The following is a 144,179-nucleotide window of genomic DNA, read 5'->3' as shown; positions in this document are numbered from 1 at the left end:
ACAGCCCAAATGCCCATCAGTAGACGAGTGGATAAAATAGCTGTGGGACATTTACACCACGGAACACTATGCAGCTGAAAAAAGAAGGATCACTTACCCTTTGAGACAGCATGGAGGGACCTGGAGAGCATTATGCTGAGCGAAATAAGCCAGTCAGAGAAAGACAAGTATCCATGATCTCACTCATATGTGGGTATCCAGAGAAAGACAAGTGTTCATGATCTCACTCATATGTGGGTATCCAGAGAAAGACAAGTGTCCATGATCTCACCCCCTCCACGTTGTTTTTGGTGGGGGTGTACCCCAGTGGCTCTTCTAGGGTGAGTTACAGCAAAATATCCCCAACTGGTAAAATTAGTTAGAAAGAGGAATGTAGTATTAATTTAAACTTCGATAAATTCAGTCAAAATCATGATTTAGTTTTTAAATTTATTAATACTAATTTGGGGTTTTAATAAATTAAACAAAATAAACTGATGAACAAAATAGACCCAGAGACAGAGAAGCATGGAACAGACTGTCAAATTTCAGAGGGAAGGTGGGGGTGGGTAGGTGGGTGGGTGGGAAGGGATCAATCAAAGAACCTGCATTTTTGCATTTTCAGGAAGAGACATCTGAGCTGATGGGCTCAGCGCCTCGGGTCTGGCTGTGGGAAACGTTAAGAACACACTTGAACCACCACCGAGAGCTCGAGGGTCCTTCTGCTGACCTGTCTCTTGTGAACCAAGGCTACAGCTCGGCCATGTCTCTAGGGTTTGGGACGGGGAGTAGGAGGGACAAGTATCTTAAAAACACTGTAGTTCTCACCGGCACCCTCTCTGAATTGCCTCTTCAAAGAGCTACTTCCAACCGGTTGCCCACTCTTCCATGCCCTGTTTCTCCTGCGTTAACTAATCCTTTAAAAGGGAAAGAACCTGAAACCCCATCCTCCCCCTCACCCCACGCATGAGGACAGGTGGGCACTAAGGTGAGTCCTCGGCCTGGAAGATTATGGAGCAAGGCACTCCCCTGCTCCCAACCTACAGGAGCAAGGACCCTCACTCTGGTCGTCCGTCTCAGGTCACCACAATGTCTAGAGCCAAGAACCAGCTGAAGGTGAAAAGCAGAACTAAGGTCACACCTCCACGTCTTGTCAAAGGAGATATTGGAGGAATACTACCCCTTTCCTTCCTCTCCTCATCTTCTCTTTCCCCGGATAGTCAATAGAACCCTGCCCTCCCTGGTAAAGGCCAGTGCATTTTACTTGTCATCCAGAATGTTCCTTGATGAACTAACTGGCTCAGTCACAGGAAAGGCCCTTCAGGATTTATTCCTGCCTCCTTTGCTTCATCTACTGCTAGCGGTGACATTGATTGATGTTCATAAAGTCCCGAAGCCTCGACAGGCAACTGCGGCGATCATCTTAGTGCATATCATCAAAGAAGTGTGGGTGACAGTATGCAGGAGGAAAAAAATTTCCTGACACTTATTTTTTTTCAAAATTGTGTTAATAATAGTAATTATACATTCAAGGGAACCATTTGAGCAAACAGAATTTCTTATCTGATGCCTTTTTTTCTTTTTCTTATCTGATGTTTTTAAACCAAAAGTTTACGTTGGTCAAACAAATATTTATTTTCTTTTGCTTGTTAGCTTGCCAGTTGGCCCCATGGATACACTTTAGTTAACACAACAATAGATCACTTGAGACTGTAGTGTTAGAGATGTAGTCATTTTACATTTCTAGAAGTTCTGAGACAAAAGTCTGAGGCATCGACTAAGCATCAATCATTCAAGAAGTTGGTAGTCATGTTAATGGTGATCTTAATGGAGTCTGTCCTTTTAAAGACGCACGCATGGTCATATACCATCTAGATGTTAAAAGCGCAGCCATCAGATAGACACATTGACCGGGGAATTCCAACAGCCAGGGAAATACAGGGCCCTGGTCATCGGCCAGGGCATTGGTTTTCCTGCTCAGCCGTTCCAGGACCTGAAGCCAAGGAGCTGAACAACATTGCAACGCAGCCGTACTCTGACCGTCAGCAAGAGCAAGCCTAAAACAATTCCACAAAACTCTACTTCTCATAGATTGTAGCAAAGCACGATTCCATTTTAAAATGGGTGGAATATAAACTAAAGGTGTCCATTCACTTTTGAATCGCCGCTGTCCCCAAGGCTCCCTGGCCCCGACCCTGTGGGGAGGGCCGTGGGACTCAGGCTCTGATTCACACCGAGGCCTGTGGTCAGGGAGCTGCACTGAGATGCGCAAACTCCCTCCATGCCAAGCCCCCAACTGAAAATACTGGGGTGACTCCGGGGAGTCCTGGGAAGACCCGGGCAGGGCTGTGAACTCTGCTCCATGGCACCCCCAGATGGTCAGCCTACCCTGCACCTCAAAGAGAACCCCTGATTCCTTCCAACCAGTCCGCACTCAGTAGTCAATGGCTCCATCTCCATCTCCACTTTCCTCGTTGGGAGGACGCTGATGAGCCCTGGAAAGGGGGGGGGGGGGGCGGCTTATGTCACCGCCCTCTGGGACTCGGCTAGACAGTTAATAGCCACACAAATGTAAAACCCCATAAACGGAGAGCCGTGGGCGCTGGCGCCGAGCCGTGGCCTGCGGGTGGATGTGGAGGAGCCGGAGCCTCAGCAGGGCTCCAGGTGGAGCGGGGAGACCGTGTCTCAGATGCGCCCCTCGTGGAATGAGGACGTGCAGCTGCTGGTCCTTAGGTTAGGGAGGTGCCGGGAGCCTCACAGGAGCTCCGCGGGGCCTGGGTGCAGGCGGGGACTTTAACTCCTCCCGATTGTTTTAGCAAAGCACCTGCATGTAGAAGAGAGAGACTCGCTGACCCCCTCTCGTCCCGGGATCACATGCATCTGCCTCCTGATGCAGCCAGGACCCGTGCCCAGCGCCCAGGCGGCGCAGGGAGAGCCTGCAGACACTCTCAGGAGACAGGGACAGAGCTGCCTCCGCCGCTTACTCACAGCTGGCATTCAGCAGGCTCCTCTCTGTCTAACTGCACGGATACCCGCTCTGAAGGCCCCCCCCCCCCCCCCCAGCGGGCTGGGTGCCGCAGGGGCCACGATGCACAAGGAACGCTGCGTCCGCGAGGGGAGGCCCTGTGACATAGACATGCTGCTGGGAACAGTAGCTATTTCTCCATTGTCCGGTCGGAGAATTGGCCTGAAATGGCTATTAGAATATTTAGAGCTTGTCAAGGTTTCACTGCCTAGGAGTTCTTTTTTCTTTCTTTTTTTTAAAAAATATACTTTTATTGATTTCAGAGAGGAAGGAAGAGGGAGGGAGAGAGAAACATCAATGATGAGAAAGAATCACTGATCAGCTGCCTCCTGCACGCCCCTGACTGGGGATTGAGCCATAACCCGGGCAGGTGCCCTTGACAGGAATCGAACCCGGGACCCTTTAGTCCACAGGCTGACGCTCTATCCACTGAGCCAAACCGGCCAGGGCGCCCAGGAGTTCTTGGAGATATTTGCTCCCACAAATGAGCCCCACACACAGGGCACTGACTGTGCCATGCGGCTGCGAGTCTCATTTCACACATTTGCAATGACTCAAGTTCTCCTGAACGTCATGCTCTCTGTCGCCTCTTTAGGGGATTTAAGCGCCTGTTCTTGCATCTCGATTTCTTTGTTCTTTCTATTAGGGTTGGGACAGCACAACGGGAAAGGGGAGAGGGAGGATAATTTAATAAAGGCTTTCTTCATAACTCAGAGCGCAAGGAGTGAATCAATGTCAGTGTCTCAGCGAAGGTCAATATCATGTAATTCACAGGAAGGAAATGAGCCGTTTTAGACTTCTACTGAAATACAAATCATCTGGTGTGATTAAGCTGTAGCATTGGTATGAAATTATATAAAATTCCATTATTCCAATATTAATTTTAGGAAAAATATTGCTTTTTGATCCTTCTGGGCATTCGACACATTTTATTACCTTCACGGAAAGGAGTAGCTGTCGAACCGTTACTGTCAGTTGTTGAACTGGTTTACACCTAAACATCCCCTTGTGTGCGCCCACCTTCTTCCACTGCCTCAACACCATCCCCACGAATTCAGATGAAGTTCACATGCAGCTCTTTCATATTATGCAGTTTGCTTCAGAGACCAATGCTAGAATGTATTCGCTCATTGCGTGTTTAAACTCTGTTCGATGAAAGGCACCGAATGAAATGAATATACACATGTCAAATCTCCTAAGAAACCATTCATACTTTTATAGTTTTAGAATCAGACACAGATATAAGACAATTATTTTCAAGATCCAGAAGAGGTAGACGAGTCCTGAGGAAGCAGGCATTCTTTCCATCTTTTGAAAAAGAAATATATTGTATTGATTTCAGAGAGGAAGGGAGAGGGAGAGAGATAGAAACATCCATGAGGAGAGAGAATCATGGATCAGCTGCCTCCTGCACGCCCCACACTGGGGATCCAGCCCTCAACCCGGGCCTGTGCCCTGATCAGGAATCGAACCCTGACCTCTTGGTTCATAGGTCGACGCTCAACCACTGAGCCACACTGGCTGGGCTCTTTCCATCTTTAAACAGGAGAAACAGCTCGTGCAAACGGTAGCCATGCAGCTGTGAGAGTCACAGGAGGCAGACTGAGTGCAAAGTGTGTGCTCCGCTGAGGGAGGCGCTGAGCAAGTCGTGGGCAGGAGGGTGGAGGGGCGCTGGTGGGAGCCTCAGCGGGGCAGCTGGCTTCGTCTGGCCTGAGAGATATTTCATTTGGCCTCTATCTTAATTAAGACTCCTTAGAATTGTTTCCAACATAAAAAAGCAGGGAGATTGTGGGCTTCCAATTCCTTGTGGAAATGCATCTCCATTCTGCACCCCAGCACCTGACCTGCAGGGCTTGGAGCTGAGAGCTGCTTCCCCAGAGGGAGGCTGGTCTCCCCCGCTCACAGCCGCCCTCTCCCTCCTTCCTGCTTCTCCTGTAATCGGGTTAGCTGCCTTCCAGGGTGCACATTGCTGTAGACTGTGATAGCATTTGTAAGACTTATTGAAAAGAACGTGTGTCCCATTAAGAAAAAATATCGTGAAATCATCCTTTAGGGAGATTAAACGAAGTTTTCATCAGATCGAATCAAATTTGCATTTTAGTTTATAGTCTACTCTCTATCCCCAATGATAACAATAAAGGTGTGTTGTTGTTTTTAAATCTCCATTTTTAAAGGTAAATTGGTTATTCAGGAAATAGTTTCAGAATGTCAACAATTTCAGATTTGAGATAATATTTAACCAACCCACTACACATTTATTATTAACTGGTTGATGAAATGTGTGTTTAATGTAAAAAGCTATTTTTACCACCCAAAATTTGGGTCATATAAAATGATAATTGGGATTTCATATTCCTAAATCTTTTGCGTCCTCCTCACCAAAAAATAAATTAGAATCACTGCTATTTCTTTCTTATTTTTCAGCATCAGAAATGTTGACACGTTTTACGACTTCCAGAATAACAACTGAAGAACTGGCCCGAATCTGGTCCGCTCTGTCTCATGTGTTTCCTACATTCCTGTTACAAAAGCAAATCTGCTCAGTTGGAAGCTAAACCTTTTATCTTATACATAAATTTAATTTTTCTCAAGTTCAAATGTACAGTATTTTATGGGAGAGGGAAAAATTTCCTCTTTCTCTCTTAGCTTTTCTGGCTGGTCTAATAATCCAGTTGACATGAGATAGGGTAACAGGAGAAAATAACCAAATATCATTACATCTGTGCATATGGGGACCCATGTCCTTGAAGGACAAATTGGGCAGTTGGGGCTTATGTGCCACCTTGAAATAAGGAGAAAGGGGTGGGGTATTGGTCTTTAAAAAAAAAAAAAATATATATATATATATATATATATTGATTTTTAGAGAGAGGAAGGGAGAGGGATAGAGAGTCAGAAACACCAATGGGAAAGAAACCTCATCAGCTGCCTCCTGCACACTCCCTACTGGGGATTGAGCCTGAAACCAAGGTACATGCCCTTGACCGGAATCGAACCTGGGACCCTTCAGTCTGCAGGCTGAAGCTCTATCCACTGAGCCAAACCGGTTAGGGAGGTCTTAAACTTTAAAGGGGAGGAAGGTAATTCACATGTAAATAGAAATAATGTTTCATAAATAATGTTTGCTGGGCCATCTTTAACAATGAATTTGGCAGTGTAGCAGGATACAAAATTAACACCCAGAAATTGATGGCATTTTTATACACCAATAATGAACTCAGAAGGAGAAACCAGAAAAATAATCCCATTTACCATTGCAACAAAAAAATTAAGATACAGTACCTAGGAATAAACTTAAGCAAGGAGATAAAAGACCTGTATTTGGAAAACTACAGGACGTTGAAAAAAGAGATAGAGGAAGACGTGAACGAGTGGAAGAATATACCATGTTCATAGATTGGTAGAATCAACATTATTAAAATACCCATACTACCCAAGGCAATCTACAGATTCAACGCAAGCCTTATTAAAATACCAATGGCATACTTCACAGACCTAGAACAAACACTACAGAAATTTATATGGAACCAAAAAAGACCCCAAATAGCTGCAGCAATGTTGAGAAAGAAGAGCAAAGTTGGAGGAATCACAATACCAGATATTGAGTTACACTACAAAGCCACCATAATCAAAACAGCCTGGTACTGGCACACGAACAGGCATATAGTTCAATGGAACAGAACAGAGAACCCAGAAATCAACCCAAGCCATTAGCTCAATTAATATTTGAGCCTGGAGTCCCTTAGGTTACGCTCTCTCCCCACCTGCTGTAGAGTCCCTGCTGCACCATTCGGGGCTGAGAAAGGAAGGTATGCAGAGTGGGGATCACTAGTTCCCCGTGTCTTTCGAGCTGTCGGTGCTTATGGGCAGGGCAAAGATTGGGACTCGTCTCCGTAGGTTATAAATCAAAGCATCCACACAGACAATAGGGGTGAAGGCCTGGGTGGGGGCAGGGGTGGGCTAGAGAAGGTCAACGGGGTGGGAGGGGGAGGGACACATGTAATACTTGCAACAATAAAGATGAAAATGAACAAATAAATGAATTAATTAATTAAAATCAAAGCATCGGTGGCTGAAGCATTTCCATCCCACAATTCCAGCCGCAGGAGACAGGGTGCTTCTGCACTGAGATCTGAGACCCACCCTGAGCACCCACATCGTCTGCAGTGGCGCTGGTGGGGAGGATGGAGACGGACTCGTGTTCTGTCAAAAACACAAATATCTAAAGGCACAGGCGACGATTTTCAAATTACAATTTCAATGGTGAGGACTTTTGACTAGATATCTGGACAGGTTCTTACTTTACGAGAACATAAACCATGTCCCATGCTACAATAAGGGAAAGAAACATTTCCCTCATGTAAGTGCGTTCACTGCTTCTAGTCTCCCAGACACCTAAGATTTGACTTGGAAGGCACAATATGTACTTTTTACCTTATTCTCTCTTTTTTTTTTCTACTATGGGTCCAAGTCTGTATGTTAATTTCTAAGACAATGGTTTGAGTTTCATTACTTGCTCTCATTGAGTCTGGACTTGGAACACTTGTCCAGGGATGCAGTGAAGCTGATGAATGTTTGCCATGTCTGGTTAGATAAAATGGGAGACATGCAGATTCTTGAATTGGGTTTGGTTTTAAAAGTGCATTGACAGAAGAGATTGCTCCTATTAACCTATCCATGTGTTTATATTAGAACAGCAATTCTGCCCAGCAGTTCAGGTTTTCATATATATATATATATATATATATATATATATATATATATATATATATATTTCATAAAATTACTTGGGTCATGCTTCAATTTGACTTTTGTGAAAGTATCAGTCTCTATTGGGACTTACCAATTAAATTGCAACCTGTGAGGGTAAGAAAAGATGGAAATTGAAGTCACTTTCAACAAAATACCTGCTTTAATTTTGGTGAGATTCATGAAAACTAGCCCCTTTCATTTTGTGATTTATATTTTTATTATTTTACCTTTGTGTCTCATGCTAAAACATTCTGTCCCCTTCACTGGTCACCACCTGCCCGTCTCGTTGTCTGTCTCCTTGTTCTCGTTTCTAAGTCTCAGATCAGAGCACCCAGCACGGAGACTCAGATCGCTTTTCTTTTCTTCCCCGACTTTCATGTCCTTCATGACACCTTTTGTTCCGTGGCTTCTAATTACATCTTCGTGCTGATAACCATCAACTTTTATCTCTAGCCCTAAATCTTTCCCTGAACTCTAGACATATATCCACGGGGCTACTCAACCTGCCCACTGAATGGGTAGCAGACACCTCAAATTTAGCATATTCAGACTGGACCACTGGTCATTGATCCTTCCCCCAAACCCACTTACCGACCATGTCCCTACCACAATGTTCTCAGACTTCAGGGGATAGCAAAACACTCTGCCTGGGTGCTGAAATCTCTCTCCTCATCCCAACCTGCACAGGTTGTGTGGGCCTCACCTTCAAAACGTAGCTGGGAAACCATCACCTCTAACCATCCCATTAGTCCCCCCATCTCCGCATGGACCACAGGAGCCTCCTCGTTGGTCTCCCTGCTACCGTCTTGGCGATCCCTAACACTCTGTAAGCTCTTGCTCACTCGTCAGAGATGCTTTCAATATGTCAGTCGGATCAAGTAATTCTTCTGCTCTAAACCTGCAAGTGGTTTTCCTTCTCTCTTCACCCGAAGCCCCCTGTTCTCTGCCAGCCTGTCTGACTCATGTTCTGCTCTGTGGCCTTTGTTCCCTCTGCCTTACCCACCTTGGACTTCTTGCTGGTTTTTGAAAGCACCAAGTTTGCTCCTGCCTCTCTGCTTGCTCTTCTTTATGCCTGATGACCTCTTAAGCCAAGAGCCGGAGAGCCCATTGCCTCGCCCATGTAGGTGTCTGCTCCAACATTGCTTCTCAGAGAGCTGCGCCTCTGCTCATCCTACAATAGTACCCTTCTTCTCTTTTCACCCTCTGGTCCCGCCTTTTCTGTAGTAGCTCTTACTACCCAACTTCCTATTTTATATTTCTTCCTTCCTTCCTTCCTTCCTTCCTTCCTTCCTTCCTTCCTTCCTTCCTTCCTTTCTTTCTTTGTCCATGTGCTCTATTTCTAGTTGCTCTTTTTTATGGGATGATCTGGTTCTAACCTGCATTTCTGGACTAATTATTTACAACTTCTCATCATGTGAACTGGTACCAAAGCAGACTGCACATGACCACAGAGCATGCTGCCTGCTTTCCTCACTCCTCACATGTTCTGTTTCCGTCCTCTCTGACTTCGGTCATGCTTCTTGTCATGGACTGTCACCAATTATTTATGTTTAAAAGATAACGATTTGATAAAGGCCTATCCAAGTACAACATCCCTCACACCCATCTAGACTCACTGCACATTTTTTATGCCACTTGCTGTATTATTATCTTCAATATTGTCAACATGACCTTTTTTTTCCTGCTGAAGTCCAGGACTTGACACTGTTCATTGTTTTCACCCCTTCAAGTATCACAGTCAGTACACGTTTGTGAAATAAAATCCTGCCTTCTTGTCATGAACATGGTCTTCAGACATGTTTTGCCACATCCTAATGGTCTCACGTGGCTTTTATATTTTGCAAACGCCCCTTGCTTTTCACAGAGTTCAGCACATGCTTGTTGTGAAGTAATAAATCTCCCACGATGCTGAGTGGAAGGTACTTGGACTTTAGTTGTCATATTTCAGGGTCTCAAACTCCTCAAAACAAGCTATCCTGTCGGTGTAATTGGCTTTTTCAATAGAAATGACTTCTTGAACAGCCTTCACTTTTTACCCCTTTGATGATTGCTTTGAAGATAATTTTGAGATTTTTTTTCTCTCCCTCATCTCACTTTCTTCACAGATGCTTCAACTTTGTTTTAGAGAAAATGAGATATTTGCTTTCACAGTGGTTTATGAGTCTACAGTATTTGCACAGCCTCATTTACTTCTTTCACTTCTTACAGGAAACCATGATTCAGTATCTCCTGGTTTTATTTGGAGAGAGCTTAAATAATTCACAATCAGTGAACCAATTAGACCGACAGTCGTGCTCGGAATACTGATCAGGTTTCACACATTTAACCAAATCAAGTTATACTTCAGGAGCAAGATAATAAGGAGAAAGGAAATATTTTCAGTATTCCTACAGAAAAATGTCTCATCAGGAGGAAAATAACACATATAGAGGAAGTAACGATTCTCAGTGTGTCTTAGCCCCAACCTTTAGAAAATCACTTTATTTTGCAAGTCATATTCCTCAGAATCTTTATTCTCCTCCCTCCAGCGGAACATTGGGCACCACGGGGCCTCCACAGCGCATCTCTGGTTGAATGCGCTGCTGATGTTGTGGTGCGGCAAACTACATCAAAAGGTTCTGAGAAAAACGGAAACATGTCATGCACCCATAGTATATTAATGCTTCGTTTTGACACTCATCAACCTACTAGTTGTGGAGGTAACCCAACTTCTGAAATTTCCCAAATCAATGTTTAATTTATATACTTGGAGTTCAATGGTCTCAGAAGATGGATTTTGATTAAAAGAGTTTAATGTCCTTTTACTAAAGTAACTCTCAAATTGTTTAAATCAATCAAACAACAACAACATAGCATTCTGCTCACTGCAAGAGGTTATCTTGGAGATGCTAAAGAATTTGGAGGAACCCTAGTCCTAAAGTCTTTCCTAACATTTCCACCTTCATTCCCCACCATCCTCAGCAGGGCTACTGTGATCCTTCATTCCGTAGGAAGCCTCATCTTAAAGGGAGAGTTAAAATACTCACACCAAACTGAAAGCAGGCGCTCGTGCATCTCACATTCCCAGTGTCGCCCACCAGGTCTCTCTGACCGGGCCAGGAGCCACTGCTGTAGCCTATTTAGCTACTTATCAGCCAATAACCATGGATTTCTCATCCCCAGGTATTTTTCCATCTTTCTGAAGTACACCCTTTAGAAGTAAATTTGGTATTTATACATTGGTAGTAAATTCTTCCAACTTCTGTATATTTGAAAAGGTATTTATTTTACTCTTTTTCTTGAAAGGGATTTTTGCTTGTTATTCTATTTGCGGTTGTCAGTTATTTCTTCTCAGTACTTCAGAGCTATCCCTCTTTTCTGGCTGTCATTTTTGCTATTGAGATTTCGGCATGTTGTCATTTTTTTTTTTTGTAGATAGTCTGACTTTTCTCTGCATTTTTTGGTGTTTTTAATTTTTTTTTCTATTTTCTCATTTTACATTATGTTCTACAATTTTCACAACGATGTGTGTATATATGTATTTCTTTTTGTGCATCCCGTTATGTTCACATAATGCCTCCTGTATATATAGATTTGTACCCTTTACTGTGTTTAAACAATTCTCAGCTATTATTTCTCCAAGATTGAATTTGTATTGTTTGTTGTGGCTTTTATCTCTGGGACTTAGAGTAGGCATTGGGTTGGACAATCTCATTCTGTCTTCCTTATCTTTGTAATTCTTTTCATATTTTTATGAATCTTTGGCTCGCTGTGCTGTGTCTTGAGAAATGTCTTAGGTGTAGCTTCCGTTCACTGTTTTAGATATATATTCTAGGTCAATTGTCACTAGTTTGTCCGCCTTGAATTTTTTATTTCAACAATTAGTTGAAAAGAAAGTTCTATGTGGTCTGTTTCAAATGTATCTGGTCATTTGCATGATCTTTCCTCTTTTTCATTTTATTTTTGTCATTGCATTTCTTATTTCTTTAAACATTCCACATATATATGATTGTGTCTTTCATTTCTTTAACTATATTACGCATAAAATTAATGGCAATATTTCTTGTTTTTTGCCGACTCTCCTTAAAAATATTATTTTCTTATAAAGTTGGCTATTTTTGATAATAGCTCATATTTGTTGATCTTAACGTGAGTGAACACTGGGGCCTAATTGAAGATGCTCTAAGCCAGAGAAGATGTGCTTCTGCTTATTGTTTATCATTTATTTTTATTTTGAGCCAGAGAGGATTACCAATCCCAGGTACCAGTCTTCCGCCCCTTCAGATGCCCTGGCTCAATACAGGGGCTCTGGTGCACCTCCCTCTTCCCTTAAGCCAGTGGTTCTCAACCTCCTGGCCCTTTAAAACAGTTCCTCATGTTGTGGTGACTCCCAACCATAAAATTATGTTCGTTGCTACTTCATAACTGTAATGTTGCTACTGTGATGAATCATCATGTAAATATCTGATATGCAGGATGGTCTTAGGCGACCCCTGTGAAAGGGTCGTTCGACCACCAAAGGGGTCGCGACCCACAGGTTGAGAACCGCTGCTTAAGCAATCATAATACTGGAATCTCCCTTAGGGAAAAGCTACCTCTTTCCTATGCTTATTCATTTTTTAAAAATCCTCACCCAAGGATAGGTTTTCATTGATTTTTAGAGAGAGGAAGAGAGAGAGAGAGAGAGAGAGAGAGAGAGAGACACCGATATGAGAGAGAAACATACATCGGCTGCCTCCTGTAGGTGCCCCAACCTGGGATTGAACCCACAACCTCGGTATGTGCCCTGACCAGAAATCAAACCCACAACCTTTTTGCAGTGCCCTTTGCTTATTAATTTAAGCTCAGATTCCAGGGTCCTCCCCCCTTGACTTCCATCTCCAACTCAGAATTACAACAAAATTCGTATTTTACCCAAGGTCTGTCCACTTTCTACACTGATCAAGCGAGCTGCACTGGAAGCAAACATCTCCTTCGTCAGCCGAGTGACATTTTATATCGGTTAGTATTACATTTTTCAGAGTTCCAACACAAAGCTGATTAAATTTTTAAGAAAAGAAAAAGAATTTAATGACACATAATTATTTCCAAACCTTCTAAAACTCTCAGGAATGTTCCAGAATGGCTTTCAGAAATAGTTTCAAATTCTTTCTGACTATTGTTCTACAATTTATTGCCTTTTTGAATTGCTAATTTTTTTCTTAAATGCTGATTGTGTCTCTAATGCTGCCAAAGAATGTGTCTCCTCCAGCCAGTATTTACAACTATTTCATTTTGCTCTGCACGGGGTAGCTTGTCCTTTGGATTTTTTTTTATGACCCTTTTTTTATCCAGTTTATAATGTGGAGCAATTTCCCCGGGGCTGGTCCCTCAGACACTTTCTGCAGTCGTGGTATCTGTACATGAAGTGCTTGTCTTTCAACAACTTCCTACGAATTCCATGCAAGGTCTTAATCTTAGTTTCCTGAAATCAGGTGGTCTTGTCTTCACTACTTACAGTTGGATTAAAAAGAAATATTATGCAAACAGGCCTTCTGCAAGTTTGCTTTGATATAATGCTTTGCCAAAAATATAACTTGATGAGTGCCATGAATGTAAAGATTGCTATGTGCCTGTATTAGATTGCTGTTAGATTCATCTTGAATCTAGTTTTCAGGTTGAGGAATGGCCAGGGAGTGCTTCTATGGAGAAGTAAAATTAAAAGTGAGGACTTAAGATATATGAGAATAAGCCAGGCTTGGGGGAGGGGGGGGAGACAAGTGGAAAAAGAAACATTTTATAACGAGGGAAAAATATGTGCAAAGACCTTGAGGTGGTACGGCAAAGGAGAAGTTCTGGAAGCAAAAGCCCAGAGTGACTCATTTGCATTCAGTGATGAAAAGGATTTAGAAATGAACTTGGGAGTAGTGGGAAGAATTTTAACAGCAGATAAAACATGCTAATAAAGTTGGACTTAAAGTCTAAAAAACAATATTGGACATTGAGGTATTTAGTGTGTAAGAAAGGACATACCTTCTAACCAACCTCAAGGGCAGAAGGAAGGTCCTCATATATGGTGGCGGGAGAAGATGTGACTCTGGGTGGTGGACACATGGTGCAACATACAGATCTTGTAACATAGAAACCCACACCTGAAACCTATATGATCATGTTGACCAATGTCACCCCAATAAATTTAATAAAAAAAGGAAAAAAAAGATCTATTTTCTAATTTTAAGGAGTATTTATTAGTAGAAAAAAGTATTTCATTGTTTTTAGAGTAAATGATCATAGAAAATAAAAAGTAAGTGAATCTTGCATTGGAACTGTATGAGGGTCCTCCAGAGAAACAAAATGAATAACTAATATATAAAACTAGAGGCCCGATGCACGAAGATTCATGCAAGAATAGGCCTTCCTTCCCCTGGCTGTCGGCACCGGCTTCCCTCCGGCACCCGGCACCCGGGACCTGGGCTGTTTTGCTACTGCTGCAGCCTGGGACCGGGGCTGCTTCGCTCCAGCCGCTGCCACCACCCACCGGGGGCATGCTCTGAGCTGCGCCACAGCCGCTCAGAACGTGCCTCCACCCCTGGTGTGTGTCCCCTGGGGTTGGGGGCGGCACACAGTCCCCTCCCGCCCATCTGCACACACAGCTCCTCCTGAGCCGGTCGTGACGCCGGCTAATTTGCATATTACCTGTTTATCAATATAGATTATATACGTATGTGTACAATGATGAGCTCGCTCCCATGATTATAAAGGGCGAGACATCCCACAGTCCGCTGTCTGTGAACTGAGATTCAAGGAGCTGGAGGTGCAATTCCAGTCCTAGCCCCACGACCTAGAGCCCGGGAAGCTGATGGTGTGAATCCTAATCCTAATCCAAGTCAGGAGACTGACGTCCCCGCTGGAGGGAGGGCAGCAGGGCAGCAAACACCGCCTTCCCTGCTCTGGTTGACAATCCAGGGCCTTGACCACTCACCCGGGGGCGGGCGACGGACTTGGAGGAGTCCCCCAGCTCAGATGCTGATCTCCTGGGAAAACACCTGCACAGACACACCCAGAGACAACACTTAATCTGGACACTGTGTGGCCTAGCGAGGTTGACACATTGAAATTCACCACCACAGTAGTAAGTCACTATGCAAAACAGCATATGGTTAAACAAAAATAAGGACATTTACTGCATTTAATGTCCTCACAGACACAAATGCACCAATTAAGGAGAGATTTGAGTCAAAAGGAGAGCATTGCAGATGGGAAGATCAGTGTCCTGGCAGCCGGGTACCAGGCTTAGCCTTCACAGGAAGGATGGGGATCTACAGGTGGGTGACTCAGAGCTGCGACTCACAGTCAGGGAAAGGCTCAGTGAGTTGAGTGGGGACATTTAGCTCCGAGTCTAGCTCTTTTCGGAAGCACTAGCCGTTCTAATCTCAGCTAAACCATTTTTGAGACAAACGATAAAATTCAGGGGCCTTGTCACCGATGTTCCAGGAAGCTGGCTATAAGTTCTATAAAAGCCAATAAAAGAGCAGACAGGGAGTCTTAGCTGAGTCTCCTGGGGAAGAGCGTCTCTTGATGACAAATTGTTTCCTGGAACCCAAGATGCTAGGAAGATATCACAAAACGAAAGTGTGGAGGAATTTTGTAACAATCGTTATTTGGGGAAATGGGCTTAGGTAAAGTTCAACGCTGTCCAGTTTCCACAGGTGAGTTCTATGTCTGGGGCACTTACATGCATTTACTTCCATCACTTCTTCCAAAGGGCGGTTTATTTTATAAAGCTGAGTCTGTGCTCTTTAGCACGTTGGGATCCTTCACAAGCTGAAACGGACCAGGTGGGTATTCACCGCAGCTTACCCTTGTTCATCAGTTAAATTTCATAGGATAATTAATGCAAATGAGATGTAAGGTTTCAACTTTCCTACCTCTCAGGAATTCTTGCCTTTTCGTAACATTACAAACCAAGGAAAAGAAGAGATAAATGTTCACAAATTATTCATTCAGGAAAACTACACAGGAGATGAAGTTCTTCAAAACATCAGAAAGTTATTTCTAAAATGGTTGAAAAGTCTTACATCCACAGCTCCCACACTCATCTAGATTGGTCTCAGAGTTAGTATTGTTATTTATCATTAGAATGCTTTAGGTTTTTTGGGTTTTTTTTTGGCATTTTTTTTATTGCTTAAAGTATTACAAAGAGTATTACATATGTTTCCTTTTTCCCGCACCCCCATGACATTCCCCCAGCCTCCCCTACCCCCCAGTGTCTTGTGTCCATTGGTTATGCTTATATGCATGCATACAAGTCCTTCGATTGATCTCTTACACTCCTCCTCCCCTCCCGCCCCCCAACCCTCCCCGGCCTTCCCGCTGTAGTTTGACAGTCTGTTCGATGCTGCTCTGCCTCTGTATCTATTTTTGTTCGTCAGTTTATAATGGTCTTTATTATCCATGAATGAGTGAGATCATGTGGTATTTTTCTTTCATTGACTGGCTTATTTCACTTAGCATAATGCTCTCCAGTTCCATCCACGCTGTTGCAAATGGTAAGAATTCCTTCTTTTTTACAGCAGCGTAGTATTCCATCGTGTAGATATACCACAGTTTTCTAATCCATTCATCTACTGATGGGCACTTAGGCTGTTTCCAGATCTTAGCTATGGTAAATTGCCAATGTTATCACCAATAAGGGTTTAATCTCCAACATTTACAGAGAACTCATACAACTTAACAAAAGGAAGATAAACAATCCAATCAAAAAATGGGCAAAGGACCTAAATAGACACTTTTCAAAAGAGGACATTCAGAAAGCCAAGAGACATATGAAAACATGCTCAAAGTCACTAATCATCCAAGAAATGCAAATCAAAACAACAATGAGGTACCATCTCACACCTGTCAGACTGGCCATCATCAACAAATCAACAAACGACAAGTGCTGGAGAGGATGCGGAGAAAAGGGAACCCTCGTGCACTGCTGGTGGGAATGCAGACTGGTGCAGCCACTATGGAAGACAGTATGGAGTTTCCTCAAAAAGCTGGAAATGGAACTCCCATTTGACCCTGTGATCCCACTTCTAGGAATATATCCCAAGAAACCAGAAACACCAATCAGAAAGGATATATGCATCCCTATGTTCATGGCAGAATGCTTTAGGTTTTATGCTTCTTCTAAAAACATAACTTATTTTAAAAAGTATTTTCATCTCTCGTCATACCTTTCACAATAAATATGCAACATAGTTGTAGAGACTTGGAAAACACAACAATTTTTTCTTGTAAACTACCAAAACATCAGAATGCCCAAACTCTGAACCCTGAGTCACATATTGAACTAATAAGTACCTGCTAACTTTTCTAATTTAATTTTTAAAGTAATACAGCACAGACACATTAACATTTTAAAATGCACCTGGTCTTGGAAAGAGTTCCATCTACTTTCAGGGTCTGGCATTTCTCCACACAAATTAATAATCATCAGGCTGTTGTGACATTCTTCAGATGCAAAGTGAATTTCAACTATTAATAAATCTTAATAGGTTTCAGATGCAATTAAATACGAAGGAGTGTGACTCAGAAGGCTCTTGGACCACCTCGTTTCTGGGAAACGTCAAGATTTCACTATGACATGCATTTGGAGTGGTTATAGCCATGAAAGCGACAGCGCGATACAATGTCTGCTCACGCCTGTTACCGGAAATATAAGGACTCTCATCAGATGTTTGTTTCTTGTCGCTGACATTATACACGTGGAAAGACTCTAACATTTCTGTACGTAATTCGTATTTCACGTTTGTGACTTTTCACAATCTGAAGGGATTTGGAAGCGGCGTTCTCAGATTTGAGAAACGAGATAAATGAATAGTTAGACATCTCTTGGCATAGTTCTCTGGAACATCAATCATTTCTGTGACGCTCTGTGCAGGACTTGGAAAAAGACAATAAAATATTAAAATTCCTTACCTGAAAGGCGACAACACTGGGCAGTTGATTGAAGAGATATGTGCATTATTTAGATAAAAATCCAGCAGATGATAACATAGAAATTTTTATCTCTTGGTTAGGGTTATAACAACCTTAAAGCTGGCATATTTTAGCTCTGATGGAATAGTATTCAAATTCTATGCTTACAAAGACTATAAAGGCAGAGCTAAGATTATTATTTTTTCTTGAACAAACTAGTTTTGCCGATACCCAAGGAATACGAGGGCCATCTCTTGGAAGATTGTGAGAGCAAGATCACACTATTTGAATACACCATTAGGAATAAAACAAACAAGCAAGCAAACAAACAAAAACACAACTAGATAAGGCTGCTGAAGATTACTTCATTTTAAGCAAATTGCATTTTTATGTTCTTGCCAGATGAGTTTGTAAAAGAGAACAACATATTTTCAACAAACAGACCAGCATAGAATTTAGTGTTGTTTTTTTTGTTATTTTTTGTTCAAAAACATGTGGAAACTAAGACCAGCCATTTACTAACTTTGACCCGAACGCTCACTTACTTTTGCTGTCAGAGGCTGAGCTGGGCGGGGTGTTCATGGGCTTGGGGAGGCCCACTCTGCAACGCCAGCTGCGGGGACCACAGGCCAGCTCCTCAGCAAAACCACCTGGATTGGTGAAAAGCAAGAAAAAAAAGAAGACACTATTTAAAGCATCTGGAAGTTGTCTTAGGACATGCAGGAAATAAGAAAACATTTACTCAACAAAATGTGCAAAATCTCAGTAAGAATGGTAAGAGCATGTGGCGCTTATGTTTGCTACAGAACAAGTATAATTGGCTCCTGGCCCAGCCTGCACTGCACTCAGCCTGCACTGCACTCAGCCTGCACTGCACTGCACTCAGCCTTCACTGCACTGCACTCAGCCTGCACTGCACTCAGCCTGCACTGCACTCAGCCTTCACTGCACTGCACTCAGCCTGCACTGCACTGCACTCAGCCTGCACTGCACTCAGCCTGCACTGCACTCAGCCTTCACTGCACTGCACTCAGCCTGCACTGCACTCAGCCTGCACTGCACTCAGCCTTCACTGCACTGCACTCAGCCTGCACTGCACTGCACTCAGCCTGCACTGCACTCAGCCTGCACTACACTGCACTCAGCCTGCACTGCACTCAGCCTGCACTGCACTGCACTCAGCCTGCACTGCACTGCACTCAGCCTGCACTGCACTCAGCCTGCACTGCACTCAGCATGATGGGACCTCCACCCCAAGCTTCCTCTACCTGGGTCCCAGCAAGGACCACAGCACTGCCAGCCTCAAAGGGCTGCTTTCATTAAACCCCACAGACTTGGGGGCTTCAGACAAGGGACATTTATTCTAAACTTCTGGTGGCTCCAGGTGCCCCTTGAATGTGTCCATGTTGCCCCCGTCTGTGTTTCCATGGTCACATCATTTCTTCCTCTGGGCTTCCTTGTATGGACACTTGTCATTAGATTTGAGGCTCAAATAATCCAGATGATCTCTTTATCCCAAAGTACTTAATCTGCAAAGACCCTTTTTCCAAACAAAATGCAACGCCCGCGAGCTGAGTGCAGGCAGCCTTGCTGCTCTCAGCTCCCACGGCTCTAGTGCGGTCAGTGCTCCTCAGCCACTGGTCTCTGGGTCCCCGTGAGCCACCTGCTCCTGAGCCGTGGAACCAGGGGAGCGTTTCCCTCGGAGGGAAGTCAGGGGCCCAATAATAAATGTACTGCCTTCTACACAGAACTGGCAGGGGTGCTTGAAATGGTAAGGAAATCATTTAATTTAATGCTTGATCTGCAGTACATTATCTATCTATCTATCTATCTATCTATCTATCTATTGTTAATCCTCACCTGAGGATATTTTTTCCATTGATTTTCAGAGAGAGTGGAAGGGAGGGGGAGAAACAGAGAGAGAAACATCGATGTGAGAGGGACACATTATTTGGTGGGCACATTTCCCCATGCAGTATTATTTTCATAAACAATTTAAATGTATGTCATTATTTGTTGAAATTTTTGGGACATACACACACACACACACACACACACACACACACATATATATATAGTATATATAAATAATATTTAATATGATCTATAATATGTATTTTCTATATATCATCTGCAATTATATATGTGATGTATTATATATTAAATAATCTATATATATAAAAGGCTAAGTGTCTGTGCAACCGGTAGCTATAATGCACACTGACCACCAGGGGGCAGATGCTCAGTGCAGGAGCTGCCGTGCTGTGCACTGGCCATCCTATATAATAAAAGGCTAATATGCAAATCGACCAAACGGCAGAACGACCGGTCGCTATGATGCGCACTGACCTCTAGGAGGCAGACGCTCAATGCAGGAGCTGTCCCCTGGTGGTCAGTGCACTCCCACAAAGGGAGCGCTGTTCAGCCAGAAGCCGGGCTCACACCTGGCAAGTGCTAAAGACCCCTAAGCGCTAAGCTGGGCTCACGGCTCTGCAGCAGTGCTAAGGACCCCTCAGGGATGTCCACTGAGGGGTCCCAGACTGGGAGACGGTGCAGGCTGGGCTGAGGGACCCCCCCCATCACTGCACGAATGTCGTGCACCGGGCCTCTAGTATATTATATATAAATAATATATCTGTATCTATATCTATCTATCTATTTATCTATCTATATATAATGTAGTATATATTAAATAGTATCTATCACCCATACTTCTAAATGAATTAAGCTTAGTTATTGAGAAGTTTGTTTAATTACTTAAGCTAGGGCTCTTCGGATGTTAGTTGCCCGAGGTAGGATTTTTCAGGATTTATTTCCAAGATTAACTTGTAAACTCATAAATATCTGTAGTCTTACCTCTAGGGCACTATTTTGTTTTCTAAAAAGGTTAAAGAACAATGGTTTTGCCTCATTTCTCTTATAAAATAAATCAGTAACCAACAGTAACAACGCTTCATTAAGACAGGAAAGAGGCAGCAGCCTGAGCCTGGACACCGGGTTACAGAGAAGGGGCTCTCCCACACGTCTCAGGAGACTGCCATGGGGAAGCTTTGGCGTTCGCAGCAGCTCCCTGGCCGACCTGCGGTGACCTGCTGGCTCTGAAGGGCACAGGCTCCCGGGTGACATAGGGTCCCGGGTGACACAGGCTCCCGGGTGACCTGCTGGCTCTGATGGGCACAGGCTCCCGGGTGACCTGCTGGCTCTGATGGGCACAGGCTCCCGGGTGACCTGCTGGCTCTGAAGGGCACAGGGTCCCAGGTGACACAGGCTCCCGGGTGACCTGCTGGCTCTGATGGGCACAGTGTCCTGGGTGACCTGCTGGCTCTGAAGGGCACAGGCTCCCGGGTGACCTGCTGGCTCTGAAGGGCACAGGGTCCCGGGTGACCTGCTGGCTCTGATGGGCACAGTGTCCTGGGTGACCTGCTGGCTCTGAAGGGCACAGGGTCCCAGGTGACACAGGCTCCCGGGTGACCTGCTGGCTCTGATGGGCACAGTGTCCTGGGTGACCTGCTGGCTCTGATGGGCACAGGCTCCCGGGTGACCTGCTGGCTCTGATGGGCACAGTGTCCTGGGTGACCTGCTGGCTCTGATGGGCACAGGCTCCCGGGTGACCTGCTGGCTCTGAAGGGCACAGGGTCCCGGGTGACCTGCTGGCTCTGATGGGCACAGTGTCCTGGGTGACCTGCTGGCTCTGAAGGGCACAGGGTCCCGGGTGACACAGGGTCCCGGGTGACACAGGCTCCCGGGTGACCTGCTGGCTCTGAAGGGCACAGGCTCCCGGGTGACCTGCTGGCTCTGAAGGGCACAGGCTCCCGGGTGACCTGCTGGCTCTGATGGGCACAGGCTCCTGGGTGACCTGCTGGCTCTGATGGACGTGGTTCCCTCTCAGCTCCTGGGCTGGCCGCGGGCTGACAGTGCACAAGTGCACAATGCCAGCCGAGAGTCAGGCAGAGCTGGCGTCCAGAACCATGGAGGGCCATCCAGGGCTTCCCTCTCCCCCAAGGTCCTCTAGGCTCCCATTTCTGTAGGACTTTCTCATTCTCCAGTGCCTTCATGTAGTTTTATTTTATTTTTAAAGATATTTTTATTGAGAGAGAGAAACATCAATGATGAGAGAGAATCCTGGATCAGCTGCCTTCTCCACACCCCCACTGGGGCTGAGCCCGTAACCCAGGCATGTGCCCTGAAGGGGAATCGAACCCGGGACCCTTCAGTCCACAGACCATCGCTCTATCCACTGAGCCACACTGGCCAAAGCCCCTTCAGGTAGTTTGTGTAAACACTTTCCCACAGTTTATGTTGTCATCCCTGGGGGATGGGTGCATAGAAGCCTCTCCAGCTACTGAAGCAGAACCTCAAGGCGAACAACTCTCAGCATCAGTGTCACCTGAAATGCAGCCCGCCTAGTGCCTGCTCTGCCCCTTAGTGTCCGCTCTGCCCACCTACTGCCCGCTCTGCCCGCCTAGTGCCTGCTCTGCCTTCCTAGTGCCCGCTCTGCCTTCCTAGTGCCTGCTCTGCCCACCTAGTGCCTGCTCTGCCCGCCTAGTGCCTGCTCTGCCCACCTAGTGTCCGCTCTGCCCGCCTACTGCCCGCTCTGCCCGCCTAGTGCCTGCTCTGCCCACCTAGTGTCCGCTCTGCCCGCCTACTGCCCGCTCTGCCCGCCTAGTGCCTGCTCTGCCCGCCTACTGCCCGCTCTGCCCGCCTAGTGCCTGCTCTGCCCCTTAGTGTCCGCTCTGCCCACCTACTGCCCGCTCTGCCCGCCTAGTGCCCTCTCTGCCCCTTAGTGTCCGCTCTGCCCACCTACTGCCCGCTCTGCCTGCCTAGTGCCTGCTCTGCCCACCTAGTGCCCGCTCTGCCCCTTAGTGTCCGCTCTGCCCACCTACTGCCCGCTCTGCCCGCCTAGTGCCTGCTCTGCCCACCTAGTGCCCGCTCTGCCCCTTAGTGTCCGCTCTGCCCACCTACTGCCCGCTCTGCCCGCCTAGTGCCTGCTCTGCCCACCTAGTGCCTGCTCTGCCTTCATAGTGCCTGCTCTGCCCGCCTAGTGCCTGCTCTGCCTTCCTAGTGTCCGCCCTGCCCGCCTAGTGCCCCCTCTGCCAGGGAAGCGCTCTGCTGCCAGTGATTCACGGAACCCTAATGCCTCTCTCATTGATTGTTTATTATTAGCTCCCACACAAAGGAGACTGTGGACAAGAATAAAAGGAGATTAATTATTCTGCGCAAACTTCAAGAGAAAATGATGCGAGATGTAAATATTGATCAAATGAAACAATTGTTGTAGATGAATAAACTTTAGAGGAGAGGAAAACAAATAGATCAGCCATTTCAAAGGAAATGGAACAGTATATTCAATATTGTAGTTATAAGAACTTGTAACTATAAACTTAGTCCATCTATAGACCACATAAGCACTTGGTTGCTGTGAGAATTTAATTCTCTGATAGAATTTAATCAACAAGAATATAATTTTTAGAGTATAAAGTGAGTATTTGCTAATTTTTCTTCAGAAGTTACACATAACACCTTATTCTATCTCACTGCATATCTTACCTAATAATAGACAAACATGCAAATTGACCATACCTTTGCTATGCCTTAAGCCACGCCCACCAGCCAATCAGAGTGACTTTATGCAAATTAACCCAACCAAGGTGGCAGCCGGCAGCCATGGAGCTGGAGCAAGCAGGAGGCTTAGTTGCCCCAATGATGGAAGAAGCCAAGCTTCCTGGCTGGCTGCTGCCTCCTCTCAAGGCAACAAAGTTTCAATTATAGGTGAATAAACCCCAGATACCTGCTTCCAGTCGCCATGGCCACGGAGCTGGAGCGAATAAAAACAAAAACAAAAAAAGGAAAGGCTGGGAACTTTGGTCACCGGGGGGCTTGGTCAGTCTGAAAACAGCCATCAGCCCCTCACCCAGGCTGGCCAGGCACCCCAGTAGGGACCCCCACCCTGAAGGGGGTTTGGGCAGCCTGCAAACAGCCATCAGCCCCTCACCCAGGCTGGCCAAACCCCCATGAGGTGAGGGTCCCCACTGGGGGGCTTGACCAGCCTGCAAACAGCCATCAGCCCCTCACCCAGGGTGGCCAGGCACCCCAGCGGAGCCCCCACCCTGATCCAGGACACCCTTCAGGGCAAACCAGTTGGCCCCCACCCATGCACCAGGCCTCTATTCTATATAGTAAAAGGGTAATATGCAAATTGACCCTAACAGCAGAACGACTGGGAATGACTAGTCACTATGACACACACTGACCACCAGAGAGCAGATGCTCAATGCAGGAGCTGCCCCCTGGTGGTCAGTGTGCTCCCACAGGGGGAGCTCTGCTCAGCCACAAGCCAGGATGACGGCTGCCAGTACAGCGGTGGTGGTGGGAGCCTCTCCTGCCTCCTCAGCAGCACTAAGGATGTCCGACTGCAGCTTAGGCCTGCTCCCTGCTGGCAAGTGGACATCCCCCGAGGGCTCCTGGGCTGCCAGAGGGATGTCTCACTGCCAGCTTTGGCCTGATCCCCCAGGGAGCGGGCCTAAGCCAGCAGGTGGACATCCTCTGAGGGGTCCCAGACTGCAAGAGGGCATAGGCCGGGCTGAGGGACCCCCCCCGCCCCCTGAGTGCATACATTTTTGTGCACCGGGCCTCTAGTTTTTAATAAATCAGAAATATTTTACGTATATCCACCCTAAGAAAAAAACAGTTCACCACTCGCTTTCCCTCTATCGGCCATATCTCATCAGCCTCAGATGTGTCTTATTGAAGGTCAGCTTCATGCAGTTCCATGAGAACGTGGCCATTTACTGTTCTGCCTCAGGGACCTGCCTTCGGCTGCACTGATGCGATGCTGACAGTGTGAGGACCAGGTCACTTACGCAGAGGGGCCCACTCATCACAAAACGTGAGCTGATGCATTCCGTGTTCTCCCCTGTTCAGTGTATTTAATGTAACATATGAAAATACACTAAACATATTTTACGGACATAATGGAAGGCATGCAGGGTCAGGGTGGGCAGACTGTGGTCTGATGCTCATCCATGTGCAGCGACGGCCGTGCTAACTGGGGAAAAGCGAAGTGCCATGCAACTCGTATGACCTGCAGACAAGCGTGTTAAAGGCAGCGGAATGGACATGGGCAGAAAGATGAGTGGAGGGTCCAGGCCTCCCTGTGTGGCTGAAACCCAGTTTCTGTTACTTTACATGTTTCCACTTAGTGCAGATTAGTAATTATGCAATAAAGCACGGCCTTATCCAAAATCCCACAAAAAAACCCCAAAGCCACACCACAGTGAATCATTCCCAGTGTCTGTTCCCCAGGAAAGGCAGCCCCACTTCTCCCCGCACAGGGGGACACACCTTATACTGCACAGCGCCCCTCACCATGTGCCTAGACCCCTGGTCGGCAAACTGCGGCTCGCGAACCACATGTGGCTCTTTGGCTCCTTGAGTGTGGCTCTTCCACAAAATACCGACTTCTGCGCATGGGCCACGAAGCTTCAATCGCACTGTACGTGTGCGCCCGCACGTGGTGTTTTGTGGAAGAGCCACACTCAAGGGGCCAAAGAGCCGCATGTAGCTCGAGAGCCGCAGTTTGCCAACCTCGGGCCTAGACTATGACCACAGTGAGGGTGCTGAGCGATCCGTCAGGGAGCCTGTCTCACGGCTCAGTCCAGGGTCTCCTCGCCCATTTGAGCACACACGTCCTTTTCCCCGGGAAGGGGTGACCCCGGTTGTGCTCCCTCCGCAAAGACTAATGACTCAGGCGAAGCTGGTAACCCCACGTGTTCCTGAGCCCTGACCCTCGGGAGGAGGCAGAGGAGACGGGGAGCAGCCGCCTGCCTCCATCAGGAGGGGCGTCTACACCCAGGAGAGGGCTCTTCTCAGAACGCTTCTGAGTGCCTGGCCTGTGGAAGCTCAGTGGGTGTCCCTCGGACAAGGGAAGCGCACACTAAGCCACCGTCGGCCCGGCCTTAGGGAAGAACGCCGTGTCGGCATATGGGCCCTTCTCCTCACTCTGTGCGTTTGGTGTCAGTGTGCCGGCGGGTTTGGCTTTCACAGAGGACTTGATGCCCGGCCGGTGCGGCTCAGCAGCTGAGCATCGGCCCAGGAACCAGGAGGCCACCTGTTCCATTCCCAGAGGGGGCACTCGCCTGGGTTGTGGGCTCGATGCCCAGTGTGGGGCGGGCAGGAGGCAGCTGACGGATGATGTTTCTCTCTCGTTTCTCTCATCGATGTTTCTCCCTCTCTCTTCTTCTCTCCTCCTCTCTCTCTAAAAATCAATAAAAACAATTTTTTTTTTTTTTAAAAAGAGGACTTGTTTGTCCAGGACACCTGAGACTTAACTTGTGACAGTTTAGTGCTGGGAATCGCGGGTGGGTGTGGTGGACAGCTAGGGATGGCGAGGGATGACTGATGCCCCGAGTGCCGAGCTGTTTATTTCAGGAAATTGCCATGGGTGGTGGGGACCTTTCTATCCTGTTGCTGCAAACCTGGTAACCATCAGCATTCCTGCCCCGAGATCCCAGGATGAGCGCGTCAGACTCAGGGATTATCTCAGTTTTCTAACAGTCCCCTGGTGACCCCTGCTCTCTCTTCACGGTGTTGTTTTCACAAACGCCCCAATCATGCTGTGGCCATGATTCCCTTCCCTCCCGCCCTGTTCTGGGATCACCCTCAGGACTCAGCTCTGTGTCCCTGAAAGCATCCCACACCCGCACGGGCGCCTGGGGACCCCTTTCGCTTCCTCAGCACGTTCTTTATTGGTCCAGATTGTGTGGGGCTGTTTGTTCATTCACGGTGACACACAGTCGTGTGGGGTGAATATCGATCCTGCTTATATTTATATCTACCCCGTGTCCCATACACAGGAGCACTCTGTGCTCCGTCAACGTTGGGTGACTGAACGAAGAAATAAACTTCAGGTGAGAGGGTTTTGTCGTTACTGTTGTTGTTTTCAATGTTCCCTCGCGCTGACCCAGGCCCAACTTCTAAGAATTTCTGTTCTCTCTTTCAAGATACACGTTTACAATTGTCCCAAAATCACACTCTCCATCTCTTAAAAAAAAAAAAAAAGAAAAAAGGAGGACATGCAAAGAAATCATGAAACGAGTGCATAACACTGGAACACTTCTGAATGCTTCCTACATATCAGCCACCACTTGATTAATTTTCATTTAATACAGATTATTCAGAATAAAGAAATTACTGGGATTAATAGTCTTTTCCAGTGCATCAAAATTACCATATTCTTTCTTTCTCAGATTAAAAAAAATTTCAGGCACAGTCTTTTCACCTGGAGACATATTTCTGATAGTTTCCGTTGGTTTTAAAATTTGTATCAAGAGCAGATGCCGTGTTTTCTCAGATAAAAACATTGCGTATCAGCCCCAATCGAGTCCAGGGAAGTTGCTCACTGGCCCGCAGCCGTTAGGGGCAGGCGGCCGTCACTTCACAAACATTCCCTCGAACCCACCACCCTCTCCCGCCATTAAAATGGGCAGTTGGATGGCAGAACAATGACAATGAATACAAAAATCTACATGTACCCCTCGTGTGCTAACCAGTGATCCCTCTATTTGTCTCTCTGCCCCTCTCTCACTTAGTCACTTGTAGAAACATCATAGACATTTCTGCGCTGTATTTTTGTTTAGGATTTGAGGCAGCTGAAGGGTTCAGTGTGGTGATGTACCAGCTTTCGAAAGAGTGAAGTGGTTTCCCATGTAGATTCCTGACTCTGTGGGAAGTTGACCTATGACATGTTCAGGGACACTTTTAAGGAGTAGGTGTCACTGGGAAGTTTAAATGTGATGAAAATATATAACGTGGCTGGGCACTTAGTAGGTAAGCAACAAACGCTATGAACCCTCTTCCTCTTTAAATTAAATGCGATGCTTAGATCTTGGGGAAGTATAAACATAAAGCACTTCACTTGGTTGGTATTAAACCAGTTCTTTAAAAATAAGCATTCTTACACACAAAGCAAGAACTGACACATAGGCTTTCCAATGCCTCTGAACTGTGTGGAATGGAGAACATACCATTGTTGATTGCACAACCTCACACCTTTTCGAACCTCCCTGAATTTAGCACACGTCTATGTTGATATGAGTGCTGGAACTGCCAGCCCTACCTTGGAGTCACTAATACATGCAAAAGGAACGCTATTAATATTGACTTAGATGAGTTTCACTCTCTTGGTATGAAATTGATATTTTAAAGAAGTTTTGAAATGTGATGAATCCCTCTCACCTCTGGATCTGGGTGTGCCCTGTATGTCACAGGCTTGTGCTCATCTATCCTGCGTGAGGTTATGACTTTAAACAGTACGGTACGTGAGAACTAAAAATATAGAAATTAAAAACTAAGTCAACCGAGGAATAACCGCTATTTCAAAGCATTTAAATGATATCTTGTGTTTTACAAATTTATGTATCACTCATTATCAAGTAATGAATTCATACATGAGACAGGCTTTATGGTTTAATTCACAAGAATAGGATATAACAGATTTTGTGAGGAATATAAAAAACAGAGAAAACTTGAGCTTCCTCAATGCATTGAGTTGTCTTTCACTCTTCTCTCTGTATCTAAAATTTTGAGAGCATATTGAGCTGTAAGGCCTATTAGTTGTAGAATAAAAAGATCTGGGTTCTAGGCTCAATTTTGCGGTGACAAACTTAGTTTTTTCTCATCTAACATGGGTGTATTATGACTCCTTTATCTACTCCTCTTATAGGGCTGGCTATTAAGAGGACATCACCTGAGGGTGAGGGAAATGTAAGTACACATAAAACAGGACAATTTTTAGTAAGACAGTAGTGAAAGGCCCTCGCCAGCTTGGCTCAGTGGATAGAGTGTTGGCATATGGATCGAAGGGTCCCGGGTTCGATCAGGTCAAGGGCACGTACCTCAGTTGCAGGCTCCTCCCAGGCCCAGGCCCTGTCAGAGTTCATGTAAGAGGTAACCAATTGATGTGTTTCTCTCACATCGATGTTTCTCTCTGTCTTTCCCTCTCTCCCCCACTCTCCTTAAAAATCAATGGAAAAATATCGTTGGGTGAGAATTAAAAATAAAAAAGAGAGAAAGTAGTAAAAGGACCCAGGTATTTGGAACTCTAAGGAGATTTGTTTATAAATTTTGTTATATTTTTTAGATCAGTGGTCACCAACTTTTCGGACCTCATGGACCACCAGTGGTCTACGGACCACTGGTTAGCGACGGCTGTTTTAGATGAATTTTGATGTTGACTTTTCAAAATCTATCTTTACCTGCTTTTCAGTATGTTGTTACACTAGTTTTGGTTATAAAAATAAATATCCACAATGCCCTCAATTAATAATTTTTAAAGTGATACCTGTACTTCATTTTTTACCTCCCATGAACCTCATGTGATTATGAAGAAAAGATGTGATTCGGTATGTTAGGTTGTTACAAGGTTTTGTTTGTCGATTCCCCTGTTGTTGCTTTAAATAATGCTTCTGTCTGTGGAGTTGTTCTTATATTTTAATTCGAGTCTCTGAGTTTCCCAAACAGAAGACGCCTTTCCGATCAAAAAATGCATCAGCACATCGATGTCATGAAGAAGCAAGACGAGGCATCATCGGTTTCTACCTGCACAGGGAACTTTGCTGAGTCCATTGTGGGAGCAGCCCTGACACAGACCTTGCAGCATTCATTGCTTTAGAACCTGGGCTGATGCAATAAACTGGCTGTTAGATAACATAAGGTTTGTGGAAATGAAGTTCCAAAATCTCCTAATGGATTATCTATGGTGCCTGCTAGGTGCAGAGGATCGTTTAATTCATTTAACCATGAGGCTATTTTTTTCTGACTAGAAAATTTATTTTTAACACCTTTTGAACAGTGTGAAAATAGGTTTCCAGATCCCATACCAAAATCACACCAGCCCACAGCAAGGAATAGAAGGTGTTGTCCTAAAGCTCCTGCCCAATAACAAAATAGTCCAAGTTTCCCAAACTTAGCTTTTTAACTTAAGGAAAGGCAATGAACAAAAAGAACAGTGATTCTCAGGAAAAAAGGGAACAGGGTATGGTATGGTGCAGTGAAATAAACAAAATGCTCCATTTTCAGAGTAAAGAGTCAGGCGTTTTTGGTACTTTTTTATATGTTTTCATTAATTCAGAGAGAGGAAGGGAGAAGAGAAAAGAGATGGAAACATCAAAGATGAGAGAGAACCATTGATCAGCTGCCTCCTGCACACCCCCCACTGGGGATCGAGCCCACAACCCAGGCATGTGTCCTGACTGGGAATGGAACCGTGACCTCCTGGTTCATAGGTTGATGCTCAACCACTGAGCCACGCTGGCCGGGCTCCTCTCTACTTCTGATGTGATCTAAAGGGATGTGTGCTGATGAAAGAGCACGCCGTATCCCGTCATACCCCCGGAGCCAGCAGAGCAGAGCAGAGCCAATTGGGTCAATACACTTACACAATGACAGAGGACACCAGACAAGTGTCAATCCACCTGAGCCCTCACTTATGAACATGAATGGAGAGCTTAGCACTTCCACAGCAAGGAAACACAAGGCAGTGATGATGACGACATGAAGGAAAACAACATAACTGACTCAGAAGTAAAGTTTTTATTCGAATGTCATGTCTTCATTGAATTGATATTCTCAGAGACACATGACTGAGAACACCGCACTGAGAAATAGTAATAGGCCGCTATGTGCAATATTAGGAACAATCATATTGCAATAAAGGAGCAATCTGAGAACATGAATCGAGTACCTGGAAATGACACAATTGCCACGATGAAAGCAAATCTGCAGTAAACGGAGAGATTTGGGGTATATAAGTAACACCTAGAATTGCAGTCTTTGAGAATATCAGAGACGAGGGCCTCTGCCATTCCTGTCTTATTAGTCACTATACAGAATGCTCCCTAACCCAACCCCCAAGTCGAAGCATAAGGAAGGGTATTCCCAAAGTAGCAAAAATGCAAAGGGAGGAAAAATATGACTGGTAGTTTATCTGGGAGGATAGGCCCAGTCTAACACGTGTTCAACAGGAATATCAGAAAGAGCGAGTAAACAGATGAAAACAATCCCAAAGTAATTAAAGGTAACTTTCTGAAAATTACAAAATAGCCCTGAGTGTCATGAGAAAATAATGGAGTGGACCCTCCACACATGCAGATAAAAATAAAACAGTCTGCCTACACATTATCCGAACAAAAATTTTCATGAATTCAAATATTTTAAAAAAATCCTCAATTCTCCAGTGACTAGAAGCAGGTCCTGACAGAAAAGCAAGAATCCCTATTAGTGCATTTTCAGTGGCAGACGGACAGCGGATCTGATGTGGTAGGAACTCAATGGTGCAATAATTTAAATTTATGGGTGAACATGATTGTGAACCTTATTTGTATTCTTAATTGAATCATATTTTTATTAGGACAAATAATAAAAGTTTTAATATGCTAAGACTTAGAGAATATACTACACACATAACCCAGGAAAAAATTACTTAAGGATCTACTTCAGAGAAAACAAAGTTTATTCAAGGCAAATTATCATTATTTATGCTCTCAAGGGTATTCGTGTCTAGTTTGCTGTTGAGTGAATGGTGTGCTGCTGTGTATCTCTTTCTAATGTGTGGTCAGCGGTGCCACTTGGGTAGCTTGAAATCACTAATGTGCTAACCAGGACTCAGTTCTGGAGTTTGCTGTTGGCCCGGACTTAGGAAAGTGATGGGAAGACGTGAACAGCGCAGGGGGAAGCATGCCATGTCCGTGCTGACGCTGAAAGATGCCTCATGTTAATGAATCCGGATGGTGTGAGGTGAGAAATAGTCCAACCACATCGCAAGTGAGATTTAATGACCATGCAGTCAGGGGAAAAAGGACCCAATGATTAGGCCATAACTCCATTTGTTGACTTAATGGTTGGATTACAACTGCAGGTTTTCTACAGATAAAGTTATTAGGCAAAAATCTATAGAAGCGTTTTGTGAAAAATTAATAGGGTAGAAAGAATGTACAATGGAGAGTGTATATTTCATTATTAGTATTATTAAAACTTATATAAGCATGCACACACACACACACACACACACACACAATTTCCCCAAAGAACCTGTTTTTAAGTATTAACCAGTGTACTACTGTCCTCATCCAGGCATGGGAGATTCACCAGGCCCCAGCTGTATTCTCTTGTCTGTCTTTTCTTCAATACTTCACCGCCCCTCCTCAGGCCTGGGACTTGACCCAAGAGCCGCTCCCTACATACTACTGTTTATGAGTGATTTTGATTTCCTTTTCTGTAGCTTTCTATGTCTGAATTAACTTTTACTTATAAAGTCAAGAAGCGCGTCCTATTGGGTCTAGAGCAGACGGCCTGCCACATGCCTCTAGCTTATGCTCTGCATGTTCCACTGGTGACAAGGCAGCACCAGGGGGGCCGCGCCAGGGGCTGCTGCATGAGCTGCCAGGTTTAGGAAGAGATGTGAAGTCCCATGACCATCTGTAACATGTGGGGCCAGCCTTATACAATCCTTACATGTACAATCCTACTTCGTACCCATACACACCAACACAAACGGCATTTTTGACATTTTAAAGCTAGGTGGACAGCGAGTGCAGAGGTTTGGATCAGAAAAATTCAGATCTGGGGAGGCTGAGGGAAATGGCATTTGCCCGATCCTTTCCTGATCTCCACTTAGCAGGTGCAGAAGCACCATTTCTCTGATTTACTGTGATTGAATGACTCCGGGAGGTCCCCCCGTGAGCAGTGTGCTGTAACCAGGATCCCAGCGTGATGGTTAAATGGGACACGTGGCTGTCAACAGGCTCGGTGCTCATGAGGTCCTGGCCGCTCGGCCTAGGGGAGCTCCCTAACTTCTCAGAAGGGGTTAGGAACTCTGCAATGAGAGCAGGCTAATTCATGATAGGATTTTAGTCTGTAACAGCTTTATGTTTCAATATCCCGATACCTGTATTTCCATAACAGGAATGAACATGCCAAAGAGCAGGATAGTTCATTGGTTTTGATGGAGTTTGAAGGCCTTGACAACTCTGCACTGCTGATCTCTTCCTTAGTTATGCTGATTCTTGCCATCTTGCTACCTTGGACTCTAGCTCTGTGTTGATGACTGATTTCTCTCTCAAAGATCAAGCTGGATGCACTTAATTGAAAGTCCTCTATGTGACAGGCATGATGTTTTCCCCTACAGCTCAGGTTATCAATTCCTCCATTTACCGTGTCCTCCGCAGAGGCTCAGAGAATGTGAGGAGGGAGGTGGCCATAGATGTTACATGTGTACTCATCTGTGTGTACGCGCTGTGGTCACTCTGCTGGGAGTGAGGAGGCGTTGAGGGAGCTGGTGGGGATGGTCAGGAGCCTATTGTACGGCTGTTTGTCCATCACGTGTTAGGGACGTGGGTGCTGCTCCTATGATTCTCATATTCTTTACTCAACTCTATTTAGAGATCAGATTTCTGTTTCTCAGCCTATCTTAACGAATGAAGGAAACTAATGAATTGGGCCATTTACTCTGCTCTCTGGGTATTCCTGGGGGTTGGATTCAGCCGAGCTGGAGTTCCACGCTGGGCCTGTCACTTGCTGCAGTAAAGGTGGGAATCACGAGGCCCCGAGGAGACCTGACACATGTCTTTATGATTTTCATCAAATTGTAAACTGTTTATATGGACTCTAATGTGATCATTCTTATATGTGTGTATAGACAGCTGTGAGTAAGTGAAACAGAGAGTTTATTTTTGTATTATTTACCATGCGAACAACTGTAAACCTACTTTTGCCTCACCTTGTGTATGTATACACACGCACACACACTGATAAGAATGGAAATTTAAAAAATAATGCAGAAAATGTTTCTGTAGAGATTAGTCTCAATCTCTAGAAAAAGAGAGACAAGCATAGGGTATCTATGGGTACAAATATGCATACCTGCACATGAATGATGTCCACCCCTACATAACATTCTCCGGGCCAGTGAACTTGTACCAGGCTCTTCAGTTAGCTCCTTAGAACAGTGATCCTGAGCAGGGGTCACCCTAGAATTCATACAGAGCCTCCCCTCCCTGCCCAGCCCGCCAACACACACCCCTTTATGTTTCCTTCCTACCACACAGGTTAGTTCTCAGTCCACAGATTGGTTGACTCAATATCATCACCCGGAAACCACTCCATCAGGGTCTGGGCTTGGGGGTGACCAGAATGGGGCGAGCAGGGACCCTGGCGAGAGCACCTGCAAGGCCTCTGTCAGAATGAGGGGGCGGCTGACAGAGGCAGAGCTCCCCACACTTCCGGCCTCAGGCTGGAGGTTACCGAGTCTCCTGAGTCATCTCTACTCGAAGCCAACTCGGCCCTGGAGGGTGATCACCGAGACATTTACACCGAGACAGAGCGGCGAGTCACAGATGGCTCAGACTTCTTCCGTGACGCCTCGGTGAAAAGGGCACAGACTTCCAGTCACACATAAATGTCACGGAGGGGTAAGGGACAGCACGGTGATTATCGTCAACTGCACTGCATATCTGAAAGGTGCAGAGAGTTGATCTTCACAGTTCTCACCACAAGAAAGAAATTGTAACGATGTGCGGTGACGAATGCCAACTAGACTCACTGTGGGGACCACTCTGCAATATGCACCAACACTGAGTCCTCATGCTGTGCACCTGCAACTAGTGTCATGTTACACGTCAGCTCCACGTCAGGAAAGCCCTCCTCCGTCACCCATGGACCGCACCTTGGTAAAGGGACCAACCAGAGAAACGCGTCCTAGATTTCCAGGAGGGACCCAAACCCACGAAATAGTGACATATTTAAAAGAGTCACATGGCAATTTGGAAAAGTAAGTAATGGATTTATGATGATATACATTATTGACTTTTTCTAAGCCTGTAGAAAGTGCTCCCGCCCACTCATGTAAGACGTGTCTCAATACTAATTAATAACACGTTTCCGTGGTCCGGGAGTCAGCGACCAGTCCTTAACTCTGCACGCTGCTTCCATCACTTCCTGCTGAGCGTTTTCCGGTGGCGCCTTAAAAAGGGGGCTGGGATGGAATATGAGGCAAAGAAAGAGGGCAAAGATGGGTGTTTAATCCCGCTGATTGTCTGCCTTTTGACAGTCAGCCTCGTCCTCACAGCACACTCAGCTCCTGGCCAATGCCTTCCGCTAGTGAAGGGGCCACTGCAGTGATTTCTGGTCAAAATATAAACCCTTCATATGAAACATGAAGATACAACAAAATACGGCATCACACTGAGAAGACATTTAAATGGAATATATTTTAATAAAACTTCTCAACTCTCTAACTTCTAAAGCACCCTGGGGCAGTGTGTGTGTGTGTGTGTGTGTGTGTGTGTGTGTGTGTGTGTGTTAAACGTTAGCCCACGCCTTTACTTCTCAGAGTTGACTGTTGTCATAGCTAAGATGTCTCAGAAGGACTGTGACTGAGAGTTTTCTCTGAGGCCTCCGTGTAGCTCTGCCCCCCTGTGACCAGGGCAGGTCACTGTCTGACAGACAACGTCACCCCTGACTCCTGCTGCCCGGCTGCCAGAATTCAAACAGGTTCAGACACAGGAGCCGCCGCGTCCCGGGCTGCGAGGCCACGTCCACTTCATGGTTGTTTAGTAGACGAATTTCTTCAGGTCGTCACTTTTATGCTGAGCTACTATTCCTGTGGCTCGTATATATTTCTTACAAGTTCACACTCCAGTCGCTGGAGTATTTGTCCCCTGGGATCCAGTTTCCTTTCCTTTAGACTGCGGAACATTGGCGCTTTCCTCAGATCCAAATTCATGGTCAAGTGGGTGGTGCTACAACCTTAAATCCACTGGAAAATGTGTAGGCTGTGTTTTCCATGTATATGTGAATAAGAATTATAGATTTAAGAAGGTAGGATGTTTTAGATGCTTAAATGTTTAATTATCATGTGTATATGGACACAGAAATGACAAACAGGGAACTATATTGTTTATAGTCTACCAAGGAGAAAAACAGTAATTTTTAAAAATTGTCAACGATTTTTCTATGTAAAAACTGGCAATAGGATCCACTATGAACGTTAATTTATTAAATTTTGAGAAGTCAGAGATGTGTAGTTCTGTAACTATTCATTTAACTAAACAAACATGTACTGAGAGGCAAAAATCTGAGTTGACATGACCACTGTGATGAGGTGAGGGAGCTGTGGGTAAATGGGTGGTAAAATTACTAGGATAAATCTATAGGATAAATCTAGGACACACCCAGCTTTGATAGATAGAAGGAGAGATGGGGGAGGGTGGGGAGAAGGGACTAGGAAGGTAAGTTCAGAGAGGTGGAACGTGAAGCAGACTTTGTCCTACGTGCTAAGGGGCGAGTTTCATTGAGAATTGATGATACTGTCATTGAAACTGAGGAGAGAGGCAGACACGTTCCAGAGAGAGAGCAAGACGCTTGACGGAAAGCATCTGCCCCTGGCAAGCCGTGTTCGTCACCTGCTCTATCCCTGTCATTCTCTCCTCCACCAAATCAATGAAACAATTCTGACGGAAACAGCGACACAAACTCATGCCTTTCACTTAAATGAGAGCCTCATCTATATATTCTCTGGGTTCTGTGTTTCATCCATTTCTTTACCCCACAAAGTCTGGTGAATAACAGTACAAACCCCCTGCCGCCCCTGAAAAACTCATCTTACGGCCAGCGCTCCCCTCCCTGCTGCCCTCTTAGAACATCCGTCAGCTTCCCCTCTGTCCTCCTGTCTTCACAATCTTCCGTGCCTGCGGTTCTTTCCCATCTTAGAAAACGCTGTAAATACTAAGTCCACATGCGATGCTTAGAGCAGCTCCTGGCCCACGGGAAGAGCTCAGTTGGTGTTAAGATTATTCTTAGCATCACCTGCGTGTGTTTCCTTGCGGACTAGGTAACCCGAGCAGTGGAGGCCGGGCCAATGTGATGAATGTGGAACTAAGATAAGTCAGCGCCTTCGCAGAACCCCCTACCCTCTGTGAGGAGTGCGTCGCCAGCATAAACTCCATCAGATCGTTCACATTTATTAAACAGACTGATGCCTCCGTTGCTTGGTTTGAGGGTTTCTATTTTAATTGTAAAATCAATGGCCGCATCGAAGACGGATGGCCCAGCGTAACTGCAGGATCAGGCCCTGGACTATTCCTCTCCCCTCTTCTCCGAGAAGAGTCGCTGACCTTGGGGGAAGTGGATTTGGCCTTGGATACGTCAGGACGCCCCAGGATGCTGGAGTCTGGTCGCACAACCAGCATCCGGCAAGCAGCACCCCAGCTGCCGTGGCTGCCTCTGCGCCCGGATGACACATGCCTCGGTGTCAGGGGACAAACAGGACAGATGGGCTAATGCCTCGCCAGCAAAACTCGCAGCAGCAACTGCCAAATGTTGCTGATGGACGTCAGAAATGAGAGGCCTCGGCTGAGGTTACAAACACCACTTTCGCTGTGTCCTCAGCATTTACGCCGAGAGAAAGCGGTTTTACAGGCGAGCCTTTGAACGGCTTGGCCATCCCCATGTAACCCTAAAGCGATCGCCAGGTGACTTGTCCTTGCAGGAAACTATTATCAGGAAACATTACCTTCTCGACCAAAACAGTAAAAATCAAAGCCATGCCCATGTCCAGTGGCTGAAGTGCGCAGGCCGGACTGTCCGGGCGCATGCCCTCCCGGCGGCCTCCTCATGTTCCCTGCGTGCGGTGGGCACTCCCCTTGGCCCTGGGTCCCAGGAGCCTCACCACCTCACTGCGCATCCAACCCTCAAGTATTCAAAACCTCGGATGCTGTGAGAAGGATAATGTGACGCCAGTTCCCTAAAGCAGTAAGAAAAGAAAAGGAGTGTTTGCAGCTAGGACTGATGTTTATTTACCCAGTTAGCATCACCACAAACAGTTTGAATCTGCTCTGTCTGTCAGTTGCTGGGATACAAACTTCAGTGCGTGTGCATGTGTGTGCATGTGTGTGCGTGTGTGTGCTTTCCATAACTTTGAATGATGTATATTAGAAACATAATTATTTTTACAGAAATAGAATGCTGACAAGGACGACATAGAAATTTTGACAACATATCATGGCTATATCTCCACACTTATTTTTCCATGATATCTTTATTGGATAGCTGATGTTTCTATCTACCCATCCATCCATCTATCTATAATCTACCTATCAATCTATCTAAATATCTACATATTGTTCCACCTCTTGAAAACAGCAGCATATTTCCTTAGAGAATCTAAGGCAGGGGTCCTCAAACTACGGCCCGCGGGCCACATGCAAATACAAATATTGTATTTGTTCCCGTTTTGTTTTTTTACTTCAAAATAAGATATGTGCAGTGTGCATAGGAATTTGTTCATAGTTTTTTTTTAAAACTATAGTCCGGCCCTCCAACGGTCTGAGGGACAGTGAACTGGTCCCCTGTTTAAAAGGTTTGAGGACCCCTGATTTAAGGCGTGCTTTGATGGGGGTGGGCATGTGACTATCAAACATCACATCACTTCGGCCACAGGGTGAGTGAGCACATCACTCAAGCCTCGTCTTGGAGTAAAGAGGGCTGGGTTTCCTGAAAGGATAAACGTAGACCTAGATTCCTGGCGTCCATCTCGGTTCCAGGAAGGAAGACCCACCTGAAATAGAGCCCCTAGAAAGGAAAGCTGAGCTGAGGAGACGAGAGAAGGAAGCCATATTTTGATGATGTCATTTGAGCCTCTCAGTTTGACCAAGTCTGAAGACTTCTGCACTGGACTTTTCCAGTAAAATGGTTCAACACAACGAGAGTCCATTTAGATAGGGTTCAGTACTTCATTGACACTTCCAAAAATACTGAAGATTGAAAACTTCCTAAGCAAATACTCTCAAGGTTTTATTATTATTATTTGCATAACTAATTCATTTCATTGTACTGATGGGGTGGTCATAATAATCTGGCCACTCAGTGTATATCCAATATCCACTTACTTCTCAGACCCGTTATTTCTACAGGTTTGGTGCAAGACAGCATTCTCCCTGCTTGGATCACTGCAGTAGACTCAGATCTGGTCTCCCCGACTGCCTTCCTCTCTTGTTATTCTCCCCATAGTTGTCAGAACAATGCTTTTAAGACATGTCCGTTCAGACTGAAGTGCACATGCCCATCAAGGTCTTTGGCACTGCTTTCTAGGAGGGATTCTGATAAACCCGGGGTACTCCATCCTGACAGTGAAGGCGCATATAGGCCTCCCACCTGCATTTGCTAAACCAGATTTACGGGTCCCACGTCCTGTCATGTGGGGATCTTTCTGAACAGCCCTGTTCCTTTCACAGTGCTGACACAGAAGAGAAATTTCATGAAAATAAAAGGTATGGATGTATTTTTGAGATGAGAAACTAGTTCCATTTTACATACAACTAAAGTGTTTTCCAGTAATTGTCATCTACTGCATTTTCCAGGAATACCTCTATCAGGCTGTTTGATGATTTAACTAGGAAGGTTCACAACTTTAGAAACTCCCACCTCGGTAGTATTTCAGTTGCTAACCCAATTCTGTCGGTCCCTGCAGCTGATACAAAGAGAGGGGTGCTGAATGTGAGGGGGGTGAGGGTGCTGCCTCACGTGGTCTCAATTTCACCCAACCTGCCCCCTTGTTAACACGTTAGCATGAACTTCAGCTTCTCTCTTGCTCAGTCCCTCTGCTCAGTTCCAGCCACACAATCTTCCTTGACAATGACAGACATGGTCCCTCTCCGGGCATGCTGTTCCCTCAGTGGCCAATGTCTTTCCCCCTCATCTCCTGCAGGTCTTCGCTTAAATGTCACCTACTCACTGATGGCCCTGTACAAATCCACTGCCACCTCTTTGCCAGCGTTAATTTTCTCTGCAGCACCTTTAAACATCTGCTCTGCAATGGATTTGTCTCTTGACCAGTTTCATCATATAGGATGTCAACTTGGTGAGGGTGGAGGCACAACAGGTTGTCTATTTTGTTCACCACTATATTTCCCCCAATGCAGATATTCACCGTGTGAATGAGTGAATTAATGATTACTACCACCTGGAAAACACTTAGAACAGTACTCAGTACAGAGTAAGATCTAACATGATACGTTCTCGCCAATACCAAATTCCTTTTGCTTAAGTCAGATTGTATCAGGCATTGTCACTTGCTACCGATATAGTCCTAATCCTTTGAAAACCCTAAAGCTAATTAAAAATTAACACTCTTATAACAACAAAGGAACTACAAAGAAAACCTATTCTAAATCAGCGGTTCTCAACCTGTGGGTCGCGACCCCTTTGGGGGTCGAACGACCCTTTCACAGGGGTCACCTAAGACCATCGGAAAACACATATATAATTACATATTGTTTTGTGATTAATCACTATGCTTTCATTATGTTCAATTTGTAACAATGAAAATACATCCTGCATATCAGATATTTACATTATGATTCATAATAGTTGCAAAATTTCAGTTATGAAGTAGCAACGAAAATAATTTTATGGTTGGGGTCACCACAACATGAGGAACTGTATTAAAAGGTCATGGCATTAGGAAAGTTGAGAACCACTGTTCTAAATACTCAAGAATTGTGGGCTTCACTAAGTATGTAACTTAAATATACACAAAAATCTGAGATACTACCTGTTATTTACAAATCTATATGTATAAAAGCCTAAGCAACCGTTATGACCAAACAACCGGAATGACTGGTCAACCAGTCGCTATGACGCGCACTGACCACCAGGGGGCAGATGTTCAATGCAGGAGCTGCCCCCTGGTGGTCAGTGAGCTCCCACAGCCAACCTTCCTCCGTAGCTCCCCCGGCCGGCTGGCCCCTAGATCACTGGCCACGCCGAGGGACCCCACCCGTGCACAAATTCGTGCACCAGGCCTCTAGTATTCTTAATAAGAATTGACATGGTAGAACTCAGGTGTTTTTAAACAATGGGTAATTTGTATGATATTGTGTCACAATTGGTGAAATATGAATGGGATGTGAAGCCACAGGACCAGGCCCTGGGATACAAGCATTTCATTTTGCCCGCGATGAAGAGTTCCTGCGGGGGGTTGTCTCTGTGTCAGCCCTTGTTTTCTATTTCTAACAAAAGCACAGGAAAAAGTGAAAAACGTCAAAGGAGAGGCCGCCTGAGCACATCAAATGAGGCAGTGAGACTAGGGCCAAACCTCTGTTGGCAGGTCAGAAACGCAGGAACAGTTCACATGGGTTTGAAGTGGGCAGGGAGGAAGGTAAGTGTTTCATAGTAATTCAAACAAATACATCAGAGGATTAAGAGAATGTACATTAGAATGGTCCAGGCGTTCTTAGCTCAGAAGGGGAGGGATAGAGAAATGATCAGAGAGAAGAAGATAGGAATTATGTAGCTTGGAAGTAAAAAGGGAAAAGGCATGACTATTCACCACGGTTTCTTGATGTCTCTTAAATAAGGGTGTGAATTTTAAACATTGGAGCCAACAACGGACAAGTGTTTCACCAGCAGGCTGAAGGCCTGGCTGGAGGTTTACTCTTCTAACCTGGCTCTCTCGCAACAACGGAAGGAGAAATTGCTTCTCAACACCCAGAAGCCATGGAAATGGTGTCACAAAATAACACTGAGAAATGACAGGGAAAACATGACAATACTTAGAAATATGGTCCAGATGGAGAAAACAATTAAAATGATCTGATAGTAATATCAAAAATATATCTACCTGGTTTGGCTCAGTGGATAGAGTGTTGGCCTGCGGACTGCTGCTATTTCGATTCCAGTCAAGGGCACATGCCCAGGTTGCAGGCTCGATCCCCAGTAGGGGGCATGCAGGAGGCAGCTGATCAATGATTCCCTCTCATCATTGATGTTTCTATCTGTTCCTCTCCCTTCCTCTCTGAAATCAATAAAAAATATATTTTAAAAATGTCTCCTAATAGAAACATTGAGTTAAAGACTGTAAACTCATAGATATCCTCTGGCAGTGGAGAGTAAGTTATCCAAGCACAGTAGACCATTTTATATTTGTGGGGAGAGGTATAGGAACTGCCTACGATCCCAGTTGCATCAGGATCTTGAGGGCATAGTTCTGTTTTCATGGACACATGATCATTTATCCAAACCATTTGATATAACTTATGCCCGAGTATTATTCTATTCTCCTCTCAATATTTTAAAATCTTATTATAACTAAATATGTCTGCTAATGCCAGTCTGTACACATCCCAAGTAATTACAGATTTTAAATTATTTAGAGGCTTTTCATGTCTTGCATTTTAAATTGTCCTTCTTTATTCTGAAGTTCACCTCCGTGCCAGCAAATGGCCTTTCTTCTTAAGAAATGTATTTAGTATTTATGAGAGCGAATGAATAATGATAAATGTGTAAGCCAGGTGCTGTGGGAAGTTCCTGGAAATTAATACAACACAGAGGTCTGCCACGATCTATATGCCCCTCGGGGTTCCGTTTCAGACAGCTGCTATTTCATCCGCTTCCTGTGAAGTGGGTCTAAAATCTGTGCCAAGTTCTCAGTGATGTACCTTTAGCTGTGACTAATGGAAGCAAGATCATTTTAATTTCTCCTTTAAGACAGTAAACAGTCGTCAAATAATTTTAATGAAGTTCTCCTGATGTAATATTTTGGGCGTTTTCTATTTCGGTTGCTTTCGACTTACAACTATTACTACTGTTGTATACTTTCCAAGATGGAAGCAACTGAAAACCAATGGTGGCTCTGGCCTTTTAGTTGCTACTTGTCTTACTCACGATCGGAACATTTTTCACGTTAAGACAGTGAGTCACATCAATGTTTTGCCATTTTACTGACATTTACGTGCCTGCATACTAATCAATTTTTTCTTCTTTGAAAAAAACTTGAGATCCAGGCACCAGGTCTCGGGCTGTCACTCATGACGTCATTGCCATATGACGCTGTTTGCTTCTCAGGCAGCCTGCACACCTTCCAAAGGCATCCTCGGGGGTAAAGCCACCTGCCTTCCTTCTACACACTTCAGTAGCATTTAGATTGTAAGAGGAACCATGTCACATTTTAATTATTGAGACTTTATTTCATTATCTTATGGGGTTTCCCTAATTCTATCCCATGGATTTATTTAGAAGTTTCCTGAGATTCCAATAACCATCAACACATTGGAATTGATGACAAGAGTTTTTCCTGCCTTTTGATAAAGACTCATCTTTAGCCAAATGTGAGTCAGGCTCCTCCGATTCCCCTTCCTGGCTGGTCCCTGATCTCAGGCTCTGTTCTTGCCCCATTTCCTCCAGTTTTAGAAGGAATCTTGCTGGGTCCGTGCATTGAAAATCTCCCACCTGATGCTTATTGCCCCGTCCTGCCTTGAGCAGAATCCTGTTAGCCTCTATGTTCCTCTCAGTGGTTTTTCACCCACTGACCCCAGCCCCCCCACTCCTTGCCTAGAAATCCCTCTTGTCCTCGTATTTGCAGCTGACCCCAATCCCTCTCTTCTACTACAAAAACCATTGTAGTAGTTGTCTTTTATGAAGTCTGCCTTAATGTCTCTAAAAAGTGTCATGAATAATTTTTAAAAATATTTCCTAAAGAGATTTGTGAATTATAAATTAAATATTTCCTTAATAGCCCAGCTGGTGTGGCTTAATGGTTGAGCATCAACCAATGAACCAGGAGGTCACGGTTTGATTCTCAGTCAGGGCACATGCCCAGGTTGTGGGCTTGCTCCCTAGTAAGGGGCATGCAGGAGGCAAATCAATGGTTCTCTCTCATCATCAATGTTTCTATCTCTCTCTCCCTCCCCCTTCCTCTCAAATCAATAAAATTAAGAAATATATACCCTTAATATACAGTACCAACAATTATTACCTAAAGTTTATTTTCTACCTTAATTTCCTCCTACTTTACTTTGTCCACCACACGTCATCCTGAAACGTCACCCAACCATGAGCTACAGTGTTGCAAAGTGCTGTGAGAAAGGGCGCTACCACCGTGATGCCCCACAGCCTCATGGTCGTCAGCGGGTGCCTCATCACAGTCTCTGGACGTGTCTGCAGAGCAGCAGTCAGACGACACGGCCACCCAACCTGAAACCACCCAGCTCCGACGCAGCAGTGCCCAGCACCCGCCGGGGACCAGGGCAGTCTTCCTGGTTGACTTTGTTCAGTCCACAGTTCAGTTCTCGTAGTAATTATCCCAACTTCCACCTTTTCCTCAGGTGCAGAATTCTATTAACTCTCATCTCCGACATAAACATCACTTTGTTCTTAAGACACAGAACCAACAGGGGTCATGGAGGGGAAACCCCTTCAGCACCCTCCTCCCCTGGAATGAATTTGATTGGCATATCTACGCCTCCTGTCTCGGTGGGACTGTGAATTCCTCCTGTCACTGACATTGTGTCCCCGTGTCCTCAGTATCACTCCTCCCGACACATCTCATATCTCACCCTTAGCTTCTCCTCTCTGGCTCTATCCCCTCAACACGGAGGCCGTAGACTAGTGACTCTCTACTGGGAGTATTATCCCAGGGCTACTTTTAAATTACACATACTTCCTCTGCAATGGAATAGAAATCTCTCTACTATTTAAGTCATTTTCTTAGCGATACCAGACTTTCCTAGTCGTGCTATCTCAGTGACGCTTGATAAAAAAGTACCTTCAGGAGACTTTGCTTATGACCCAACCCATGTTGGTTTAGAGTCACAGCTTCAGAATCATCCACTGAGTCAGAACCCGCATTTGAATAGCTTTCCCCTGAGATGCATGTGCACTTTAAGATGCATGTGCTTCACGACAGTGGTTCTCAACACTGCTATCCATTAGCATGTCCTAAACTGTCTCTAAAATTAACACCAAGGCCTAGAATCTTCTGAAAACTACCTAAATCAGAAACTTGGAAAATGGCAGGACCCTTCTTTCTGGCTCTTTCTTCCTCCCTCTCTCGCACTATCCCTCCCTCCCTCCCTCCCTCCCTCCCTCCCTCCCTCCCTCCCTCCCTCCCTTCCTTCCTTCCTTCCTTCCTTCCTTCCTTCCTTCCTTCCTTCCTTCCTTCCTTCCTTCGTCTTTCTCCCCTTCCTTCCTTCCTTCCTTCCTTCCTTCCTTCCTTCCTTCCTTCCTTCCTTCCTTCCTTTGTCTTTCCCTCCTTCCACTCCTCTATCAATTTATTCTACCTTTCCTCCCCTCCCCCCCATTTGAAAGCTTCTCAGATGGATTTCTAAAATGCAGCCAGAGTAGAAAACAATCACATTATCGATGGTGGACTATGCAGTGTTTCTCGTCTGCTATCTCCTACCTATGCCACCTGCACGAATTAGTTCTTTTTTTCTGATTTGACTACCTCATCCGCTAAACTGCAATACTAGCGTCACCTCAAGGAGCTGTTCTATAAGCACAGCACGTAAAACAGCGTCTCAGAGAAAATTATCCCCACAAGGTGGCAACTGTAATTATTGAAATTATGTCATGTTTATTTACTACATGGATTTGATTCATCTAAATGAAAAAAAAAACGCCTTCTGTCTTTCTCAAACTTCAGGGCTTTGCATCTATTTGATCTGGTTCCAAAACTATAGACTCTACTAAACTGTGGTTCTCATTCTCAAGGATTAAAGACCTATTGGCCAGCCTCCTATAGAGCTGTGGTATGTGATTTTTTTTTTTTAATCAAAGAGCATATGACATGTTCTTTGGTAACCTCGGAAAAAGGCTTCTCTTGCCATTTCACGGCTTTTCAACAACTCTGCTCAGTTTTCAGAGCTTCAGGACTTTGTCTATTCTTTTCCATTTTGGTGGAATAATTACAGTTGTGTATTTTATGTCTTTGGTAGATGCCGGGACAAGTTAGATTTTCTGCTTATTTTGAGGAAGGGACTGATTTTAACATCGTAGGGAAAAAAGGTGTTTTTCCCACAATAGGAGTAAGACAAGCACATTACATATAAAATCATCATCGAAAAGTAATTAAATTAACCCCCAGAGTGCCGGCAACTAGCCCTGGAGGTGGGGGTGGGGACAGAAACAAGCCTTCCTTAAAAGAAGTTCAGGGCACGGGCTTCTAGCCAGCGGGCCTTTCCACACCTCTGCCCCCTGTGGCCCTCGCTGCAGAGATCTAGCCGTGAAAACTCCTCAGAGAGAAGCATGGTGTGAAAAAATGGGGAACACAACAGCAGAAGAAACCCACAGCAGGCACCCAGCTGTTCTTTCTGAAAGGTAAGCCAGACCATCGCAACTCACTGGGTGCGTTTGCAGACCGGGAATGTAAACGACAATGACCCAATCCAGAATAATCAGCCGCAGAGAATGCAGTGGTGTGACTTAGGCTGGGAGGAAGGGGAGACCAGGTGTTTATCAAAGGGTAAGAAGCTTTACTCATGCAAGATGAATTCGTTCTGGAAGCTTCTGTAGAGTATGGTGACCATGGTCAATCCTGGGCAGTACCCTTGGATTTGCTAAAAGAACTGTTCTTAAATTAAATCTTGTCAACACACACGCACACACAATGCTAGCTATATAGAGGTGACGGAGGTGCTATTTTCCTTGATTTTGATGGTCTTTCACTGTATATAAGCATATAATGTTATTACTTAAATGTATACAATTTTTATAGGTCAAAGTTATCTCGATAAAAATAGTTCAACCAAAGGGGGGAAAAAAGATAAAGAAGACAATGGATTCCCAAAACCAACTGGCTATGGAGCAAACAGATAATTTAAGAAAAGGGGTGATGATTACACTCAGAGAAATGCAGGAATGTGATACATACACATAGTGTGCAACTGTGGTAACTAGAAAAAGAAAGAATAAAAAGAAATAACAAAGAAAATGCATGTCTAAAAATAAGAGTACTGATATTGAAAACAAAAATCAAAATAAGTTGATTGGGCATCTCAGAATGTGGAAAAGATGAACAAAGAAAATTTTCAGATGAGTTTATTAAAAAATGACATAAACTTACATATCCACGAATCATAGTAAAGAAGAGCTGAAGTAATTGAAGGTCGGAAATTATCAAGAGATGACACAATTTCCCATTTACAGAGAAATGACTCTTCTCATGCAGAAACCCTGCAGGAGGCCCGGCTCAAGGAACAAAAAGTCCTCTCTCTCTCTCTGCTGGAGCACATCGTCCCAGAACCGTCAGATACCAAGGAAGAGACAAACGTAACACCTTCCAGAAACGAAAAAAGGAAATATGACTTTTAAAAGAACAAGAATCAATTATTCTTAGGCATCTTCTCACTAAGACTTGATGCTGGGAGACAATTCATATTTCAGAGGAAAACTGAATTAGAACTTAGACTTTTTACCCCACCAAGATCAGTGAAGTATAAAAGCAGAATAAAAATGACTTAAACATGAAGAGGTTTGCACATCAATCTTCCATTTGCTCTTACTATGAGCATCTTGAATAAAGAAGCCATTGAGCGCCAGGAGACAGTGGGTCAAAGCGGGCAGGAGAAGGGAAGGCTAGTCTGAGCCCTTGGGAGAGACCATTCAGATCAGGTCAGCAGGCCACTGGAAAAAGTGAAAAAATCTATAAAATAGATCATGAAAAAAATGGCCAAAAACTAAGGGGCATAGGAAAGGCCACATGATGTAAGAAAAAAAATTAACCAGAAACTTAAAGAGGAACAAAGAAACGATCAGGAAGTCATAGTTCAAATATGCAGCACAGTGAGAGGTGGCATGGCTTTAAGCAGTTGGCTGAGTGAAAGAGGAAAGACCACTGAACCCTAATGTTAGAAATATTCAGATCTCGCCCGGCCGGAGTGGCTCAGTGGCTGAGCGTTGACCTCTGAACCAGGAGCTCACGGTTCGATTCCCAGTCAGGGCACACGCCCGGGTTGCGGACTCGATTCCCAGTTTGTGTCGTCCAGGAGGCAGCTGACTCATGATTCTCTCTCATCATTGATGTTTCTCTCTCTCTCCCTCTCCCTTCCTCTCTGAAATAAAATATATACATATATTTTTTTAAAAAAAGAAATATCCAGATGTAGGTGACATCAGGTTGTGTGTGACATTAGCCTCATCGAGAAGAAAATGCAATCCTAGAGTGAAACTCAGCCACATTTCTATGATAGTGTGCTATGAATGTCAACTCCTGGGTTTCAATGTATAAATTACTGTTAAAGCATTCCCAGTGGACAGAACGTAGAAATAGTAGAAAACAGATAGAAGGAGGGACAGAGAAGAGGAGAGGCGATTTTATCTTTGTGTTACAATAGGAGATGGTGAGCTTGAGGGGAACAAGAGAGGTTTGAGAAGAGACTATACAATTTTAATAATAATAAAGACACATATAAAGGAACTATCCCGTCTCTGCCTGGTGGAGAACAGGTGGTGGGAGAGGAAGCTAACTCTTCTTCAGAGAAAGGCAAGTCAGGTCTCTACAAATCAACGGAGTAGAACAACATTACTTAGAGCTTGAGATATAACCACAAAAACATTACAAATGCTAAAAGGAAAAGTCTTTACAAAGCGGGAATAGGACTGATGAGGAACGAGGCAGCTTATTGTTCTACATCCTAAGATTCTGTGTACTGTGTGATTGCTGAATGTGTGCATGAGTTCATTCTGATCGTGTAAACGTTTTAAGTATCAACTTAAAGATTTCAACAAGAATTACTAAGTTGTGTAAATGACTTCTTGCTAGACTCTTTATTTCTGGCGGGCATTCTTTCTCTAGTTTGTTCTGATGCCTTTTACCTTTCTTCCCATGTTCATACACCTAACATTCTGCCCCATATCACTATTCATTTCCTTTATTGTATGCATGGATTATAGGCTAAAAGTGGCATTTTAATAATCCTTCAGGAGTACAGTCCAATAAAAAATGAATAACCATTGAACTGAGTAGTTTCTTATGAAGTTTATTATATCCTAAAACCATGAAAAATTGGAACAGTGTCCCTCTCATGCATTATTTGAATTTCAAGTAGTTTCAACCCAAATGAGGAAGATTTTAATCTGGGATAATTGCGTCTTTAATAAGATTAATTTTAAGTACATTTAAAAATCATCTAAAATAATATGTCTGTGGCAAGAAATTATGAGTAGTATTCAATGATCTGATTTATTCTGTTTTGTGGTAATCAAGTGAAGGAAAATGATAATTACACCCGACATCGTAGTGAGCACTCGAGCCGTTAATCAAAATCCTTTGCCTCATGCTCAATCTTTACATTGATCTTTATCATGTCAAGGTTACATATTAACCATCAACGTAGAAAGGTTTTCTCAGAAAAACTTCGGTTGTCTATAAATTGAATCATGGACATGAAGAGGGGAGGGTACTGCGGTGGGTTGTAAGCACTTGGATGTGGACCCGCCAGCTACACTCATCCGTCTCCTTTCAGTTAATGTTCCCGCCAGTAAGACGGTGTAGTGGACACTTTGGTTGCGCAGGCGACCAGGGACCTCCTCCTCGTCCCCTTCTTCGCACAGTTCTGTTTTCATTTACTTTTTCTGCACCCTCACCCTCACACTGGCTCTAGAGTCGTGCTGATCAATAGCCATGCAAGGCCTTGACTTTCCTGGTGGTCAGGATGCTACGTCCCCGCGAAGGACATGACGGGGGACTGACAGCGCAGCTGCGGGCACGTGGCTCTCTCCTGCTGCAGACAGAGAGCTGGCCCTGCCCTGGCGGCGCTGCGCCCACAGTAAACCAGCCAGCAGGATGCCGGGTGCACTGGTGAAGGACTGGCTGACAAGAAGGACAGGAAGACGCCCTGGGGCACAAGGCGGGGACCGGGGAGAGCCTGGGAGGGCCTGGTGCCCAGCAGGTCAGGAGATTCTCACTTCACGCCGTGTGCCCTCGCACAGGCCCTGCTCACAAGACCCAGACGACAGTGCTCACAGCCTGCGCGTTACTGCAGGAAAGAGACGTGACACGGCATTCCAGTCGGGTGTGCACGCAGCCCAAGGACCCATCGCTGGTTCTCCTCATCACTGGTCTCATCCTGATCTCTCTCTCTCCCCACCACTCCTCTCCTCTCTCTGAAATCAATAAAAATAGCTATTTTTTAAAAATAAAAATCAACTAAAATTCTAGAAACAAATACTCTCCCAGAAGCCGTGTGGCTGCTGTGGCATCTGCCCGGGGCCCTGGAATCAGAGCTTTGCAATGACCCACTGCAGGGAGCTTTAGTTTCCCTCAGGGACAGTGTTTTTGGCTAAAAAAGAGGTTCTGTCAAAATCTATTTCATGGATCCAGGGAATAAGCTAATAGATGGAGAAGTGGAAAATGTGGGCACCACATCCAGACTGGGTTTAAAAAAGAAGACACACAAATTACTCTGCCTCATGAATTTTGAACTTGCATAACTTGCCTGAAAATTTTGGCCCCAAATAAACATCATGAACCCAGCTTCACTTGGAGCTGTTATTACGGAGCTGACCTGATGCCATCGTTATAAACGAACCAAACGTGACCCCTACCAAAGCCGAGTGTAAAGGAAACAGACATCTTTCAAAAACAGCAGTCATGGATGCTCCGTATACAGGCAGCATGAATGGCAATATGTCATTAAAGTGTTCAAATTACAGCAATAATTGAGGCACAACCTCAATATAGGTGTGCATTATCCTACATCTTCTGTACTTCTTATTCACGCATTAAAACTAGAATTTGATTATCTTTAATGATGATATTTATGTACAACATCTACAAAACTCTTAAAACTCCTCTACTTTATTCTAAAAACGTTGACGCAGAATAAGGACGGATTCTTTTTCAGTAAGGAAATGAAAACCAGAAGACTCTCAAATCATGCTGAAAACAAAACAAAAAAACGGGAAAGAATTTACTGGGAACGCAGAATGGCCTCATAAAATGTACCAAATTATACCTCAAAGACCTGGCTTGTAGCCTCGCTTTTCCAGTGGCCCCGTGACCTTTGGCAAATTATGTTGCTTCCCTTACTTCATGCTTCTCATATTTTCCAAGAGTGACTTGGACCATATGTCCATCATTTCTTTCAGCTTTCTTTTTATTATCTTAGTTTTTATGATCTATCAAGAGCCAAGATTATATATTTTGCGAGGGTTTCTATCATCAAACTAACCTCACAAATGTAATTCCTTTTATAAGTACCAATTTCTCAGTTCCCCTTTGAGAGGCGTATCGGACGCTATGAATTATCCTAACCAGGGAAGCCCCATCTCCCCCATCCTCCCGGCCTACGGAGCTGCCCCTCGCTCCTGCGATGCCACCTCACACTGGGGCTGCGGGGTCCGCGATCATTTGAAAAAGAATCATTTTGTCTCGTGAGACTGATTTGCAATTTCATTTCCCATCCCAAAACGCTTCCTAGAGAGAGTCGACGTTATCAACGTAGCGTATTATCTTTCTGTCGTTGTGTATTGGTCTTTCACTTTAACACGTGCATAGTCCTTCCTTCTACTAATGTCACAGAGCAATGCACTTACCGCCACTACAGTCACCAATGCTTACTTCATGCTTCTCATAGGTTGTTTCTAGTTGCCCACCATCACCCCTCCTACCCTCCAAAAAATGCCACAAAGAACATACTGATGCAAAGAAGTATTCGTTGGAATTCCAGTTTTGCTGTCCCCTTCATATGTGACTGGGTGAGTTATTTAGTCTTTTGAAACTCAATTTTCTTCCTTGTATGTATAGGGGAGATAATGCTAATGAATACTGAGGTAGAACTAAATGAGAGGGTGTACGCATGACCCCTCACCCTGACTGCGTGTGAGCACCGCTGTGAAAATATGCACATTAATCTCCAGCCCTGTGTGCATGTGTCTCACTTCCTAAAAATAATGGAAACACACATTTTCTGGAGAACAAAAGTAATGCCACCAGCTTCGCAAAAGTGGAGAATGATGAACATAACATCGTAACATGCATCGATAGCATTGTGGACCAGTCATTTTGCAAATAGCTCTTTGATCTGAATATGAATGTGTCTGAGCTAGGAGGGTGGATGGCTGATACTCATGCGTTCCTGACAGAATGCTCTGAGTATGTTAATGTTATTTCAAAATGTATGAAGAGGCAAATTTGAAGAAAATAGGACAAAAACAATTTCCAAGAGTAAGCTTCGTAGAGGGACAAGGCAGAAAAAGCTACTCTGCAGTGTCAGCTGAAAGCTGACAGAGACGGGAGACACCTCAGGGAAGACACGTGTAATCATCAAATATTATTTATAAAGTGTATTTCACTCACTTTAAAAATAAAGAGACTTTTCTACCATATCTGCTATAATATTAACTGTAATATATAGGAATACATATATAATATATAACATAAATAACATAACATATAATAATATACATTTTTATTTTATTTGGAATAATAGTAAATAAATGAAATGCTTGGTAGCCTTGCAGATGCATAGTAATATGTTTATGTTGAAATATAGTTATAGAGGTGTTTATTAAATATATTTTTCAAAGATCACTTGTTTTCTTCTCCGAATGGTTATAAAATCTACTCGGGTAAAGGAACATGGTGGACACACAAAAGCGTTATTTTATGCGCTGGTTTGGTCCAGCTGTGTGATTTCAATCAACGGAAGTTTTGTGAGACGTGTCTTACAGCCGCCGTGTGTCTGCTCTGGCGAGTAGCTCTGTCCTCAGGGAGAGGGTGTAAGACGCGCCGAGGCTCAGCACCCCGAGAATACCTGAACGTGCTGCCCATGTCGTCTGTCCTCTCGTTCTCTTTGGGTGTAAGTGCTCTGTCAGGTGAGAGGGTTATGCAACATCTGCAGGAGGGTAGGGAAGTGGCCTCTTTCTCCCTCAGAATTCCATTTCTGTGGATATTTTGAACTCTGATGTTAGGCACACATGCATTTATTTTTATATCTTGAATGTGTTAATTCCATTGTCATAATGAAATATCCGTCTTTGTCTTCTGTCATGCTACGTTCAAAGTTATTGTCTCTGACATTAGTACAGTCATCCCATCCTGGAAATAACACACATTGCTCTCCAGAATCCTGACTATTCTACTATTTATGAGCTATAGCTTCTGATCAAGTAAAAGAGAGTCTACCTTTTGTTGGCCGTGATAAATTCATTGAGCAATATATTCTGTACTTCCCATTCAAACATTTCTACGGTGGAAATATTGGTTGGGTCTATCTTAAATGGACTGAAAAAGAATAATTTTTTTTTAAAAAAACTGCGTTTGGTTATTTGTGGAATAGTATAAAAGTATGAACTAAAAAGAGTGAGTTATTTAGGCTCCGTTAAAATTTCAATACGGTATAGGAGCGCTTTGGACAAATCTCACTAAAACGTTAAAAACGCTAAGTGGCAGCTCAGCTTATCCTCTTGAGGAAGGAAATCATTCTAGAGACGGAGATTTGCCTTCAGGTTGGAAATGAGTTTTGATACAAGCCCTTGTTCAGGTTCACTGAAGGTGTCATGAGAGAATTTTGAAGCCTGTAAGACACTCATTCATGCTTTTAATGTGAAGAGACATACACATTTGGTAACCAGGAGGCTGTTTGAAGAAATAATGAAACCCCCGGAAATCCACGCCACGAACTGAGGGAGCCATCCGGGCCCTGATGCAGGAATCCGGGCATCATGGTACTGAGTTATGTGCTCTGTGCTTCTTGAAAGCTTTGAGGACACTGGGATGTTTTTATAATTGCTCTCAATGACCTACATTCAAGATGGTTAAGAAGCATATCATGATGAATACTATGTGACTGAAGGAATTTTCCCCTTTGCCCTAAATAAAATTATCAACAAAATAGCATAGCAATGTAGCAGAGGATTACGCTGAAATTTTTCTCATATAAATCATAAGTTTTACTTCATGTCTGTTGTCTGCCCACATATTCAGGTGCTATTTCTAAGGTCATTCATGAAGAACAGAAATCTTTGATGATCAAATTCAAAATTGAGATTACATTTCAAAGGACCCCAATTGACACCAATTTGGCTCTTAAGAATCAACCAAGTCACTGACAATAATGTGATTTAGAACAAAATTAGTGACTCAAAGTGTCATAATTTAGCTTTAGAAATAATCTCAACCATAAATGTGTTAAGCTTAAATGGATCTACTTATTTCCAGGGAACATGTTTTATCCATATATACTCTCAATGCTCTTTAGCTCTTAAAACAGTGTCAATATATAAAAAAGTATTAGCTGGTAAATAACAAATATTTTGACAGATTTTTAAAAGACCATCTTTAATGAATCGTAGATAAATCAAAACAGAATAATAAAGAATTAGAATAAATAGTATTTAAACCCTACAGATATCTTTTGGTTTAGACACATAAAGGTTCATGACTTATTAGGGATAATATTGTGAAAATTTAAAAATTCTTCCAAGTTGATATAGTGGCTAGGTTTTAATATTTCTTTAATGGTTTTCTTCCCTTTTAATCAGATAATTAAAATGTGTATCCTGTTCACACACCTTTCAAGTTGATCTGGAAACTTTGACATTGAATCAGTGGATTCGTTCAGAGAAAGGGACCTCCTGAAGTGTCAGTCCCTGGAACCCCTCAGGTCAGTGAGTTCCATGCTCCTCCCTGTGGACGGAGCGTGCTGTGTGTCCCGGGTCACTAGGCGGAGTGGGGTGACCCCGTCACTGCCATGAAAACCAATCGGTCACGTGCTCCCATCACCCAAGGAGAAGTGACTCAGGGACACCTGGGGGAAGAGCAGCTCCTGAAGCGTTTGGGGGTGGGGCTGACTGTCCCTAGTTCCCAGACAATGAAGGGGCTCAGCCTCTATAAGTAATAATAACACGCGATGAGGAGGGAGAAGTCCTTCTGGGGACGGCATCTCCGATGCCAGAACTCGGACAGAGCCTTCAAAGCAAAGAGGCCCCTCTGAGCCCGCGGACTCCTTTGAGATAGTCTCTGAAATTTTCTGAGCTACAGACATGTAGCCTAGCAACCAGAGCAGCCGTGGGGTCCAGTGCCTCCCTACCCGACAAGAAGGGAGGGAGGTCCCCAGACCTTGTGTAAATCCCTAGGGGTACTTTTTTGTTGTTTTTAAAGAGGCATTGTTTTTTTTTGTTTTGGGATTTTTTTTTTTTTTTTGGTAAATGTATATTTTTTAAATTTCAGAGAGGGGAAGGGTGAGAGAGATAGAAACATCAATTAAGAGAGACAACCATTGATTGGCTGCCTCCTGCAGGTCCCACACTGGGGATGGAGCCCACAACCTGGGTATGTGCCCTGACCGGTCTCCTGGTTCATAGGTTGACACTCAACCACGGAGCCATGCTGGCCAGGCCCTAGAGGTACTGTTGAAATGCAGAAAGACCGGAAGTGCCATGAGAGAACAAGCTATTTCAGTGGACGAACATGGTCAATGCGATTCTAGAAAGCACTACCTTACAGTCATCTCCAGAAAGCCACTTAGAGCTTTAAAAAGTCCAGTGAATTTCTTGGTAGAGAGCAGTACCAATAACATTATGCCCTGAATTTAAGGCCAACTAACCTACACACTTACACAATGTAGTGGCCCCTCATTTCCATGTACACCGTTCTCATTTCGCTTTCTCAATTTTTTCTCTGATGCCACAGGATCACCTCTGTGGGCACCGCCTAATGCCTTTTTTAACTCACCAAAATGTATCTGTCTCCCTGTCCCTTCTTGGCAATTCACTCTGTGCCGCCAGCTGTTACCAAGACAACACATGGCAGCATCCGCAAAGGCAGCTGGGCTCCACCCAATTTCTCTTTTCCAGGTAACAAGTGTATTATATGGAGAAAAGCAGCAGTCAACTAGCCAAGAAGTTAAAAGGGTATGTTTTCTACTGGCAAATGTTTTCAAATCACAAACGATGTTGCTTAAATTCAGATATCGGTGGGAATATATTGCAAAGTGCCTTCTCATTCTGTAGCTTGTTCTGAACAACAACAAAAACCACGTGAATTCGGCCAATCAGATGACTCAAGGTGGGTAAATGTTTGATCTACACGGTAAAGGGAACGTATGCCGGGGAGCTGAGACTGGAGCCTGGGGGCACTGGGTTTTATATGGTGTCTTGTTTTCTTGAAGTCCAGCTTTAGCTCTCTCCCTCATGGCCCTGCCTCCTCGCCGGGGTCCCATCTCCCACTACGACCGAGTCCCACAGGCCAGCTGCTCCCCGCTCCTGGCTGGCTCACCCCACGGGGAGGCAGACAGCTCCCTGAGAGGCCAGGCGTCAGGCCATCCGGCTGTGGAGTGTGTGTGCTTCTAAGTGGACAGAGTGAGCTCTTCCAAGGAGATACAAGGAAAGCCAACACATGTTTCTGAATGCACACAAGCTGTGAATGCACTTTATCCAGTTAGCAGCTGTTCTAGAACGGTCTGTTGTTTCATAAACTTCCTTCATGCCAGATGGTCAGAGCTGAATATTTTCAATGGAGATCTACTTGTCACTTGTTTGCCTTTCCCTATGTGAACATCAGCGCCCATCACAGCCAATGTACTAATACTCGATGCAACTTTGTTATTTTAAATTTTATTGACTGGCATATTTGTGTTCTAGGGCTGACATAACAAATACCACAAACTTGGTGGCTTACAACCACAGAAGTTTACTCTCCCTCAGGTGTGCAGGCTCCAATTCCAGAATCAGGGTGTCGCAGGGCCCCTCCGATGGAGCTGGCTGGACGGGGGGGGGGGGGGGGGGTGAAGGGTCTGCATGTCCCTTCCTGCTTCTGTGGCTCACACTCCCTCGGCTTGTGGCCATGTCACTCCCATCCCTGTCTCTGTTTCCAGGCCTGCCTCACTGTGTCTCTGTCACCTTTTCCATCTTACAATGACACTCCATTGGATTTAATCCAATAAGATTCAGGACAGTCCTTAATTTAATTATATTTGCAAAAACCCTATCCTATATAATAAAGAACTAATATGCTAATTAGTCCGAACAGCAGTACGATCGTCTGGATGACCTTCCGGACAAAGCCGGGGCTGCAAGGGCCGAGCCCCTTGCACGGATTTCATGCACCAGGCCTCTAGTTTTCCAATAAAGGCCCCAGTCTTAGAGAGAGATTCTGGGTGGCTGGGAGATTTCACATGGGGAGTCACCATTGTGGGAGACACTATTCAGCCGCCAGGGTTGGGCGGAATGAGTTTAGGAAAAAGTAAAGACAGTCCATCGTAACAGCATTACAGCTATTGTTTCTTTTTTTTTCCAAAGTTAGTATTTCTGAAAGAAAATAGGAAGTAAAAGTAGTAATGCTGTTACCAAAGGTTACTCCTTCTTTAATCATAAAATGCAAACATAGGGTGTCCCCCAAAATGTATGCACACACTTTGTTTATTAAAATACATTTCATTTTCAAAATTGATCTGTCAGCCATTTGTAAAGTGTATATAAAGTGTGTGTACATTTTGGGGGACACCCTGTATAAGACATCCAGCCCCTCCCTCAGACATGGTGTTCAAAACACTTAGATTCCCTTCCCTTCAAGTGCTACCCCACCTCCCATTCACCCAGCAGACACTCCCCTTCGGGCCGTGGCTTGTCTTACATTGGATTGACGACCATCTTTTAAAAAACGTTAAAAGTGACGTTTCTCTGAGAATCGCTCTGTGACCTCAAGTCAATCAACCTCTAAGAACCCTGTCTCCCCATTTAACATGAGCGAACAATAGAAGTTCTCTCCCAGGGCAATTTTTGATCTAATGAGGTAAATGTCTGATTCTTTATGGAAAGCGCTACAAAGACTTCAGCCCACTTCCTAGTAAATAAAATACAACTTTAAGAGTCACTCTTCAATAGGAAGAAGGATTAATGCTGTCTCTTTTTGTTGTTGTTAACATGCCGGGCAGATTTCCCATGTCCCTCTTTAACTCAGCAAATCAGTCATGTTCTTTATATGTCAACTTAGAGTCTAAGTCTTAGACCATCAGAATGGCTAATCTGCATAGAATGGTAATAAGCAAAAGAGAGAATGAATTTGTACCCAATTAAGTTACTACTTGACATCAATTTCTGTTCTTGCTAATGTCTCCCTTGCTCTTGTGATGCCGTTACTGCTCCACTATCCCCACTTCCCACCCAGGAGAGCTGACGGGATCCCCGTGAACACGCGGTAAGGACGCCAACAGGCTGCTCATCGATCGGGTTTCTCAGGAGGCGCGGTGACCCCGGAGCGCACGCCGTGAGGGAGACGCACTTGGACTTCACTGAGAGGCATTCGAATCGGGTCCCCTGGGCAATGTACTCGCCATCACCCCCGGGGAGACCTGCAGGGCGGGCTGGCGCCCCGAGTCAGTGCCCACCCCAGGCCTGTGCCAGGGCAGTGCTCCAGGTGGAAGGGAGGCTGCGCAGGACGCCAAGAGCCCCCCTGACCCCCCGGGCGCAGGCGGCATGCTGCTTCCTGGGCCGAGGCTGCCAGGCCCAGAGCCCCAAGGGCTCCAGGGAGGCGAGGCACACGCACAGCATCTGCCATGCAGGTGGTCGCGCTGGTTTGGGGGCTGGGCCCTGCCTTGGGGGCTGGGCAGGTGCAGCTGTGGGCGCATCTTGTGGATGGCTCTACGCTGTGTGCACGGACCGAGTGACCCCTACACATCCCTGGGCCTGGTTCTGCATGCGACAGGCTCTCCACTTGCTTGGACCCTGGCGGCTCCTGTGAGGAAATGGAGTTTCTCCTCTTGCTCTGGGGTTTCACAGCGAATGGCCCAGTGTCTCCGCGGGTTACCGTTCCTTTAACTCAATCTTTCTCTCTCTCTCACCTTACCTCTGTCTCCAATTCTCACATACACACATTCCTTCATACATGTGCCACATGCCCAAGAACATGTTTACTTTAACACACAACTCTAATGCTCTGTTTTCTACTGAAAGGCTGGTGGGTGGACACGGGCCTTCCCTTTCCTTCTGAGATGAGAACCGCGCTGCCTGTCAGTCCCCGGGCCCCAGTTCAGCTGCCTCCTGAGGGCCACTCTGTCGTCCAGGCCTTCACCTCCCCGAGGGGGCCCAGGGACAGGCTGCTTCACTCCGAGCTGCCAGGCCTGGTCCTCGGGGGAGACATGGACAGCATAGACCCACTAACAGGCCCTGTGCACACTGCAATCCTACTGGGTAAGTGTTCTTTTAACCACATGACGACTCATAACAGTAGCAAAATTACAGTGATGAAGTATCAACGAAAATAATTTTATGGTTGGGGGTCACCACAACATGAGGAACTGTATTAAAGGGTCGCGGCGTTAGGAAGGTTGAGAACCACTGCACTAAATGATTGTCATTTAGTTTTGATTCAGCAGATCTCTATAGAGAATACCCTACACTTAGTGCTTAAGCTGAGTATTGGTTTATTAATATTTTCAAGGAACTGGTTATTTGAACTTTGAGCTTGTTGTTTCCTTAGATCAGTGATGGCGGACCTATGACACGCATGTCAGAGGTGACACGCGAACTCATTTTTTTGGTTGATTTTTCTTTGTTAAATGGCATTTAAATATATAAAATAAATATCAAAAATATAAATCTTTGTTTTACTATGGTTGCAAATATCAAAAAATTTCTATATGTGACACGGCACCAGAGTTAAGTTAGGGTTTTTCAAAATGCTGACACGCCGAGCTCAAAAGGTTCGCCATCACTGCCTTAGATGATGCTTGCATGTCCAAAGATGGTCATTAAGGAATAAGTCTTTTTAAAAAATGAACTGTTTTTCCACCACGTTTCTTCAGCCTGAGAATCAGCTACCCTCTCCTGTCCGGCAGTTGCTATCTGTGTCCAGGGCTTCGTAGCTCTTGTGGGTGACCTTTCCTTTTCCCTGGAAATGAAGTGCTGCCGGCACCACGTGTCACTGTAAGGCCCCCCCCACCACCCCAGCAACAGGTCCTCACAGGCTTGAAGGCTCGGGCATTGCACATGCTAAGCTCTGAAATGACCGTGACTAAGCAATGACTCTGCTCAGAACTCAGCAGGTGAGGGCAGACCAGCAGTTGCGTGTGTGTGTAGTAAGGCCCACATTCATTAGCTACTTTAACGTGGATAACCACAGAAAACTGTCCTGTACACATGTTAAGATGCTGAGTAAGAGTACTCAATAACATATCGACTGAATTTGTTTTCTTAAACAATGAAGAGATAGGAAAAAATAGTTAGAATTGAGAATAACAGACCGTAGCTCACATGTCTACAGGGCATGTCAGTAAGCGGGAGAAATGGTGTAAAATCAGTGTGCAAGATTCCTGGTCAGGGCACAGGCCCGGGTTGTGGGCCAGATCTCCAGTGGTGGGTGTGCAGGAGGTAGCCGACCAATGGTTCTCTCTCACATTGATGCTTCTATATCTCTCTCTTTCTCTCCCTCTCCCTTCCTCTCTGAAAACAATATCTATTTAAAAAGAATCACGAGGAAAGCTTTACAAAACAGATGCCAATGCCTTACTTTCTCATGGTTATCTGATAGATGCTCACTGCGCAGCCTACCTACCCACCGACATCCCCTGACAGAGAGGTGTGTGACCTGGGAGTCGGGGTCCCTGTGCTCTCTACCTTGTTCTTTCAGCCAACCTCAGTCCAGTTGGGGGAGTTTGGTGTTAGCATAAAATACGTGCTTACTTAGCAAGTTCCCCAGCAGGAAATTTTGGTTTCAGGACACTGTATAAATTTGCATAGAATGACACAAATGCATATAAATATATATATGAATATATGTCTATGTATATGTATTCTTTTGACAGGGGACTATCACTGTACTGTACTAATGAATGTCTGAAAGCTAATGTCATTGGAGGCAAAATCTGGGCTTGACCTCGAGTCCCGGAAACCCTTAAGTGAACGTATCACTGGGAATGACAAGCGTGGGCACCATCCGATGTAAGTGTGTGTGCGCTCCTTGAGAGCAGTGCTGTGTTCTTCCTTCCGTGATGCTGCTTAACTTTCATTGCTCATTCTTTCTGACAAGGCGGCCTCCTCTAAATACAACATTAAAAATAGAGAAAAAAGGCCAACCTGACATTCTAGCTGCTCTCGATCTGAAGTGCTTTCCTCTGAGCTGTAAAGAAAGACAAGATCCTTCAAAGCATCTCTTCTTGTTAAGGATCAAAGAGAACGCTTCTGACAGAACAGGCACAGGGATGAAAGGCATATTGGGGTAGATTCTGCCCCGTCTCTCAGCGTCGCAGCTCACCATTCTCCTCATGGCAAGTGCTAATGCTTGACTCCCTTCAGAAGGGTGAGAGACGGTCTTTTAAAGTGGAGTCTAGAGCTGACAGGCAAACCGGCTATACAAGGCGCTTCACCCCGGGGAAATGTGCATCACTTTGGTGGACGTGACGCGCATTTCCCTTCCCTTCCGTCCACCAGGCCAGGAGTTGTGGGATCTTTAAGACAGAAAGCAGGTAGAACTCGACCTGAGGAAGGACCAGAAAATTGAAAACTCTCAGCTCAAAACAAAGGAGAAAAACCCACAAAGGAAGGAGTCATTCTCACCATAAATCGCAGGTGAAAGGAAGTCAACAAAGTGGACTGAAGAGTTCGGTAGTCGTCCCAGTAACACAAGTTGCCTTCAGAATAATCACACCCACCGTCCATCTGCTTAAGTGAATGGCATCGGAAGAATGCCCTTGACTAATTTCCAAGTGCTGTTTTCTAAAGAATATGGCCGATGTGTTCAAAGACAGTGCTTAGCCCGAGTGCTGACAAAGAATGAGACACAGATTAGGGACTATAGTTACTCCATATCTTGACAAAAAAGGGGAGAGAAGAAAATAATACATTTTTTGCAGCTGCATCCAAGATAAAGCTGTGATTACCGCTATGCACAGAGGAAGATAGCATCCAAGAGAGATACAAAGTAGATGCAGGGGCGGAGGTGGCATCCCATGACATAGGCCACCTACGCCACACAGCCCCAGCCTCTCCTCTCAACCCTTCTCTGAAAAGCCCTGAGCAAGGGTCCCATAAATAAGATCGATTTCAACAATGGAAGGAGAATTTTTATTTGACCGAAGAAAATACACTGTTCACTTAAGGCCTCTCTATAAGACACATAGACCACTGTGAGTTACAAATATTTGTGTTAAATCCAAACCATGGAAAGGAGGCACCAAAGTTAATTAACAAAATGAAAACATGAAGAAACAGAATTAGTCGGGGAAAAATGATATAATGTAATATAATAATTATAGCTGTTATAAAATAAGAAGAGATGTATTTTAGAAAATGTGGAAGTTATAGAAACAAACATTCAAAATTCTTGATATATGAGAACACATATTGTTTATGTGTATCTGATGTGTTATAAATAAAATGAACACAGTTGAAGGTAGCAAATTAGAAGATCGTTCAAGGAAAATCTCCCAGATATCATAGGAAAAAATGAATAAAAGTGAGAATATATAATGGGAAACATATATCTTCCTGGAAAAATATATTTCAGAACTACTAAGCACCATCTAGTAGTTCTGGAATATCTAGTAGGGGTCCTAAGTTGAAAAGGATATTCTACACTCATTAATCGGATCTGGGTTGTTGAATATTTGCAGAGTAAAAGAGGACCCTCAAGCTTTGTGTGTGTGTGTCTTTTCTGTTGGTTGGTGGGTTTTGCTTTAGCCGCCTTGTTTTAGTGAAGTGTGACAGCAGGAACTGCGGTTAGGACCTTGGGGTTGAGGAGAGAACAGACCTGATGATATTCAGTGAAGCTACGGATTGAGGCGTCCATTAAACATTTCGGTCTTGAGCAGGAGAATTTGGGGCACTGATTATAAATGGAGGCGTCACAGTTTTAATCAACACTATTTAATGTAGAGAGCGCTTTGCGATCACCAGGGATGAACTACAGGCTATGATGAGGAGCGACCTGCTATTACGGGGTAGGAAGAGGAGGGAGGCCCAGCTGCCGAAGGACAGGGAGAACCAGGAGGAACTGTGTCCATGACGCCACGAAAATGCATTTCCCCAGAAAGCAGGGGTGGATTAAGGCCACTAACGCTCAGAATTTACACACAATTAAAACATGCAGATTAAACACATTAGGAGAATCAATGTTCAACATAAACATCACTCACAGGTTTCTGTGCAGTCAGGTGGGTGAAATGCCCAAACTGCCGCTGCCCATGCCCTTTTCCCCAGGGAGGAGTGCCATGGAGGGACACTGTTCTAAAATGTATTCTTAGGAAAAGTCCCATTTAGAGCCACATTTATCAAGCTCTCTGCGCTGTGCAAATCTGAGGTCTACGAAACGAATCTCCTGATTTTTATTTCAGTGCCTTTCTGTGTTTAATATTTGCATTTTAAAATATACCCCAATGTTAAGTAATGATTTTTCAAAATTCTTCATTCTTTTTCAACTTTTACAAAGTCCTTCGGAGCTGTAAGATGTAAAAGGACTTAAAATTACTGGAGGGATTTCGCAGTTGTAAATTTACTTGGTGCTGGAGGCCAATTTAATTAGCTAAGAACTTACTTTCAAATGGGAACCTATTGGATCCATGAGTCTGACAGCTCCCCCCTTCATTTCCATGTTCCCAGGGACTCCACGTTGAAAGAAAACACACAGGAAGACTAATTACATTTCAGAAAGCCAGGGTGTTCTTCCTCTTCTTTTAAACATTAGGAGGCAAGGGGGATTTGTTTTGAATTTACAAAGAAGGGGCTACCACGTCCTCCTTTGTTAAACACCAGTTGACATTTTAAAAATGTGCTTGGTTTGCCCAGCCAGTGTGGCTCAGTGATTGCGCGTCGACCTATGAACCAGGAGGTCAGGTTTCCATTCCCGCTCAGGGCACAGGCCCAGGTTGCAGGCTCGATCCCCAGTGGGGGAGGAGGCAGGAGGCAGCCGATCCATGATTCTCTCTCATCTTTGATATTTCTCTATCTCTTTCCCTCTCCCTTCTTCTCTGAAATCAATAAAAATATATTAAAAAAATAAAATAAAATAAAAACATGCTTGGTTCCATCTTTGACGATCACTGTGCCTTCTCTGTGTGAGTTCCTGAGGTGGCATTGGAGCACAGGAGGAGAGGACCTTCGCTTTCGTTCCATCCTCCTGGTAACTGCAACGTTGCCACCATTTGAGGAAGTGCTTTGGTACCCCAGCCTACCCCTGACATATTTCTAGGGGTTTTTATCACGGATGATTCAAGAGTGCCTACATTCTCAGTTCCCTGCTGTAAGGGAATAGCAGCCATAGTGTAAGATGGAAAACCTTCAACAATGTGAGCCCCTGTTCATCTCAGGCATTCCTGGGTCATATCGGGCTGTTCCTCTGAGTCCTTCCTCGATGGGATTTGTGTAAAACTGGATCTGAACGTGGCTACCTTGGATAAGAAAAAACACACAAAACCACGTGTCAAATGGAATCAGAATATAGACGTTTCCTCCTTCCCCGAAGATGCTGTGATTTAGGCTCAAGTCTGTTCTCTGCAGGAGAGCCAGACACCAACGGGGCATTTTGGCTTCCAGACCAGCCTGAGGCGAAGACCCTCAAGGAAGAACCCAGAACTTTAGGAGGTAACAGTAAAAACTGGCTCATATACAGACATTTAAGCACTAAATTTAAAGGTAATTCACCCACCAAAAAGGAAAGACTACCCTGACATCAGAAACGTTAAACAAAAATAAGTGCAACTTAGGACTGAGGGCATACTATAGAACACATCAATGCTGATTATTTTCAAAAGATTGATCAAAGGCTTTGTAGACCCCTTTCAATACTGTGCTCCTTTCGGATAGACATATTCTAAAATTTCCCTTTCCTAACACCCCATTTATAGATACATAAACTCCGCTGATGTGCCCCAAGAACACACCCGCTACAAAGCAAGGCTGTAACTCGCAGCCATCGATGTCCCAGGGACTAAACTCAGAGACTTCACCCATTTTGCAGAACCTCCCAATGCACTTTCCCATACACATTCAGCCCTGTGCTGTGGATGAAATCCATGCTGTGGGTGTGTAGATACGTCCTGATTGTGTGTGATTCCTCATCGGAAGGCGCTCACCACGTATCCCGAGGGTCTCCCTGTAGATCCCAAGGAGGCACAGGGACCTGCAGGCTCACCCGCCTGACAATGTCACAGATGCTTTCTTTCTACTGGTGACACGTGACAGCTAATCCTCTCCCGTGTGCCAGGTTCATCCTCTATTTTACAACAAAATGGCCAGTGTGGAGTTTGACATTTAAACGCATACCATTCCCTCCCATGGAATGTCACTCTCAGAGCCTTTGTCTGATTCATTCCCTGTGAGTCCGAAGGGTAAGCACAGGGGGCCGCAGGCATTTCTACCTGCAGATGTCACGGTTCCCTCCCCCTGCAGACACACACCGGCCGCCTAGAAGTCAGTCCCCTCAGACAGCAGGTCAGATCTCTGCCTCTCCCCTCAGAGGCCCGGGACAGGGGGCCTTCTCCCCGTCTCTCCCTTCCATCTCAGCGTGATGGGCCATGAACACGCTGCCCATGGCTGCGAGAGGACAGTGAGCCGCCAGCCTGGCGACCGAGGGAAGAAAGAAGCTGCTCCCCGAGTTAGGAAGGGCCGCTGCTGGCTCCTGCTCACCCAGCCCCTCAGCACCCGAGCAGCACACTAGGAGCCAGTGTCCCAGGCTTCCTCTCCCACCGTCCGGAACATCGCCAACGTCTCTGAACTGCTTGCTGACCTTCACAGGGAATGGCCACTTGTTAATAAAATGTGGGTTAGTAACAATTATGGGAAAAGTAAGTTTGGCAGAAACACAGCTCTCCCATTATACTCGACACTTGCTGGGTGGTGTGATGGCTGGTGCATTTAATAATCGCTAAGGCGACTTCACTGCTCCACGTCAAACACACGCATTTCCTTGTCGGTGTTCAAGGACAACCGGATATTTTTATGTTTAATGATAATAAATTAATTTTGAATAGAATACATACAACAACCCTACACAAGTGGACACTTTTCATAGCACGTGATCTATTTTCACATCCAATTTATGGGCAAAAGTGGTGACTAATTGTTCCTATTTAGTTGGTAGGAAGAGAGCCATTAGGTGTGACCGGCCCAGGGTCATAAACATTCATTTTCTAAGGCAACAATAATCGTTTGCTACTGTATCATTTTCCAAAACTCTTATGAACTATTTGTTTATTTATAAATATTTTTATTGATTTCAGAGCAGAAGGGAGGAGAGAATCATTGATTGGCTGCCTCCTGCACGCCCCACACCAGGGATTGAGCCCATAGCTTGGGAATCGAACTGTGAACTCCTGGTTCATAGGTCAATACTCAACCACTGAGCCACGCTGGCTGGGCCAAAATTCTTCTGGACTTTTAAAAAGTCATGATTGTTGAAGCCACTTATTTTGGTAGTGAAGATGACATTGACATCATAAGATATGAACCAAATATGTCTTAGTAGGTATAAGGAAGATACAACTGTAACTGAAGATTTTCAGAATTTTGGAAAACATCTACAATTTCATTAAAAAATAAGTTTGTTGAAATTAAACATTTGATGAAATTTAAATTCTTCGTTTTTCACAAAAGTTGCCCTAAAGGGCCATTTACCAAATATTTAGGATTAACATCTATTGGTAAAGTTTCCTACAGGATCACAAAGCCAGGTAGAGAGACACTTGGAGGCCCTGGAGTTTACTTATTTTTAGCATTTTAGCAGCCCTGATGCTGGAACTTTTCAGCATATCTAAAAACACTAGTGATTTATTACTGATTCAGAGAATTATATACATACAAATTTTGCAAGCTCTAAATGATCATAGTACACTAGAGGCCTGGTGTACAAATTTTTGCACAAGTGGGGTCCCTCGGCCTGGCCTGTGGGATTGGGCTGAAACCAGCTCTCCAACATCCCCTGAGGGATCCCGGATTGCGAGAGGGTGCAGACCAGTCCTAGGGACCCCACCAGTGCACGATTGGGGCCAGGGAGGGACACAGGAGGGCTCCAGGGTATGTCTGGCCTTTTCTCGCTCAGTCCCAATGGAATGGACCCCAGCAGCAAGCTAACCTACTGGTCGAGCGTCTGCCCCCTGGTGGGCAGTGCGCGTCATAGTGACTGGTCAACCAGTAGACTGTCACTGGCCAGTGCATGTTATAGCGAGCAGTTGAGCGGCATTAGCATATAATTAGCATATTATGCTTTGATTGGTTGAATGGCCAACTGGTCGACTGGACACTTAGCATATTAGGCTTTTATTATATAGGACTGTCAGTGAGCAACATGTTTCATTAAGAGTGTTGAGCAGAAAAACTACAGTACAGGAATATAATATAATATCCATCTGACATTTCTTTTCAATGAATTAAAATTAATATGCACATAAATAATCAATACACAAACACATGCACATTTCTTAACTCAGTTTATCCAGCAAGAATGAAGAGCAGACCTCCACATTTAGATCCACCCTCATGTAGTGGATGTATGATCTAGAGTTATTTTTCTTCCATTCAAGGGTCTTTGGATTAATTCATATTTTAAAAGGCCAAAGTAAGATGGATTTTATTTATTTATGATAAGTCTTAGCAGCAAAGTTCATGTTTGTAAAAAAAAAAATCAAAACAAAAAAGAACTAAGAGGAAAGTATTTTCAGATGCTGAACCATCAGCAATTTAAGCAAAATCTGTCAAAACCAGATGTTGTTTTGACAATCCATGTTGAACAGACTTGTTTTGCAGCCCTAGCTCAGGTTTCAAAATAACCCTGCGTGGCCGCAACCACGCGGTCTTCTGCAGAGCGGTTCTGTCTGTCGCAGTGTGTGGAGTTGGAACAAAAAGAGGGGAGGAGAGGAAACACTATGATCCAATTGTCAGTGCACTGAATTAGAGTAAATTCACTGGTTATCAACACCCAACAGAATTACTACAGTTCCTGCAAAACAACACAAACAAGAATTGTATTTTTAAATTGCTTTTCTAAAAGACTCTTCGGAGAACAACGTTTCTTTTTAAAATGTTTGAAAACTGGCTACTACACATTCTTAGTTTTATATTTTTAAAAAGCCCAAATCCTTTAAAATTTCTCCAAAATAGATTCTGGTCTGCACCGATGACTCCATTGAACAGCTGAGTCAAGAATCTGAACCACATAAACATCCTGTTAGTAACCAGAGAGACAGGATACACAAGAACAGTGCTGGTGTGCAGAGCAGCCGCCTGATAGGTTATCGTTCACTGAGGTGCAAACGATCTTGGAGAAAATGCGCATCACCACCTTGGCCAGGTGAGCTGGATGTTACTTTTGAACTTGAAGAGGCCCAAACGGAGCACGAAGGAGTGTTGCTAAGAAGGTGAGCAGCTGCTGGAGGAGAGCGAGCAGGAGGCAGGAGGCAGTGTCCGGGGTGAGGGCGGAGGCCGGCCTGGCCTGGGCTCCCACTGCAAGGGAAGGGCAGGGAGCGCAGTCCTGCCTCCAGGCCGAGCAGCCCACTCAACAGGGAGCCACAAACAGCGCTCGCTCGCTCTCAGCTTTAGACAGAGCGTGGGGATAATCCTAACATAAGTCAGACTTTCTAGAACAGGATTCAAAGAGAATCACAATGAAATTTAGATTTTTTACAGGCTCAGGGTACAGAATTTAGAACCATAATTAAGTTTCTTGGGGGGAAAAATAGCATAGTAGTGAAGTTTGTAGAAATTTTACCTGTGTCTATTAGAGAAGTATTACTCCCCATGATATTTCTATATTATCAATTTTAGCTGCCGAAGTTATCCTGCAATATTTTAATGCACATTTTGTCATTACAAAACAAGACTGCTATTACTATGGTTTGTGAAATACAGTTGGTTTTGTCTGTATTCCATGTACAACTTTTACTGCTAATTGCTCTTTTTTAAAATAATATTTAATACACAAAATTACAGCTCATTTTGTGTCGTTAGTGTATAAAATTACAGCTCTAGGATAAGCATTCAAATGAACATACCCTTACCCAAATGTCCTTCCCAGTAATTCATGCGGTAGATTTAGTGAAATAATGTGATTGTTGTAACTCCAGTGAACCTAGGAATTTCCATGCATTTGCCAACTCAGAATTCAGCGCCCAGATTCATGGGTTGCTGGTGGACACCTGAAGCAGACCTGCAGATCTGCAGCAGAACGATGTCTTCTTCAAACATCTACCCGCCAAGTGGTAGCATTTGCCTATTTTCATGGTGTAAACCAGGGCTCCTCAAACTTTTTAAACAGGGGGCCAGTTCGCTGTCCCTCAGACCGTTGGAGGGCTGGACTATAGTTTAAAAAACAACTATGAACAAATTCCTATGCACACTGCACATATCTTATTTTGAAGTAAAAAAACAAAACGGGAACAAATACAATATTTGTATTTGCATGTGGCCCGCGGGCCGTAGTTTGAGGACCCCTGGTATAAACACACCCACTACTGCCAGCTTCAGGCTCCCAGGACCATCCCTGCAGGGAAATGGGGAAGAGGTGTCACTGCTGGACACCATTGGGCAGTATTCGCACCCTACAGACACAATAGACATAAACAAGAGAATGGTCTATAACTGTGGTAAAATGAGTAGGAAGTGATGACTTTTGAGTATTCTCACAATGTAGCATAATGATTTCCATGCAAATGCATGTCATTTATTTGTCATAATGGCTTTTTAATAACTGGTTCAAAGAACTCCTGGAAATGTAGCCCTTAGCCCTCATGAGCTGCTGGGAATGGAGCCAGCACACCACTGGCTATGGCCGCACGACCTGGATGTGTCCTTGTCCTCTCCTTCCGCTCTGTCCACGGTGGACCGCGCCTCCCTTAGCATTTGCCTGCGCTGTCTCCTCAGATAACCAGCGGCCCCAGTGCTGCCCTCTCCGCTTGGCTATCTCCAGTTCTCATAACTCATGACTGAGCAGCCAGATGTGCGCGGGCTGTCTGCCACAGCACAGTCACACATGTCAACGCCTGAGAGCTGCCAGGTGACTGAGCAGCTGCGTCTCCTGGGCCATCAGCTCATTGGACATTGGTACTTGGCCAATCGATGGTTTTAAAGGCATCCATGGCCCACCGTGCGGGTGAGTGTACCACTCATCATGGTCAAGGGAACGACTTGATCTTGACAAACACCAAACAGAAAATGGATGTAGACGGAGTAGTCATCACGAGGGCTAGGCCTGTCCTCGGGGCGGCTGATGTACTCAATCCACTTGCTTTCCGGATTCTCCAAGAGATAAGCGCTCACAGCGTCTGGCTCATGCCCTGCTGCTTCGGCAGAATCCCAGCGTCAGCATCTCTGAGTTATAATGTAACACGGAGGAGGATGACAGCCCGTCTCCAGAGGATGTTGCCCAATCGCCATGAAGTAACAGGCAATTTGTTGAGGAAGCATTTGCATCCCATCTGCCAGGCAGTGGGCGGAGCGTATCCCTAGGGAAGTGGGTATGGAGACTCCAAAAGACGAAATCAGAGCTTTCAATCTTAGGAACTATGCTGAAGACTTACTCGCCTCTTTCTTTAGATACAATTGTGTTGCCTTCTTTCCTTCGTTGCTTATATATTCATATTCATTGGTTTTATCATCTCTGAGACTCGAGAGCAATTTTCTCCCCTTGAGCAAGTGAAAGCAATGCTGTATTATATGTTTTCTTCTTGGAAACAGCTCGAGAGACTTGGTATCGTAATCATTCAAGTCTTAACAAAAGCTTTATCCAAACTCAAGTTTTTGAGGAGTAGGGATGCGCTGCGCACGCCTTGCCTGGGCTCGCATGTCTACCACGCCCGACACTCCCATCCGTCTCCACTGGCTCGTCGCTGCGATCTTCGGAATTTATTTTCCGTGTGAGCTAGGAAAAGCACATCCTGTGTTGTTGTTTTCTGAAAATGCCTTTTTTTTTTTACACATTTTCTAACATTTCAAGTACACTTTAGATTAAGCCAAGGAACCTTATCTCACTGGCTAGAAACTGGTTGATAGGAATTAAGGCTGATAAAATAGTCTGTATCTATTTACCCATTAGGAGACCTTTTCTCTGCCAGGCAGACTCTGGTGATACTAACTCGAGGTCAGAAATGAGCTCAGAGAGGTGGGCTCTCTAAGTTCATAACCGCAGGCCAGTACTGCTAGGGTTTCACACGCAAACAGTTGAGAGAGTTATGAGGCAGGTTTATTATTTTGATAAATAATTACAAACATCTGGCAGCTGTAAAAGTTTGTAGGCTCTCCATTTTCTCATCATCCTGCTCTGGTTATTGTTGTCCAAAATTCCTTTAGATGTTCTTGATCCCAGAAAGTTATTAGTGTCTGTTAACCTCAGTCATTTTTATGTAATTAAGGAATACCCTTTTATATTTCTTTCAAGATAGATGCGTCATTTATAGCCAATTGGTTCAGTCTCACTTCTTTTAGACAGAAGATTGCTTGTGTAGTACTTTTTAATTTAATCAAACAATTATCCCATTTAGTGTGATAGTAGCTACAGTGACACACGAGTGTATGATGGCTTAATAAACAAGATAGTAGCGTATTTTTCCCTTTTCTAAAGTCCTAATCAGCAGATGGATGGCTGTTCTCTAAGTTAGAACCCATGTCCCTCCCATCTTGCTGCTCTTCCGTCATGAACGTATGGTTGGCAAGATCATTTTGCCCGTCTGCAACAAAGACAGCTGAAGAGGACAGGGCATGAAGGATCCCAAGCAGAAGTCTAGAAAGTGGTGTACCTCCGCTCACAATCCATTGGCTGGACTGAGCCACATGACTACATCTAACCGAAAGACAGGAAGAACAACTCAGCTTTGTTCATAGTTAAGAAGGAAATGGATTTTGGTGACCAGTTAGCTATCTCTACCATCCTGTGTTATAGAATAATCCTAGGTCCCTATGAAACCAAATGACTCATCCTATGAAGTTTAAAATATTAATGTTTGTCAGCAGAGTAAAACTGTGCTTAATTGTGGAAAATATAATTCTAAATAAGAAAACAAATAAACAAATACATTTTCACTTGTTCACATGGAAATGAAAAATATATCCTTTTGCACTGATATTTATTCACTCACTATTCATTCAGCAGAACGTATTGGCTGGCCTTCATATTCTGTGTGTGTGTGTGTGTGTGTGTGTGTGTGTGCGCGTGCACGCGTGCTCTTTCACCACTTTGTGTCTCACAATGGACCATGTCTTAGCAATCCTGAAGCCATGAAAGGTGTATATGAGATTGTATCAGAGCTCTGCGGGCTGAAAACACAAAAGACATTTTCTTATGCAAGGAACCACATTTCTGTGCAGGTTTGTTTTCTCATTCATTCTAGTTGTATCTTCAGAGCACACAGCGAGATAGTCAATGTCAACAGCAACTAATGAGCTATGCATAGTGCCTTTAGTTTGAAACTCCTTCCAAACATATGCTCAATTGGTGTATCATTTGCATAAACTCTTTAAATGTGTCTTCTGATTAGAGATAACTTTGCTAATATTTTGAATACAAGTTTAATGCTATTTCAAATCCCGAAGGGAATTTGGTATGCTAATATTTTTCTAGGTTGCCAGGCTTACCTGTATTTTATACTAGTATAGAGCCCTTCTGTCCTTAGCACAATATATAACATGCTTACATACTATTAGGGAACATTATTAAGGATAAATAAAATTATAATTACAGTCAGGAAAGTGGATTTCTAAGTATAAAAAGAAGATAGTGAACATTTTATCTTTAGCTACTAATTGGGATGCTCATACAAATTTATTTTGTGGCTTGAGGAACATGTCTCATAACTATTCACTGTATTTTTATTTTTTATACCCTCCTTAAAGGCAAATAATTAAAAAGATAACTAAGGATGAAAACTTTACAGTATTTTTCCATCCACACATATATATCCAACATTGGGTACATGTCCAACATTCAGCATGTTTTCTTTCCTTTGGTTTTCTGGGTTTGTGTTTAGTTAGAGGGCATATCTCCCAATCTAAAGAGATAGCTACAGATGAATCAGATTTTATAAGCAGAAACTGCAGTATGTGTAAGTGGAGAAGCCGCCTGAACAACTTTGCTCATAACTGACTGTGGTCAGCTGAGTAATGGCCCCCACATTTACCCCTGTCTTAATTCCTGGAATCTGTGAATGTTACCTCGTATGGGGGAAAGTGTTCTGCAGATATGATTAAGTGGAGAATCCTGAGATGGCTAATTAGCCTGGATTCTATGCGCAGGCCCTCAATTTAATCACAAGTGCCCTTATAAGAGGGAGGAGAGAGATGTGGCTACAGACACATAGAAGGCAATGTGATCATGGAGGCATGGAAGAGAAGGAGATATGAAGACGCTATGCTGATGGCTTTGAAAATAGAGGATGGGGCCACAAGCCAAGGAAAATAGGCAGTGTGACTAAAGCTCGGGAACGCACTGTCCCTGGAGCCTCGAAGACAAACCACCCCGCCGACAGCCAGCCTCAGAGCAGGGAGACTGACTTTGGATCCTAACTCCCAGGGGAGTGTGTGTTGTCTAGGCACCAAGTGCGCAGTGATTCGCTAAAGAAAAGGCACATACCAGCATAGGACCAGGTGTGTCTATCGACATAGGGGAGAGGCTGAGTCCTCGGTCCCTCCCATCTTGCTGCTCTACCACCATGAACACATGGTCTGCAGGATTGTTTTGCCCGACGGCAACGATCACGAATTATGAATCCTAGAAATAGCCAAGCGCAGAGGGCGTTTCTGGGGCAGCTGATACTGGAGGAGACACTCCAGGCAAACTCTAAGCAACTCACAATGCGCCAACGGACAGGAGGAAGGAGCTAGCCAGTGGTTTACTGCGTCAGCTCCCAACAGCGTGGAGAGCTCAGTGTCCAGTCTCCAGGGATGTTTTGAACCACAGTGGTAGGTAGGTTGTCTGATATTTTGGTAACTGGCATCCAACAGATGTTCGTAGAGACACTTTGAATACGCTTCACGATGAGATGGAGGCATAGCCTATGTATAAAGGTATGACACCTTCTTTATATCTCTTCCTTCCTATCCTATGACTCAGCGTGAGTTAGACATGAAATACAGAGACAAGTGAGTGTCAAGTCTCAGTGTTTGTGTGGATATAGCTCTGGCTTTGTCAGCTTCCTTGGCAAACTCTACTCCAAATGGCGCTGCTGAGATAGAAACCTCCCGTTCTATTTGCCATGGTGCATCTAACGCAATCCGAACATACGCAGGGAATAAAATAAACACAGACAACAGAAGCCACGGACAGCTTCCCGAGGAGCCGGTTAGAGCGCGTGCACTTGCCACCCGCCAACAGCTCTGCTGCCGCAATCACCTGGGTTAGCCATGCCTCGTTATTAATGTCAATAAGAATCGATGACAACCAGTTTGTGAATTTGCTACATCAGTCACAAAACATCGGGGGCAGATCATTCCCGTGATCTGACTCGAGGTCATTGCTGCCGAGGTGTTCACTGCGCATCCCTGGGACTGGCCTCGGCCCCGCTGAGAAAGGCTAAGAGGTACACAGCCCTTCTCCGCGCAATTTCTCTCGGTGGTGCAGGGCGAAGAACTAATTGGTAAACCATCTGGTAAATGACCTTTACCTAGACATTCCCCTTTTTTAACCAAAAGAGAAAAAATTGAGTTCAAGTTGCATAATTGTTTTTATCATTGTTAAGTAATGAAAAAGAACACCTCAATTAGCAGGATTACCAAGAGAGTGTAGGTAAACCCACTGATCTCATAGTCTACAAAAGAAAAAAAATACAGTATTTTATTATGCAATGAGTCAGGTCATCTAAAATCAAAATAGCAGGAAGCGATCGTGTTATACTGTTTTCTCCTGGGGTTATACTACATACTACATGCTACATACTACACACTACAATACACACTACATGTTAAAAAAGAGGAAAAGAAGTCCCGAGGACAGAGGCGTCATGCTTGCTATGACAGGCCGTCATGTTTGTCAGTTAAGAGCCGAGGCCACCAGCTCTCGAGGCTCAGCCCCGGGCCAGAGGCCTCCGCTCTGGGAACTGGTTCGAAAGCCATCTTCTCAGACTCCGCCCCAAACCCACCGAATGAAAACTCCTGGGGACGGGCCCAGCGAGCTGTGAGTTCACAAGCCCTCCAACATGATGTAGGTTAGCCAAGGGGCACTTATGTTGTGCAAACACTGACCAATCAGTAGCCATTTGGTAACTACGATTTGCCCAGAGAATACAAATAACATAAAAAAGAAGGGACATAGTGAGCGCGTCAGTGCCTGCATCTTAGACGCACGTGGAACCAAATGCTCTTGTGGACTCCCTCCACTTGTAAGCACAGTAATCATCTGCCTGAAGAAGCAGTAGAAATAAGTGTTATTGTAACATAATCAACAAAAACGCATTTGCAGCTTAGCATTAAATGAGGACTCTCTGTGGGGAAAGGCTGAGTCACGGTCTGAAGAAAGGGGAGACGTGAACACGTCAGAGAAGCCGGCACATCCCAGGGGGCACAGTGCCCTGAGCAAACCCATGCAGAGGCGGGGGACAGCCCCCCGCGCCCGGGCCAGGGCGTGCTGGGCACAGTGGGGACGAGACCGAGAAGGACCCCTGGTCCACACAGCAGGCTGGGAAGTGGCACTTGATTCAGAAGCTTTAGGGGTGGCATGGGATGGGGGTACTTTTCCAACTTCAGCTCTCAGATACAGGGTGTCTCCCAAAATGCATACACACTTTTCTGTACACTCTTTTACATTTTGACAATGAACTGCATGTTAATAATCATTCAAAGTTGTAGGCGTGTTTTCGGGACACCCTGTCGGTAGCTGATGGACGCGGGAGAAAGGGACAGAGTTTGTTACACAAAGTGGGTGGGAGACAATAAGACCCAAACTGCTGCCCTCGCTCGTGTGGCTCAGTGGATAGAGCATCGGCCTGTGGACTGACGGGTCCCAGGTTCGATTTCCTGCCAGGGCACACGCCTGGGCTGTGGGCTCCATCCCCAGTGTGGGGCGTGCAGGAGGCAGCCGGTCAATGATTCTCTCTCATCATTGATGTCTCTATCTCTCCCTCTTCCTTCCTCTCTGAAATCAATACAAATATATATATATATATTTTAAAAAGCCCAAAAGCAGTTACTGTATGAGAAGTGAGAAGTGGAAACGCAGGAAGAAAAGGAAAGGGCCGGGGCCCGTGGATCACAGGCCGATGGAGAGGGAATATGGGGGGCTGGAGTGGCCCCCTGGCTCCTGGGGTGGACTGCGTGGTCTGTTTCGAGCTGGAAGTCCAGTGTATGGGACCGGAAGCATGTGTTGGAAAGTCTAGCATGTGCACCCTATGGAATGTGGTTTGAATCATTCCCATGCTTCAGCCACTGGGAGAGGATGTGTGTCTCATGTGGCGCCGAGTGGCTCCCCCTGCTGGCAGCCTGGAAACGTGCACCCTGCACAGCCTCCTGTGGCTGTGGCACAGGCCTCAGCTCAGGGAACAGGTACTTTCACAGCCGTGATCACGGCCGATGCAGACACTGGCATCAGATCACACACACTCAGCTCCCAGCTGAGTCGCTAGCCAGCTACAGGGCCTTCTGCAAGCTTCTTCATCCTTAGCCTCATTTTCTCTCTAAAATTTTCACCTTATGAGAACGCCCACATCGTTGGGTTAGTGTGAGGACTAAATAAGAATATAAAGACGGAAATCAACGCAAAATTTAGTGAAGAGCCTAGCACATAGTAAGTATTCAATTCAGGCAAATGTGTTCTATTGAATGAAAAGGATCAGGTCTAGAGGTAATTAATAGGTTCTTATTAGGTTAATGAAAGGAAATCTAAATCTCCCCGCATAAAACAGTATTGATATCTGCAATTCACCTGGATATCCCAAAATATATATTTTTAGTGTGTAATGTTCTACAGATATATGGACATTAGTAATATCTATTGTGCAAAAATTAACTTATCTTCAGCTAACAAATTTGGGGAAATATTCTCTTGGAGTTATAATTCATCTTTTTTTGTTTCTTAGCCTGCTTTCATTTTTTTCTAAAAATATGTCCTAAGTCATCATATATTTTTTAGATAATGGACTTACATTATTTGAAATATTTAGTTTGACCTATCTGAATAAAACACTTAGTTTTCTTACTTAGAATCCATAAGTAATTATGCATTGATATAGATTTTTAAAACATTAACATGCTTCTAGAGCATTGCGGACATTTTAATATTTCATTCCTAAAGGCTAGCCACCTCTTCCTTACCATTGTTACCTCAACTAAAAGATGAAGTCCCGGTTTTATTCCCACTAAATCGTTCTTTAAATAAAAGAGGGTGCGAGCACAGCTGCCTGGGCTTTCTCAGAGGAGACCCTGTCACTCCATGCTGATTTCTCCAGGGAGCGGCTATGCACCCGGCTTCCCGGCACACGGTGAGCTGGTGGCTTCCCTGGTCTTTGTAATAAATCTGCTTTGAAGGCTCACTTTTCGGAATCTCTGGCCTGCTTCCTCTGTACTCTGCTTAAGCAGCTGACATCTCTGCCTCATTTACTTGGTGCTCTAAGCTGTGAGGAATGATTTCTGAGACACATTAGGGGACCCTGGGATCCCTAATACACAATTACTTTCTACGTGATGAGCGAGTCCCCCTGCCTGAACAATCTCTGATCCTGCCCAGCACCCCAGACCCACCCCTGGCAGGCTCTCCAGATCCTGTCGGTCCCCATGAGCCGGGCCCGGGGTCCTTCGCTGCGTCTCCTCCTTCCTCCCAGGACCCGGCGGTCCCACTCGGTTCTGGCGGGACTTGACCACACCGATCAGGGCAGTGAGTGGAGGTGGAGACACATCCAAGGAGGCCAAGCAAAGCCCCTCCACGCATGGAACCGGCTCCTCTAACGCCAGGACAGCGTGACTGAGGACCGCGCTCTCTCACGGCTTAGGTCAGAGCAAGACACCGGACTCAAGCATCCGACGCCAAGATGGTGTTCGCCTCCCTGAGGAGCAGAGGCCTGGCTGCGGGCCTGGAGGGCGCAGAGCGAGCCAGCACGCGGGTCAAGAGTTCAGTCTGAGCAAACACGGGAGCCTTTGGTTCTTGGCTGAGTCTGAGCCAAACCACCCGAACCTCTTAGTCTGGGAGGTGCGCTGGCACTGACACACGGAGTCTGTCTGGGACACGCTTGGCCGGGTTTTAGCCTCGACTCTGATGGGCCAGCAAAAACATACATATAAAGCGCGGTTTTCTTTTCTGATGTTTTTCTTACCGAGTCAAGTTTTTAAAAAAAATTTTTTTAAGTGAAACACACACACACACACACACATCAGGAAGTGCTCCGGCTCTGTGTTCCCTGCACTGGTTCCCGTCTCTCCTGGAGCCTGTGATCCACCCGCCCACCTGGCTTCTCCCGCAGCAGGCCTGCCTCACCCCCCACGCGCCCACAGAGGGAAGAGAAGGGCCGGCGTTTCCGGTTCAGTCCTTTCCTCACCGTCACCGAGTGTGGCTCTCTGACCACAGGTGTTCCTCTGCTCTGACTCTGATAAGTCCCAGATCCTACTTCCAATCTTGAGATAAAAAGCGTCATCGTGCTAATAACACTAATTGTTAGTATTTATCAACCCTTGCTAATGCCAGGAGCTATTAAAAGTGCTTCACATGTTAAAAAGTTAAATTTTAACATGAGCCTGAAGAATTAGGTATTGTTATTCCTCTTTGTGGATCTCACACACACACACATACACACACACACACACACGACCTGTTTGGACAGCCTCATCCAAGATCACTTTACATTCCAACCATCTCAAGCTACTTGCAAGCTCCTCGGAGCATCCACCCTGGTGTACACAGTATGCCCTGTGCCCGCAGTGCCTGCTCCTCAAGCCCTCAGATGCCAACTAACCCCAGCGCAGGCGTCAGTCCACTGATCCACGCTCCCCTCCAGACTGACTCAGGTGCTCGCTTTGTCAGCCACGAGGACTTCGAAGATAACATGTTCACTGAAGAAATAATGCATGTTGATAACAATAAACCTTCTAAATGACAGTTTCCAAGACAGACTCTATTCCTTCATTATATTCGCTCGCCACTAATTCTTTGCTAAGTCACTTAGAATATCTTTTTTTTTAAAAAAAATATATTTTTTATTGATTATTAGAGAGAGTGGAAGGGAGAGGGATAGAGAGACAGAAACATCGATGAGCGAGAACCTTGGATCAGCTGCCTCCTGCACACGCCCTACAGGGGATGGATCCCAAAACCTGAGCATGTGCCCCTAACCAGGAATCAAACTGATGACCTCCTGGTCCATAGGTCGATGCTCAACCACTGAGCCACACCGGCTGGGCATCACTATTGCTTTTAAACGTAAGTATTTGATAACATGTTCACAGAAGAAATAATGCATATGGGAAATGAATCTTCTAAATGACAGTTTTCAAGACATTCTCTACTCCCTAATTATCTTCTGCTTGCCACTCATTACTTCTTTGCCGAGTCACTTAGAATATCTTAATTGGAAGGTTTCAAAGCTAACAGTTGAAAAAAGCAGGAAAGATAAAATGTTAATCACAGGAATTTTGATTAGACAAATGAAAAAAACATAATTATAACTCCTGTTCGTAGTGCATAGTGCTTATTGGGCCCATGTAGCATCTTTAGTCGTTCTCCATGCTATGTTAGCTACAAGCATTAGTGTCAAGCCAATCCAACTCACACTGGGGATGGAGCCTGCACCCTGGGCATGTGCCTGACTGGGAATCGAACCGTGACCTCCTGGTTCCTAGGTCGATGTTCAACCTCTGAGCCACCGCGGCTGGGCCCATGTTCCTTTACATTATGGCTGAATGTTCCACATTGACACTCCAGGAGAAGCCGTTAAATCAACTCCAACACAGCAGCCGCTGCGTTAGGGGATTCTTGCATGGAGCCTGAAGGGTTTCTCTGGCATCTGTGAGCTCCGTGAGGCCACAAACCACGTCCACCTGACCCACGCCCGCAGCCCCAGAGCGGCGTGGCACCGACAACTGTTCACCAGATAACGGAATGGGGGAGACGGAGACCACCTGCTCGTAAGTAAGACCGGCACACAACGTGCAACTGGCCAGCGACCGCCTCCCCGAAGTAAGAAATAAAGCGACGTGGTGATGCAAGAAATAGTCTGGAGGAGAAGGTTACGAAAGTGCTATCTTTTTCCGACACTATTTGAAGTTTACATTCCTTACGGGCCTTTGTCTACCGGCACATTTGGAAGTTTTCAGGCTATTTTAAGATCAATAAGTAGTCAAATTCTGTCAAAACTTGGAGCAGCAGACTGACAAGTGTTTGGCTGACAAAGAGACAACGCAATCTGGTTCCTTTATTTCAGACATAATTGTGGTTCAAGCCACAAGGCTCACTGTGTGTGAGAGAACACAAGGAACACTCCACGAAGAGCGGACTCATGTAATATGTACCCCATCCAGCACATGCTGTCAATCATCTCGTGTGCCCCCGCCAGCTTTACAGTCTGCAATGTAACTCCACCCTGACCGTGTGATCGAGGGTCACAGGACAGGACAGGGAGCAGGCGCGGCGCTGACATGCTTTCCAATGTCCCTCTCGCTTTCTTAGCTAAGCAAGCGCTCTCTTTCCCCACAGTGGGAACGAGTCACACTACTGCCCAATACCAAGTCGGACAGGACACAAGCAGAGGTGCTTGGCAAAGTGCGCACGCGCACACACACACACACACACATACACATACACACACACACATAAAAATGCATTTCCCATGATTTCCCTACTCTTATTTCTGAGAACACATGTGTGATGCCATAATGCAGGTATCACCTCCATTTTTTCATTTATCCTTTCTTCTCTCCCTCTTCTACTTTACATTTCTGTGTTTCATATATTTTAAATCATTTTATTTTAAACTATAGATGACATTTCATGTGAGAGAGGTAGCAGTCGGGTTAGAATAGTGTTAGAGCCAGTCAGACATCACACCCAATGGATTTATTAATAGTGGAAATGTTAGAGATGATGCAAATGACCAAAGTGGTAGCAACATAAGACGCTCTTTCCCCCAAATTAACAAATCTCTTTCACTTCCTGTCAGCCTTTCCTCCAATGTCATCCATCAGTGAAAACTCCCTGAGCGCTCTGCAGACAGTATCACTCTCCCCTCCCCCGGGATTATATATACACACAGGGAGACTATATATATATAGTTTTTCTTTTATTCATGAGATTTTCTATCTTTTTACATTAAACAAGAAATCAAATAAATATCACACCTATAAAACAAATTTTCTCCAAATTGAGTCACATTGTTCAATTGCTTTTGTAACTGTTTTCGCTTAGGGTTAATTTGTGATAAATGTGATGCATTTAATTAACATTTTTATAGCTACATTATATTGTATCATAAGTATATGCCATAAATTATTTAACCAAACACTTGCAGCATGTATATGTTTGTTGGCATTTCTTTACTGTATCCAATCTTTCAATAATCATTCCTCTACTTACAATTTGCATATTTGTTCCATTATTTTTCTAACTTAAACTGGTAAATATTGCTCTAATGAAACTGCATATTGTAAAGCTTTATAGGTTCATAGTTTAATTTAGAAAGTCAGTACTGATTTCCATGTCTACCAGCAATGGCCCTGTTCCTTACCTCATCTATCGGTATTGTCACCTCGCGGACTGCATGATCAACTATTTTTAATGTATATGTATATATTTATTGTTGACATCATTAGATGTCTCCAATCTCCCCTCTTCATCCCCTTCTGCCCAGCCCCTACACACGCCCCAGGCCTTCACCACCCTATGTCTGTGTCCATGGGCTATGCATGTAAGGGCATGATCACTAATTGAATGGCAGTGACAAAGTTGGCAATTAGTATTGCCTAAGCCATTTATTATGGTCAGTTTTGTGAAAATCAGAACATTCCACAAAATTCCTTTTTTCATCTTTGCCAATCTGATCATGGAAAATAATATGGCTTTAATTTTTTCCCTCAACAACTAACAAGTGAGAACATGTTTCTATATGTTTATTTCTATTTGCATTTCTGCCTTGGATTACTGTTGTAATGAGATATTTATTTTCTACGTCACTTGAGATTTGTCTTGAATAATAAGGATATTGAGCCGCCGGATATCTTGAAATGCTTTTTCATGTTCTGCTGCTTTTCGTCTGATTTATAGCAGTTGGTGTGAAGGTGACCTCCCCCAGGACGTCGGCTTTAAGAGCACAGAGAGCACAGGCTGAGGACAGGGGTGAGGGTACAGGCGGGGGACAGGGGTGAGGGCGCAGGCGGGGGACAGGGGTGAGGGCGCAGGCGGGGGACAGGACGCCCCGGTCCCAGCCTTTCCTAACGCACCCCTGCTCTGTGGTGCCCCGAGGAGAAATCAGTCCAGCTTCACTCCAGCGTCTGGTTGCTTTTCCGAGAAAACTGGTGAGTTCTCCTTGTGTTGAAACTGTATAACGTCAATATTTCATAACTTAAAAAAACACACACAACATCTTTGAGTGGCAAGCACAATAGGTGTGCCGCTGGCTGCGTGCCTGCCAGGCCTGACCATGGATGGGGTGCATCTTGAAGATCTTGCTCAGGACGGAACGCCTCACCCAGGGGTCTACACTCACATCTGCTTGTTGTGCTTCTACCTCAGCACTGACGGTTTCCAGCTCATCTCATAACTTTTGGCAAGTGATGAGTGGTAGGTACCCAACCTATTTTTTTCAGAGGTTAATGAAATATATCATTTCTTTCATTCTTTCTAATGCTTTGAAATGGCCCATTTTTAAATCCCCAAATCGGTAAAATTGTTGGTATATATAATTGTTGGTATATTGACTCTTTTATTCACTTGATATATTTGTATATTTCTGAATGAATAACCCACTGTAATATTAGAGTATAATGTTCAACTTATTATTCACCATTTTCAACAACTTTATGACTAGTGCATAACTTACTAGTTAAAATAGGCTAACAATCACCTCAATAAATTATTTCCAAGATTTGTGACACGTGAAAATATCAAATACAACTAAAAGCTTCTCAGTTCTCTGGTAATCATCATTGGAGAATAATCAAATACATGAAAGGTGGTCTATTCTAAAAATAAGAGCAACCAATGCTTTAGTGAAACAATATTTTCCTAAATTAGGTGGGAAATGTAAATTATAGCCACTTTTCCCTTCCGGTAGGTGGCTATGGTCTCCTCCTAAAAACACTTGCTGAATCACTATTAACAACTGTTACGATAATTATTGCTCCCAGTTAGGAGCACTCACAATGTATTACCCACGTGGCAAGAAGACTGGCCGCGGCACCCCATTTCACTCCCAGGAAGTGTCCAGGGTTAGGTGTGTTATTATCATCATTTTCATGCAGAACGTGACTTTGGGAAATTGCCCAGATGGTTGGTGGCTGAGCCGCAATGAGACCTTGGACTGTTCCCTTTCTCTCCGGCTACAATGAGCCCTCTCTTCCTCACATTTTTGCCACCTGCATCTTGGACAGAGATTGGAGTAGAGTCCAGGGTGGCTTTCCAGGAAACCTAAGGCTGTTCCATGACTATACGTTAGCAGTTGGGTCTTTCTGAGATGAACCCATTCCTAGAAACGCTGGGCGGAACTGCACGGGCAGCTGCTTTCCACTGAGCTGTGCTCAGCGCGACGCTGGTCCATGGTCAGAGCCGCTGCCTTTAGTAAAAAGTCAAAGAACAGCCATTCATGATTTTTCTTGCTCTTCCCTCCAGGAGCCTCAGGATTGACAGAACACAAAGGCAAAGAAACAGAGGCAATATCTGGTGTCTGGCATCTAGAAACATACCTGTGAGTCTGTGGCAAGGGGATATTTAAAAAGAAAGATATTATTGCAAAAGAAAAATGTAAATTCCTTAAGTTCCCCTTCATATCAACAGGCAGTCACAATGGACTTAAACCCCTCTGATCACGAGACCTCACTGCGTGACATGAGAGCACATCAGACATCCCTTCTGGCCCCAAGGGTTTGTGGCCTTAGAATCCCAAACAGAGATAAGGAGGTAAAATGCCAAGTCCCAGCTTTGCCTCCCCTTGAGCTACAACCTCCTGAGAAGTTTAGAAATGTCCGTGCAATTAAGAGACAACCTCCAGAGGTTGAAGTGTGCTGCCCTGACATAACCCAGAGAGGACTCAGGCCTCTAGAAGTCATCAAGGCATAACAGCTCATGTGTTAGGGGCGAGAGTATAGCTGGCACTGTTCTAGGTGCCGATAGATATCAACACCCTTAAGTATAAGCAGCATTATCCTATTCCTAGGTAATAAAAGCCTAATATGCTAAGTGTCCAGTTGGCCATTCAACCAATCAAAGCATAATATGCTAATGATATGCTAAGGCCGCTCAACTGCTCCCTATGACATGCACTGACCACCAGGGGGCAGACAGTTGACCGGTCGACCAGTTGCTATGGCATGCACTGACCACCAGGGGGCAGTCGCTCCAACTAGCAGGTTAGCTTGCTGCTGGGGTCTGGATGATTGGGACTGAGTGAGATGGGCTGGACATGCCCTGGAGCCCTCCCACAGTCCCTCCCCGGGTGGCCAACCTCCCAAGTCCCTTCTCAGCCCTGATCGTCCACCGGTGGGGTCCCTCGGCCTGGCCTGCACCCTTTTGCAATCTGGGACCCCTTAGGGGATGTCAGAGAGCTGGTTTCGGTGGAACGACCAGTCGCTATGATGCACACTGACCACCAGGGGGCAGACGCTCAACACAAAAGCTGCCTCCTGGTGGTCAGTGCGCTCCTCCAGAGGGAGCGCCGCTCAGCCAGAAGCTGGGCTCATGGCTGGCGAGTGCAGCAGTGGTGGTGGGAGCCTCTCCTGCCTTCGCGCCAGCGCTAAGGATGTCCGACTGATGGCTGGGGAGCGGGCCTAAGCCGCCAGTCGGACATCCCCCGAGGGCTCCTGGACTGCGGGAGGGCGCAGGCCGGGCTGAGGGACCCTCCCCCTGAGTGCACAAATTTCGTGCACTGGGCTTCTCGTTTTACAAATCAAGAATCAGGTGCACAGTGACAGAACACATCGAATCACCTGGGAGCCAAGACTTGGGAAACAGGATGACACCTCTTTCTACTCTTCCTAGAGCTTTGAAAATGGCAGGCTGACTTTCCTCCGTGGGAGAAGCTTAGAATCGCTGTGAAGTTGTCTTTTCCAATGCAGCCTGCCCTCACCTGCTCGCCCGCCAGCACTGCTGCCCCTGCCCACCCCTCAGCCCGGGGAGGAGGCCTGTAACATGGAGCGACCCGCTCACATAGCTAGAATCCGAAATCCCACGTCTGTTTGGGGAGGGATCTTGTCAGTTCTGGTACTACAGCATGAGTTTGGAAGTAATCTGTATTTTATTTAACTATTGACCACGAATTAAAACTAAAAACTAAAAACAAGTTTTTTCATTGTTGTTGGCAACTTCCTTGGAAGCCTCTTTAACTAGGACAACGTGACTGGCCACTGGCCACTTTTTTTTTAGGTTATTTTCAGGATTATTTTTACAAACGGGAAAAAGAGCAAGAAATTTCAGTGTGAAGCCAAAACTGTCAAAACACAATTCAAGTTCCAAGGTTTTGGGAAAGTTGCAATCTTTCTCCTAAAACTTTTACTCTTACACCTGGTTTTCATAATATTTACAATGAAAACAAAACAAAAACTTTTCCATTCTGAATCATAAGCACAAATCCATATCCCTCCCCTGGAGATATCCCTTCAGAAACTTTCTCATTCGCCTATAAAACCCACAAACCCTAACATGCTGCTGTTGGAAAGCTTTGGCCTGCATAGTATTATATTTATAAAACAGTGTGTGAGTGCTGAGAACAAAAATATTTTTATTAAAAAGTCAGTGTCCCTTGCCGTAGGATCACACTGTTTGTTTGTTTAAACTATGGTGACTGATTTTTTTCCCCTATGAAATCATGCCTCTGCGGTACTATGATGTGTGATAGCGATGTCTTTGTAATACTGGTACCCATGTGATACTGATGTACATGGGACACGCTTTTTAAAAAACTGCATCCTTTTTATTGTGCAATTTAATCTCAGAATGAAACCGTGGCTCAGGAGCAAAACGAAGGAGTGGGAGCTCCTGCCAGCAACGCCTGCGGGTGGTCAGGTTGGGAAGAGGAGGGACTCTGAGCAGCAATGCTTCGCCCCAGGCTCCTCCGGAGAGGCCGCGAAAGGTCATGGCCTGTGCGTCCTCGGAACGTTCATCAGAGGAGGCATTGCAGACTTTGAAGAACAGAAACCTGGCATGTCCATCGTGAGCACGAACAGGGAGGGAGCAGTTGAGGTCGGAAGTATCAACAGGGGCCAAGAACAGGTAGTGCGTGGAGGTCAAGATCAAGGATTGGGACTGTGGTCCAAGCACAGTGAGAGCCACCAGAAGGGTCGGACTCCGCGGTTTGGTCTGGTTCGTTTCCCTGCATGGAATCCTGTTTTGTTGGTTTGAAACTGGTGACACGGGGGACTTTTTGAGTGAGTGAATGAAATAAAAAACAGGCAGGTCTGGTAACACCGCATGCAGAGGAGCAAGCCCCTCAGAACTCGAGAGGGAGCAGGTTGCCAGCGAGTGTGGGAGCACTGGCCTGGCCACTGGGGAGACAAGGCCTGTCTTCTCCAGGGAGACACGGGGCGGGGGGGGGGGGGGGCGGGGAGGGGGCGGGCTCATAGTTAGGGTTAGTGTTGGAATCGGCCATGGGAAGTGGACAGAGTGACCACCTGATTGTTTACATTTCCCAAACGACACAGGCAAGAAGGAGGACAGGACCCAAGGACGCCACTGAGTTCCGGGCTCGTAACTTCACAGACACACCAGCCTGCCTGGTGGTGTGATTATCTTAACCGATGCTCAGGTCTGTGTGAGCAGAAATAGTGCAGGGGATATATCTATACACACTCAGGGTGTTTTCAGGGAGGAAGGAGAGAAGTGAGGATTAATTTGTTGTGGATTAATGAAACAGGTGGAGACCTGAATCATGGGACTACGATGGAATGGAAAGGAAGGAATGAGTGGGTCTCCCCATTTCCAAAGAGATGCTTGAGGGGACTGAATGGAAGTTTCAATGAAGCGAAAGGCATGTTCCTTATGAGTAGTTGCGAGTCGACAAGCGGGAAGGACAGAAAACCACAGGTGAAAAAGCTGAAGAAGTGGGCGTGTTCTGGGCGTGGTACACGCCAGAAGCGCCGTGTACGAATTTAATTCCGAGAAGAAGCACTGGAGCAAGAGCAGACTCGGGAGTGACTTCGTGTCCATGTTCATTCTCCACGTCCATCTTCTAAGGAAGGTTCTGTCTTCCTTCCTGTCGGGCCCTCGTTCCTCACTCTGCTCGGGGTTTTCTCCATGCAGCCCTCGCCCTCCCTGGAGGTCCCCTAACCTCTCTGAAAGAAGAGACTGTCTAGCCCTGGCCGGTTTGGCTCAGTGGATGGAGCGTCGGGCTGAAGGGTCCTGGGTTTGATTCCGGTCAAGGGCACAAGCCTGGTTGCAGGCTGGGTCCCTAGTCAGGGCATTCAGGAGGCAGCTGATCCATGATGGATCTTTCTCTCTCTCTCCCTCTCCTTTCCTCTCTGAAATCAAAAATATATTTTTAAAAAAGAAGAGACTGTCTCTTTTAGCAGAAAGGAAGCTTGACAGCAGCTGGAGGGGGTTCGCTCTCTATCTCTGACTTGAAGGGGAGACTCTTTATTCCCATGAAATATATACGCTCTTCTCAGTGGCATGTGACACATGACTCCGTGTTCCAGGTTACGTTTATAAAGGAAGAAAGAATCCCCACAAATGCTTATAAAGCAAAAGTCTACATACAATGACATTTTTGCTCAACTCAAATGATATATTTAAAGAGAAGTTATTTGTTAAAGGTTTTGCTCCTAGAGCAATAAAAATGTAAAATGCATTAAGCTGTTTTAAAGAATAGATTTAGAGAAAATAATGTGTTTATGAATGTTTGACGCCATATGAAATATGACACATAGACCGGAGCGTGAGGAATGAGACGTAGAGATGACTAGAACATGGTGGCCTGGCAAGATGCACCAAAGCTCTAGTAAAACTGTCAACTTGACACGATACGTGAGCTGTTTCATTGTGCGACGTGGGGGAACATTCCAATGGCCCAGTGCAGAGCCGAGATCTGTGGAGAGAGCTGTCACCTGATGGAGAATTCATTGGCAAATAGTTTAAACTCCCATAAATGGCTATACTGTTATGCATTTACATTTAACTCATAGATAGTTTCTAATAATTTGCCTGAAAATAAATAAAATAAATGAAGACCAGATATTTGTGGTGGATTCATGTAGAGGCACAACTTTGTTGTTCTAGATGCTTTTTTAAAATTGTCATTTTATTTGAGCGTCACTATCACAACTGTAGAGACCAAATACTCCGGTGGACTTATAATTATTTTGTGTTACCAACACTCATATAGTAATCCAATGGTAATTTCCACCCGAAAGACCTCAGGCATGTGTCTCAATTTACGTCTTTCCAGCTGCAGTTATAGCCATAGGCTTGATACACATAAGCTACGGCATTCTACTAGAGAACCACCCTTAGTTTTGTGTGTGTGGGTTTTTTTGTAGCATATTGGCACAGTTTTATTCTAAAAACAACCGAGTCCTGAAGTTCGGAAGTTCTGAATAGGTTTTATTCGCTAACACTGGGGTCGTGAAGGGCGGGGTCGCCTCCTCAGGCCCCGGGGGAATTTGCTTTGTTGCTGGACCCAGCTTTTCCTAGTAGAGGCCGCCCGTGCTCCTCGGACCCTGGCCGCTTCCCCGTCTCTCACGTGCACCCAGCCTCCCCTTCCTGGGCCACATGCCCTGTCCCCTCTCGCCTCGCTCACATAAGAGCCCTGTGATCCGGGGCCCTGCCTGGGGAACCCCCATCATCTCCCGCCTCAGAGTTCTCAGCTTAACCACATGCAGAAGCCTCTTCGGCGTGGAAGGGACACACGGGCAGGTGCTGAGGGTGGCGGCGCGAACATCCTGAGAGCAGGTAGCCTCGCACACACCGAGAGCAGGCTTTAGAGCTCAACATTTTCGTAGGACGATTTTATGGCGAATGGCTGTCATTCGCTGCCTGGACTGTAATTAGGGGAACTGTAACCCTCACCCGGTGCTATAACCTCATTTACCCGAGAGTGGGCCCCCTGCCCCCAGGTCATTGCCGCTCAGCTAAGTCACCTTGAGTATAAATGCTCGTTACGAGTTGGCAAGGGAACGTGGTCAGCACTTCTTCTCCCGAAGGACACGCCGTGGGTCAGGCGTGTTGTGGGGAACGCGGATCCCTGGCGAAGATGGACAAGGAGAGCCCAGGAATGCGATTCGAGGTGAGGTGTACATTATTGATGTAAATTATTACAATGCAAAGAAATCAAAACAGCACGAAGGAGCAGGACTGGCAAGCTGCTTTTGCTACGGACTGCTGGCAAAAAAGGTCACAAAAGAATTGATCGCTTTCAACAACAAAGAATTTAAATTATAGTAATAAAAGGAGTTAGTGGCTGGAGAGGGGACCCGAGATGGACAGAGTAGGTGGAGGTTACACTCGCCTCCTCCCAGGACCAACCTGCAATCACAGCGGAAACACAGAACAATCGACTGGAATAACCAACCGAGGACGAGCCGAACAGCAGCCTCACAACCACAGGCTCACAGCAGCCGCCACCTGGAGGCGGCGGGAGGGAGGACACGCCGAGGGTGGCCACTCCCAGGGCTCTCTCAGCTGCAAGGGCCCCGAGGAGCCTGCGGCCTCAGCCCACTCCGGCTCCCCAGCCCGGGGCACTGGAGCCCGGAAGAGGCGCCCACGTAGCATCAGCTGCGGACTCAGCGGGATTCTGTCCACCAGGGAGGTGCCCTCTTAAAGGGCCACATAGCATCTCATTTGCCGCCACTCACCCTGGGCTCTGCCGGACGACGAGTGACATACTAGTAAGATGGTCAGAGCAAGAGGTGCCTGTGGTTCACTTACATGTGGAATCTAATGAATAAAAGGAACAGATCAAACAGAAACAGATTCATCTTCACAGAGAACAGACTGACAGCTGTCCGGAGGGGTGGGGACTGTGCGGGCAGCGTGAGACAGGTGAGGGGGTTAAGCAAAAACCACTCATGACACAGACAACAGTGTGAGGACCAGAGTCCCGGGAAGGTGGGGGAGGGAGAAGGGGGGAGGGGGATAAATGGTGACGGAAGGAGACCTGATGATGGGTGAACACACCACACAGTATACGGATGACGCGTTATAGAATGGTCCACTTGGAAGCTACATGATTTTATTAACGAATGTCACCCCAACACATTCAATACAATTTTTAAAAAAGAATTAGCCCTTGGTTTTCATGGTAGAAGATGGAAAGGATTTGACTAGTGGAGGTAGAGAGAGGAGAGAACGAGGTTGTTCTAGGGAGTGACAGCCATTTGTGAGCAGATGTGGGCAGAGAGCGTGGGGCTGGAGGCAGTGCAAAGCCTGGAGGATGTGCAGGCCCAAATGCCACGGCCAGAATCGGATCACGGTGAAATCGTAGCTGCCGGGGAAGCAGGATTCCGTCACAGTGTGGGGCCACCAAGGAATGCTAACACAGAATGAGGTTTTCTGAGGCGCGACTTGTTTTCACTATCCACTGGTATGCAGACATTTTCTTGGTAATGGGACTCAGCATGGCCTCTATCCTCCAGGGGCTGCCTGCGGAGGAGGAAGTCCCTTTCTCCAGAGGGGCCAGCACCGCCCTGGGGTAAGCAGGTAGACTAGTCCTGCCCAGGGTCTCCACAAGCCTTTGGACAATGAGAGCCCGGATCCTGTCACTCTTCTCAGCTTTAAAAAGAACATCCACGCAGAGAAGGCTGTGCACCTAAAACCATGGACTCCTTCACGCCAGGCCTCCAGGACGTAGTAATCCATGCTCAGTGCCCATCAGAGTGTCCGATAGGAAGCTTTTCTCCCTCCCCCCAGACTCCACAACAAAGTTCTCGCATTTCAATCCTCCATGTAGATTTACTCAGACAGTTTGCATATTGATAATACTTTTTTGTGCTCCAATTTACCTTTACTTGTATTAAGTGAGCATGCAAAGCCATTTGGATATCCTATATAATAAAAGCCTAATATGCTAAGTGTCCTGTCATCCAGTCGTTTGTTCAACCAATCAAAGTGTAATATGCTAATGATATGCTAAGGCCACTCAACTGCTCACTATGACGTGCACTGACCACCAGGAGGCAGATACTCAATGCAGGAGCTGCCCCCTGGTGGTCAGTGCACTCTCATAGGGGTAGTGCTGCTCAGCCAGAAGCCAGACTCATGGCTAATGAGCACAGCGGTGGTAGCAGGAGTCTCTCCTGCCTCTGCAGCAGCACTAAGGATGTCGGACTAATGAGAGCAGGCCTGAGCTGTCTGTGAGACATCTCCCAAGGGCTCCTGGACTGCAAGAGGGCACAGACTGGGCTTAGGACACAGACTGGGCTTAGGGCCACCCCCCTTCCCCCGGCCCCAAGTGCATGAATCGTGCACTGGGCCTCCAGTAAATGTATAGTAAGATTCACAATTCTTTTCTCCTATCCAGCATTTGACTGATGTATAACCATGCACCATGGCATGCCTTTCCTATCAGTTACTGAGCCATCTTTTCCTCCTTCACAAACACAATCAGATCCAGAGATTCTAGGTGGTAACAGGAAAAGTCTCACATGCCTTTATGTAAACCAACAACTAACCCACCGCCTCTCTCAACCCCCCTTTGCACAATGTGTGTGTAACATCTCCTCTGCCCACGCTCTCCTGGAACGGCATGTGACCCCACTCCACCTTTCCTGTCTCACACAGCACTCCTTGGGATGGCTTCCAGATTGTTTCCTTTTCCGTGATCATTGAACGTTCTGCTTTTAAAGCCAGTCCTTCATTTACTAAGATGAGTCCACAGCTGGCCTCACAGAGAACCCCCGGCATATACTGGTACAAGCAGCCATTAAGTGGGGATCTATGGTTTAATCTGAGAATACAGGAAAGAGCTTGGGGGTGTTATCTGTGGCTCGAAAGTTCCTCTGTGATTCCTGGGAAGAGACCAAACATCGACCTCTCTCTGTGCTTTGGTTCTTCATTAGTATAACGATGGGGTTTGAGCACACGGCCTGGACTTGCTGTAAAGTCGTGTAGTTCATGATGGAGCTGTGCCCAGCGCACACAGGGGACACTCAGCACCTCTGCCCACATCTCTGCATAACGGCCACCCGTCCCCTCGCATTCAGATCAGCCTGGTGGCGGCCGGCTCGCTTGTGGCTGAGGGATGTGCACACCCACTCCACCTCCCCGAGCTCGAGATTTCATCTCACATTTCAAAAAATCAGACACGTTTCTGCAGCTGGAGCTACAGGGACTTCATTGAATATCAGAAGCCGTGACTACTCAGTAGGCAGATATCAAGGGTCTACTGACGAATGTGTAGAAAGCATGCTACCCGACATTTCCTCCGTTTCATGTTTTCATGGCTTTGTTAGTCACATTTTGTTTGCTCTTATAGCCATTTGTCTAAATATCTTATTACTATGGTATTTGTCACACAATGGAAAACCACTAAGTATCGTAGCAACATTCTCTCAAATATTAATGATAACGTTAATTTAGAATAATGATATTTAGAAATAATATTGATGTTTAATAATGTCCTAAAACATTGGGAAAAAAAGATTTCTGCAAATACTTAAAAATCCCAGATGAGTGTAAAAAATGTGATTTCTTTTTAGAGTTGGAAGAGTAGTTTGCTAAGATTTGCTAGAAGGGGGCCAAGAGGGAAAGAGGCGGGGGGACATCTGTGATACTTTCAACAATAAGATAAATTAAAAAAAAAGATTTGCTCAACCATTTTAAGACCGGCAAGTCAAACACAGAATTATCTGTGTCCAATGCAAGCATTTCTTGTGAAATGCGGAACATAGATTTAGTATTTGTGCATCAATTGGGTAAAACTGTGGACCTACTTTGCTATCATGAAACCATATTCCAGATAAAAAATGCTTATGCTTTATAATCCTGCGGAAATGTCTATCTACATTATGTATAAAGTTATTTCCCATCTAATGCATAAGCAGTAGATTAAGGAAAAACAGAACAGGTAATTTAATGTGTTTTACGCGTTGGCCAGTGAGTCTTCAGTTTAGTCTGGGGAGGGTACCGCAGCGCCACAGAATTGAAGTGTGACCTGCCTCCGCCCACGCTGCCTCGTGGGACTAGCCCCCAGGCTGGGCGGCTGTGACTGTGAGTACTTCCCCACAGGGCCAGCGCAGCCACCCTTTCTCTCTGTGACAGGAGCGGCCGGCGTCTACACGGAACCCCGCAGGCCCAGCCTCTGTGTGTTGCTGGGGTTTCTTAGGCTCTTCTGTTCCCACGTGCACAGGGGCACCACATGAATGGTCCCGAGGGAAGATGAGAGGAGGGGTAAGGGGTTTCCCCATTTTCCTCTCTGCATATCTGTGTGGCTTAAGCCGTATTTTATTAACATATAGCACGTTACCTGCATATAAAACTCCTTAACATGTTGAGGAATACATCTGAGGCCTAGAGGGCAGCGCACACAAACTCAGAGGAGTTCAAACTATGAAGTCTGCCAGGAAGAACAACAGTTCTGGAATCGTTAGGGGATATGTTTCAAAGGGGCGTCCTGTTAACAGATGGGGCTGGATGAGAACCCAGTCCCAGAGACGCTTGCTGAGTGGCTGAGGCTCTGACTATGGGCGATGGAGAGCAATCTGGGGATCCCAGGAAAAGGGAAGAGAGTGTGAAATCGGGTAAAGCAGACAACCACTGGGAGCCGTCAGAGAAGATGATGGAACGGGGTGTGCGTAGGGGGTGAGGAACGCAGACACACAGGCGACCGACACAGTCCAGGTGAGACATCACTAGGGTCTGACTATGGCCATGGGGTCAGCAGAGGAGATGGATACGGCATTGAGCGCATTTTTGATGACGGCATGTCACCAATGGCATGGTGAGCGGGTTGTCAGATGTCCGTCTAAAGCGAAAAGTGAAGTTCAAGACTAGAATAAAGATAGAAGCACGTTCTGGCCCACAGGGAGTCATCCCAGCCATTTGCAGAGTCCATGGGGTCCCCCTGAGAGAGCAGAGAGGAGGAGGAACCGTGGGACCTGGGCCAATGAGTGGCGCTTCGCTGAGGAAGCGGGACCCTCGACCTGGAACAGTGAGAGTGCAGAGAGGAATGGAAGTCACACAAAAACCAACAAGGACTCCACTGTATACAAAATAACATCCCAGCAGTCATTTGAACATTAACCAGTATGTAAGCATTTCTGTTAGGCAGCTAGAGTACTGGCCACATTACATATCATGGCTTCACGTTTTTTTGTGACCACCATCTAAATGGAAGGATTTAATTACTAATTAAAACCTTGACATTTACCTCAGTACATTTCCCCCAGGAACCCACATTTTAAAAAAATCGATGGGTAAAGGGAATGTCGATTACGAGATGACTACACACATTTTGTTTGAATAGGTGCATATGATCTGGTTCCTTCCAGAATACGTGCGAATAAGCAAGCATTTGGATTCTCTACCGGTTCACCCGAAAGGTCGACTCTCCCCGAGGGGGACGCTGAGACAAAACAGGACCAAGGAATTGAATTTCATTGGGTCAGCCTGCGGGGGACACCAGGCCTGGCGATGTGGGTGGCTGGACAGCTGGGCCACCAGAGGAATTGGACTTCCTTGTTTAGGGTCGAGCTGCTTGGGAACATACTGCTGCCCTTTGGGAACTGCACCTGAGTGCCAGGGCCCCTTCCCATAGGGCAGTGGTCGGCAAACTGCGGCTTGGCAAACTGCGGCTCACGAGCCACATGCGGCTCTTTGGCCCCTTGAGTGTGGCTCTTCCACAAAATGCCAACTTCTACACATGGGCCATGAAGTTTCAATCGCACTGTACATGTGTTCCCGCACGTGGTATTCTGTGGAAGAGCCACACTCAAGGGGCCAAAGAACCGCATGTGGCTCACAAGCCGCAGTTTGCCGACCACTGCCATAGGGCATTGCCCACTTGCTTCAAGGCAGCTTTTTTCCATACACACACACGTGACAGACCCGTCCACCCTCAAGGCCTTGGTCTCGGTGGGGGGGTCTACACTATTTAATCCCTTCAATTAAAAATGGCTGCAGCCCCTTTAGCCAGTTTTGCTCAGTGGATAAAGCGTTGGCCTGTGGACTGAGTGGTCCTGGGTTTGATTCCAGTCAAGGGCACATGCCCAGGTTGCGGGCTTGATCCCCAATGGGGGGCTGCAGCCGATCAACGATTTCCTCTCATCATTGATGTTTTCTTTCTTTCCCTCTCCCTTCCTCTCTGAAATCAGTAAGAATATGTTTTTTAAAAATGGCGGCACCTACGAACCCTTGTTTCATACATTTGCAAGATGCTCCCCCTTGTCAGCTGCTCTCGCTGCTCAGGAGCCAGAAGCTGATGCCAAGGCGGGTGGGCTCCCTGTGAGTGGGAGGGGCTTGCGGAGAGCGGCGAGGAACTGACTCTGAAAACTGCCTTCAAGTGGACTAATCTGTAGATATAAACTATATATATAAAAGCCAAGTGGCCAGGACGCAGGAACGACCAGAACGACCAGTCGTTATGACACGCACTGTGGCAGCCAACAGGTTCAACTGGGGCCCTGATCAGCACCCCCCAACTGCCCACAGCCCCTCCCCCGGCCAGACCCCACCCGTGCACAAATTCGTGCACTGGGCCTCTAGTTGATTAATACATATGGGGCGTTTTGTTACTTGAAGAGAAAGGATCTGATTTTTTTTTACTGGAGGCTGTTCATTTGGAGGAGTACGCTTGGGTGCCAGTTAAAGACACACAGACGACGACCAATATTTGAAATTCTCAATGAGGAGTGACCTGCGCAGTGGCCCTTGCTCAGGTAACATCCCTACTCCTGTCAAAGGGAGGCCATGAAGTTCTGGAATCCATGATTATGTATAAGCACTTATAGCTCCTTCCCAAATGAGTCAGTTTCCATGGAAACAGGAATTATCTGTTGAAGTCTGACCTTTCCTGTGCATACGTTAGTTTTGACAGTTCTTTCCTAGGCATGCGCTAGTTTTGACAGCTCCGTGAACACTGTTGTAGAAAGCACAAACAACCCAAGGCACCTTATAAAAGATATACAAAGTAGAAAGTAGCTGAAAACGCTGAGCTTTAAAAATGCAGTTTAATTGTATTTTAGTTTTCATTTTTTTAAGATCACATGAGTTTTATTTTGAGCCAATACTGCCTGCAATGTTTGAAAGTAAGAGCTAAAACAAGGTGGAGAAATATTTGTATTATTATTACTACAAAGTACTGTAAATTCTGCTACATGAGTAAATATTACAAGGAAAATGAATGTTTATGGAAGAAAGTATCTCAGAGCATACAATGGATATTCTCTAATAACTTAAATGTATAAGCAAACATAGGCAGTGGACTCACACATATTATATTACCATAAGAATCTAATTATCAAACCCCGGAGAGTACATATCATTATCCCGTTTTTCAGTTGCAAAAGGATCCAGGATGCTCAGTGACTTCCCAATGTCACACATCAAGTGTTTAAATACAGGGTGTATGCCCTGGGAACTCTAACGCACAAGTCTTTTCAGGTCAACCTTTATAATTACGAACAAATGGAGTAATATCAAGTGGTAGATAAATTTTAACTAAAATATTGAGACATCCTCTAACTTTGCTTAATTATTATCAATTTGATGAATTATTGCTATATGTCTATCTTCTTTTGCACCTGAAAAGATTGCTTTTAAAGTGTTTTTATAAGTTTAAATACTTGTAAAAAAAATGACTATAGCTTTGGCATTGAGGTAGTAAATGAGAGAAAATGATTTACAAAACCCTGATAGATTCGAATTTTACAACAGAGAATCGCAGAAAGCAGATGATATAATCATGGCAATTGTCCTTAGGGCTTTGTATTCAAAAAATAAAACTCATCATTAAGTGTAGCTGAGGACAAACCGCAAAGTTATTTTAGAAAGAGATATTTAATTCTGTATTTACTAGTTTTACTTTCCAAAGTAAGTAAAATAGAAAATAGTAGCTTTTCCAACTTGAAGAAAAATGTTCCATGAAGAAAAAAAAGCAAAAACAGCCATCAATCTGATGACCACCCCAGACACATGGCGAAAGACTAATATAAAATTCAGCAATGAATCAAGTGTGAAATAAATCACTTCCAATGCCAGTTCAACAGAATGACCTCAAAGAGCCTGAAGGACACGGCAATGTAACTTCACTGCTTTTAAGAAACAATTTTAATGTCATAAATTATATAAAATGTGAAAATATTATCTATTGTTTACTTCTTCATTTAAATTATTGAATATTATTGAAGACTTTTATTCTTTCACATTTATGATAAAATTTAGAGACCACAGGACGAATTCCTGCCCCCTTCCAAGTCTATTTTACATTCTTATACTTTCCCACTCTATGATGTAATATAATTATGTATTACACTTCACAAAACTAAAAAAGGAAGAGAATAAAAACATGTGGTGTTATAAAGAAAAAGGGTTTTCACCTCAAAAGCTTCAGCTCGTGTCCAGGTTCCACCCTCAGAAGCTGCTTCATCTTAGGGCACTTTGACCTCTTTAAACCCCATTTCCCATATGTGGAACATAAACAATGAAATGTGCAGCCTATCGAAAAAGTAAAAAGAGCAACTCCTCACTCAGCTGCCTGCAGATGGTGGACACTGGCGGCATGGAGCCGGACGCCCGGCGGGGCTGGAAGAAACAGTAAGTGGAAAGTTGTGAATCGCTCGAGGCGCATTGCCCATCACAGCGAGACTTGCACAGGCATTTCTCACTCTCAACAGGGAAAAGCTGCGCAACAAAGCTGGTTCTTTGAAAAGATCAACAATCCAGCCACATTAGCCAAGACAAAAGGGAGAAAACACTGAAGTTAGTGACATCAAAATCAGAGAGAGAGGAAGACAGCTAACTCTCCGGAGTCTCCTATAAGGGTCCTAACCCCACTGGGTCATTGCCGATCTCATAACTTCAAAGAATAATAATGTTCTAGGAATGACCCTATAGCCACGGATTTGATGATTTAGCTGAAATGGACCGACTCCTTGTAAGACCCAAACGACAAACACACGTCCTAGAAGGAGAGAATCAGCATTATCTGTATCTATTAGAGACATGACTTCATTCATAACTTTCCAGAAAGGACGACGCCAGGCCTGAAGGACTTCATTGGCGAGTCCTACCAAACACCCGAGGAGAAAGGACCCCATTTCTCTAGGCCAGAGCTCGGGTGGGTCAGGTATCCCGGCCGCGTTACGTACTGAAGTAAAACAAGACAGACAGAGCAGAGGTAGCCAGGAGGAGGGGTTTCTGGGGAAGCCACGCATAAGCACGTTTTGATGAAATTGTGGTTTCTCCACACTTTCCAATTGTACTTCATGCTTTTCAATTAATTTGGGCAAAAGAGAGGAAAACAAAGATGCTTGGTCAACAGGAAAAAGCTACTAAGATAGATGTCATCTTTTTAAAAATATATTGTTATTGATTTGAGAGAGAGAGAGAGAGAGAGGGAGAGAGAGAAAGAAGCAACAATGATGAGAGAGAATCACTGATCAGCTGCTTCCTGCTCGCCCCACACTGGGGATCGAGCCCACAACCCAGGCCTGTGCCCTGACCGGGAATCAAACCCTGACCTCCTGGTTCATAGGTTGACGCTCAGGCCCTGAGCCACGCCGGCCGGGTGATAGATGTGATCTTATACCTGAGACCAGGTGGGGGTGCAAGATCGATGTGGAGCAGCGAGTTCCCACCTTCTCCACCTCAGGGCACACAGAACCGAATGACTGAAATTCTGCGGCACACACACCCCAAATCTTTTTTGCTGATCTGACAAAGAGAACAGGGTCAATTTTGATTCATTCACACTGGATGGCTATGATTGTGTTGGCAGATGTCATTTATAAATTTGACAATTTAAGGGAAAAGAGGTCAGTGCCCTTGACTAAATAGGCAGGTATCGCATGTTTAAATATTCTTGTGCCTCATCCGTTGAAAATGAATGGTATGAGCAGTGGTCGGCAAATTCATTAGTCACCAGAGCCAAATATCAACAGTACAACGATTGAAATTTTTTTTGAGAGCCAAATTTTTTAAACTTAAACTATATAGGTAGGTACACTGTTATTAACTTAATTAGGGTCCTCCTAAGGCTTAGGAAGAGCCACACTGAAGGGGCCAAAGAGCCGCATGTGGCTCGCGAGCCACAGTTTGCCGACCACGGGCATACTGGAACTCCGGTTAGCAGCGAAAGGTAAGGGCAGGCCCAGGGTTAAACAAGAATCACTTTTGTCCATAAAACAATACAGACTAACATACCTAGTGGCAAAGAAATGAAATATCTCCAACCTTTCCTCGAATGTCCAAAAAAATTATATCGACCTATGTATCCACATATGAGTAAGTGGGCAACATGTCAGCAAATTGTAAACCGAATTAGGGCTTGTAGGAGTTCCTTGTATTATTCTTGCACCTGCTCGGTGGAAATTATATCAAAATAAAAATGTAAAAGTAATTAACGTGAGCATTGTATATTTTCACAGTCTTGGGAGCACTATGACGAAAACAGCATCAGTTTTCAATAATTAAGTTCATATATTTTAAAAACAAGATTTGTTCATGAAACAGGGAACAAGATTGGGAAACTGTCAAAACGTAACTTAAATTTTATTTGCAAGGAAACCCCAATCAGAAGCTTGCATATTTTTTCAGTTTTACAATCATTTGCTTTTATTTCCTGTTTATACTGAAGTAACATGTACATGTCGATAGGAAACAAGCATCTTAATTTTTATTGTCTCTTTCATTGTTTCGTATTTACTTTCAGCCTTCCTCTTTCTTTTACCCTGATTCCTTTTGATAATTTACTTCTTTATTATTTACTTACTTCTTTATAATGCATCATCAATGAGTGAAAATATATGTTTTAATGAACCATTGCATTTACTTTCTACAAGTTTGGGTTGAGGTTAGGTTTGTTTTCCACCCAATATCCTTGGCCTTGATACTCCAGCATTCCCATCAAAACTGTTGTCTGTTTCTAATCAAATATATTATATGTTCATATTGACATGTTTTATCAGATAGGTGAAACCCCCCATTAAAATATCAGACAATTTGATTGCAACCATCAATTGCTCGTCAAAACAAAGATGTTTGAGTACTTTTGATTATGTCTAATGAATTTTAAAACCAATTTAGCTACTAAATATATAGTAAAGGCTTATAAAGCTTAAAAAATTCATATTTAAAAAGTTAATATTTGAATAAGCATGTGTGATCATATTGCAAATAGAACATAACGTTTTATTTATAAACCATCTGTGCGGCAGCTGAAAGGAAAACGATATTTGAGAGACCTAGTGACTGTGTAATAGAACGTCAGGCTCCAGACGCTGTGCTGATTATGGGTACACACGTGTATTTGTGATTTGGCCAACCAACGTGTATAGCCACTTCTCTAAGACAAGGTTTTTGAGAAACCTCATTCAGTGAGTGAATAAATCATTTTTCATTCATGTTCCTTATTCACCTTAGAATGAGTCTGTTAGGCTGAAAAATATAGCTTTTGACTTCCAGACTGAGGCAGAAAGTTGACGACAAACCAGCTAAGTCTGCAAGGAAGTCCCCGTGTTGATCGGGTACGTTCACATGTACAAAGAGACTTGGCACTCATTTATAATTCTTGTAAACAGTGACTTTTATGATTCAGCCACATTACTAGAAACTTGGTCGGTACGGCCTAGCACATAAACTGAAACGCAGTGTAAGCAGCCTTCATCAGACAGCACATCACCTTCACACTTGTATCCTGTAGATACACTTGCCTAGAATCACCACGAGGGTAAAACGTGTGGCCTTCAATTAAGTCATAATAATCATGTATTGAAGGCCATCTGTGGAAACAGCTTTCTTCACGTCACAGTTCGCTGGGAAAGCACGTTGCAGCGATGCTGAGCCTGAGCCAATGCGATCGCTCACAGGGTCACTCAGCCGGAACGCTGACTGGACCCCTTTCCGTCACCAGGAGACGGACGGAACCGTTCCCCAAGGACACGTCCGATTTTCCTTCTCAAGATAACTGGAGAAGTGTTTCCAAATAAAAATTACAAACATACCAAACAGCTCTAAGTGAAAATTTTGGTATAAATTACCACATTATTTTATTGATTTAAGTCATGCATTGGCTTAGATTTTTAAAAAATTGAGCCTAGACTTATATTAAGAGAGAATGTTCCCTATCTTTTTAATCTAAAGAGAAAAACAAAAGCAAACTGCTAAGTGTTTGGTAGTGTTAAGTGTCATGAGTTTTAAGGAGAAAATAACTTACCGGTTGGGCATCATGCGATGCAATGATAACCTGAGAATAACCCTTCGTGCCCGGGCAATTGGTCACTTGTTAAGTCACAGCACACATTTCCCAGCTCTTGATCCTTCTGGGCTGCCGTACTGATCCCTCCTTTCTGCCTACCTCGCTGAGCCTATATGAGTCAGTGGCTTAAGGACACGTCACTTTTGCCACCATCCGGGTGCCCACCAGGCAATGACGATGTGCATTCGAAGGCCTCGAACAGTTACTGTCTATGCATTACCCCTGGCAGGCAGCTCAGGCTGTGATTATATTGTGTGTGTGTTTCTCTCTCCTTGTTCACTATCTGACTCTCACTCTATAATACAAGACCAATGAGATGTTTTCTCTCTGGTTCATGGCTCTGTCTCTATAACTTAGTATAGTGACAGGTGTCCAACCAATAGTTACATAATAATAGTAGTAGTAAAGCTCCCATGGTCCTCTGCTGCCTAAAGGTAAAATACAAATTTCTTAATATCACCCTGGCCAGTGGCTCAGTGGATAGAGCATCGGCCTGTGGACCGAAGGGTCCCAGGTTCCATCCTGGTCAAGGTCACGTGTCTCAGTTGCAGGCTCCTCCCCCGCCCAGGCCCTGGTTGGGGCTTGTGCAGGAGGCAACCAATCAAGGGGCTTCTCTCAGATTGATATTTCTCTCTATCTTTCCCTCTCTCTTTGACTCTCCCTAAAAATCAATGAGAAAATATCCTCGGGTGAGGATTAAAAGAAAAAAACCTTTAATATCAAATAAAGCATTTTACAGACTACCTGTGACCTACCTCTTGACCCCTCTGGGGTTACAACTCTTACTTCACAAGGTCATTCAAGCCAACTGCTAGTGACCTGGTCCCAAACCCCGTGCACTCCCACACTGGCCGGTCCTCGACCAGGGTTAGCCCCACTGGGAAGTCTTCCTAAACCACTTCAGATGTTTCACGTAATATTTAAAGTTCAAAGCCAAGACTCTTATGCTTTTGAAGAATCCTGCATGTCTCACACAGGGTTCATCACTCTTCACTGTGTGAGCTGCTGACATATTTTATTTGTCTTTTTATGTCCAACTAGCATCTATTTCCACTTGCACATGCTCCTGTTCCTTTCACTATGGGGTGAGCTCTGTGAGGTCAGAGACTACGCCTTCTCATCTGCTACATCCAGGACCCACCCTGACACCTAGTACAGCATTATCGTATTTCACTTGAAGGAAAACTTTAATTTCGTTAAGCAGTTTGTTTTCCAGGCCCGGGCTACCATCATGCCATTCTTTTCATAGGAAACCCTTCCTAATCTAGCTGCCCTGATACAAGTTCCTGCATTGCAATCATACTTACTAGAACAGTGGTTCTGCCCTTTTCTTAGCGATGTCCCCAGTGCCTGGTACAATGTTGGAAGTCTCGTAGGTTCCCAGTGAGTATGAGCTGAATATCCCATAAGACCTTCCCAGGACACGTAAGATTCATCACCTTCTCTTTATTTGAAGGTCACATGACTCATCTGTCTGTGGCACTTCTCTCTGAGACGCGATATTTCCTGATTCCTCAGAAAGAAAAGGAACAAGGCTACTTATGTCCTTGACTTGTAGGTACTAAGACTCTTCCCTCCATTTGCCATCAGAAACTATGTTGGCAATAGACATGGGTATATGTGTTTATTAGAATCACAAATGACCAAACAGGAAATGTGTGTGAAGACGATGAGCCATTTAAACCAGAGTTGGAATGTGAGGAGAGAAGGGCATGACTGCTGGAAGCGCTTCCTTCGCTGACGAGCTGAGGTGAACCAATGGAAACAGCTTCCCTCCGCTCTCCACCTCAGACCCAGCACCGCTTCCAGGAGCTCAGCTCTGCCCTGGGTCCCGGCCCCACGGGCCTCCTTTAAGTGCAGGGAGATGAGCGGGCAGGGACCCCGGGCCCTCACTCCTCCTGGGTGTAGGCGGACCTGGTATTTCCTTGGGATACATTTCTGACAAGGAAAGTTAACTTGCTTTCTTTTAGATTCTCCTTTTTTTAAAATTAATAAAACGTGAGCTAATAAATTGTTCAATTTTTATCTCATGACTACTAACAATAACTAAGGGCGAAGGGGCTGATTAAAAAGTCCATAAGCATCGCCATTTTCCTAATAACGGTGCTCCCTTTTCGGGGGAGCTTGGGATTTCCAATGGTTCCAAGAACAGCTCTTCGTCTCTCTCCTCCTTCACCTGGTGCCCCCTCCACTCCTGAGAAGGTGACCCAGCCAGTCCTGCTCATTTCACAGCGAATCCAGCTGAACGGGTGGGTCCCACGGAGGCCAAAGGCCCCTATTCAGGGGGCCCTGACTATGCCCCTTCCTCGTGATCGCTGCAGATTTACCGTCGCTAGCATCTATTTCCACTTGCACATACTCCTGTTCCTTTCACTATGGGGTGAGCTCTGTGAGGTCAGAGACTACACATTCTCATCCACTACATCCGGGATGGGTCTGAGTGCTGTAATGAGGAATGATGCAGTTTCTAAGCGGAATGTTTCTGTTATGAGCTATTACTTCTGAATGTTCACGTGTTCAGGTAAAAGACTGAATTTCACAGGAATATTCCCTGTGACAAAATACCTAGACTATCCTGGGGACCGTCGGGCCCCGACATGAAGGTGGGCTGAGGCGGGTGAGGGGCACTGACAGGAAGTAGACGTTGGATTCTGTCTACCTGCTCTGCACACCTTTGAGAAAACCTTTTAAATGGGATGTTTGCTTAAGAGGTTTTGTTTTGCTTAAGAACAAATATGTTTGGCATCCTAGCTATTTTCTCAAGTGACAGATAATTTCCTACTTTCTCCGATGCCTCTCCATTTCTGTGCAGATAAATCCTTGTCCTGATTGAAATGCTCTCTCATAATAATTTCCTTCCGTAATTGCTTTCCGATCCAAAGAGATGGTTTCTGCTTATTGAGATTTTGCAATCCACACGCCATGGCTAGTGCTCAGGCTTTGAAACGCACTCCCATCCTCCAATAAAATGTTTTTATGTCTTTTTCAACATCACATGCAACCAGGGACTCTCCTTCCCACTTCCTAGCACTCCGAGATAACTTCATCACTTACCCTTTTCTAGTTTCCAATCTAAAAAGTATGCAGGTGGGAGATTGAAGTGGTAGATCAGATAGACATGCAGACGATCAGGTAAAAGCTCTGTGGAAGAGTATAGAGCACTGCCCTGCTAGCTCCATGGGAGACGGTCATAGCTGCTGATGTCGCTTCCTGCTGTGACGGTGTCCATTGGAGCAGCTCCTTTACCTCATTCGCTCTTTGGAGATAAAATTGCCAGCAGAGGAATGATCAGACTTTCTGCTTCAGGTGGAAGGAGAACTGTAGCCCTCGTCTGGATGGAAGTTCTTATATAGAACATGAGGGCACTGGTGTAAGACATTTTCCAAGTACTGTGTTACTAATGACTAGAGGCCCGGTGCACAAATTCATGCACAGGTGGGGTCCGGCCAGCCCGCCCTGATCGGGGCCAATCAGGCCGGGCTGGCCAGGGGGAGGGGCTGCGGATGGTTGGCTGGCTGGCCCCACCTCCTGGTCGAACTCCCAGTAGAGGGGACAATTTACATATCAGGCTTTTATTATATAGGATAATATAGGTAAGGGCTTGGGAGTTATTTACAATGAAATAATCTGCAGGGACTAAACACTTTTCTCTACTCATATCATGTTCAAATATGCTAATAATGCTAATAATTGCAGGAGAAACCAGCAAGCTGGGATTTGCACAAGAGCTGCAGCCAGTCCTACCCAGGCCTTCGCAGACCCCGAGTAAGTCACCATTAGCAGATGAAATGAACACAGATTGTTAAATTGCTTAACTCGCCAAGAGCGTTTGGTGGGGTTTATCAAAATCTGAAGGTTTTCTCACCCCCTCACTACCTACACATGTCTTAGTTCTCAGTGTGTGGGAAGAGCTCTCCCTTCTCTGCCTGTATTTATTCAAGAGATCAAGTTATTTATCCTGCTGGGATCTGGTACTATCGTTAGGCATTTTGATACTCTAAGTGTCGTAACGAGGTCACCGAAAGGCCCCGAGAGCTGGTTCCTGTGCCCATTGATGCACCTCCATCCTCCTTGGAGCACATCCTTCACTCTGGGGCAGCGACATGTTTCAAACCCTTTGGGTCCTCCCTCGCAGCAGCCCTGGAATTAACAATTTGGCCAAGAAATCTGCCTACTTCGTTGATTTTAAAAAATCAAATATGCCCGGCCAGCATGGCTCAGTGGTTGAGCATCAACCTATGAACCAGGGGGTCACAGTTCAATTCCTGGTCAGGGCACATGCCCGGGTTGTGAGCTGGATCCTCAGTGTGGGGCATGCAGGAGGCAGCTGATCAATGATTCTCTCTCTCCGTCTTCCTTCCTCTCTGAAATCGATAATAAAAATATTTTTTAAAAAAAATATTTGAGCCCTAGCTGGTTTGGCTTAGTGGATAGAGCATCGGCCTGTGGACTGAAAGGTCTTGGGTTCAATTCCAGTCAAGGGCACATGCCTGGGTTGTCGGCTTGATCCCCAGTAGGGGGCATGCAGGAGGCAGCTGATCAGTGATTCTCTCTCACCATTGATGTTTCTATCGCTCTCTCTCTCCAATCCTCTCTGAAGTCAATAATAAAAATATATTTTTAATAAAAAATATTTGAAGAGGTATTCATGAGGCAACAGCCGAGGCTGTATTTTTTTTTTTTAAATCAAATATGGTTCTGGATGCTAATTTTTTTCTTTTCTATTGGGTCATCAGTAATGTGAGACCTTCTAAGAGGACTGAGCCAGAAAATACATGCACACATCTGTGTGTGTGGTTGTACCCTGGGGGGTGCACCCACCCCGACACGGGGTACATTGGGTCCTCCTCGCCTTCTGCAGTGTCATTTTCTCTCTGAAATAAGAAGTGTGGGTTCCGTTATGCAAGATAGCATTCCCTGTCCTCTCAGTCCTAGAATGCCTGTACTTTCAGGATTGGCTACTCCTCCCACTATGAAAAATAAACCTAGAGCTCATGTTTGTTTATATTCCTGTAAACGCTTAGCCTATGGGCACATGGGTTGCATGAAGCAGGAAAAGGAAGCAATTATATATCACAATGTTGTAAAATAAGAAAAAATAAGAAGCATTTACAAATGAGGGCTGTACAAGATTTGGGAAATTATTAAATAAATGAAAGAGAACATTTATAATATTTTCTTGAAGTCATTTCCCAAATCTTTTATACCCACCATCTGTAAATGCTTCCCCCCTTATTTCACAGCATTGTGGTATGTAATTTCTCCCTGTTACTGTTTCATTCAATCCTGTAACCTTTCATTTGTCTCTGCCCTCCTTAGCTTCTCCCTCACTTTCCCTTCTGCCTGTTATCATCTGCAGTGAAATCAAGTCAATCACTCAAAAAAGAAAATTGAGAATAGCAGCTTATTAGGATAAGGGACAGAGACATGCCATTTGAGGCTAAGCCACCTGATCTTATTTCAAAAAGCTCAGAGTGGAAAGAGAGACATTTCTATTCCTTAATCTTATTTAATATATTTAGAGTATATTGGTTCTGAAGTAATTATAATACTTTAAAGTTTATGTTAGCTGTAGGAACCTTTAAAGAAATCCTATATAATGAAAGCCCAGTGACCAAACAGTGGAATGACCAGAATGACCAGTCAACCAGTCACTATGATGTGCACTGACCACCAGGAGGCAGATGCTCAATGCAGGAGCTGCCCCCTGGTGGTCAGTGCGCTCACTCAGTGGGAGCAGCCGCTCAGAGGGCAGGTCCACAGCTGCTCAGCTGACCGGGATGGCGGCACTCCCACAGCAGGCTGATCCCCGCAGGCCACACCCCCCACCAGTGCATGAATCCCGTGCACCAGGCCTCTAGTATAATTATAAATATCTTCATTGTAGTCTCAGAAAAACATGGTTTCTTTTTTGTTTAGTATTAAGAGACTGTGTGAAAGCTGTGTTTCATACAGCTACCTTAACTATCTACTTGCCTTCATTTTTTACCCTAGTTCATCTGCAATGATAACATATTACACACCACCGGTAACCTCAGACAAATCAATCTGCCTGCATCTTACCTACAAGACAGCCACATAGTCTCATGGACCTTCATCAAGAGAGAAATCAGGCCATACTTCTCATCATTAGCTTGCTTGTTATAAGCAGTAGTACATAGTCTTATCCCAGGCTCTTACCCCATGAGTCAACCCTCAAAATTTGACCTCTGAGAAAGGGACATAAATTATAAAATATCGAGGCTCATAGCTATTTAATTGCTTTTAAATAATATTTCACTGGAAAACATTTGATGTGATATCAGTTATGCTAATCTTATTTGTGTCCTGAAAGGAAATTTGCAGAAACTCTTCTTAATCAGGTTTTAGAACATGCTTAGCAATAAACCTTAGTGTAGAGCAGCCGTGGGCAAACTACGGCCCGCGGGCTGGATCCGGCCCGTTTGAAATGAATAAAACTAAAAAAAAAAAGACCGTACCCTTTTATGTAATGATGTTTACTTTGAATTTATATTAGTTCACACAAACACTCCATCCATGCTTTTGTTCCGGCCCTCCGGTCCAGTTTAAGAACCCATTGTGGCCCTCGAGTCAAAAAGTTTGCCCACCCCTGGTGTAGAGGCACATTGAAGACAAGGTACTACTCCCCCAAAACTTAATTAACAAGGTTTACATCTATCTATCCAAACATCTGTCTCTGGATATGTAAACTGAACGAGAAAGCTATCCTGAAAGTATTGTGAAGAGATAAATCACCTGGGGTAGGTGGGATAGAATCATGTCAAGCCAAAAAGACCGAATATGTCAAAACCCTAACAAGAATACATCAACAATTATGGGAAATAGAACAGTGGCCCACAGATCAGGAATGTTCACTGTAGATCCCCATCTTCAAGAAAGGAGACGCCGAGGAGTACAGTGATGACGGGCCCATTGCTCGACTCTTCCGCAAGGAGTGATGCTCAACAGGACGGAGCAAAGGCGTCTACCTTCTAGGAGGCCAGGAATGCTTTTATTCGATGAGTTTTATTAATACTGAAGTTAAAGTGCTTGTTAAGCTGTTTAATAACATGGTTTCTGTCTCAGATTTCTTTCATCTGGGAAATTTTTGAAATCCATTAGTACCAATCAGGCCAATGAGGGGACACAGATGAACTCAAGGGAAGACACGTGACACAGAAGGAGAAATGCAATCACCAAGTACAAGGTGACCCCCCCCCCCATTTGAAATAATTCCAACGATCATACCAGCTTCCCAACACACATGAGCTATACCCATGCCCGGAGCAGCCGGAGATGAGAAGGTTTTACGGAGCATGAAGAGCAGGGAGAGACCCCTCGTCTTCTGTGCTAGGAAGCCATGGAGACAGAACGCCAGTGTGAAGGCATTAGAAGTGGAGGTGGGAGATTTAGTGGCCAGTGCCGCTGTCTCAGGAAGGAAGACATAAGGGGTGACAGAGAGGATAAAGGATTTTTCACTATTAGTCACACAGACTGACTTGCATTACAAAATATGCACATTTACTAATTTGATAACATTGAAAAATTTTAAAGTATTCTAGTAAGAAACATTTGAGAGTGACACAAATTCACTTTTCTGATCAGTGTATCCAGCTTATAAAAAAACTGTCCTAGTAATTGAGTTCTCTATAGCTGGTCAAGTTCTTCACGTGGTCAAGAAAAAAACAGGGGTGTCATAAATAAATATAATTTACTTAAGTAATTATTTTGCTTTTACTCCCTTCTCCAGATATAGATATAAGCATCTTTGAGATGAATTAACCAATTGTTTTCTTTCCACTAATTGCATTTTTTATGTATGACTTTTAGAGATATAGGTGAGTTTCAAGGCATGAACTAATAAATATTGTATCTTTATATAGCCTCACTGGTTTCAAAATTATCCAATCTTCTGGCTTCCAAAATTATCCAACAGATTAATAATTTACTAAGTGTCTTAGAACAACACTTTCTCTCTAGTGTTATATTAATCCATTAGATTTGGCTGGTGACTGGCTTCACAGAGAACTGTGTAACCCTCCTTAGAGTCCATTTGTATGTTTTCCGATGAAAGTGCTATAACAACATGCTGGTTCCAGGTGCCCCCGGCCGTAAAAGGGACTGGTGCTCTTCTCATGAAACGCCCTTCAAATCCTAGGCAGCAGCTCGCTCAGAACCTGCTACGCCTGCGATTATTGCCAAACCAAGCCTTTCTTTGATGTGTTCAATTCTTCAGGCCGAGCACCTGATCCTAAATTATAGCCTTGACTCTTGTATTGTCCAGACACTTTCAGAAACTCGAGTTCTTGAGTATTTATCCTGAGTCATTTTTCTGTCAAGATTCACAGGTCTTGGGTTCCTATTCTGACCTCACAAACACAACTCTTTCAGCTTCCCTGGGAGTTTCATCCTCATGGAATGATATATACGAATATATATATATATATATATATATATATATATATATATATATATATATATATATATTTGCAAACACAAGTGTAGAGCATACACGTGAGGTAGAGACACCAAAGCTAGATTTGCTCACTCTCTCAGCAGCTCTGTGATTTGCTCATCCCAGTGTTACAGCCCATGCAGCTCAATTTCATGCTTCTCCGAGATCCACGTGAATTCCATTGATCCTGGGATGACTGCGTTGAGGAGAAATCAGGGAATTAAGTAAATCAGCACAAAGAGAGTCTTGTGCCCCGCAGGGGGAACAGGTGCACCTGAACCCCCAAATGGCAGGAAATGGGAAGTTTACAGGCACAGAAACGCGGCTTCCAATCCTTTAACCGTCCTTTAAACAAGGACCCCCTTGCACTGAGGTCGCTCCAAGGCCTTGGTGGCCCATGAAAGCAAACCGAACTGTAAGCCAGAGTCAACACACCAAGTCCCAGGAAATCAAAGTTAGGAACAGCCAATCGCAACAGCCAGCTTTCCCAAGGAAGGCACCTGCTTAAGCCACAGCCATCAAAGAACTCCCACACTTTGCTGCCTCCTCTTCTGTATAAAGCCCTTCCCCCCAGCTCTCGTCGGTGGCAGATTCATAGACACATGCACTTGCATGTATGCCCCCAGAGGGGGGCAGCTCCATAACCTGGGTATGACACTCCCCAAAGTAGAAGGAACCATAAAATACACACATAAAATTCTAGATTTGCACAAGTTACAATGAGAGATCAATTACTTGTTTCTAAGACTAAATAACAAGTTCCTCCTAGGGTATTTAAAACAGAAGCTATGATTTTTGTTTGTTTGTTTTGTTTTTTATTTTGTTTTTTTAATGTTTCTTGTCTACGGCAGGGTAAAGCCATAAGTTTCTGAGGTCGAATCTGGGCACATTTGAAGGAAATATTTAAATGTGACTTCTCCACTTTCATTAACTCACCTTAAAGTTATGTGATAGTCGTTTGTAGTTACTTTAAATCACTTCCCCACTAAAGGACCATCCCCAGGGCATCTAGAATATTTATTTCCTCTGGTAGCTATTTTCATTTCCTGCCTAGACTTTGAAACAGGCTCCCGGGGGTGACTAATAGGCCATCCTGAAACATTTCATCGCATTATACTTTCAGATGTCCCCTAGCACCTGGCCTTAGACTCAGCGACACTCATTTCCACCCGGGCGAGCTTTCCCAGGGGGCTGTTGGATTCCGACTGAAGTTAATGGGTCTAATTCCACCTGCGAAGATGAAATCACCTGAGTCGATGGCGGCCCCTTAAGGGGACCTTTCAATGGTTTGCTACCTCAGATCCGAAATGAAGACAGTTTGCAAACAATGGGTTTTCCCTTCCAGGTTTAAAAAAATCTAAACGATAACTAGTAATCCAAAGAAAGGAACAGATTAGAGAAAGGCACAGAATCAACTCTATTCTCCCCTCTGTTTTAGAAAGCTCAAGAGGGCCCTGGGATGTTCGTGAAATTAAAGTACATCAGAAAAAGTATTTTCAAGTTTACGTACTGAGTCCTTTTAAAGCTCCAGAGCAATAGTCTCATCTATAATAAGAAAAGCGTAATATGCTAATTAGACCAGACGTCCTTCCGGATAAAGCTGAGGCTATGAGGGAAGCCCGGGTCCCGGGTGCCAGAGGGAAGCCGGTGCCAGCAGCCGGGGGAAGGAAGGCCTATTCTTGCATGAATTTCGTGCATCAGGCCTCTAGTGAGATGATAATCTAAAAAGCAGTGGAAAAAATGTTTGCTGACATTCCAAAATGTCTGCTCCATGCAGGTCTAGAGGCTATGCATGTCTTCAACTGGGCTCTAACCTACCATATCAGACCTGCTCGCTTCCCATATCGCTTATCCTGGCTCGACAGAAATTACTGTCAAGGGCCTTTCCTGAGGCAGAATAATTAAGGTTTTGAAAGAATGTGAGGTTGATTTTTAAAAATGAGATAAAACGAACAGGGATGAAATCTGAAAGTGCACTGAATGTGTGTGCCCAGAAAGAGAAGGAGATTTATTGAAGCAGAAAAGTGATGCTCAGTGAAGAAACGAAGACCTTTTAAAACATTAAATGAAAAGGGAATGTGCTCTGGAAACTGCTCATGTAGATTTTTGATGGCTGTGAAATAAATCGGTGTCTACTTTTTCCTTTGTAGTTCGTGTTTCTTAAGCAATTTGACTGAATTGCATCTCAAAGTACAAAAGCGCCATTCTTCTGTGTAGAGCATGTCTATTTAGTTTATTGATTTATCACTGAGTATTTAAGTACTGTTTTAAGAGGAAGAAATGTTTCCAATTCAATAAAATGTAAAGTTTCCAGTAGTAAAATAAAGTTGCAAAAGATATATCTTAACTTTATTTAGAGTAAAATTAAGTTCGCTTGCCTGCTTTTTATTAGCCACAGCTACTGTATGTATTGTACTAATGCTATTGTACTTCAAATTGTTGATAAAATGGGAATCTTCCTTAGAACTATTATAGCCCACTAATTTCAATTATATAGGCCCTTTCTGATACACAGTGAAATACTGTCATTTCATTCTTATTTTACATAATGATCTCATTGAAATGTTTCATTACATATCACCGTGTCGAGTGCCACTCTGCACACGCCTGCTGCCTGAGCTTCTGGAGGAACAGAAAGTGGCATCGCAGCAGCAGCAGCAATGTGATGAGAAGGGAAAGGGCATTTAGGTAACACAGCTCCCTTGTTAGGGGACAAGCTCTGCAGGCAGAGCTTGAATGTTGACTCTGACCTCACTGCTCACGAGGCATGACCTTGGGCAAGTTACATAGCATTTTAGACCAGTTTCCTCCTCTGGAAGTTGGCTAATCACGGAACCTATCCCAGTCGGTTCCTGTAACATGTACAAAGGACCTGTGGCCCAGGGCACGGACTCCTGCACATCGAAAGGAAATTAATTAGAAGAAAGGTTCGTGCAGTGATTACGTTACTGCAAAAAATTACGTGTCAAAATAGTATATGTAACATAGTATTATAAAATTAACACACGTGTGCGACTGGTGCCAGTGAGAGCTTGATACGTATTGCGATGAATAAATCGAGATGTGGTTCGTACAATTGTGTTTGATTGTCAACAAAACCAATCAAATTCACAGTCGACAATGACAGATCAAAACACACACATGCTATTGGCGCCACTGAGAGATTTATATATATTGCGCATGAGTGAGTCAACATTTATTTTTAAATTGCCAGTGCGCATCATATGTACCGGCCAGTCGGTCGATTGGACAGTCGAACGGTTGGTCAATCACTTCACCTTTTATATATATCGATAATGCATGCAAAGTATTCCAAAGTCCCAGGCACTTCCTAAATAATCCATAAATGCTAGTTTTTATAAATATTTAAAGTTTTAAACAGTCTAAATAATAATCACTCATTTAAAAGTACACACTAATTTACAGTGTATAAATGCTATCACATTATTATATAATTTTATCCTGAACAATAATCTTGTGTGTAGGTAATTTTACAAATGAGGGAGGAGGGAAGGAAGGATGAATTAAAATGCCTTTGGTTTTAAAAAAAATAATTAACCACACTATCGAGACTCTTAAAAAGTAAAAGCAAGTGTAACACAATCCACTTATTTTTACCAAATAAGAAAGTAGAACAAGTTAGGTTAACAGTTCACTGGAGGAAACTAAAAGCTTTTCCTTTGTATTTTCTTTCTCATTTTGACGGAAAGTAATCATGTTGAATAACTCCAGAAAAATACCTTAACTCAACCAACTACAGTGAACACATACGTACATCACATATCCAATGAACAGCAATGCATGCATGCTATACACATACACACACTCACTCATATTAAGTCTCTACCCTAAAGGCATTTGCATCTTCTCAAAACACCAATAGTCTAATGTACCGATTTGGAGTTTATTAGTATAGCTGTCGGCATGAAGCACTCCCGTTTATTATTTTTGTGGATTTGTTTCTAAAGAATGTTTTAAACCCTCAGATCTGCTGCAAACACCTATCGATACATTTTTAAGAGACAATGGAGGAGAGCAGGAGCCAGGCAGTCGCTTATAAAAGAACAGAGAGCCCTAAGTATTTAAGTGGGGATGTGAAAAAGTCATCGGTGACTTCTGAATGATGTTTTTGAAAGGATGCAGATGAAACGGCGTAGTATTGTATATTATTGCTATAAACCATATAAGCTTGTCAAAGCTCTACATGAAGACAATAATGAAAATAGGAATGTGCAAAACTTCATACCTTTTAGGAGAGAGTGTGGCTCTGACCCATAAAATTCCTGCATGAAGTAACCAGAGGCCACAGTCATTACCAGCTTCTTTATGAATCTTAAAACTCGATCTGAAACCGGTAAAAATTGGCACAGCCAGCCAGCCTGGGTGAGCCCACTGCGACAGGTGGCCTCGTGTTGACAGGCACTTAGAGGAGCAGGTATTTGGTGCCGCCTCGGGGCTCCCCTGACCTTCCCTGGGTGGCTGACCGCACTGTCCCCCCTGGAGTTCAGTTTCCTGCGAGGCACCCTTTCGTGTTGCCAGCCACCCTCCTCCCAGAAGTCGGTGAACGAGCTCTTAGCCACTGTTGGGTCCGCCTTACTGCAACGATCAAACTGCCCCGTTCTTTTAAAAAATATATATATTTGCATTGATTTCAGAGAAGAGAGAGGGAGAGAGAGAGAAACATCAATGATGAGAATCATGGATCGGCTGCCTCCTGCACGTCCCACCCTGGGGATGAGCCCACAACCCAGGCATGTGCCCTTGTCGGCTTCCAGAATCAAACCCGGGACCATTCCGTCCACAGGCTGACGCTCTATCCACTGAGCCACACCAGCCAGGGCCTGCCCTGGTCGTAATTGCAGAGTGCAGGCTGCTGGTGAGCTTTCTCACTTGTCATAAAATAGTCTCTGAAGAACGATGATAGGATTTAGGTAGGAACCAGGCACCTCTTCTAAGGGAAACACTTGTTGTTTCCATGGAAACGGGCTTTATGCATATGACGAAAGGTACATGGGAGAAGGAGAGGAGTGAAGCAGGGAGGGTTTCTCCGGGCGTCACTCGGACACGGAGCTCATGTGGCCGCAGAGGAACATTATCAGTGCAGCTGCAGAGGGAGCTTCTCTCCCATGAGTCACTTACACGTCGGCCTTTTGCCAAGAGCATAAAACTGGTGCTGAGCACACACCTGGTTCTTTCTCTCCATTTACCACGATAATTAAGAAGTTGGCTCCTAAGTTTCAGTATTTGGACTCACTCTCCCAACTACAGACTCGGGCCTATGTGGCAGGAGGGCGATGGCTCATCTTCACATTGAGATAAAAAGGAGGACAGAATCTAGTGGGGAACTATCCTACATAATAAAAGGCTAATATGTAAATTGACCGAACAGCTGAACAACTGGTCGCTATGATGCGCACTGACCACCAGGGGCAGACGCTCAATGCAAGAGCTGCTCTCTGGTGGTCAGTGCACTCCCACACGGGGAGCACCGCTCAGCCAGAAGCCGGGCTTACAGCTCATGGCTGGCGAGCGCAGTGGTGGTGGCGGGAGCCTCTCCTGCCTCCACAGCAGCGCTAAGGATGTCTGATTGATGGCTTAGGCCCACTCCCATGGCTTCCAGACTGTGAGAAGGAGGCTAGGGACCCCCCTGAGGGCACAAATCTCATGCACCAGGCCTCTAGTTAACAATAAATGTTTAAATGTTTATATATCATCCAATGTTTTCTCTCCCCTACAGGTATAAATACATTACACATAAAGTTAAAATATGCTCCATTCAATGTTAAAATATAGGGAGAAATAACTTCACCATCATCAACATCATCAATACTGTCATAATCAACAATATGAGTAGTCCAGTAAAATTTACCACTTATGGGCACTTACTATGCTCTAGGCCAGTGGTTCTCAACCTGTGGGTCGAGACCCCTTTGGGGGTCAAACGACCCTTTCACAGGGGTTGCCTAAGGCCATCGGAAAACACATATATAATTACATATTGTTTTTGTGATTAATCGCTATGTTTTAATTATGTTCAATTTGTAACAATGAAATTGGGGGGTCACTACAACATGAGGAACTGTATTAAAGGGTTGTGGCATTAGGAAGGTTGAGAACCTCTGCTCTAGGCTTTTGTTCTTTAAAAAAGAACATATGTAAACTCATTTGATAATCCCAATAATTTTATAAGGTACATACAATTATCATCTTTATATTTTACTCTGAAAAGATTTAATATAACATTGGTAATGTCAGAGCTAAAGGTTGAAAAAAGATCCATCTTATATATAAAATAAGCGAGAGCTTTGCTAATTAATCACATATCAATCATCTGTGTTACAGTGTTCTGTTTTTGTTTATGAATAAATCCATCTCGCTGTGGCTAGCACACAAAATATTAGGTATATGCCCAGAAGAGTTGGAGGAAGGGGAAATGGAAATGAGTCTGGCTGAGATATTGAGACTTGTAGGCACTGAGGTACTTTTGGTGCATATATCTCCCCACGGTCCCCCTCGGCTGCTGGAGACGGTTTTTTCTCAATGGAAGTGTCCACACACCAAGAACGAAATCTAACGCCCTCAGGGCAGGAGGCATCAGCGCCCGAGCCTGATTTAGACTCAGGACTACACACCCTTCTCGGCTCCCATCACCTCTGCAGACCACCCACGGCCTTCGTGTCTGATTTCATGGCTATTTCTTCCTGCCGGGCTAGCGGGTGAAAGTCTGAAGCTACTGAAAACTGCTCGTGGTTTTCTGTGATCCACTCCAAGGTGGCTCGTCTCTTTCATGTCATTGCAATACCAGTGTTCATGAACATGTTTTTAGTTGTTTCAATGTTCCACAAAAACATGTTAAGACAAAGCATTTGTTTTGTTTGTCAGGAAAAAAAAATACATAGCAGAACATATCGTATTTGATATTCGACAACTAATGCTTAACAATATGCATAGAGATAAAAATGCACCATTTAGTTTCCCACAGATTGTTGCAAACTTAAATATATTATCAAAGCAACAAAACCTTATTCTTAAGGAATTCAATATGGGGATTGTTCTCACACTTTTTTGCCTTGGAAATGATGCTAATGAAAGTGAAACAGTAGGATGACTGATCACTTTCAAATATAGATTCAGGAAAGTAAAGGGTATACAGGCTCATGTACACCTGCCAGCTCAGATGTGGCTGATTTTATTGCAAAGTGAGGGGCCAGCACATTCATCATGATTTGTGAATATGCCGTAGAGGCCATTTTTCTGATGACTCCCTGGGAATGGAAACCCTCGCAGTGCCTGCCTCATTCGTCTCCCTGCGCTGATGGAGCTCCCGGAGCGGGAGGGCTCAAGGGCACTGTGGGGTCAGACGCACCTGCTGTGCTCCTGCGCTCACACGTACAGACTCACAGCTCTCTCTCCCTCTCCAAATGCCATGCCTCTGTGTCTCTGGATCTATTTTGCTCATCAGTTTATTTTGTTCATTAGATCCCACATATGAGTGCGATCATGTGATGCTTGTCTCTCTCTGCCTGGCCTATTTCACTCAGCATAATGCTCTCCAGGCCCCCCATGCTGCTGTAAAGAATAAGAGTCCCTTCCTTTTTATAGCTGCATAGTATTCCATGGTGTAAATGTCCCTCAGGTTTCTTATCCACTTGTCTGCTGATGGGCACTTGGGCTGTTTCCAGATCTTAGCCATTGTAAATTGTGCTGCTATGAACATAGGGGTAAATATATTCTGACCAGTGTTTTGGGTTTCTTCGGATATATTCCTAGAAGTGGGAGCACTGGGTCAAATGGCAGTTTACCAGATAGCTTGATTTTATTGTGCCCTTTAACTTTTTAAAAAAATGTTTTATTGACGAGAGAGAGAGAGAGAGAGAGAGAGAGAGACATCAATGATGAGAGAGAATCATTGATTGACTCTCTCACACTGGGGATCAAGCCCACAATCCAGGCATCTTCCCTGGCTGGGAATCGAACCACAAACTCCTGGTTCATAGGTTGACACTCAATCGCTTAGCCATGCCAGCTGTGTGTTTTTTTTCTTTCTTTTAGAAAAAAATCTGTTTTATTGACTTTAGAGAGGAAGGGAAAGGGAGAGAGAGAAACATCAATGATGAGAGAGAATCATTAATTGGGTGCCCTTTAATTTACCAATGGAAAATTTACCCACTATTGTAGCTATTTTAAATTAATTTAACAAATGAAAAGCCATCACTTCATCATATGGAATAGCCAATGTTTCACTAGTCAAATCACATACACGTCACTCTAACGGCTCTAGAGGCGCAGCCATCAACAAGTCTCCTCTCCCCTGAAGATGTAAGGCAGTGGTTCTCAACCTTCTGGCCCTTTAAATACAGTTCCGCATGTTGTGACCCAACCATAAAATCATTTTCGTTGCTACTTCATAACTGTCATGTTGCTACTGTGATGAATCGTCATGTAAATATCTGATATGCAGGATGGTCTTAGGCGACCCCTGTGAAAGGGTCCTTCGACCGCCAAAGGGGTCGCGACCCACAGGTTGAGAACCGCTGTAAGGGGAGGAAAAGAACATCACGTTCCCAAGTGAGGCCAGAGCCTCCACTGTTGACAAGAGGTGAGGAAAGACCTCCAGCGAAGTCAGAAAGTGTGGACGACACATTAAACACAAAATGGTACCTCTCTGCACTTCATGTTCCTAAGACAAACTGAACACGGGGCCAGTGAGTGCAAACCAGACATTACAGCCTACATTCCTTTATATGTTTTTTTTTAATATAAAGAAATTAGGAAGACTATGGCACCTGGAAAATCATCTGTTGAAACTCTTAAGCTACTGGCTACACTACATCAAACCACACTCACAAGATACCTATAAAGCAGCAAACCTAGAAACCCGACACAGAGAGTCAGATAGAGATAGAGAGTGGGAATTAACTGCCAGGGGTGTCTACTTGTGTGTGTGTGGACTGTGTGTGTTTAGGTGTGTCTATGTGTGCGGTCCGTGTGTGTTTAGGTGTGTGTGTGTGTCTATGTGTGTGGTCCATGTGTGTTTAGGTGTGTCTATGTGTGTATGTGTGTGTGTGTGTGGTCCCTGGGTGTTTAGGTGTGTGTCTGCTTGGTAAACCCTGAGTTTATTTCATGCCACCCAAACGCAGGAGATGTAGTCTTGGTTCACGGGAACTGAGACCCCGTAGGCCCTTTAGGCAGGAAGGGGGTGTAACCGAGTTCCAGGAACAGCACCCCGGCAGAGGGGGAGGAGGTCTGCTGGGCGAGGCCCGGCGGGAAAGCAGCGTTCACAAAGCCAAGCAGGTGCAGCTCCATTTGACGAACGCAGGAGCTCCACACTGCAGAGCAGCGAGTGCCAATCACCATTAGATCGGCACCCAAAACAGGTGCGAGCCATGAAGCAAACACTGCAGAAAGACGGGGCATTCTTCGGAGAGTAGAAATGCATATGTTTCAATTATCACATTGTTAAACGTTAAGATAAGAAAACAACTGTGCGAAGCTCTCAAGAGACGGCGTATTCCCGAGGGAGGGCTGGGTAGGAGAGGAGAGCAACCACAGGCCTCGTCTGCATCGAGGCGTCACCCAGGGAGGACAGAGTGTGGGCAGGCCTGGGGGGGGCGGGCATCTGTGACACTTTCAACAATAAAGACGCATTAAAGAAAAAGAGAGAAAACAACGAACTGTCAGAGGCAAACCTGGAAAAGCAGACACATCTGAAACCTGAGGCAAATTTGAAACAAGTACATTTGAAACACATAATCTAGACACTAAAAACGACGAATGTATTGGATTTGAAAAGGGCCCAGTAGTTAGCCTCTCGGAGGCCATGAGAGCGGTGACCCAGAGCGGACCAGGGCCTGGGGAGGGTCAGAGCCCAGGGGGCGACCCCAGGCCCTGGTCTCCCTGGGAGGGACTGGAAGGGTCCCCCCTCCCCAGCAGGGAAGCTGGCCAGGCCTAACAGCCAGTGGCTGCTGGGCTCCCCGGAGAAGCTGCCCCCCAGACAGAGAGCAGGCAGGTGGGTGAGGGCCAGGGCTTACCGGGCGGAGACTCCAGGACGGAACCGCAGCAGGAACGGGCCCCACAGCAAAAGCCCACTGTGCTGTCCATCACCGACGGTCCTCGGGCACAGCTCTGAGTCACATCCAGGGGGCCCAGAGACAGGCCCCCCCCCCCCCCCCCCCCCCCCCCCGCCCCATGCTGAGCCGCTGGGCCAGGTCCTCACAGTCAGTAACAAGGAAAGCCGGCTGCTTCCACAGGGAGAGGGGGAGGGGGAGGGGGAGGGCCGACGCTCAGAGGCTAAGGTCACCACAGACCCACTCACAGGCCCCAGGACGCTTCCTCCCCACCTGACCACTCAGCACTCGGCCTCCTCACGGCAACTCCTTTCACCTGATGCGCTGCCTTCAGCGACCCAGACGCCTCTGTGAAAGCACAGAAAAAGGCAAAAAACGCAATTTGAAGAGAGAGGGAGCCTCAGAGCCACACATGGCAGAGATGCTTGGGCTGGTCAGGCCAGGAGGTTAAGACAACGTGACTGACATGCTGAAGGCTCTGTGGGGAGAGCAGACGGCACCCAAGATGGGCAGTGTGAGCGGAGAGGTGGCCCCCTGAGAAGGAGCCTGAGGAAAAGCTCGAGACAAAACAGCAGGAACGAAGAGAATGCCTCCCTCGTGGAGTGGCCACAGCTGAGGAAGACGCTCTGAGACTGGGGTGTCTCAATAGAAACCCCTAAAACTGAAAAGAGAACAAATAACGGGGAAAAAAAGAACAAAATATATCCAAGACTACGGGGCCATGACAGAAGAGGGAGTGTACGTATAATGAACAGGAATACCAGGGAAGCGAGAAAGAAATAAAAGAAAAGTTTAAAACAATGATTGAAAAGTTCCTCAAATTACTGTCAGGCACCAAACCACCTATCCAAGAAGCTCGGAGAGTCCAGAGATAGATCATTGTGAAAACAAAAACACCCCTATTGTTAAACAACAGAAAATCAAAGATACAGAAAAACCTGACTGAAGCAAGAAGAAAAAAATCACTTCCCTCTAGAGCAGTGGTTCTCAACCTTCTGGCCTTTTAAATACAGCTCCTCACGTTGTGACCCAACCATAAAATTATTTTCGTTGCTACTTCATAACTGTCATGTTGCTACTGTGATGAATCATAATGTAAATATCTGATAGGCAGGATGGTCTTAGGCGACCCCTGTGAAAGGGTCGTTCCACCGCCAAAGGGGTCGCGACCCACAGGTTGAGAACCGCTGCCCTAGAACAGTGGTTCTCAACCTTGGCTGCACATCAGAATCACCTGGGAATCTTTTTAAAATCCTGATTTCTGGGCTTCATCCTCCGGAAATTCTGTTTTTTTTGTTACTAATGTTGTGGCCCCACCCCATAACAAAGAAACAGAATTTCCCGAGGATGAGGCCCAGAAATCAGGATTTTAAAAAGATTCCCAGGTGATTCTAATGTGCAGCCAAGGTTGAGAACCACTGCTCTAGAAGGAGAAGATAAGGATGCCATCTGACTTTTCAGAAATCGTGTGAGCAGAAAGGGGATGGAGTGAAATATTTAAAACGTTCCGGCAGAATCTTTACTTATTCTTTACCTTGCGCGCGCATGCACACACACACACGCACACACACACAGCTCCATGTAATTGAGTGCAAGTACTACTGGTGTATTAAATTTCCTTTAACCTTACTCCCTCTTCTGCATTTATTTTGTCTTAACCCTTACTTGGAGGTGGGGGTGATGGTTACCGACAATTGAAATTGAGGCATTTAATTCATTGGTTAAGAGAGACACTCCCCTTCCTCTATCACTTTACCATAATCACAGCCAACTTTAACTAAAGAGCTATTAATGTTATTATAAGGGCTTTTCATGTCATTGTTCTCCATTAATCCCCGCCACAACTCAGTGATAGAGGTGCTAATTTAATCAACATTTTTTGGGTTGGTAGTTTTTCCAAAGTAATTCACATAATCATGGAAATCCTTTTTAAAAACAATACATCTTTGTTTCAGCTTATTTTTACTTTGTGTATATTTGTAAGCCATGGAAATGCTTCTCATAACCATGAAAATAAAGCCCAGAGTCCATAGTGAGCCACTGTCCGGCCAAGGGAGCAGCCGGGACACAGACTCAGAGGGATCATGCCACCCGCAGAGCTGCTGGCCTGGGATCGAAGCAGCGTGTCCTGAATGATGGGTCATGGAGCTCCAGGGCCGCGTGAGCTCAGGGCCGCTGTCTTCCGGGCCCACTATTGGCAGACAGAACGTGCGCCAGACTGCTAAGCACTCAGTGGCCGGTGAGGAGGTGGCAGGTAGATGATGTGTTACTCCGAGGGTTAAGGAGGCTGAGAGAAGCCAGTGACTCTCTGAGCCCAGAGCAGTCAGTCCACAGTCACACGCGTTTCAGGCGAATGGAAGCTCTTTCTGGGGGACCTTCGACCTTTCGCCCTTGTGATGAAAATGGAGGAGGGGTGTGTGGACGATAATTGTAAGTTAGGTTATCGGAAGCAAATTTTAATTCTAAACCAGACAAAAAAAACTCTAAAAAACAAAGAAAAAATAATATCTATAGTATTGTTACTTTGCACATGAAATTTTAATTGGTTCTCCATTTTCTTAGTTGACTTTGTTAAGGAAAACATTTATTATTATTCACTGCAAATTATTCTAAGTGGAGCTTTGGGTGTAAGTGAAATGCACATCGCTGAAGACAGTTTCTATGGGAAGTTCTGTCCGTTAAGGGCGTTTTTATGAAGCAGTTGGGAATGGATTGGGCCCTTAGATGAACAGAGAACTCACTACCCCGTCTTTCAGTTAGATTTCAGTCCTGGGCCATCTTCAGCTCATGAAAGAAAGGGTTAAATGGCCGAGTGATTCCCAATTACATAAGCCTGAACTTCCTTGTCCTCAATGTAAGAAACACCCCTGGTCTGATGCAGATCTGGTCTGTGGCATGTGGTCAGGTGCTTTTTCTGGAAAACAGACTGTGAGGCAAAGGTTTGTGTGCAGAATGTCTATCAGGGATGAACGCCTGTAAAGTGAAAAGAAAGGAGGAATTTTCCAGAGGGAGACGGAGAACTGCCAAGGAGGTCCAAGAGCTCAGTCAGCCCCCGGGAGGCGAGAGGCTGACAGGGGAGTTGGGCTCAGCACTGATTCATCACTGGGTCTTGGCCACCCAGGGCCACTTACTGTATAGACTGTGTTTTCCCCACTGACTAGAAATGTCACTTTAAGATAGACGAGGCTATATGTTTTTCCATTATTGGTGCTCAAAATTTTGTTTTTTTGTATTTTTATGGTATTGGCTAAATTTCAGTAAAATGTTGAAAAGCTGTTGTAGCAGAAATCTTTGCCTTTTTCTTAATTTTAATAGGAATGTTTCTAATATTTCTTTTTTAAAATATATATTTTATTGATTTCAGAGAGGACAGGAGAGGGAGAGAGATAGAAACATCAATGACGAAAGAGAATCATTGATCAGCTGCTTCCTGCACACCCCCCCCACTGGGGATTGAGCCCTCAATTCAGCATGTGCCCTTGACCAGAATCGAACCCAAGACCCTTCAGTCTGCAGGCCGATGCTCTATCCACTGAGTCAAACCAGCTAGGGCAGAATGTTACTAATATTTCAACATTAAATGGGATACTTGGGGTAGGTTTCTGGTAGGCATCATTTATGAAGTTAAGACACTCCTATTCTTAAAATGTTAATACTTTATTATAAATGTATGTTCAATGTAGTGAATGCTTTTTGAACATTTATTTAGTTGGTCATATGCATGTCTGCTTTCATCTGCTTACTAGTATGTAGGCTTTTCTGATGATGAAGCTAATGGAACTAACAGACATGATCTCTCAGTGCTCCATACACCCACCCCTTCCCATAGCCTCATTGCAAGAGCAGTGTCCTTCCCACCTCTTGACATGGGCTGGGCATGGGACTAGTTCTTTTCCAGAGCAAGTGGTGAAGGTCACTCTGCACCTTTCTGGAGCCTCAATGTTCAGATGTGTTATGTTCACCTGCTCTCCTGTCCTGCTGCTGCCGAAAGGAGAACGTCTGCTTAACCTCATGAGGGCAGAATGAGGACACAGATACTTCCGTTCCCAAACTTGTGTTTTCCTCATCACCATTGACTGCACTGAATTTGAGCTTGTAAGTCAGTCTCCTTCATGTGTACGTTGTGTGAAACATTGAATTAGCTCTTAATAAATTGACCCCCAAATTTAAGAAACAGACCTCATAGAGGTGCAATTGCCTGGCCCCTCTTGGCCTCCCTCTAATCCCACTGCAACGGCAGATGTACCCAGATGTAGTAGCACAATTTCGCTCATGGGATTTACCCACAGGAAAAAACAAGCGAAGTCCAAAGAAATACTATTGGCAGGAACTGATGTCCACTGGCCACTTACCAAGACCGTCAGCAAGTGTGACCTGGATGAGGAATGCCGTCCACTCATGATTAGAGGGTTAATTGGGGTCAAAAACAGCATAATCTGTTTGACTCTAAAAATAAATTATTCATGTGTCATTATGCAAATAACTCAGCTCTCTTTCCCAATTTAACCGTTTAATGCGCACTCTAGAAAGTTTTACTTTTTTTTTTATGTTTCCTAATTTGAAATACACTTCATCCTCCTGCCCCTGTCAACCTTTGGTGGGAGCCTGAAATCAGTTACAGGACCGTGGGCAACCAGATGGCCGGATAAGAAGGTCTTTATACTCCCTCTAATCCCTTGTGGGGATGAAAACAGAAAATATAAATAACAATATAATTTTTTTCTCTTATATTTTGAAATGAAATGAATAGATTTATACATTAGTAAGAAGGTGGCACTTTTGCAGGTGAATGTTGTAACTAGATACAGTGTGACTGACCTGCTCCATTAGGTGCCTCCCTGTTCCTCACAGACGCCCAGCGTGGCAGCAGGTTGACCAGGTGTCTCGGGGCCTTCTGCTGCACCGCGGTAAGAGTTTCAGCCAGAGGAGGCGGCGAGAGCAACCAAGAAGGAGAGAAGCAGGGAGAACGTGTACGCAGACGAATAAAATCCTGCAAAGGAGTCGGATGCCAGTAGATTCTGATTTAACACTTGCTTGTCTGTCATTGTCACAGCCAGTTCACTCTGATTTCAGGGAATGATGTGCACAAACAGAAATCCCCTCCCTACAGCACAGACTTGTATATTTCCAAAGACTTTCCCTGTCATTCAGACTCAATGGTTGTGCCATGAGGTTGGAGGGAATCTGCATTTGAATAACAAGCGCACTGAATAGGTGCTGCTGGTGGTAGCCCACACTGAACAAGACTCCAATAAGCAAAAACTTAGCTTCTTCTTGGTGCAAGAAGACAAGAAGTTGAAGTAATATGGAGAAAGGTGTACAGGTGCTCCTTGGACAGCGAATTCACCTGGAATTGGAGCCCTTCACACAAAATACCTCTCCCTCAAGCCGATATGCTACTGTGTCTTTGTAAAGCCAAGGGACAGAAAACCAGTGTGAAAGCCATGGCTGACAGGGGCCAAGGCTGAGGGTTCTGCAGCAGCAAATACCCCTGGTGTCCGAGAGGCACCGAACAACCCACACCTACTCCTTGTCTCTCCGCAGAGTCCATCACAGGCCTTTGCCGCTGCCTCACTCGGGGATTCAGGACCACAGAGTGGCTGCTCCGTGCACCGTATTGGCTTCTCCGTCAGGGGAAGGGAAGAGCTCTGAGTCTGCTCTTACAAGTATAACCAGGCTTAGGTTTCCGCGATGACATGCTTCTGACTTGTTGGCTAACACGAGGCACCAAGCTGTTTCAAACACAAGAGACAGGCGTGCAGTCCTACTGTGCGCCCGAAAGAGGGCGTGGGGAGAAATGGGAACAGTTGGCTGACAACGATGACAACTATCATAAGCCACCAATTATTTTATTCTATTTTCTTCCGAAGCCTGGTGTCTGACGTCAGCGAAGGTTAAGCTGTCGGCTAAAGACACTTGATGGTCAGGAGAATCTGCACGTGGAAGAGGCTGTGCTGAGCCGATTAGACATCAACACCACGTCCCCCCGGGGACGCAGCCACGGGAGGTCTCTGAAATGGCAGGGAGGACATTTAATTACTGAAGTTTGTGCTGCGTGTCATGGACAGAGAAATGTGTCCTATTGACTAATTTTTTTTTTTACTAGAAAATGATTCCTTTTCTGACCAGTGCAGCTTCACTAGTTTTTCTGTAAACAGAATTCATCATCCCAGATTGCCTTTATCAGTTTAATTAGAATTTCTGCTTCACTGTCAGGAAGCAAAAGAAACTTAAGGACTGGGAAGGGGTCAAAGACATGCCCGACCACACAGTCGCTCAACACAGAACGTATACAATTTGCTCAGACAGCGGAAAGCAACTAATTTTTAAAGCACAATTTCTTTCCTAAATAATACATCTTTCCTCTACATTTTAAAAATCTTGTAATACCCTGTATCTTTGGGAGCAATGCTTTCTTCTTCATTCTTTTAAAATAATACAATTGCTTTTATAATTGTTTCTTTTATCTTATCTATCAAGACACAACCTTGTCACTGTTCACCCAGGAGTGAGTATAGCAATTGTATTTTCATTATTTTATTAACGTATATGCCTGAGTCCACTCAGTTCTTAAAGGGAACCAGAATCAGTGAACAGTTCAAAAGTGTTCACATTGTGCATGCAAGAGAATAATTTTAAAATATTTATCTAATTTTAAAAGAAGTTTCAGATTCCATTTTCAAAGAATTCACTTGTCTAATGTATGAAATATATATATAAGCTATTTTATTTTATTTTTTATTATTTTTATTGATTTCAGAGAGGAAGGAAGAGGGAGAGAGAAATAGAAACATCAATGATGAGAGAGAATCACTGATCAGCGGCCTTCTGCACACTCTATACAGGGATCGAGCCCACCACCCTGGCGTGTGCCCTGACCTGGAATTGAACCATGACCTCCTGGTTCATAAGTCAACACTCAACCACTGAGCTACACCAGCCAGGCAGAAGTTATTTTAAAGGACCACTTATTTAGTAATTTCTTTCATTGTTTTTATTTATTGCATGGCATTATTTGGCCTCAATTACTTAAGGGAAAACTAAAAAAAACTAGAAATGTGGATAAGATATAATGTTAATAGTTATCAGTTTGAACAGATTATTGATGAACTTGAAATCATACCATAGGGCACATGGGCAATTTAGTGTAAGTTTTCTTCATGCTAACCAAGGCCTAAGGTAGCATGTTCTGATTTGGGACGATAGACCCTTGTACGGAGCGACTGCAGAAGGCCTGCCCTTTTCAGGGGCGCTGGGACGTTTGCCAAAACTGACCAAATGCTGCTAGAACATGAGCCGCCCGGAGCTCACTACAGCACACAGAGTGTGCATTCTTACCAGACGGTATTAAGCTGGAACTCAGAAACAAATATAACAAGAAAACACCCAAACATTGTAGGTTAAGTTATACACTTCGACATGAAAAGCCATGAGTCAACAAGGAAATCGTAACGGAAAATAGAGAGCATTTAGAAAAGAATGATGCCTCAGATGGGGCAGCACTAAGGCAGCATCAAAGGGGACGGTGCTGCTCTCACTGACCACATGAGAACAAAGAAAACCGAACATCGGATCCAATTACCTGGGTCAAATTCTGAGAAACACAAAAATGAAACACGAAGGAACAGAAGGGAGGCGATGAGAAAAACAAAACACAGAATGACCGAAATCCCAAATAAGCACACAATAGAGAAAATTAGCAGCAACAGAAGTTCATTCTTTTGGTTGCATGATTGGAAACCGACAAGAGATAACGTAAAGAATCTGAAAACTGTCTGTTTTAAACACTTTTGCTCGGCTGCGCCCCCACGTGGTGACCTTCATAGGCTCCGAAGTAGCTAAGACTCAGACATAGAATCTGAGGGAGTTGGCCTCATGGGGTGCTCTTGGCAGTGCTGCGTATGCTCAAGGAAGGAACACTGCTCACAGCCAGGACCACGGCGGAGGGTTCCGAGGTGCGTGCTTCACCCCTGCCCGCCAGAGCCCAGGGAACCCAGTCCCAGGGACTCAGAATAGCTAAGGGCTGGATTATACAAATCGACCTCTGCCCTTCCTCCTCTCCTGCTCCTCACTCCCGCTTTATGGGATGCCTCCCTAACTGAGTCACCCCCATCTAAGTATCCGTCTCAGGCTCTGCTGTTATTTATTCCTTTTTCTCTTTTCAACACAAGGGAAAAGCAGTCCAAGGTGATTTCCAGTCATTTGGATCCATAAGTTAAAACCTCTCCCAAAAACCTCAGGCCATATGGTCTCATCAGTGAGGGCTGCTCATCATATACAAACTCTCCCGGAGACGCGGAAAGAGGGAAGTCTTCCAAACGCGTTACATAAGGCAAACGTCACCTTGACATCAAGTCCCGACAAGGAGATTAAAAGGAAACGCAGGCCAGTCTCTCTCACAAATACAGATAAGAACATTTCTAAACAAAAAATTAGCAAACTGAATCTAGGAACGCATGAAAGAGGACAATGCATCGCAACCCGTGGAGGTTGTTGCAGTAATGTCAATGTGGTTAAGCATGTGCGAACTCCGCCAATAGACTCACCATAGCAACGGAATGAAGGAGGAGAATCAGGAACCCGGTGCATGCGAAGTACGTAGGTGAAAAATCCAGTATCTTTCCAGGCTGATACTGCTGAGCCTGCTGCAAATTGAATGAAAGTGTCATAATCTTAAAAAAGAAATCAAATTATGTAAGCCCAAATATCCCAGAGCAAATAACACGGATAATGATGAAATGTTGAAAACTTTTCTTGTCAATTGGACAAGAGTGCATGCTCTCATCAAAACAAAATCATTCATAGGAAAAACCAAAGTTATCACCAACTGATAAGATGCGATGGGAAAACACCGCATCATATTTATAATATTCCTGCAAACACACACACACACACACAGAAAAAAACCCTAATCTAACATGAGGACACATCAGACAAACACCAGCCGAGGGACCTTCTCCAAAGGAAGTGCCTTGTAACCCTCAGACATGTAGGGTCAGCGCAGTGAAGGGAAGACTGAGGAGTCGAGAGACGGAGAGAGTGAGGGTGCTAGTGCAGGCAGCTGCTTCGTTAAGGAAGGGGTGACTGGAACGGGGCATCGAGCCTGCTTCAGAGGGAGCCACAGCCGTCACAGCTCCCAGGGGAGAGCTGCGTCCACCGAGGAGACTTAATTCTCAGCGTGGCGGGCAGAACGGGCCACCAGTCATTAGCCTGGGCTACCCCGGGAGGAAGGAAAACAGCAGGAAAGTCCTTTGCCAGGGGATGAGCAGTAGAAGCCAAGATGAGCGGGCGGGGAGGTAGCCGCGGGCACAGGGGACATCAGATAAGGAGGCACAACTTCGAGGCCTGGGCAGCAGGAGCCAGCGTGGGAGCATGAAGGGGCGACGCCCAGCCTGGAGCACCGGGGAGGACCAGCCGGGCAGGGGAGGACCAGCACGGCCCGCACAGGGCTGATTGGAGTGGAAAGGGAGCCTGCTCTCCCCAAGCCAGAGGCAATGCAGGCGACGCTTAGCCACGGCCCGGCTGGTGCCAAAGGCTGGTTTCTTCACGAATTCTCTCTCCATACCCGCCATGTGGGTCCAAGCGCAGGTCCCAGCTCCACTCCAGGCAGGGACACAATCACAGGCCCGGGCCCAGGCCCAGGCTCAGGTGCGGGCCGGATGCAGCAGCCGCCAGAGCCCAGCTGGGAGCAGAGGCTGGACCTCCAGGCCCAGGGGGTGGCTTTCCGGTTCTGCACCCTGACCTCCTGGCGGGCACTTCGCTCACCAGGCCCAGGCCTTCTCCACAGGATGTGGAGCCGATGAGCCACCAGGCCCCTGGGGCAGTCCTTCATTTTTGCTCCAAAATATCTTTAAAAAAAGATGTACTTTTATTGATTTCAGAGAGAGGAAGGGAGAGGGAGAGAGAGGTAGGAACATCAATGATGAGAGAGAATCATGGATCGGCTGCCTCCTGCACGCCCCACACTGGGGATGGAGCCCACAACCCAGGCATGTGCCCTGACCGGGAATCAAACTGTGACCGGTTCATAGGTCAACGCTCAACCACTGAGCCACACCGGCCGGGCTGCTCCAATCAATCTTACCATACACCTCGTCCTCCTATGTGTGGGTCCCCAAGTGCTTTTCTCTGGCTCTGAGGGGGGGAATCCTATTTCCATTCACCCAGACAGGACAGCTCACATCAATCTGTGACCCTGAGCTGGAGATCGGCTTTACAAGGTATTACTATGCCGTTTGTGGAACCGGAATGGGAGGGTGTGGGTGACTGGAGGGTGGGCGCCAGCATTCATGTCCTGCTTCTGGTGGCTGTCACACGGTCACTTATGGGAACGTTCTTGTTCGCAAGAGAGCACTTCAGGCGGATAGGGCTTTGGCTTTGCAATTTAGTCGCAAATTGTTTAAGGGAGAAAAAGTCTTATGTGACGTGTGCAACTTTCCTGTAAGGTTGAGATCATTTTTTTAGAAAAATCATAGACTTTATAAGGAAAATCTACACTGATGAGGTGATTCTTACCTTTTAAATTATTTAAATAACAAATTCAGTTCAAATTTGGCTTCTTTAAAAGAAATCAGAGTTTGTACATATACACCAGTAACTGGGTCAAATCTGTCAGTATTTCAGAATCAGCTCTTTTTCAGGCATAAATGAAAGAATGGGTGTTTATTTTTTAATTGTACGTATTCTTTTTGTGAAGGTTGAATATATTTTTAAATCATTTAGGTCTTTTGCTTTATGTTCTAAAAATTCCTCACACTTATGAAATGTGGTCATAAGATGGTATTGGTCTAATAACATAACTTGGTCTCAGAAGCAGCGCCCGAAAGACCACCCTGTGTATGGGGAGGCTCTGCTCTGACGGAGGATGCATGCTCAATTATATCCACTGTGTGGGTTTTAAGAAGCTGTGTTTGAAATCTTGATCTATGGCTTCATCAAGGGTAGATTTTACTTCACAGTTTTTATTGCTAAAAGTGAGGCGCGATTGAGTGGACTGCACCATAACTAACTAAAATACTTTGGCTTTTCTGATAAGAGAAAGATACTGATGTTTATCAGTCTTTACTGACAGACCATTAATTCTTCACAAAGCAATCTACTGTGAAATGTCCCCAGTGTTTTAGCTATATATTTATTTTATCAAGATAAGAATTGTGCCTGATTAATGAAACTGTGCATACACCGTGTGAAATAGAAGCAGTTTTTCATTAGCGTAATAATGGTATTGAAATTAAGAAACTTAGACAATTGAACTTTGAGTGATCAGTAGGATCCATATTGTCACGGTTGTAATTACTTCCACAAAACAGCATTTCTCCTTTTAATATGTAATTTGTGTGAATGGCATGACTCATGATTATCATGAAATTGTTTCGTTCATCACAACAGCACTGCTTAAATTTTTCATTTAAATAAGGAATGAATTTCATTAATTAATTAAGGTGTTTATCAAATGCTTCATATCTCCCACACATGGCCCATGGACGCATTTAGAGGGTGTTAAGAAATGAGTGTCTTCTTACGATCCTAAGAAAATTCTATATTTCCCTCTTCAAAACTCCTGAAACTAAAAGTAATTTTAATTTTAAGATAATTACATATCTATTGAGTATCTATGATCTGTAGTTCTTCACCACTCTCTGAGACATAAAGATAGATGAAGTGTACACCAGAGCCACATGTGAAGCATCATAAAGTAGGGAAGCCAACTGAAATAACATCCGATAAAAAGTAGGTCATAAAGAAGATATACAGCGTGAATGGCCTTGGGGGCCGGGGACCAGCATGACTTACTTGGGTTTGCTTTCTAAATCAATGAGAGGATAGAGGATTTATAATTCTATAATCTCCTTTTCATTAGATTAAATATGTCTATAAAATATTTTAATCAATAATTTGTTTGCCCTAAAGCACAATTCATATAGGGAAAGCAACAAAAAGGCAATAAAAAACAAACCAAATTAAAAACCAAACAAACCCAAAACAGTCAATTATTTCAAAATAATGAGGTGGTTTACTAGCATTTTCAATGAGTGCCCGTTGAGGATGTTTTTATCATTGTAAATTCATGGATTAAAAAAAAATATATATGTAATGTTCTTAGTTCATTACTGTATTTTTCTTAAGATGCTCAAACTGTCCCAAATTTAGCTATGGGGAGCCTCTTCCAGGTGCTTCTAGAATCTTCTGAAGCAGTTAGTATCTTTTGTAGCGTCCTGTCCTTATGATTCCATCTGATAGGAGTAGCTCCATTTTTGCAATTCCTGTTGCAGATTAGAATCAGCTGTTTTTCCAGGGAGCTCTGCATCCTTGTGAGAAATGGTGCTGACCACATTCTTGATGCCAGGAAAGCTCCTTGTTATCGGATTGGTCTTTTTATTTATTTATTTTTTATCCTTTTAGACGACAGAACTAGAGCATACACTTCAACTATAAGATAAGTATACTGATGCTTTCAATTCACTGCCAGAGTTATTCTTACTCAGCCTCATTGATCTCACTTCTGTGTCATTCTTTTCAATGCTAACAATTCTTGTTCTCAGTGACACTACCATCTTCATTTGCTGTGTTCTGTGTAAGAAATTACTACAGTTTCAAATAAAACTAACAGTACCACTCACATTATGATTACCAAACATATACTGTATATCTAGAGTTTTCCTTTAGGTCAAGTTCACTTCTAACAATCACTCAATATATTTTAGTAATTACTTTTTAAAATTATTTATTGTCTTTAATGTATTTTTGTGAGATGTGTCCACAATTCTGGAAATTCCTATAAGATTTTTGAAGTTGATCTAAGTAAAATAAACACATAATCACTTAATAAAATAACTTTGAAAGTGGAATAATTCTTTGCTATCTGTGTTTTGTTTTCAAAAAAATCTTTACTTCATCCCTCCAAGAATTTTGATTTTTTTTCTTTCTACCATTTCTATCTTTTCTTCTTTCCAAATCTTATTTAGGACATTTCTTTACATTATAATCAGCATAGGAAACTGTGATCAAGTGGGAAACAAATAGTACACCTCACTTATCTAAGCACTATTTTTTCCAAAAGAAAAAACATTGCATTTTTTGTCCCAAACTGTACTTGAAATATTTTATTGAATGCTACCTTTAGGAAAACAGGATCTATGCACACAAAGTGTTTATAAATATATGTACATATATATTCTAAATAGGACCTATTCTTTTCTCTATGGATTACAACTTTAAATTAGATTAAAATTGCACTTTATTTATTTTAATGCCCTGAATCATTCCTGTTTTAATAATATCTTACTCTCTGTGGTTAGACATATTGAAGGGCACAACATGTATTATTTATGTGATGAAAAAAAATTTAAATATGGATTTCAAACATGATGAAAGTTTAATGGTCACTTAAATGTGGATTTGGATTCACTATCCCAATTAAAAATACAATCTACCCTGAGTGCTCCTCGTGAGAGCTTTGACAATGTGTCCTTGCTGATTTTAATGTAAAATTCATAGTTAGCTGCAGGTGACTCCCACCCAGATGACTAAGAATGAATGGTTTAACTCTGAGTCAACTTCTCATGCATATAGAAAAACGCCTGTGTCACCATTATACTTCCAGAGCAACTTAATTATAACCTTTTTTAAAATCAGAGAAACATATTCTGAGCATGCCGGGTTATTTACAATCACTGTCTCTCAGCCCCACATTAATATAGATGATGAACATAGTTCCTCACACAAATTTGAGTTTTTATAGATATGTAAAATTTTTAAAGTTTTTATTTTTTGAAACTTATATATTATTTTATCTAATATATTTATATCATAATCACTGATTTAATATACTGATTTTGTATATTATAATATACTTGTCTCATACCACTGCTGTGATACTGAAATTTTATTTAAATTATGACAAATCTTTCGTACAAAAATCTAAGTAGCAAAACCAAGATTGGCAATAAAGAGAATACAAATGTTCATCTAATGATAGCTTTGTAGTTTGTTTTATACTAAATACTCATTTACACTAAATTAAGTAACCAGTTTTCACTGAGAAAAAAAATGATTTGGCAGTTAAATTGAATTTAGGCTATATGACAACCAAAGCACTTCTAATTTTTATTATTTCCCTCTCAGCATTATTAACTTGGATGTTGGGATTTGCTTGCCCACCACTCTTGGCCTCATATTCACCGATTACTTCCCCATTCTTTCAATTCGTATGTTATTAAAAATAGAACATATCTTAGAGATGACTTATCAAGACAAAAGCCATACTTTCATATATGTATGTGGGACCTCAAAACTAGGGTACATACCGGAATTGCTTAGCTTTAATCTTGTTTTTGTTCCTGTTGTCTTTATTTTACATAGTGCATTAGTTACAGAACTAATAACAAAAACTAAGTCTTCTAAATCACACGGTGTGATGGCCTGTGATACACTAAAAGTGGTAATATGCAAATTGATGATGTGACTATCAAACACTAGTGTTGACTTTGTTTACCCATAAGTCAAAGTTAAACACCATTTAAACTTAACACCTATTTCAATAAATAACTGTAGACTAATGAATTATTTTAATTATTTTAGCTCTATGTATGTTTTCCATATTACTTTTTATTTAACATTATATGTTGCTAATCTATGTAATATTTATTGTATAAACAGAAGACTTTTTTTTGAATCTTGGCAATCCCAATTAAAAACATTTTAATCTTTAATGTTATAAAGGTTTAGCTCATTATATTCCTTTAAGTCACCTAGTATTTGCTTCAATGAAGCATCTGTATTCTGTTTGCAACTTATATTTTTTAAAGATAATTTTTGTCTCTGGAGCTCTATAAAAGATTTCCATGACTTTCTATATTAAATTATAATTGTAAGTCTTCTTTATTTTTAAATATTAATGTTTCCCTGGGCTGTAATTTCTTCTGTCTTCCATCAAGAAGAAATACAAATTACAAGAACATGATTTATATTTAAACTATAATAATTACTTTTTTATCATCTGAATTGTTCAGATGGTAATACCAATGACACCTTATAAGAAACACAGATTATTAAATTTTTAGGTTTGAAAAGCTAAACTAATATATCTTTACAGTAATGTTTTATCTTAATGAATTAATGTGATAAATTTTCACTTATTCTTATCTAAACAAGCTGCTGAAATTACTTTTTGCTTTTAATAAGGCATGGTTTTGGAAAATGCTGTTTAAATATACATCTATTATAAATGTTATACAAATTTGTGTTATAAATATCATGAAAATGATTAATTAAAACCAAAATTCTATTTATCATATCACATGATTCCCATATAGTGTCTGCGCGAAGCAGAGAGATCGCAGTCTCCCTTCCACTCATTTCACCCCTGGAAATTCCAAGAGGTCATGCTTCTGACTTTGATCAGGAGGGAATTAAGCAGCAATAAAACGAACAACACTTCTGCGCAAAGACGCGTGTGCAGCCAGAATGATCCACGTGTCTCCACTTCTCTTTACCTCATCTCACCGAGCCCTGAGCCAGTGCCAGCTCCATGCCAGGCAGAGGAGCCAACCCAGAGGCAGCGAAGCTCTCACGTTGGCATCCGACTCGCTGTGTATGGGAGCGTCATCCCAGCCTGCGCCTGGCACACGGGCTCTGCGGCCCCACGGAGCCTGGGGCTGCCACCTGTGTTACCTTCAGGGTCTGGGAGGATGAAGATCCAATGTGAAATCAACGCCGTCAGGTCAGCCGGGACCCCGAGGACGCGCCTCTGAATTCGCTCGACCCTGAGGGGCAGTGCCCGCCTCTTCAACAACCACACCCAGAATTTGACAGGAAACAGTAAAGTGGCTTCTCTGCTTTCATGACATGGATTCAGGGAACTTAAAACTCGGAGGCAACTACTGATTATGCTCAAGTTGTGTAGGAAGAAAAAAATCATAATCACAAATATGTCATAACCACTATAATAATGGCCTGGGTGTGTTATCTTATTATTGTCGCCAAATAATCAAAATAATTGCTACGGTCATGCTAGGAATAAGTAACATCCGCATAGTGCTTCTCTCAGGGCTTTACGTTCCTTTATTCCCACGTGGTAGCCAGCCTCCGAGGGTTGTCAGTGGTGCCCACTGCCTCGATGTTCACACCTTAAGTGCTCTCTCCCACTGTCCTAAGTTTGTTTTAGGTCATCAATAACATGCAGAAGAAATGATGTTATGTCATTTACATGATTAGGTTATAAGAAGTTAAGGCTTCCATTTTGGTCTTTCTCTTTCTCTCTCTCCTCTCTCCCCTCTTTTATTTATTTTTTTAATATAATATTTTATTGCCTTTAGAGAGGAAGGGAGAGGGAGAGAGAGATAGAAACATTGATGATGAGAGAGAATCATTTGATCGGCTGCCTCCTGCATGCCCCCTCCTGGGGATGGAGCCCGCAACCCGAGCATGTGCCCTGACCCGGAATTGAACCCTGACCTGGTCGATGCTCAACCACTGAGCTACATTGGCTGGGCCCACCCTCCCCCTTTCTCCTTCTTTCTCTCCTCTCTCCCTCTTTCACTCCCACCCTCTCCCTTTCTCCTCCTTCTCTGCCTGCCTCCCTCTCTCTTGGTCATGGTCACAACTCACTCAGAGGAAGTGAGCCTCAGCGTTGTGAGGATCTCTAGGGAAAGGCCTAGAAGGAGAACTGAAGCCTCCAGCCGACAGCAAGAAAGGCAGGTCCTGCCGACAACACCCGAGTTACACTGAAGCTGCACCTCCTGGCTGAGCTCTGAGATGACGCCGCCCTGGCCAACACCTTCAGAACTGTGTGAGCAACCCTGAGCCAGAGGACCAGGTCTACATACGTGTGTTTTTGTGTGTGTGTGTGTGTGTGTGTGTGTTTTCATTTAAGCTGCTAAATTTTGGAGGAATTTGTTGCACAACAATAGAGCGATAATAACACCAACAGGACTCCGAAGGGCAGGTGTTCTGTGGCTTCGACATCACGTGCTGACAGGAGTTTTCTTTTATGGTTAAATGTCTCCCCGTCCTCATCGTCCGTCCACTGAGAGCGCAGGGATGCATCTGTGTCCAGAGCCCTTTCTGTGTCACTGAGTTACCTTGGCCGGTTCCCAGCCGCCTCGATTGCTGCAGCTCCGGTAGGTCTCGAACATGGGGGAGCGTGTCCCCAAGACGTTCCCTTTCAAAGCCATTTTCGCTATTCTAGGCCCTTCATCGCCCCATAACAGTTAAGTGTTAGCTTATAAATTTCTACACACAAGTCTGCTGGGGTTTTTATTGGCATTGCACGGAGTCTCTACATCTATTTGGGGAGAACTGACATCCTAGCAGCGTTGGGACTTTTAACCCCTGGACCGGAGGCGTCTCTCCCTGTCCTCAGCACTTGCTCATTTCTGACACCTTCTGGTGGACTCAGTCTCGGCCACTTTTGGTTTTAGAACATCTCCTTCACTAAGGCACCCGATTCTTTGAAACATTTTGAGAGAAATTTGCAATGTTCCCAGTCATCAAATGACTAATGAGATCTATAGCTCCTCATATTTTAATCAGTAAAATCAGAGAGCCATAAAACTAAACCGCACATCATCTCTTAAAAACTCATCTAGTAATTTTCTGTGTCCTTTCTTTAGGCTCTTTGTAAGCGGGCTTTTCTTGTTTGCAATACATCTGTACATATTACGGCAGTAAGTCTATTTTTGTACAAATATGGGGATCTAATATTGCTGTGGATGATTGGTTAGGAGCCGCGTGGCATTCACGTGTGGTAAGATATTAGAGAACCCGTCCTTGTCGGTGAATGCTGAAGGACACAGGAGGAATTAGAGCCAGAGCTAAAATGAGGGCGTGGCGAAAGGCTCATCGTTACAAACCAACCCCATCACCTGACAGACGGTGGGGACGGAGTGCAGTGCAGGGCCACCCGGCAGGGTCAGAGTTCCTACCAGCGAGCATACTCAAGGGGGAAGAATGGCTTCAAGGAGAAAGGCTCAGTGATCAAGTTAAAGTTTCCCTCTGGGATTCGGAGTCCTCCTGACGTGCCTTCTAGATCATGTGGGTTTGCGTTGTGACTCCCTCTCTTCATGCTTTTCTTTACTCTGCTCATCCTCAAACTGTCCCAGAACCTCTTTCCATCGCACATACATGTTATCAATGCACACTGCAACACATCTTATAGATCCAACATACGTGTAGTTCAACAAAGGCCCCAAATGCTACACAGTAGTTAAAGATTCTTATTTGTGCCCGGCCAGGGTTGCTCAATGGTTGAGTGTTGATCTATGAACCAAGAGGTTACAGGTTTGATTCCTGGTCAGGGCAAGTGCTCAGGCTATGGGCTCAACCCCAGTGTGGGGCGTGCAGGAGGCAGCCGATCCATGATTCTCTCTCATCATTGATGTTTCTATCTCTCTCTGCCTCTCCTTTCCTCTCTGAAATCAATAAAAAATATTTTTAAAAAATATTATTTGTTATCTCATCTTATTTCACCCACACGGAGCCCTGGGAGGAGGGTATATTATGAACCACACTTTCCAAAAGAGGAAGAAGAGGAATTGGAAATGTGAGGGACAAGGACGCACCTCTAGTTCTTGTGCTTTGCGACCTCTTGGTCCTCCTCTGCTCTTAATCACAGCTGTTCATGTAAGGTCAGGGGGTGACCTTCGTCTGTCATGTCTTCTCAGCCCACAGGGCAGAGCGCCTGGGCACTGGCCACCGGGGGAGAGACGCCCACAGCAACTGACACCCCTGAACGCGGAGCCGCACAGGGAGTGGGCCCCCCTCTCCAGCCGCTCAGGCCACCCTCCCACCACCTCCTTCCCGCCCGCCTGACTCGGAGGAGGGCGCCCTCCTTCCCCAGCCCCGTCCCTGACTTCATGACTTTGGGGCAACTTTGTAAGAGTCAACGGTCCCTTAAAATGGGGGAACTTTTACCACGCAATTCGCTTTAGAGCGTGTCAGCCCTGCTTTGGGTGTTGGCTCCAGGAACAGATGCAAAAACCCGCGCGTTGTGGGCTCAGGCCCAAGCGGGGGTCTGACCCCACGGCCAGCAGAACGCAAACGGCGATGACTGTGAGCAGCGAGGGGCCATGACCGGTTTCCCGTCATCGACACAGAGTCCGGCCCGGTCTCGGGCCGCCGCTGAGCGGTCAGTTCCCACGGCTCTGCCTTCCGTTTGCTGCTCCCTCCCTGGGGCGAGTCCATTCGCTGTGCTGGGCACCAGCCATCCACTTGGGCGAGGCAGCCATACCTCCAAGCAGGACCCTCTGATTGAGTCAGTAAGTCCACTCCTCTCTCCACAAGAACCAAATGGGGAAGTAGAAATAAAAGCATCCATCCATCAGAAATGAGCCCTCAGGGTTCATGACTTGGGTCTCCAACACAGGAGAACAACGGAGGCCTCCTCAACGCTTTTTTTAAAAAATATATTTTATTGATTTTTTACAGAGAGGAAGGGAGAGGGATAGAGAGTTAGAAACATCGATGAGAGAGAAACATTGATCAGTTGCCTCCTGCACACTCCCCACTGGGGATGTGCCAGCAACCAAGACCGGAATTAAACCTGGGACCCTTCAGTCCGCAGGTTGACGCTCTATCCACTGAGCCAAACCAGTTAGGGCTCCTCAACGCTTTTAATGGCAAAATGCATCCCAGCAGATGAGCCGGTACGCCAATGTAGGGTCGATCAGTCATTGATTAACCATAACCAATGAAGAGCTAACCTACAGAAGAAGAACTGTGCTGCTGATTCCTCCTTCAACCTGCTAACATCTTGCTTTTATTAATCTCCAGTTGTTGTATTCCCAGGACCACATCACAAATCTCTACCAGGGGTTCCCCAGCTGCAGGTACATAGAAATCTTAATTTTGTGTCTCAGCAACTCTGATAAAATATAGCATTCCCAGAAGCTGTCACCATAGAAATACATTCCTCACGGAACTTCAAAACCAATAAATTTCACTTTTCAGACAAAAGGAAAGACTCGCTCCCTCAAACACGTCTGTGCTTTCATTCCGGCGCGCACACTCGGAGCCGTGGCCGTGTTTCCCGCCGTCCGGAGGGCCGCCCCTGCGTATAAGCAAGGCCCCCTTTGGCCATTTCGGAAATTCTCTACACAGAACAACAGCTCCAATTCTCCCTTGAGTTTGCCCAGCAGTTGAAGGGAAAAATAAATTGAATGGAAACATAAAACAACATAACCTTCTCTTGCGGTGTCTCTAATAGTATTAGGAAGCGGGGAAAAGGAAATGTAGCTACAGAGAGGACCTCTGAAGCCGTAGAAATGTTGTATGTCTTTTACACGATGGGGTGACAGCCCCCGCAACCACACGCATCAGTCACAGGCTCACCGCGTGCCCTCGCGCACGCCGGGGGCGATGGAGATGCTGAGGAGCAAGTCATGAGAAAAGCCCGCAGTGACCCCACAGCCTCTTAAACGCTAACCTGCTGTCATCAAATGGCCTCAGATCCACACATTCTCAGAGCAACTGAACAGCTTCCAGCTTACCTGGTCTCAAGAGCTCACTGCCACCCAGAGTAAAGTCCGTGGCTGGCTGTTCCCACTCTGTCTGCTAAAACTTGGAAAAACACGAATCTTGCCATTTTAATTTAAAGATCATTTCAAATGACACACAAATTTAAGTTTGTTTAAGTTCCACTTTTCTGTGTTTAGGAAAGAAGGATGAGACAAATGCGCTAAGTTAGGGATCGGAGAAAGGGCAGAAGTGAACACCTTCATCATCCCGTAGGAGCATGAGGGCTACTCTGGGCTCAGATACCCCATCCGCTGATCCTCTCCCTCCCATCGCAGCATTATCCTTACGGTGCGATACTGCGTTTGTGTTATCACAGTTCAAACCAGGCGATACCTCACCTGCTCGGGCATGCTGCCCCCGGCGGCCCGGATCTGACTCATGCAGTTAGCACCTTGGACCAAGGGTTCTGGCCGCCGTGTGACTAAATGCTGCTGGACCCTCAGCCTCTGACGGCTCCCCCCCATCACAGGCAGAAGTTCTGTCTCACTTGGTCTAGCAATAATTCAGCAGGTCTCTTTACTTTTATTCTTTTGAGATATCGATAGCTTGCAGGCTGAGAAGATATAAATATGCCATCGTCTTTTAAACACTTAACAGTAGAGATACAAGCTGGTCATGTATCTACCTGTATAAAGAACCTTATTCCATCCCTTTGCAATCCTGACGTGTCTGTACCATTAAAGAATGAACTCTGAGCCACATCATGCAGAGGGGCCGTTGGGCCAGAATTCACTGACTAAATGAAAAATAAGTCTCTAACGCAATCCCAGAACTTAGTTTTCTCGGCTCACACCTGTGGTTGCTGGAAAAATGAAGGCAGATTTCCTCCGTCATCACGGCCCCCTGATGCTGTATTTCCCCTGAAAGAGGAGTTACAGGGTTTCCTGTTTCTTAGGCCATGCACGTCTGAGAAGGCCTGGCACTGGCACAACAAGCGTAAAAAGACAGCTCTTCACGGCCCCGTGACAGACGGAGCGAGGAGGTGCGCCCGCAGAGCTCGGTGCTCTCTGATATGTGAGGCCCCACGGCAACTGGAGATCCTGGGAACACGAGCACTATCAACACAAAGATGTGTCTTGAATAATTTCTGGGTAGTGGTGAGACTCACCAATTAAATCCTTACCCCAGAATTTACTAACAACCAAATACTGTTTTAAGATTCTAAGCATTTCCCTTTCCCAATAAAGTGCTTCTTTAGCAAATATTCTAAATTACTGTCTTCATGAACACAACAGCCGTGTCTGGTGAGGCAACAGTGACATCCAGTGACAGCTCAGCGTCCTCCCAGAAGTGTTACTTCAATTGGCCAAAAAAGGGAAGGAGCGTTGTTACACGTGAAACTGGACACTTGTTTGCTTGTTTTGCATGTTCTAAGCGTGTTTCTATATAAGGACATCATTGGATGAAAATAAAAACCAGTCAGTCACCTGGGGAGGGAAGAGACGAGGCACAGACTGAGGAAAACATTTGCAGAAGGTGCATCTGATAAAGGACTTGTATCCAAAATGCAACTGCTCCTCGAGCCCTGCTGGCTTTGCGGGCCAATGCCACCCCAATAAACTCCACAAAACCTAGCTGCTCCTCAGCGGCGGGTGGAAAAGTGAATTGTATTTTTTAATACATGGAATACTATCCCCTCACTAAACTGCAGGAAGTAGGTCCACCCAGATAAGCAAGTATACATTTGAGAAAAATAGTGGTGTGTGAAGAAAAAGAAAATTGCAAAAGACTAGAGTCCTACTGTTTATGCACATGTTGAAACAATCGTGTAAGTTACGTGGTTAATCGTTGCAGATAGCAATGTGCCAGCTCCTCACTGGGGGGACCCGTCTCATCTCAGGGAGACTGACTGCTCCTAGCGAGCGGAGAGACTGTGGGTGGGCCGGAGTGGAGGGTGTTTCAGAGACAAACAATGCGGGTCCTCACTGGGTCTGGTGGCCAGTGTTGTCCCCAGAACAGGAAGAGAGCAAGTGGCAGGAAGATTTCCCGGATGGAGAACAGCGCCCTCACCCTGGCGCCCGGGACGGCCCCCCGACGGCCAGCTCTGTGCTCAGCGGCAGGTCGCAGAGGCCGAGGCATCAGCCACAGCGGGCCGTGCTCAGTGGCCCGGTTTTGGGAGAGGAAAGGCACACTCTTCAGCTTTCAGATAAACGTGAAAAATCTACAGTGAGCCAGGCCGGTGTGGCTCAGTGGATAGAGCGACCGCCTGCAGACCAAAGAACCCGGGTTCGATTCCGGTCAAGGGCATGTACCTCGGTTTCAGGCTCCTCCCCAGCCCCGGCCCTGGTCCAGGCACATGCAGGAGGCAACCCATTGATGTGTTTCTCTCACATTGCTGTTTCTGTTTGTCTTTCCCTCTCTCTTCCACTCTCTCTAAACATCAGTGGAAACATATCCTCGGGTGGGAATTAAAAAAATAAAAATAAAAACTCGGCATGGATTTGTCGTGTGTGCATCTCATCGCTCAGCATGTGGCGAGAGCATGACATGAGCTCTGTTTTCATAGTCCGACCCCGTCCCGAGGAGGGCGCCGGGTTCTGCGGGACCCCCACATCCAGGGGAGCCCGGGGGCTGCGAGGGGCAGAGCCATCCATCCTGTCCCTGCGGCTTGGGCAGGTGCCGCACCTGCTGGCCGCCTCGTAAGTCACTGAGGAGGAACTGTCACAGCCCCGAGAGGAGTCAGACCTCCGGGACCCTCTGTGCCAGTGCTGCTGCCAATGGAGCTGCGCTGGCAGGGCCAGTGCCCTTAGGTGACCTTGCTTCTCCGTGTGCGACTGGGCGGCGGGCACCAGTCACTGCGGCCTGGAGAGGCTGTGGTTGTACGATTGCCCGTTGCGTGTTACAGTTCCAACTGATCGAGCTTATTCGGCGTCTAGAACACCACGCTCGCCTGATACAAGAGTCAGTTTCCATTCACATAGTCTGGCCTCGCTGGGGTGGCTCAGTAGTTGAGCATCGACCCATGAACTAAGACAGCGGTTCTCAGCCTTGGCTGCACATTAAATCACCTGGGAATCTTTTTAAAATCCTGATTTCTGGGCCTCAGAGGATGAGGACGAGAACCACTGAACTAAGAGGTCGCCAGTTCGGCTCCCGGTCAGAGCACATGCCCGGATTGTGGGCTCGTGGATCCTCAGTAGGGCATGAGGAGGAGGCAGCCAACCAACGATTCTCTCATCGATCTCTCTCCCTCTTTCCCTCTCCCTTCCTCTCTTTTCCTAAAATCCATGAAAAATTTTTAAAAAATTATGTATTCTTGTTTCTTTCTTCTTTCAGTTCCACTTATGAAATGTGGAGGCTACTACTGGCTGCACTGACATGTTCCTATTCTTCTTTCTTTTGGTCCCTAAACATTTTCCCCACAGCCTGGCCTTTTTCTCCAAGTCTTCCAATAAAGTCATCTGCAGTTATGACTACATACTGGTAAAACCATATATTCATTTAATCAAAATTTGTGATGCAGCCCTAGCTGGTTTGGCTCGGTGAATAGAGCGTCGGCCTGCGAACTGATACCAGTCAAGGGCACATACCAAGGTTGCGGGCTCAATCCCCAGTAGGGAGCATGCAGGAGGCAGCCAATCAATGATTCTCTCTCATCACCGATGTTTCTATCTATCTCTCCCTCTCCCTTCCTCTCTGAAATCAATAAAAATATATTTTAAAAAATTTTTGATGCCAATGAGGAACATTGGGACAGTTTGTGTGTGCCATTACAGGGGCAAAAGCCATGTCATATCCCAAAATCTGCCCCCTGACCTCTCTGATGAAAGATGGACTAACTGTAAGCTGGAAGGCAAAGGGATTTTTGTCTGGGTTGTTTGCGTTAATGTCCCGGTGCAGGCACGCAGTAGGCGGGCAGTAGGTGGCCGATGAATGAGTCAGAAAAGGGGGAGGCAGCGAGGTTTTGTGATAACCACATGTTAAATAATGAAAGGTAATTAAATTAGCAAATTGGTACACAAAATACGTTCTATCTCACTTAGACCAATATACTTCATAAAGATGCAATTGTATGATGTGTTATAAAGCCAAAATCTTTATATGGCTCTAAGTTGACAGAATACCAAGGTCTCTCAATTGAGTTTTTATTGTGTGTATTTGGGTATTTGGTTAATTGGCCAGTGATGCTTAGATGAATATTAAACTAAATATATACATAATTCATAAGTGTACCATTGGACTTCCTTGCCTTCATTTCAGCAAAATAATAAAACTAATTAATAAAATTAATAATTATGTTATAATCAAGGTTGCCACAC

This window comes from Myotis yumanensis, unplaced genomic scaffold, assembly GCF_028538775.1.
Source record: "Myotis yumanensis isolate MYYU_CA2020_CCGP unplaced genomic scaffold, mMyoYum1.0.hap1 SCAF_8, whole genome shotgun sequence".
NCBI classification, from domain to species: Eukaryota; Metazoa; Chordata; class Mammalia; order Chiroptera; family Vespertilionidae; genus Myotis; species Myotis yumanensis.
This window is presented reverse-complemented; position numbering follows the sequence as displayed.